Raw genomic sequence first — 144,179 nt, 5'->3', positions numbered from 1 at the left:
ACTGTACTGCAAGTGTCTCTGGGGACGGTTTCCTTTTCGTGATGGAATTTAGTCTTATGAGTGTTTTAAGATGCATCTTTCCTACAACGTCCGAAGATGTAACATGTGTTTACCAAAACAGTTACGTTGTTGGAGCATGTATCAATACTGATAGGATGGAAAGAAAGGGAGCGCTGCTCTCAGATCAGTTTTCTCCATTCAGAACTTTCCTTAACATTATAATTATTCCACAATACTGATGATGGATCAGCTACTAGAGAAAATGATCACCTACGGCTGCAAATATAGAGGAGGCTTATTCTAATGCTTACCCAATAGAAATGCACATTATTGCGCACGTTGGTCTACAAATCATCATGGAAAAGGCGCTACGCTCTCACACCACAAAAATGTTTGTTTTATTTAAGCAGAGTTAAAAGATTAACGTTTTGGCCTACAACGGCCTTCATCAGAATAATCACAAAAAAAGCAATGGACAAGTTCATTTAGGGGCAAGGGTGTCAAAGTCATTCCATGGAGGGCCTAGTGTCTCCCTTCAGCTGGTGGTGCTAATGAGAGAGGGTGTGGTAGACTATACAGGTTGGTCCTCAGGGTGAGGGCTACTGTGGTCAATGTCTCCACCTAGTGGATTGTTTTGTTGTTGTTATTGTTATGTGTATTCATATAGTTCATGATATTGTTATGTGTATTCATATAGTTCATGATATTTTAGGTTGTGTGTATTCATTAGTGCCAACTGTAGCAAAACGTTTGGCAACAGAAATCGTTTAGGTCACATTGTACAGCGTTTAGAGTGAACTGTTTATGTTTTATGCAACATTTTAAAACGGTTGGCTGTGGAGTAAACTAACGAATACAACCCAGGCTGTAGGCTACTACTCGGCATGTTTATACCTGCCTGATGCTGAAACCTGAACATAGCCTGAGGGGTACATTATGATGCAAGCTAGATATACTGGTTTTCTAAAGCTAGCCAGCTTCATTTAGCTTCACATTCGAGCTCAGGCCTCATCCATAAGAATATAAAGAGCGCTGGTCATCATTGATACGTAGGAAAGATGGACAAACTCTCGGAGGTCTAGGCAACCTACAAACTATTATAAGGTTAGGTTGACGTCAGACATTCAATAGTCAGAGTAGGTTTGAGCTATGATCACTTATCATGCTGACAAACCTGATGGTCTCTGTGAACTGATCGGAACAGGTTTAGACTGGTCATCTATGATATGTAGGTTAAATAAAGTACATTCTCTGTCCTGCTACTGGTAGGACTATAACATTATGTTGATCTGAACAGGTTTAGACTGGTCATCTATGATATGTAGGTTAAATAAAGTACATTCTCTGTCCAGCTACTGGTAGGACTATAACATTATGTTGATCTGAACAGGTTTAGGCTGGTCATCTATGATATGTAGGTTATATACAGTACATTCTCTGTCCTGCTACTGGTAGGACTATAACATTATGTTGATCTGAACAGGTTTAGACTGGTCATCTATGATATGTAGGTTATATACAGTACATTCTCTGTCCTGCTACTGGTAGGACTATAACATTATGTTGATCTGAAGAGGTTTAGACTGGTCATCTATGATATGTAGGTTATATACAGTACATTCTCTGTCCTGCTACTGGTAGGACTATAACATTATGTTGATCTGAACAGGTTTAGACTGGTCATCTATGATATGTAGGTTATATACAGTACATTCTCTGACCTGCTACTGGTAGGACTATAACATTATGTGAACTGATCTGAACAGGTTTAGACTGGTCATCTATGTTATGTAGGTTATATACAGTACATTCTCTGTCCTGCTACTGGTAGGACTATAACATTATGTTGATCTGAACAGGTTTAGACTGGTCATCTATGATATGTAGGTTATATACAGTACATTCTCTGTCCTGCTACTGGTAGGACTATAACATTATGTTGATCTGAACAGGTTTAGACTGGTCATCTATGTTATGTAGGTTATATACAGTACATTCTCTGTCCTGCTACTGGTAGGACTATAACATTATGTTGATCTGAACAGGTTTAGACTGGTCATCTATGATATGTAGGTTATATACAGTACATTCTCTGTCCTGCTACTGGTAGGACTATAACATTATGTCTGATCTGAACAGGTTTAGACTGGTCATCTATGTTATGTAGGTTATATACAGTACATTCTCTGTCCTGCTACTGGTAGGACTATAATATTATGTGAACTGATCTGAACAGGTTTAGACTAGTCTACTTTACATAATATAACATCTACATATCACTAATAACCAACTACTATACATTATAACCTAGTCTACTTTACATAATATAACATCTACATATCACTAATAACCCACTACTATACATTATAACCTAGTCTACTTTACATAATATAACACCTCTTGTTGCAAATAAACTTTATGAATGGATCAATGATTTCCCCCTCAGATCTTTCATGTCCGTTTTAGCCCTTCTGTCTACATTCTCAGAGACATTTAGAAAACAACAGACTGAAAGACAATAAATAGCCTACTTTTAATTAATACAAATAAGTGTGAGACATGGCCTTGTGTTGTTGTACTGTCTATAACTACCTTATCAAACAGTGACTTATTATTATTATTATTATTATTATTGTTGCTGTACTATCTATAACAACCTTAACAAACAGTGACTTATTATTATTATTGACAGTTACCATGGAGATGACATTTCACAACTACATGTTAATGTGATTGCATTAAATCACCTGACTGTTTCGATATGTCTGTTAGTAAATATTTTATAAGAAATAATTAATAAATGATAACATTGACATTCAATAATTACTGTGTTAACCACAACCAACATGTTGGATCTCTGTTTAGGGGTCAGTTCTCTAAAATGAGTCTCTCTGGGGAGAGAGAGGAGGAGGCCCCTGCCTCTAAAATGAGTCTCTCTGGGGAGAGAGAGGAGGGGGGCCTTGCCTCTGAAATGAGTCTCTCTGGGGAGCATGACACCAAAGCTAAGAGGTGAGATTACAATTTTTAAGGAATTAAAAAAGAGTTAAATTCTAAAATGCTGTTTACACTATTTTTCACATTTGTTTTTTTATCAGAAATGATTGCTTATGGGTACATTATATATAACTGTTCTAGATTTTAGATGTGTATGAAAATGTGTTTTTTAGCAAAACGCTATATTGATTAGCAGGAATGGAATGTTGGTATCATGTATATTTGACTGTGATATGTGGTTGTCTCACATAGTTATTTTAAGATGGCATATCTTCATTTCACCTAGCTTTCTTAAAAACTTCTTAAGGGGTAGTTGGGACGCTAGCGTCCCATCCCGTCAACATCCGGTGAAATTGAAGAGCGCCAAATTCAAAATACAAAAATACTCATCATAAACATTCACAAAATATTCAAGTGTTATACATCGGCTTAAAGATGAACTTCTTGTTAATCCAGCCGCTCTGTCAGATTTCAAAAAGGCTTTACGGCAAAAGCATACCATGCGATTATCTGAGGACAGCGCACAGCACACATAAGCATACAAAACATTTTCAAGCCAAGTAGAGGAGTCACGAAAGTCAGAAATAGCGATAGAATTAATCACATACCTTTGATGATCTTCATATGGTTGCACTCACAAGACTCCCAGTTACACAATAAATGTTTGTTTTTTTCGATAAAGTCCCTCTTTATGTCCAAAAACCTCCGTTTTGTTGGCGCATTTTGTTCAGTAATCCATTGGCTCAAATGCGGTCACAACAGGCAGACAAAAAATCCAAATAGTATCAGTAAAGTTTGTCGAAACATGTCAAACGATGTTAATAATCAATCCTCAGGTTGTTTTTAGTCTAAATAATCAATAATATTAAAACCTGACAATACCGTTTTCATTAGAAAGGAAAAAAAACAACGGCACGCTATTGGTCGTGCGCACCAAACAAGTATAGGACATTAGACAGACCACTCATTGAAAGTGGTCTTACTCACTCATTTTTCAGAATACAAGCCTCAAACAATTTCTAAAGACTGTTGACATCTAGTGGAAGCCATAGGAAGTGCAATCTGAGCCCACAGCCATCGAATACTGTATAGACATTCAATAGAAAACTACAAACTTCAAAACATCCCACTTCCTGGATGGATTTTTCTTAGGTTTTCACCTGCCATATGAGTTCTGTTATACTCACAGACATTATTTTAACAGTTTTGGAAACTTTAGAGTGTTTTCTATGCAAATCTACCAATTACATGCATATCCTAGCTTCTGGGCCTGAGTAACTGGCAGTTTACTTTGGGCACCTCATTCATCCAAACTTCCGAATACTGCCCCCTAGCCCTAAGAAAATGAATGCACTTCTTGTAAATCGCTCTGGATAAGAGCATCTGCTAAATTAGCAGTTCTCAATCCGTGGTCCACGGAGGTACTGTAGGGGTTCCGTGGCACCCTGACTACTCATTGCAATGTAAGACATGATAGAATTTTCACATGACACGACCACTTTGCCTACTCTTAATTATTGACTTATATGTTGGCATGCATATATTTTTTTTACCAATTCTGATCATTGTTAAAAGCAACTATATATGACAAAATTACCATTACTAATGTAACCCACTGTAAATACTGGGCTTAGTTTATTGTGATGCACTGCTCAAGTCCGTGTTCTGGAACTTCCCGCGTCCGTGTCCCCGTATGGTGTGGCGCCAAGCATATTGTCCGGTTATGCGCAGAGTGGGCTGAGGTGATCTTCAGGAATAATGATGGAGTTCACTACAGAGTTGAGACGCCGAAGTTTAGTGTTCAATTTGCTTTTGCTTAATAGTCAGGGACAGTATGAGTGTAGCCAGATCCTTTTCACTCGCTATACTTGTTTCAATTTGTGGTTCACCGGATTCATCATCATCCTCGAAACGAGGGAAAGATGAACAACCTGCTAGCTAGCCAAGCTAGTCAGTACAGCTAGCTAAGCTAGCTAGCTACTCTACCAGCAGCATCCTAGTTATCCTAGCTAGTAGGTACAGCTAGGTAAGCTAGCTAGCTACTCTACCAGCAGCATCCTAGTTATCCTAGCTAGTCGGTACAGCTAGGTAAGCTAGCTAGCTACTCTACCAGCAGCATCCTAGTTATCCTAGCTAGTCGGTACAGCTAGGTAAGCTAGCTAGCTACTCTACCAGCAGCATCCTAGTTATCCTAGCTAGTCAGTACAGCTAGGTAAGCTAGCTAGCTACTCTACCAGCAGCATCCTAGTTATCCTAGCTAGTCGGTACAGCTAGGTAAGCTAGCTAGCTACTCTACCAGCAGCATCCTAGTTATCCTAGCTACCACTACATCACCACTGGCTGTCTGCATTTCTTGTGGACTGATGGAGCTCCCTGGTTGTTTCTTCCACCTGTTAATTCCCGTGGAGGGCTTCTCCCTCTCTCGTTGAAGGATGCTGGCTACCTCTGTCCGGTTCTCCTCTCTTCACTAGATGGACAGTAGCTTTAGTGTTTAACCCCTCTGTGTCCAAGGACCGCACTTTTGAATATTATTTTCGGTGGCGCCTCGAAGTAGGCTGGACACATTCCATTTTTAACAATGCTTCTTTCTGATAAAAACTAGTTAATTGCATCCACCATGGAGCCCAGTTTCATAATATTACCTTATGTCCCTAGTTATGAAGTAAATACTAAAAAACAGGCCTTATTTTAGGGCACTTTTCACCCTGCCAGCTCTTATTAGTTCTATTGAGCACAGTGGCACCAACTCACCTTCTGAATGTTCTATTCCCAGATCATTGTTCTGCGTTACAATGTCAGCTTCTCTATTGTTATCAATGAGACCTGCCTGCATTAACAAGTATTCGTTTTGTTATTATTATTATTATTATTATTATTATAGCTACTTGGTGCTCACTTCACCTGGGTAGTCGTTGTGGTGACCCACAGTGCTAGTGATGGCTGGCACATACTGATGAAATGTTAAACATTTTCTGGTCATGTTTAACCATACTTGTTTTCAGAAAAAGGTATACAACCTAAACAAAACACATGTCCCTGCCCTCTTTTTCAAGATTTTTGCTGATTTAAACAGACAGAAAACATTATTTAATTAAGAAAAAACACTTTTTTTGGTGACTTATTGTTTCTGAATGTCTGCTGGGTAATTTGATATGCATCGAAATCTTTGTTTGTAGGCATTGATTTGAGCGAATGCTGCGCTGTTGCAAACAAAATGAATAGGTCTAGCTCATTGATTTGTAGATCTGATGCAGTTGCTAGCTCAGTTAGTGAGCCTAGCATGTGTCACGAATGATTTATGTGGTACCCACAGAAGGCCATAGGCAGGAGCAAGAGAGCTATAAACCCATACAGTTTTTTGCCTGAAAACCCTAAATCCATCAAATGTATTTATAAAGCCCTTTTTACATCAGCAGATGTCACAAAGTGCTATACAGAAACTCTAACCCTACGTATAACCTATTTTGTCCTTAACCCCTAACCCTTAACCCTATTAGCCTAGAACACGTTTAGAAACTATTTTAGTAATAATATTATGTTAGTAAATACAAATATAGTACCAAAATACATTTTGATTATTTTGTCAATCAAAACCTGTCTTGGCATTTTGCTTTCTTTGTTTTGTTATTTTATTATATATATTATTGCAAGGCAGAACACTTGATAAACAAGCCACATTAGTTTTATTTTTAAAATGTGGTTTGAACTGGGTGACCTAGTAACCTCTATGTGAAAGTCCAGAAATTGGCGTGGGATAGGTGGGGCAGGTTTGAGACTGATCTAAGGAATTAACAAGAAAAATACACTTTATTTCTCAGCTACCTCAGTAGTACTGATTTCTCTGAGAGTGAGACAGATATATATTATTACTGTGTAAAACCTAGCAGTACTACTGATTTCTCTGAGAGTGAGACAGATATATATTATTACTGTGTAAAACCTAGCAGTACTACTGATTTCTCTGAGAGTGAGGCAGATGTATATTATTACTGTATAAAACCTAGCAGTACTACTGATTTCTCTGAGAGTGAGGCAGATATATATTATTACTGTATAAAACCTAGCAGTACTACTGATTTCTCTGAGAGTGAGACAGATATATATTATTACTGTATAAAACCTAGCAGTACTACTGATTTCTCTGAGAGTGAGACAGATATATATTATTACTGTGTAAAACCTAGCAGTACTACTGATTTCTCTGAGAGTGAGGCAGATATATATTATTACTGTATAAAACCTAGCAGTACTACTGATTTCTCTGAGAGTGAGACAGATATATATTATTACTGTGTAAAACCTAGCAGTACTACTGATTTCTCTGAGAGTGAGGCAGATATATATTATTACTGTATAAAACCTAGCAGTACTACTGATTTCTCTGAGAGTGAGGCAGATATATATTATTACTGTATAAAACCTAGCAGTACTACTGATTTCTCTGAGAGTGAGGCAGATATATATTATTACTGTATAAAACCTAGCAGTACTACTGATTTCTCTGAGAGTGAGGCAGATATATATTATTACTGTATAAAACCTAGCAGTACTACTGATTTCTCTGAGAGTGAGACAGATATATATTATTACTGTGTAAAACCTAGCAGTACTACTGATTTCTCTGAGAGTGAGGCAGATATATATTATTACTGGATATATAGCATTTTGAAAAAAAACATGATAATTTATCTCTCTGAAATAAAACCATCAATAAAAGCTAATTTACGAACGTTTCTGAAAAGTGATATACAGCGTTTTGGAATGAAACTCTTCTTATGTTTCCCCCATCTGAGCTCAGAGTAGATGAGAGATGTAATGTTTGTCTCTGTTGTGTTGAAGACCAATCAAGCAGGAGAGACCAGCCTCCCCTGTTCCCAGCTTTGTGTCCATGAAGAGTGACCAGTCTATGGGTATACCTATACTCTTTAGAGAGGGAGACTTTTCTACTGAACAAAGGTAAGAAGAACTCATGGGTCATGGTCAGTGAGTTAAACAACACTGTCTCTAGTCATTTCTCCTCTCACATTTTACCATTTATTTTCGTTGTTTTCATAATCCATAGGCTAATCCTTTTGTCCATTTCATAGTCCTAAAACAATATTAAACAAACACAACATTCCCTTCCTGTGTGTGTGGGAATGTGTGTGTGTGTGTGTGTGTGTGTGTGTGTGTGTGTGTGTGTGTGTGTGTGTGTGTGTGTGTGTGTGTGTGTGTGTGTGTGTGTGTGTGTGTGCACTCCTGGATGAGGACATGTAATCTCAATCCTGGTTGCCTAGTCACTTTTACCCCTACCTACATCTACATATTACCTCAATTAACTAAACTACCTGGTACATTGACTCAGTACTGGTACTCCTTATAATCTCATTATTACCACAACTACCTGGTACCCCTGCACATTGACTCAGTACTGGTACTCCCTTTTGCCTCATTATTGTTATTTTATTGTGTTACTTTTTTCTTATTTTATTTAGCTAATTGTTCTTCCTTTTTAACTACATTGTTGGGTAAGGGCAGGGTCAAATAATAATCAATGTGGTTATAGAGGGTCAACAGGTCAGCACTTTAGGACTAAATGTCAGTTGGTTTTTCATAGCCGAGAATTCAGAGGTCGAGACAGCAGGTGTGGTTGAGAGAGGAGAGAGGGAGAGAAAGAGGGAGAGAGAGGGAGAGAGAAAGAGAGTAGAGGGAGAGAGAGAGAGAGAGAGAGAGAGAGAGTGATAGAACACCAAACTCATTCATAATTTTTAAATCTTTAAACAATAAAAGCTAATTTACAAACATTTCTGAAAATTGATATATTGTCACGACTTCATCCGAAGTCGATGCCCCTCCTTTCTCGGGGGGTGCTCGCCGGTCGACGTCACCGGTCTTCTAGCCATCATTGATCCTTTTATCATTTTCCATTGGTCTTGTCTTGTCTTCCTACACACCTGTTTCCAATCCCATTAATTACATGTGTATTTAACCCTCTGTTTTCCCTCATGTCCTTGTCGGTGATTGTTTTGTTATGTTACGTTACATGTGTATGTGTATCGGTGTGCGACGGGTATATGTTACCCAGGTTATTTTGTACTTTGGTTTTGGAGGTTTTTTTTTTCATTAAAATACTCCAGATTAACCAATTTGGTTTCTCTTGCGCCTGACTTCTCTGCCACCTAAGTACACGATTATGACATATATAGCTTTTTGGAATGAAACCCTTCAATTGCTGCTTATAATACCATCACTAATCCCAACAGTTACAATGTTGTATTTTAATTAAAAAAGATATAATAAATTGCGGCGCTGGAAACCACTGAACTAAAGCATTTAGGATTTTCAACAACGCACTGTGGGGACACTGTGGGGGCACTGTGGGGACAGACATAAATCTCTTGGCATGTTTTATTAACTATATATGTTGTCTCTGACCTGGTATCAGTGACACGACATCATCATCTTTAGTCTAGATTAGACTAGAGACTGAAGGTCTGTTTCTGTTGTGTTGAAGCCCAGTCCATCAGGAGAGACCAGACTCACCCAGCTCTCTGTCCAGGAAGAGTGACGGGTCTATGGACCTTTTCGATGATTACGAAGATGAAGACTTTTCTGCATTTACAGGGTAAGTGGTACTCATGGTACATACCAGGTATGTATTCACAGAGCGACAGTAGTCTGTCCATGAAGACTCCACTCTATGATATTGCCAATTACATGCACCAAGGCAGACATTTCTTCAATTACAGAGTAAATACTCCTGGTATATACCAGGTATCTAATCACAGAGTAAATACTCATGGTATTGATACAAATAGCGTGTTTGTGTTCAAAATTTTATACACAGGTTCTACAAATACCAAGGCACAAAACAAATAATGTTTTAAAATCTAACTTGTAAAAGTTTATATTCTGTAATAACTCATACCCAAATAATTTTATTGATACGTCCTTTACTCATATGTGTGGCCAGAGCATAAATTGGAAAAATAATTCAAAACCCCACCTCAAACTTGTATCTCAATCCGACCGTTTAAAAAATGCTGCTTTTTCCCTATACTTGTGTGAAAAAAGGGCAAAAACTAAATTACAACAATATGGGATGAGGTAGGTAGATTAGGTGTGCTATTTACAGATGGGCTGTGTACAGCTGCAGCGATCGGTAAGCTGCTCAGATAGCTGATGCTTGAAATTAGGAGGGAGATATAAGTCTCCAACTTCAGCGATTTTTGCAATTCGTTCCAGTCATTGGCAGCAGAGAACTGTAAGGAAAGGCGGCCAAATGAGGTGTTGGCTTTGGGGATGACCAGTGAGATATACCTGCTGGAGAGCGTGCTACGGGTGGGTGTTATGGTCACCAGTGAGCTGAGATAAGGCAGAGCTTTACCTAGCAAAGACTTATAGATGACCTGGAGCCAGTGGGTCTGGCGATGAATATGTAGCGAGGACCAGCCAACGAGAGCATCCAGGTCGCAGTGGTGGGTGGTATATGGGGCTTTGGTGACAAAACGGATGGCACTGTGATAAACTGAATCTTGCTTGCTGAGTAGAGTATTGGAGGCTATTTTGTAAATGACATCGCCGAAGTCGAGGATCGGTAGGATAGTCAGTTTTACGAGGATACGTTTGGCAGCTTGAGTGAAGGAGGCTTTGTTGCAAAATAGGAAGCTGATTCTAGATTTAATTTTGGATTGGAGATGTTTAATATCAAATCAAATCAAATGTATTTATAAAGCCCTTCTTACATCAGCTGATATCTCAAAGTGCTGTACATAAACCCAACCTAAAACCCCAAACAGCAAGCAATGCAGGTGTAGAAGCACGCTGGCTAGGAAAAACTCCCTAGAAAGGCCAAAACCTAGGAAGAAACCTAGAGAGGAACCAGGCTATGAGGGGTGGCCAGTCCTCTTCTGGCTGTGCCGGGTGGAGATTATAACAGAACATGGCCAAGATGTTCAAATGTTCATAAATGACCAGCATGGTCAAATAATAATAATCACAGTAGTTGTCGAGGGTGCAACAAGTCAGCAACTCAAGAGTAAGTGTCAGTTGGCTTTTTTCATAGCCAATCATTGAGAGTATCTCTACCGCTCCTGCTGTCTCTAGAGAGTTGAAAATAGCAGGTCTGGGACAGGTAGCACGTCCGGTGAACAGGTCAGGGTTCCATAGCCGCAGGCAGAACAGTTGAAACTTGAGCAGCAGCACGACCAGGTGGACTGGGGACAGCAAGGAGTCATCATGCCAGGTAGTCCTGAGGCATGGTCCTAGGGCTCAGGTCCTCTGAGAGAGAGAAAGAAAGAAAGAAAGAAAGAAAGAAAGAAAGAAAGAAAGAAAGAAAGAAAGAAAGAAAGAAAGAAAGAAAGAGAGAGAGCATCCTTAAATTCACACAGGACACTGGATAAGACAGGAGAAATACTCCAGATATAACAGACTGACCCTAGCCCCCCAACACATAAACTACTGCAGCATAAATACTGGAGGCTGGAGCCTTTCCGTTCACCTTCACACTCCTGGGCCAGACTACACTCAATCATAGGACCTACTGAAGAGATGAGTTTTCAGTAAAGACCGAGTCTGCGTCTCTCACATGGGTAGGCAGACCATTCCATAAAAATGGAGCTCAATAGGAGAAAGCCCTGCCTCCAGCTGTTTGCTTAGAAATTCTAGGGACAATTAGGAGGCCTGCGTCTTGTGACCATAAGCGTACATGTAGGTATGTACGGCAAGACCAAATTGGAAAGATAGGTAGGAGCAAGCCCATATAATACTTTGTAGGTTAGCAGTAAAACCTTGAAATCAACCCTTACCTTAACAGGAAGGCAGTGTAGGGAGGCTAGCACTGGAGTAATATGATCAAATTTTTGGTTCTAGTCAGGATTCTATCAGCCGTATTTAGCACTAACTGAATTTTATTTAGTTCTTTATCCGGGTAGCCAGAAAGTAGAGCATTGCAGTAGTCCAACCTAGAAGTAACAAAAGCATGGATACATTTTTCTGCATCATTTTTGGACAGAAAGTTTCTGATTTTTGCAATATTACGTAGATGGAAAAAAGCTGTCCTTGAAACAGCCTTGATATGTTCTTCAAAAGAGAGATCCGGGTCCAGAGTAACGCCGAGGTCCTTCACAATTTTATTTGAGACGACTGCACAACCATGAAGATTAATTGTCAGATTCAATAGAATATCTCTTTGTTTCTTCGGACCTAGAACAAGCATCTCTGTTTTGTCCGAGTTTAAAAGTAAAAAGTTTGCAGTCATCCACTTCCTTATGTCTGAAACACAGGCTTCTAGCTAGGGCAATTTTGGGGCTTCACCATGTTTCATTGAAATGTACAGCTGTGTGTCATCCGCATAGCAGTGAAATTGAACATTATGTTTTCGAATTACATCCCCAAGAGGTAAAATATATAGTGAAAACAATAGTGGTCCTAAAACGTAACCTTGAGGAACACCGAAATTTACAGTTGATTTGACAGAGGACAAACCATTCACAGAGATAAACTGATATCTTTCTGACAGATAAGATCTAAACCAGGCCAAAACTTGTCCGTGTAGACCAATTTGGGTTTCCAATCTCTCCAAAAGAATGTGGTGATCGATGGTATCAAAAACAGCACTAAGATCTAGGAGCACGAGGGCAGATGCAGAGCCTCAGTCTGACGTCATTAAAAGGTCATTTACCACCTTCACAAGTGCAGTCTCAGTGCTATGATGGGGTCTAAAACCAGACTGAAGCGTTTCTTATACATTGTTTGTCTTCAGGAAGGGGAGTGAGTTGCTGCACAACAGCTTTTTCAAAAAATTTTGAGAGGAATGGAAGATTCGATATTGGCTGATAGTTTTTTATAATTTCTGGGTCAAGATTTGGGTTTTTCAAGAGAGGATTTATTACTGCCACTTTTAGTGAGTTTGGTACACATCCGGTGGATAGAGAGCCGTTTATTATGATCAACATAGGAGGGCCAAGCACAGGAAGCAGCTCTTTCAGTAGTTTAGTTGGAATAGGGTCCTGTAGGCAGCTTGAAGGTTTAGAGGCCATGATTATTTTCATCATTGTGTCAAGAGATATAGCACTAAAACACTTTAGTGTCTCCCTTGATCCTAGGTCCTGGCAGAGTTGTGCAGACTCAGGACAACGGCGCTTTGGAGGTATACGCAGATTTAAAGAGGAGTCCGTAATTTGCTTTCTAATGATCATGATCTTTTCCTCAAAGAAGTTCATGAATTTATTACTGCTGAAGTGAAAGCCATCCTCTCTTGGGGAATGCTGCTTTGCGACAGTATCAAAAAGAAATTTCGATTGTTCTTATTTTCCTCAATTAACCTCTCTAGGGCAGGCGGGACGAATTCGTCCCACCTACGTAACAGCCAGTTGAATCCTGTGGCGCGATTTTCAAATACCTTAAAAATCCTATTACTTCAATTTCTCAAACATATGACTATTTTACAGCTATTTAAAGACAAGACTCTCGTTAATCTAACCACACTGTCCGATTTCAAAAAGGCTTTACAACGAAAGCAAAACATTAGATTATGTCAGCAGAGTACCCAGCCAGAAATAATCAGACACCCATTTTTCAAGCTAGCATATAATGTCACAAAAACCCAGAAGACAGCTAAATGCAGCACTAACCTTTGATGATCTTCATCAGATGACACACCTAGGACATTATGTTATACAATACATGCATGTTTTGTTCAATCAAGTTCATATTTATATCAAAAAACAGCTTTTACATTAGCATGTGACGTTCAGAACTAGCATACCCCCCGCAAACTTCCGGGGAATTTACTAACAATTTACTAAATTACTCACGATAAACGTTCACAAAAAGCATAACAATTATTTTAAGAATTATAGATACAGAACTCCTCTATGCACTCGATATGTCCGATTTTAAAATAGCTTTTGGTGAAAGCACATTTTGCAATATTCTAAGTACATAGCCCAGCCATCACGGGCTAGCTATTTAGACACCCGGCAAGTTTAGCCTTCACCAAAATCAGATTTACTATAACAAAAATGTTATTACCTTTGTTGTCTTCGTCAGAATGCACTCCCAGGACTTCTACTTCAATAACAAATGTTGGTTTGGTCCCAAATAATCCATCATTATATCCAAATAGCGGCGTTTTGTTTGTGCGTTCCAGAAACTATCCGAAATGGTAAATCAGGGTCGCGCATGGCGCAATTCGTGACAAAAAAATTCTAAATATTCCATTACCGTACTTCGAAGCATGTCAACCGCTGTTTCAAATCAATTTTTATGCAATTTATCTCGTAAAAAAGCGATAATATTCCGACCGGGAATATAAAATCACAAAGACGGGGGCGGCCAGTGCACGCGCCTAAGCCCACAGTCCCTTGATCGGCCACTTGAGAAAGGCGATAATGTGTTTCAGCCTGGGGCTGGAATCACGACATTCAGGTTTTTCCCGGGCTCTGAGAGCCTATTTGGAGCCTTGGGAAGTGTCACGTTACCGCAGAGATCCTTTGTAATGGAATGAGATGTCAAAGAAAGGCAATAAATGGTCAGACAGGCCACTTCCTGTAAAGGAATCTCTCAGGTTTTGACCTGCCATTTGAGTTCTGTTATACTCACAGACACCATTCAAACAGTTTTAGAAACTTTGGAGTGTTTTCTATCCAAAGCCAATAATTATATGCATATTCTAGTTACTGGGCAGGAGTAGTAACCAGATTAAATCGGGTACGTTTTTTTATCGAGCCGTGTCAATACTGCCCCTAGCCCTAACAGGTTAAGTTGGAAAAATAGGATAACCAAGCAGCAGTGAGGGCTCTTCGATACTGTACGGTACTGTTTTTCTAAGCTAGTCAGAAGACTTCCAGTTTGGTGTGGCGCCATTTCCGTTCCAATTTTCTGGAAGCTTGCTTCAGAGCTCGGGTATTTTCTGTATACCAGGGAGCTAGTTTCTTATGACAGATGTTTTTAGTTTTTAGGGGTGCAACTGCATCTAGGGTATTGCGCAAGGTTAACCTCTCTAGGCTAGGCGGGACGAATTCGTCCCACCTACGTAACAGCCACTGCTATCCTGTGGCGCGATTTTCAAAACCTTAAAAATCCTATTACTTCAATTTCTCAAACATATGACTATTTTACAGCCATTTAAAGATAAGACTCTCGTTAATCTAACCACACTGTCCGATTTCAAAAAGGCTTTACAACGAAAGCAAAACATTAGATTATGTCAGCAGAGTACCAAGCCAGAAATAATCAGACACCCATTTTTCAAGCCAGCATATAATGTCACCAAAACCCAGAAGACAGCTAAATGCAGCACTCACCTTTGATGATCTTCATCAGATGACAACCCTAGGACATTATGTTATACAATACATGCATGTTTTGTTCAATCAAGTTCATATTTATATCAAAAACCAGCTTTTTACATTAGCATGTGACGTTCAGAACTAGCATACCCCCGCAAACTTCCGGGGAATTCGCTAACATTTTACTAAATTACTCACGATAAACGTTCACAAAAAGCACAACAATTATTTTAAGAATTATAGATACAGACCTCCTCTATGCACTCGATATGTCCGATTTTAAAATAGCTTTTTGGTGAAAGCACATTTTGCAATATTCTAAGTACATAGCCCAGGCATCACGGGCTCGCTATTTAGACACCCGGTAAGTTTAGCACTCACCATAATCATATTTACTATTATAAAAATGTCATTACCTTTTGTTGTCTTCGTCAGAATACACACCCAGGACTGCTACTTCAATAACAAATGTTGGTTTGGTCCAAAATAATCCATCGTTATATCCGAATAGCGGCGTTTTGTTCGTATGCGTTCCAGACACTATCCGAAATAGTAAAGAAGTGTCACGCGCATGGCGCAATTCGTGACAATAAAATTCTAAGTATTCCATTACCGTACTTCGAAGCATGTCAACCGCTGTTTAAAATCAATTTTTACGACATTTTTCTCGTAGAAAAGCGATAATATTCCGACAGGGAATCTCCTTTTCGGCAAACAGAGGAAAAAAATCCCAAAGGCGGGGGCGGTCGGGGTCACGCGCATAAGCTAGTGTCTCTTGATCGGCCACTTGAGAAAGGCGATAATGTGTTTCAGCCTGGGGCTGGAATGACGACATTCTGTTTTTTCCCGGGCTCTGAGCGCCTATGGACGACGTGGGAAGTGTCACGTTAGAGCAGAGATCCTTAGTAAATGATAGAGATGGAAAAGAAGTTCAACAAATGGTCAGACAGGCCACTTCCTGTAAAGGAATCTCTCAGGTTTTGACCTGCCATTTGAGTTCTGTTATACTCACAGACACCATTCAAACAGTTTTAGAAAATTTAGGGTGTTTTCTATCCATGTGTAATAAGTATATGCATATTCTAGTTACTGAGTAGGAGTGGTAACCAGATTAAATCGGGTATGTTTTTTATCCAGCCGTGTCAATGCTGCCCCCTAGCCCTAACAGGTTAAATTGAGTTCCTCAGTTAGGTGGTTAACTGATTTTTGTCCTCTGATGTCCTTGGGTAGGCAGAGGGAGTCTGGAAGGGCATCAAGGAATCTTTGGGTTGTCTGAGAATTTATAGCACGACTTTTATTGCTCCTTGGTTGGGGTCTGAGCAGATTATTTGTTGCAATTGTAAACGCAATAAAATGGTGGTCCGATAATCCAGGATTATGAGGAAAAACATTAAGATCCACAACATTTATTCCATGGGACAAAACTAGGTCCAGAGTATGACTGTGGCAGTGAGTAGGTCCAGAGACATGTTGGACAAAACCCACTGAGTCGATGATGGCTCCGAAAGCCTTTTGGAGTGGGTCTGTGGACTTTTCCATGTGAATATGAATCTGTCTGGGAACGTGGGACGCTTGCGTCCCACCCTAGTCAACAGCCAGTGGAATCACGTCGCGCGAAATACAAATACCTCTATATGCTATAACTTCAATTTCTCAAACATATGACTATTTTACACCATTTTATAGATACATCTCTCCTGAATCGAACCACGTTGTCCGATTTCAAAAAGGCTTTACAGCAAAAGCAAAACATTAGATTATGTTAGGAGAGCACCCTGCCAAAAAAATCACACTGCCATTTTCAAAGCAACTAGCATGCATCACAAATACCCAAAACACAGCTAAATGCAGCACTAACCTTTGACAATCTTCATCAGGTGACACTCCTAGGACATCATGTTACACAATACATGCATTTTTTGTTCGATAAAGTTCTTATTTATATATAAAAACAGCATTTTACATCGGCGCGTGACGTTCAGAAAATATTTTCCCTCAAATGCTTCCGGTGAAACAGCGCTACAATTTACAAAATTACTATTCGAAAACATTGTTAAAATGTAATATTGTCATTCAAAGAATTATAGATTAACATCTCGTGAATGCAACCGCATTGCCAGATTTAAAAATAACTTTACTGGGAAATCACACTTTGCAATAAACGACGTGCTATGCTCAGAAAAATAGGCTAGGCGATACATGTTAGCGCCATCTTGGAACCATCTAAAATCAAATATACTATTGTAAATATTCCCTTACCTTTGATTATCTTCATCAGAAGGCACTTCCAGGAATCCCAGGTCCACAACAAATGTAGTTTTGTTCGAAAAAAGTTAATAATTTATGTCCCAATAGTTCCTTCTTGTTAGCGCGTTCCGAAGGCTATTCATAATGTACTGAAGAGCGCGGGACTTGTCGTCACGAATGTGCAAAAAATATATATTTACGTTCGTTCAAACATGTCAAACGTTGTATAACATAAATCTTTAGGGCCGTTTTCAACCAGAGCTTCAATAATATTCAAGGCGGACGATTGCATTGTCTTACTAAACGTTTCGGAACAAAAAAGGGTTTCCATGGGCGCCCGCGTCATAGTAGTAATGGCCCTCCCCCTGTGACCAACTTCCCAAGCCTCTCTTTGGGTCAGTTTCTACCATAGAAGACTCAAACCACTTTGTAAAGACTGTTGACATCTAGTGGAAGCCTTAGGAAGTGCTAAATGATTAATAAGTCCCTGTGTGTTTTGACCTGCCATTTGAGTTCTGTTATACTCACAGACACCATTCAAACAGTTTTAGAAACTTGAGAGTGTTTTCTATCCAAATCTACTAATTATATGCATATTCTAGTTACTGGGCAGGAGTAGTAACCAGATTAAATCGGGTATGTTTTTTATCCGGCCGTGCAAATACTGCCCCTTTTCCCAACAGGTTAAAGTCACCAAAAATTAGAATATTATCTGCTATGACTACAATGTCCGATAGGAATTCAGGGAACTCAGTGAGGAACACTGTATATGGCCCAGGAGGCCTGTAAACAGTAGCTATAAAAAGTGATTGAGTAGGCTGCATAGATTTCATGACTAGAAGCTCAAAAGACGAAAACGTCATTGTTGTTTTTTTGTAAATTTAAATTTGCTATCGTAAATGTTAGCAACACCTCCGCCTTTGCGGGATGCACGGGGGGATATGGTCACTAGTGTAACCAGGAGGTGAGGCGTCATTTAACACAGTAAATTCATCAGGCTTAAGCCATGTTTCAGTCAGGCGAATCACATCAAGATTATGATCAGTGATTAGTTAATTGACTATAACTGCCTTGGAAGTGAGGGATCTAACATTAAGTAGCCCTATTTTGAGATGTGAGGTATCACAATCTCTTTCAATAATGTCAGGAATGGAGGAGGTCTTTATTCTAGTGAGATTGCTAAGGCGAACACCGCCATCTTTAATTTTGCCCAACCTAGGTCGAGGCACTGTAACGGCTGTCATTGGGTAGAGAGGGACCAAGGCGCAGCGGGTTGCGTGCTTATCATATTAATTTATTAAATAAATGTGAACACAGGAAAAACAATAAACAAAAGAATGACAGAAGACACTTTAACAGGCTATACTTACTACAGCAGTGCTAAAGACAACAACCCACAAACCCCAGGTGAAAAACACACACATAATATATGACTCCCAATCAGGAACAACGACATACAGCTGTTCCTGATTGGGAGCCACACAGACTAACAAAGAAACAGAACAACTAGATAAACCATAGAAAACCAACACTAGAACAATTACTCAAACCCCAGACTACATAAACCAAACACCCCTTAAATAACACACACAACCCAAACCATATGAAACAAATACCCCTCTGCCACGTCCTGACCAAATATAATACAATTACTCCCTCTGCTGGTCAGGACGTGACAGTACCCCCCTAAAGGTGCAGACCCCGGAATGCACCTCAAAAGAAAACACAAATGAATAAAAAATAAAAATAATAAAAAAATAATAATAATAAATTAAAGGGAGGGAATGGAGGGTGGCTGCCGTCAACGACGGCACCAGTGCTACACCCCCTCCCCAACCCACCTATACTGGAGGAGGCTCTGGTTCTGGCCTACTGTCCTCCCGACTGAAGACAGAGTCTCTTGGTTCCGGCAGACTCACTCAGTTCCGGGTCGTAGGCAGACTCATTCGGTTCAAAGCTGTAGGCAGACTCACATAGTTCACAGTTACTTTCAATCTCATTCTGTTCCGGATCACAGGCAGACTCACTCAGTTCCAGATCGCAGACAGACTCACCCTGTTCCGGTTCGCGGGCTGACTCACCCGGTTCCGGGTCGCGGGCAGACTCACCCGGTTCCGGACAGTGGGCAGACTCACTCAGTTCCGGACAGTGGGCAGACTCACTCGGTTCCGGACAGTGGGCCGTCTCACCTGGTTCCGGACAGTGGGCCGTCTCACCTGGTTCCGGACAGTGGGCCGTCTCACCTGGTTCCGGACAGTGGGCCGTCTCACCTGGTTCCGGACACTCTGGACAAGACACTGTTGCCGGACACTCTGGACGAGTCACCGTTGCCGGACACTCTGGACGAGGCACCGTTGCCGGACTCTCTGGACGAGGCACCGTTGCCGGACACTCTGGACGAGGCACCGTTGCCGGACACTCTGGACGAGGCACCGTTGCCGGACTCTCTGGACGAGGCACCGTTGCCGGACTCTCTGGACGAGGCACCGTTGCCGGACACCCTGGACGAGGCACCGTTGCCGGACACTCTGGACGAGGCACCGTTGCCGGACACTCTGGACCAGGCACCGTTGCCGGACACTCTGGACGAGGCACCGTTGCCGGACACTTTGGACGAGGCACCGTTGCCGGACACTCTGGACGAGGCACCGTTGCCGGACACTCTGGACGAGGCACCGGAGTTAGAGCCCTGTCTATGTTCGTAGATAAGATGAGAGCACCCCTCCAGCTAGGATGGAGTCCGTCACTCCTCAACAGGCCAGGCTTGGTCCTGTTTGTGGGTGAGTCCCAGAAAGAGGGCCAATTATCTACAAATTCTATCTTTTTGGAGGGGCAGAAAACTGTTTTCAACCAGCGATTGAGTTGTGAGACTCTGCTGTAGAGCTCATCACTCCCTCTAACTGGGAGGGGGCCAGAGACAATTACTCGATGCCGACACATCTTTCTAGCTGATTTTCACGCCTGAAGCTATGTTGCGCTTGGTGACCTCTAACTGATTCATCCTAACATCGTTGGTGCCGACGAGGATAACAATATCTCTATACTCTCTACACTCACCAGTTTTAGCTTTAGCCAGCACCATCTTCAGATTAGCCTTAACGTCGGTAGCCCTGCCCCCTGGTAAACAGTGTATGATTGCTGGATGATTCATTTAAGTCTAATACTGCGGGTAATGGAGTCGCCAATGACTAGGGTTTTCAATTTGTCAGAGCCAATGGTGGGAAGCTTCGGCGTCTCAGATCCCGTAACAGGAGGAGTAGAGACCAGAGAAGGCTCGGCCTCTGACTCCAACTTGCTGCTTAATGGGGAGAACCGGTTGAAAGTTTCTGTCGGCTGAATAAGCGACACCGGTTGAGCATTCCTACAGCATTTCCCTCCAGAAGCCATGAGAAAGTTGTCCGGCTGCGGGGACCGTGTGTGTGGGTTTATACTAATGTTACTATCTGTACTTACTGGTGGCACAGACGCTGTTTCATCCTTTCCTACACTGAAATTACCCTTGCCTAACGATTGCGCTCTGAAGCTGGGCTTGCAGCACAGCTATCCTCGCCGTAAGGCGATCGTTCTCCTGTATATTATGAGTACAACAACTGCAATTAGAAGGCATCATGTTAATGTTACTACTTAGCTTCGGCTGTTGGAACACCTGACAAACCATGTCCAGATAAAACCTCCGGAGTGAAAAAGTTGAATGAAAAAAGTTGAGTGAGGGAAAAACAAAAAATATAAACGGTAATTTTAAAAGTAAAAACCGTAAAGTTGTCAGGTAGTAAAGTAGATTGGCAACAAAACGCACAGCAGCACGTAAACAAGTCTGCAAGTTGTGACCGGAAAATGGAAATGAGAATATTACCGGCTTTCGAAGACCTTGGAAAGGCAGGGTAGGATAGATATAGGTCGGATTCGTCATCATCCTTGTGATGACGCACAGATGAATGACCTGCTAGCTAGTCGGTACAGCTAGCTAATTTGAGTCTGGAAGGAGAGTTTATAGTCTAGCCAGATACCCAGGTATTTGTAGTTGTCCACATATTCTAAATCAGAACCGTCCAGAGTAGTGATGCTAGTCGGGCGGGCGGGTGCATGCAGCGATCGGTTGAAGGCATGCATTTAGTTTTACTAGCATTTAAGAGCAGTTGGAGGCCACGGAAGGTGTGTTGTATGGCGCTGAAGCTTGTTTGGAGGTTTGTTAACCTGTTTAGGATAGGGGGCAGTATTTTCACGGCCGGATAAAAAACGTACCCGATTTAATCTGGTTATTACTCCTGCCCAGAAACTAGAATATGCATATAATTGTTTGATTTGGATAGAAAACACCCTAAAGTTTCTAAAACTGTTTGAATGGTGTCTGTGAGTATAACAGAACTCATATGGCAGACCAAAACCTGAGAAGATTCTAAACAGGAAGTGCCCTCTCTGACCATTTCTTGGCCTTCTATACCCTCTTTATCGAAAAACAGAGGATCTATGCTGTAACGTGACATTTTCTAAGACTCCCATAGGCTCTCAGAAGGCGCCAGAACGTTGAATGATGACTCAGCAGTCCCTGGCTGAAAAACAGTAGCGCATTTGGATAGTGGTCGATCTGAGAACAATGAAACGGGCCGCACGTGCACATGAAGAGTCCATTTTACATTTTCAGTCTTTGAACGAAAACAACGTCGCCGGTCGGAATATTATCGCTATTTTACGAAAAAATCGCATAAAAATTGATTTTAACAGACGGCCATGCCTGTTTAGCCCACTAGGGCACATTAATCTACCAATTCTTTGTGACGATAATTACTGTTTGTATGCTTTCTGTGAATTACTTAGTTTAGTAAATAAATGATTTTAAGACAATTGATGTATGGATGACTCTTAGTAAAGGTTGGGTTCGTGCAGATACAACAATTTACGACGTTTGGAATGAGACTGGACGCGAGGTAAAATACACCATTTAAACCAGAAGATAATCGGCCTATACTATCATATAATATTATAATATAGGAAAATTATATTAGGAAAATTATAACTTTGTAATCTGAATATATTCCTTGGTGCCCCGATCTCCTAGTTAATTATAGTTAAACGATTAATCAGTTTAATCGCGTGATAATAATTACAGGGAGTTATTTTGATAAACATGTCTTCAGTTTAATGGTGACCCAAAGACACTACACTGTATACATTTGGCCCTTCTCTGGACACTGTGTTATTAATAACCTCTTACATCTAGATGTTCCGCTAGCGGAACACCGCTCCAATATCCAATGATAGGGCGTGGCGCGAATTACAAATTCCTCAAAAATCCCAAAACTTCCATTTTTCAAACATATGACTATTTTGCACCATTTTAAAGACAAGACCCTCGTTAATCTAACCACATTGTCCGATTTCAAAAGGCTTTACAACGAAAGCAAAACATTAGATTATGTCAGGAGAGTACCCAGCCAGAAATAATCACACACCCATTTTTCAAGCTGGCATATAATGTCACAAAAACCAAAACCACAGCTAAATGCAGCACTAACCTTTAATGATCTTCATCAGATGACACTCCTAGGACATTATGTTATACAATACATGCATGTTTTGTTCAATCAAGTTCATATTTATATCAAAACCAACTTTTTACATTAGCATGTGACGTTCAGAACTAGCAAACACACCGAAAACTTCCGGTGAATTTACTAAATTACTCTTGATAAACGTTTACAAAAACATAACAATTATTTTAAGAATTATAGATACAGAACTCCTTTATGCAATCGCTATGTCCGATTTTAAAATAGCTTTTCGGTGAAAGCACATTTTGCAATATTCTGATTAGATAGCCCGGCCATCATGGCTAGCTATTTTAACACCCACCAAGTTTGGCACTCACCAAACTCAGATTTACTATAAGAAAAATTTGATTACCTTTGCTGTTCTTCGTCAGAATGCACTCCCAGGACTTCTACTTCAACAACAAATGTTGGTTTGGTTCCAAATAATCCATAGTTATATCCAAATAGCTGTGTTTGTTCTTGCGTTCAAGACACTATCCGAAGGGTGACGCGCCGGTGCATATCGTGACTAAAAATTTCAAAATATTCCATTACCGTACTTCGAAGCATGTCAAACGCTGTTTAACCTGTTTGGGCTAGGGGGCAGTATTGAGAATTTTGGAAAAAATATGTGCCCATTTTTAACTGCCTCCTACACCAACTCAGAAGCTAGAATATGCATATTATTGTTCAGGTTTGGATAGAAAACACCCTGAAGTTTCTAAAACTGTTTGAATGGTGTCTGTGAGTATAACAGAACTCCTATGGCAGGCAAAAACCTGACAAGGTTTCATGCAGGAAGTGGCCTGTCTGACAAGGAGTCGTGCGTCTTGCATCTGTTTATTGAAAAGTAAGGATCTTAGCTGTAACGTGACAATTCCCAGGGCTCCAATAGGCTCTCAGGACGCGGGAAAATCATGAAGGTTGACGAGGCAGCCTCAGGCTGAAACAGATTATCATCTTATTCAAGTGTCCCATTAGGTGACAACGGAGTGAGGCGCGTGCGCGATTAGCCCCCGTGGAGTATTTTAATTCGGCTGTTTAGTATATTGCAGATTCCCGGTCGGAATATTATCGCTTTTCTACGAGATAAATGGCATAAAAATTGGTTTTAAACAGCGGTTGACATGCTTCGAAGTACGGTAATGGAATATTTGGAATTTTATTGTCACGAATTGCGCCATGCGCGCGACACTTCTTTACTATTTCGGATAGTGTCTGGAACGCACGAACAAAACGCCGCTATTCGGATATAACGATGGATTATTTTGGACCAAACCAACATTTGTTATTGAAGTAGCAGTCCTGGGTGTGCATTCTGACGAAGACAACAAAAGGTAATCAAACTTTTATAATAGTAAATATGATTATGGTGAGTGCTAAACTTGCCGGGTGTCTAAATAGCGAGCCCGTGATGCCTGGGCTATGTACTTAGAATATTGCAAAATGTGCTTTCACCAAAAGCTATTTTAAAATCGGACATATCGAGTGCATAGAGGACGTCTGTATCTATAATTCTTAAAATAATTGTTATGCTTTTTGTGAACGTTTATCGTGAGTAATTTAGTAAAATGTTAGCGAATTCCCGGAAGTTTGCGGGGGGTATGCTAGTTCTGAACGTCACATGCTAATGTAAAAAGCTGGTTTTTGATATAAATATGAACTTGATTGAACAAAACATGCATGTATTGTATAACATAATGTCCTAGGGTTGTCATCTGATGAAGATCATCAAAGGTGAGTGCTGCATTTAGCTGTCTTCTGGGTTTTGGTGACATTATATGCTGGCTTGAAAAATGGGTGTCTGATTATTTCTGGCTTGGTACTCTGCTGACATAATCTAATGTTTTGCTTTCGTTGTAAAGCCTTTTTGAAATCGGACAGTGTGGTTAAATTAACGAGAGTCTTGTCTTTAAATAGCTGTAAAATAGTCATATGTTTGAGAAATTGAAGTAATAGGATTTTTAAGGTTTTGAAAATCGCGCCACAGGCTGCAAGTGGCTGTTACGTAGGTGGCGTCCCACCTACGCAAGCGTCCCACCTAGCCCATAGAGGTTAAATAAAGGGTCATAAAAGGTCAGCTGAGGAGGCACACAGGGTTCATTAATATTAACAATTGATATGCTAATCCTTTGCACATGAACACTCACTCATTCGGGAACAATTGCAATCAATATATATTTACGCTCAGTGTGTCGTCGGGATCCTTGTTGGAGAGTTGTTCTGTTGGAGAGTTCTCTCTCTCTCTCGCTCTCTCTCTCGGTTAGAATGGATCTTTCAAAGCGACATTCATTAATGTCGTTATAGAATGGATGTTTCGTTGGTCTTTGCGTTCAATGATATAATTTACTTAGCTGCAGACAAATAATTAATATCAAAGACCTGTTCTTATTCTGTCGGTATCGATAGTCTAAAAAGTTTACCACGTGGTATAGTTCACTTTCAGTAGAGGAATTGGATGGTCAAACCTATTGGCCAACTCGCAATGGAGTGGAGGCCTGGTCTGCTCAATGTAAATCAGGGTGGGGGTTTTATAGGTGAACCTAGAACAGGCTTGTCACATGACGCCTGGTCCTGTCCGTGTCCCTGGGGGCGTGCCGATGACTGACTTAATCTTTGAACATAAATACATTCTATCACATTAACATCAGTACACAGCATCTCAATGTATTACAAAATAGCTTTATCCTTATTAATACATTCTATACAACCATTTGGATGCATGTCCCATAGCTGAGGCTATTATATAAACACTTTTATGGTAATATGGCTATATTGTCTCTTCTGAGTATCACAAAATTGTACCAAGCGGACCAGTTCGTAGCTGGATTCTTCACCAATCTTTTATACCTTCTCCAGAACATAAATGTCATTCGGTTCCCCAATTCTGTGAGTCGGAAGAATTTCCTGTGTCTCTCTATGAACCATGTGGCAGGAGATTCTCCTCTGGAATTTTACAACCCCTTCACACAGGGCCTGGGTGGGGGGAGGTAGGTTGGGGGATGGTGCAAGGGGGCGGGGGTCAACTGTCCTCCCTCTACTCAAAGAGGGCAACGTCATGACAACAGAATGGTGTCGTCTGCGTAGAGGTGGATCAGGGAATCACCCGCAGCAAGAGCGACATCGTTGATATATACAGAGAAAAGAGTCGGCCCGAGAATTGAACCCTGTGGTACCCCCATAAAGACTGCCAGAGGTCCGGACAACAGGCCCTCCGATTTGACGCACTGAACTCTATCTGAGAAGTAGTTGGTGAACCAGGCGAGGCAGTCATTTGAGAAACACGGGCTGTTGAGTCTGCCGATAAGAATATGGTGATTGACAGAGTCGAAAATCTTGGCCAGGTTGATGAAGACAACTGCACAGTACTGTCTTTTATCGATGGTAGTTATGATATCGTTAACCTCTATGGGACCGGCGGGACGAATTCGCCCCACCTACGTAACATCCACTGCCAGCCTGTGGCGCGATTTTCAAAATCTTCAAAATCCTATTACTTCAATTTCTCAAACATATGACTATTTTACAGCCATTTAAAGATAAGACTCTCGTTAATCTAACCACACTGTCCGATTTCAAAAAGGCTTTACAACGAAAGCAAAACATTAGATTATGTCAGCAGAGTACCAAGCCAGAAATAATCAGACACCCATTTTTCAAGCCAGCATATAATGTCACCAAAACCCAGAAGACAGCTAAATGCAGCACTCACCTTTGATGATCTTCATCAGATGACAACCCTAGGACATTATGTTATACAATACATGCATGTTTTGTTCAATCAAGTTCATATTTATATCAAAAACCAGCTTTTTACATTAGCATGTGACGTTCAGAACTAGCATACCCCCCGCAAACTTACGGGGAATTCGCTAACATTTTACTAAATTACTCACGATAAACGTTCACAAAAAGCATAACAATTATTTTAAGAATTATAGATACAGACCTCCTCTATGCACTCGATATGTCCGATTTTAAAATAGCTTTTGGTGAAAGCACATTTTGCAATATTCTAAGTATATAGCCCAGGCATCACGGGCTCGCTATTTAGACACCCGGCAAGTTTAGCACTCACCATAATCATATTTACTATTATAAAAATGTCATTACCTTTTGTTGTCTTCGTCAGAATGCACACCCAGGACGTCTACTTCAATAACAAATGTTGGTTTGGTCCAAAATAATCCATCGTTATATCCGAATAGCGGCGTTTTGTTCGTATGCGTTCCAGACACTATCCGAAATAGTAAAGAAGTGTCGCGCTTGGCGCAATTCCTGACAATAAAATTCAAAGTATTCAATTGCCGTACGTCGAAGCATGTCAACCGCTGTTTAAAATCAATTTTTACGTCATTTTTCTCGTAGAAAAGCGGTAAAATTCCGACAGGGAATCTCCTTTTCGGCAAACAGAGGAAAAAATCCCAAAGGCGGGGGCGGTCGGGGTCACGCGCATAAGCTAGTGTCTCTTGATGGGCCACTTGAGAAAGGCGATAATGTGTTTCAGCCTGGGGCTGGGATGACGACATTCTCTTTTTTCCCGGGCTATGAGAGCCTATGGACGACGTGGGAAGTGTCACGTTAGAGCAGAGATCCTTAGTAAATGATAGAGATGGCAAAGAAGTTCCAGAAATGGTCAGACAGGCCACTTCCTGTAAAGGAATCTTTCAGGTTTTGACCTGCCATTTGAGTTCTGTTATACTCACAGACACCATTCAAACAGTTTTAGAAAATTTAGGGTGTTTTCTATCCATATGTAATAAGTATATGCATATTCTAGTTACTGAGTAGGAGTGGTAACCAGATTAAATCGGGTATGTTTTTTATCCAGCCGTGTCAATGCTGCCCCCTAGCCCTAACAGGTTAAAATCAATTTTTACGTCATTTTTCTCGTAGAAAAGCGATAAAATTCCGACAGGGAATCTCCTTTTCGGCAAACAGAGGAAAAAATCCCAAAGGCGGGGGCGGTCGGGGTCACGCGCATAAGCTAGTGTCTCTTGATGGGCCACTTGAGAAAGGCGATAATGTGTTTCAGCCTGGGGCTGGAATGACGACATTCTCTTTTTTCCCGGGCTATGAGAGCCTATGGACGACGTGGGAAGTGTCACGTTAGAGCAGAGATCCTTAGTAAATGATAGAGATGGCAAAGAAGTTCCAGAAATGGTCAGACAGGCCACTTCCTGTAAAGGAATCTCTCAGGTTTTGACCTGCCATTTGAGTTCTGTTATACTCACAGACACCATTCAAACAGTTTTAGAAAATGTAGGGTGTTTTCTATCCATATGTAATAAGTATATGCATATTCTAGTTACTGAGTAGGAGTGGTAACCAGATTAAATCGGGTATGTTTTTTATCCAGCCGTGTCAATGCTGCCCCCTAGCCCTAACAGGTTAAGTACCTTGAGCGTGGCTGAGGTGCACCCGTGACCAGCTCGGAAACCGGATTGCACATTCGAGAAGGTACGGTGGGATTCGAAATGGTCGGTGATCTGTTTATTAATTTGGCTTTCGAAGACCTTGGAAAGGCAGGGTAGGATAGATATAGGTCGGATTCGTCATCATCCTTGAGATGACGCACAGATGAACGACCTGCTAGCTAGTCGGTACAGCTAGGTAAGCTAGCTAGTTACTCTACCAGCAGCATCCTAGTTTATCCTAGCTACCACTACTTCATCACCGGCTGCCTACATTTCTTGTGGACCGATGGAGCTCCCCTGTTGTTTCTTCCACTTGTTAAATCCTGTGTAGGGCTTCTCCCTCTCTCGTTGATGGATGTTGGCTACCTCTGTCCGGTTCTCCTCTCTTTACTAGATGGACGGTAACTTTTAGTGTTTAACCCCTCTGTGTCCAAGGACCAAACTTTTGAATGTTAAATTCCGGGCGCCTCAAGTACATTTTTTTGTTGATAAAATCTACTTCATTGGATCCGCCATGGAGCCCAGTTTCATAACACTATCTTATGTCTCTAGTTATGACGTAATCCCCAAAACACAGACCATGTTTTAGGATATTTTTCACCCTGCTTAGTTCTATTGAGCATCGTGGCACCAACTCTCCTTCTGAGCGTTCTATTCACAGCTCATTGTTCTGCTTCACAATGCCATTCTATTCCCAGCTTCGCTATTGTTATCAATGAGACCTGCCGACATTAACCATGAACACTGACCTCAGGTAACTTATTATTAACAGAGTTATGGCTACTTGGAGATCATGCTCAATGTTCACCTGTGTACACATTGTGGTAATCAACATTCTAATCAATGACTGGTGCATAGTGATCAAATGTTAACCTGTTAGGGCTAGGGGGCAGTATTGACACGGCTGGATAAAAAACATACCCGATTTAATCTGGTTACCACTCCTACCCAGTAACTAGAATATGCATATACGTATTACATATGGATAGAAAACACCCTAAAGTTTCTAAAACTGTTTGAATTGTGTCTGTGAGTATAACAGAACTCAAATGGCAGGTCAAAACCTGAGACATTCCTTTACAGGAAGTGGCCTGTCTGACCATTTCTTGAACTTCTTTTCCATCTCTAGCTTTTACTAAGGATCTCTGCTCTAACGTGACACTTCCCACGTCTTCCATAGGCGCTCAGAGCCCGGGAAAAAACAGAATGTCGTCATTCCAGCCCCAGGCTGAAACACATTATCGCCTTTCTCAAGTGGCCGATCAAGGGACTCTGGGCTTATGCGCATGACCCGACCGCCCCCGCCTTTGTGATTTTTTACTCTGTTTGCCGAAAAGGAGATTCCCTGTCGGAATATTATCGCTTTTCTACGAGAAAAATGGCATAAAAATTGATTTTAAACAGCGGTTGACATGCTTCGAAGTACGGTAATGGAATATTTAGAATTTTATTGTCACGAATTGCGCCATGCGCGCGATACTTCTTTACCATTTCGGATAGTGTCTGGAACGCATACGAACAAAACGCCGCTATTTGGATATAACGATGGATTATTTTGGACCAAACCAACATTTGTTATTGAAGTAGCAGTCCTGGGTGTGCATTCTGACGAAGACAACAAAAGGTAATCAAACTTTTATAATAGTAAATATGATTATGGTGAGTGCTAAACTTGCCGGGTGTCTAAATAGCGAGCCCGTGATGCCTGGGCTATGTACTTAGAATATTGCAAAATGTGCTTTCACCAAAAAGCTATTTTAAAATCGGACATATCGAGTGCATAGAGGAGGTCTGTATCTATAATTCTTAAAATAATTGTTATGCTTTTTGTGAACATTTATCGTGAGTAATTTAGTAAAATGTTAGCGAATTCCCCGGAAGTTTGCGGGGGTATGCTAGTTCTGAACGTCACATGCTAATGTAAAAAGCTGGTTTTTGATATAAATATGAACTTGATTGAACAAAACATGCATGTATTGTATAACATAATGTCCTAGGGTTGTCATCTGATGAAGATCATCAAAGGTGAGTGCTGCATTTAGCTGTCTTCTGGGTTTTGGTGACATTATATGCTGGCTTGAAAAATGGGTGTCTGATTATTTCTGGCTTGGTACTCTGCTGACATAATCTAATGTTTTGCTTTCGTTGTAAAGCCTTTTTGAAATCGGACAGTGTGGTTAGATTAACGAGAGTCTTGTCTTTAAATAGCTGTAAAATAGTCATATGTTTGAGAAATTGAAGTAATAGGATTTTTAAGGTTTTGAAAATCGCGCCACAGGCTGCAAGTGGATGTTACGTAGGTGGGACGCAAGCGTCCCACCTAGCCCATAGAGGTTAAACATTTTCTAATCATGGTTAAACATATGTGTTTTCAGAAAAAGGTATACAACCTAAACAAAACGCATGTCCATGTTCTCTTTTTCAAGGTGTGGCTGATTTAAATAGCCAGCATTCTTTTTAAAATTAAGAAATAACACTTTTCTTGGACTCTTGTTGTTTCTAAATGGCTGCTAGGTCATTTCAGATGCATCCAAGTCTTTGTTCGTAGGCATAGAATTGAGCGAATGCTGCGCAGTGTTAGGTTGCGTCAACCGAATCTGGTATCAGAACAGAATTTAACACTAGGCTACTGAATATATTTTCAGCTGTTTATTAATAGAATTAGTCAAGCAGAATAAATGGTAAATGCAATCTTCGTATATACGGGTTCACTGTAACACCTCGCAGGGCAAACAGAGAACTGAGTGACACATCCTTTGCTTTTCATTAAATACTCTGACAGAGATAGTTTCCACTCACTGCTGGCCTGTCAGAGGGAGGATGAGCGTGGTTTAAACTTACTCATCCTATCGCTGGCGTGCAGGCTGGTCCCAGCCTCTAGACGCATCTTTGTTGCCAAGCATAGTTGTCTTCTAGCTTATCTTCATGTGTGTACCCGAGAGTCAGACACCCAAGGACAGTGCCTGTTTTTATGCTACAGTTAGGACAGTTTCTGCTTTTGTGCTACAGCTATCTTCCATTCTATCAGCCCCTCCCGTACACCTGTCCTTGAGCGGCCCCACAACCAGGCATTGTGTGTGTGGGTCACGAGTCTACTCAGCCTACACTCCTACTAGCCAGCAACCCTCCAGTTAGTCATTTCTATTATATGTTGCTCAATCTATGTTAATACAATATAAACCTCTTATGTTTAGCATTAGTATTCATAAGCTATGCACCACAACTAGTTTAAGAAAATATAACCCAACAATCCCCCTTTTCACACCCTCTGGGTGTGAACATTTCCCAGTAAGAAATTTCTGAGAAATTTAGGATTCCCCTTTTGACACCCACTAGGGTGTCACTCACTAAAATACAATACAAACACTTTTATTAATAGGCAATAACGATAACAAAAAACCTTCAGTCCTCCAGCTACACCTAACTTGTACTCGGTTGACTACCAGCCACCCAGGAACTTCAAACCTTCACATAAGGAAAGACAAATAGTACACAGCATAAATTCAGAACATTATTATTTAAAAACGTATAAAAAGAAGACCTTCTTGCGTCAGTGGCTAGACCTAACATGTGTGGGACAGACTCTTTGTCCCAGAACTTAAAACCTTCACATCCACCTGCTGCTACATTCAACACATATGAGAACATTTCGGATAGGCTTTATTCAACCACTTCCTCAACAGCAAACCAAGGATCGTCCTCAGACAGACCCATCTTTTGCCCCGAGCTGGATTCAGTGTCCTCTGGGGTCACTTCCATCAAAGGAATCATTCCGGTTGCCCATCTCCTCCGTTATCAATCTCTCCAGAACCCTGGAAATGAGACCTCTCGCACATGGGACCAAACAACAACCACACAACACAAACACACTCATACAGGTGAAAGCAGCCCATAATACAGTTCTTACAACACTTTTCCATTTTCCATTTCCCAAACATGAGCTGTGTTATCAGGAATGTACGTGCAGCAATGAACCTAATCATTCTACCTACACCGCCCTCTTCTGCCAATAACATATCGAGAGTCAATCTATTTTACCAGGTCATGAGGGGGGTGGTGGATAATTGGTCAGAGAACCTCTTTACTGCATCCCCGGTTTCATTCATGAATCTGTTGATTATAAAAGATGTCATTAATCCAATCCACATTTTTATTTATTGTCACCCACTAAAATAATGTAGTGTTAAAGCCTTCACATATTTGATTCATAGCTTTGTATTCATCTGGAACTTCCCTGAGGATGCCAATAGCATCCATCTAGACAAAGCTCCTCCTATCCTGGTCAAAACTCTGCCTGTGCCTACTTTAGCCTCTTATAACTGGCCTCTGATGACTAACTTGAACTGGTTGGACCTATAACCCCAGGGCACAAGTTCCTAACCACCCTTTGTGGTAGTTTCTGTCGTATGCATCCTTTGCTGGTACTAGCCCACCCTTCATCAGTTATAGGTGCTGTGAGGTTAAGAATTTTCTACTCATCTTTCAAACCTAAGTCAGTCACATTAACCTGTTGGGGCTAGGGGGCAGTATTTTCACGGCTGGATAAAAAACGTACCCGATTTAATCTGGTTACTAATCCTACCCAGTAACTAGAATATGCATATACTTATTATATATGGATAGAAAACACCCTAAAGTTTCTAAAACTGTTTGAATGGTGTCTGTGAGTATAACAGAACTCATTTGGCAGGCAAAACCCTGAGACATTTTCTGACAGGAAGTGGATACCTGATGTGTTGAATTACCTTTAAGCCTATGCCATTGAAACACACAGGGGTTGATTAATGTTTTGGCACTTCCTATTGCTTCCACTAGATGTCACCAGCCTTTACAAAGTGTTTTGAGTCTTATACTGTGAGATCTGACCGAACAAGAGCCATGGAACGGTGATGGCCGATTAGACTCTGGCGCGCGAGTTCATGTTGGGTACCCTCGTTCCAATACGTTATAAAAGAAAATGCATTCGTCCACCTTGAATATTATTCATGTTCTGGTTAAAAAAGGCACTAATGATTTATGCTATACAACGTTTGACATGTTTGAACGAACGTAAATATATTTTTTCCTCTCGTTCATGAAGTGAAGTCCGGCGGGCTTAGATCATGTGCTAACAAGACGGAGATTTTTGGACATAAATGATGAGCTTTTTTGAACAAAACTACATTCGTTATGGACCTGTGATACCTGGAAGTGACATCTGATGAAGAGAATCAAAGGTAATGGATTATTTACATAGTATTTTCGATTTTAGATCTCCCCAACATGGCGGCTAGTCTGTATCGCAACGCGTATTTTTCTGGGCGCAGTGCTCAGATTATTGCAAAGTGTGATTTCCCAGTAAGGTTATTTTTAAATCTGGCAAGTTGATTGCGTTCAAGAGATGTAAATCTATAATTCTTTAAATGACAATATAATATTTTACCAATGTTTTCTAATTTTAATTATTTAATTTGTGGTGCTGACTTGACTGCCGGTTATTGGAGGGAAACGATTTCCTCAACATCAATGCCATAGTAAAACGCTGTTTTTGGATATAAATATGAACTTGATAGAACTAAAAATGCATGCATTGTCTAACATAATGTCCTAGGAGTGTCATCTGATGGAGATTGTAAAAGGTTAGTGCATCATTTTAGCTGGTTTTATGGTTTTGGTGACCCTGTCTTTGAATTGACAAAACATTACACACAGCTATTGTCAATGTACTCTCCTAACATAATCTAACTTTATGCTTTCGCCGTAAAACCTTTTTGAAATCGGACGACGTGGTTAGATTAAGGAGATGTTTATCTTTCAAAGGGTGTAAGATAGTTGTATGTTTGAAAAATTTGAATTTTTACATTTATTTGGTTTCATATTTGCCGCTCTTGAAATGCACCTGCTGTTGATGGAGTGCACCACGGGGGGGACGCTAGCATCCCACCTAGCCCATAGAGGTTAACGATTACTTTCAGCCATTAACCTCTTGGGGCTATGTGGGACGCTAGCGTGCCACCCGTGGTGCACCCTATCAACAGCAGGTGCATTTCAAGAGCGGCAAATTTGAAACCAAATAAATGTCAAAATTATCTTACTATCTTACACCCTTTGAAAGATAAACATCTCCTTAATCTAACCACGTCGTCCGATTTCAAAAAGGTTTTACGGCGAAAGCATAAAGTTAGATTATGTTAGGAGAGTACATTGACAATAGCTGTGTGTAATGTTTTGTCAATTCAAAGACAGGCGTCACCAAAACCATAAAACCAGCTAAAATGATGCACTAACCGTTGACAATCTCCATCAGATGACACTCCTAGGACATTATGTTAGACAATGCATGCATTTTTAGTTCTATCAAGTTCATATTTATATCCAAAAAGTGTTTTACTATGGCGTTGATGTTCAGGAAATCGTTTCCCTTCAATAACCGGCAGTCAAGTCAGCACCACAAATTAAATAATTAAAATTAGAAAACATTGGTAAAATATTATATTGTCATTTAAAGAATTATAGATTTACATCTCTTGAACGCAATCGACTTGCCAGATTTAAAAATAACCTTACTGGGAAATCACACTTTGCAATAATCTGAGCACTGCGCCCAGAAAAATACGCTTTGCGATACAGACAAACGGCCTTGTTGGAGAGATCTAAAATCGAAAATACTATGTAAATAATCCATTACCTTTGATTCTTTTAATCAGATGTCACTTCCAGGTATCACAGGTCCATAACGAATGTAGTTTTGTTCAAAAAAGCTCATCATTTATGTCCAAAAATCTCCGTCTTGTTAGCACATGATCTAAGCCCGCCGGACTTCACTTCATGAACGAGGGGAAAAAATATATTTACGTTCGTTCAAACATGTCAAATGTTGTATAGCATAAATCATTAGTGCCTTTTTTAACCAGAACATGAATAATATTCAAGGTGGACGAATGCATTCTCTTTAAAACGTATTGGAACGAGGGTACCCAACATGACCTCGCGCCAGAGTCTAATCGGCCATCACCGTTCCAAGGCTCTTGTTCGGTCAGATCTCACAGTATAAGACTCAAAACACTTTGTAAAGGCTGGTGACATCTAGTGGAAGCAATAGGAAGTGCCAAAACATTAATCAGCCCCTGTGTGTTTCAATGGCATAGGCTTAAAGGTAATTCAACACATCAGGTATCCACTTCCTGTCAGAAAATGTCTCAGGGTTTTGCCTGCCAAATGAGTTCTGTTATACTCACAGACACCATTCAAACAGTTTTAGAAACTTTAGGGTGTTTTCTATCCATATATAATAAGTATATGCATATTCTAGTTACTGGGTAGGGTTAGTAACCAGATTAAATCGGGTACGTTTTTTTATCCAGCCGTGAAAATACTGCCCCCTAGCCCCAACAGGTTAATATCATCTAAGTTCTCGGTGCCATTCTTGTATCTATAACACTGGTACTCATCAGGAGTTAAGATGAACCGAGGTGGGTTGGCTGAGTACTTCAATCTGGCCATCCCCAATTCCTGTACAGTTGACTGCTTCCCCAGGATTTTTTTTAATGTTTACCTTAACCTCTTGTCGTTCGCCTAGGATAGGGGGCGCTACAGCGATTTTTGCAAAAAATTCGTGCCCATTTTAAACGGCCTCCTACTCAAACTCAGAAGCTAGGATATGCAAATAATTAATACTTGTGGATAGAAAACACCCTAAAGTTTCTAAAACTGTTTGAATGGTGTCTGTGAGTATAACAGAACTCATATGGCAGTCAAAACCCTGAGACCGATCGTAACAGGAAGTGGAATTCTGAATTGCGGACTCAACTTCATCTCTTTGCCTATAAATCACACAGTGAGCAATAGTTCATTGAGCACTTCCTATTGCTTCCACTAGATGTCCCCAGTCTTTACAAAGTGGTTTGAGTCTCCTACTGTGAAAACTGACTGAATGACACGCTGTGGAACGTGGTCACACAGAGAGGGCCATCACCATTATGACGCCGGCGCCCCTGGCTACCCTCCCCTTTCGAAACGTTTTGAAAGACAATGCAATCTTCCCCCTTAAATCTTATTGGAGCTCTGGTTGAAAAAGGCCCTAAAGATTTATGTTATACAACGTTTGACATCTTTGAACGAACCTAAATGAAAAGAAAATGATTTTTTTCGAAAGAGGTGTCCCGGGCACGTCGGAACTTTTGGTGCAGCCTTCAGAACGCGCTAACAAGAACAAGCTATTGGAAAGAAAATACATTTGTTGTGGACCTGGGATTCCTAGAAGTGCTTTCTGATGAAGATAATCAAAGGTAAGGGATTATTGACAATAGTATACAAGACTAGATTTGATATGCGATTGTTCCAAGATGGCGCTGACATGTAACGCTAGTGTGATTACCCAGTAAAGTTATTTTTAAATCTGGCATTACAGTTGCTTTCAAGAGATATTCATCTATAAATCTTAGAATGACAATAGTACATTTTAAAAATGTTTTCGAATAGTAATTTAGTAAATTGTAGCGCTGTTTCACCGGATGCATTTGAGGGAAAATAGTTAGTCAACGTCACGCGCCGATGTAAAATGCTGTTTTTATATATAAATATGAACTTTATCGAACAAAAGAATGCATGTATTGTGTAACATGATGTCCTAGGAGTGTCATCTGATGAAGTTTGTCAAAGGTTAGTGCTGCATTTAGCTGTTTTTTGGTTATTTGTGATGCATGTGGTTGGTCGGAAAATGGCTATGTGGCTACTTTTACGATATACTCCTCTAACATAATCTAATGTTTTGCTTTTGTTGAAAAGCCTTTTTGAAATCAGACAACGTGGTTCGATTCAGGAGAGGTGTATCTATAAAACGATATAACATAGTCCTATATTTGAAGAAAAAAAAAATTACATTTTGTTATGCTAATTGGGTTAGGATTTTTAGCTGGATGTCCGTCCCGAGCCCGACCAGGGGTTAAACCTACATCCTGATCTTTTTTGATTCCTCATTCTGTACGTCACTCATCAGTGTATTATATAGTTTATATTTTACTTCTTCTCAATGACAACGGTATCGTATGATTAGTACCGGAAGGTGGTGGATCTGAATGTATCAGAAAGATTAGATTATGATGCAGCTCAGAGTTTCTACTCTTCCCCAAAACCGCCAACCCTCTCCTGTCCTTAGTCTCTCTGCTTGGTACCACCCCATACTCACACCTCTAGGAGCACACACAGTGATGAACGGTCGGGATAGGAAATCTTCGTTAAGGAGGTAGCCCCCGGACCCTGTTGGTACTCGGTTCTTCTCCTAACTCTGTGTGTGATCAGCAGTGCTCATATGTGTACATTCCTTCTTGCAGTGGGTAACGTGGACCCAAATGACTCTTTCAGCTTTTCTAATGGCAAAGACAGTGGTTTAACAGAACCTGGTATGGGCCTTCCCAACGGTGTTCCTTCCAGTTTTTTCTCCTCAGGGACTGGATCCACACCCAGTCTCCTGGTTGGATTGAATGAATCACCTTCTCCTGTAATTCACCTGTTGGATACAAATTCTTGGACATATGGATTTGGTTAACAAACAGTCATCTCATGTGTTCTGTTAGTATTTCTTCAATTTCTATGTCTACCTGTTCTGGTATCTCTATTCTCCCTAACTCTGGCATTCTATAGGCTTTATCTGATTAGCTAAAATGTCATCCATCCTTTAAAGAGATAGATCCTAGTAAACCAACTCTAGGGATAATATCTTGACTTAATATTCTAGCTACCATAATCATGTCCACCAAGTAAGTTGGGAACGCTTCTACCCATTTGCTATACTTATCTATTATTGTTAAACACCCTTTCTTCCCCTCAATAACTCCATTTCCAAATGTTGGAATGGATATTCTACAACAAACAATTTGTTTAAGTAATTATCCTAACCTGTTCTATCACCTGCTCTACCATACTCCCCCTATTTATACATGGCTCAAGCCATGTATCAATATTGCTGCATATCTAAACAATGTTTTTGGTAAGGTTAGTAAATTATCCTTATGTCAGCCCTTCTCTTGTAGGATTGCCCCCTTTCATTTTCCACATGTCCAATTCTCCCAGGGCAATTCATCCTTAGCTACTCTGTAACAATTCTCTGATGCATATGTGCTTGTCTGTGTAAATAGTCATATCTCTTCTTGGCGAATTTACCAAACATAAAGTTAGAATCAAAACTAAAATACATGCCTCTCCTCCTAACTTTTCATTTTTTTCATTTTTTCATTTTTTTTTAAACCAATGGAGCCGATAGTCTCTCCATGAATTAATATAAGCTAAGTGAACCAAATTCCCTTTTATTCTTATTATGTCTTTCTGTCTGTCCCAGTATTATTTCTGTCCTCACCTGTTTATAATTTAACTATGCTGGTCTCCACTCCCTAACTGTTATCTAATCCTTCTGCGTCCCTTTTATCTTCTCTTCCTGTATTATGCTCTCCTCCTGCTACTTCCAACCCATCAAGGTCTCAGCAGTGCAGGGAGGACTTCTCTGTCTGCTGTCTTATTCCATAGCTACTTAACCTCTTTGGGCTAGGTGGGACGCTTGCATCCCACCTACTCAACAGCCAGTGTAATCCTGTGGCACGATATTCAAATACCTTAGAAATGCTATTACTTCAATTTCTCAAACATATGACTATTTTATACCATTTTGCAATATTCTGAGTAGATAGCTCGCCATCACGGGCTAGCTATTTTGACACCCACCAAGTTTGGCACTCACCAAACTCAGATTTACTATAAGATAAATTGGATTACCTTTGCTGTTCTTCGTCAGAATGCACTCCCAGGACTTCTACTTCATCCACAAATGTTGTTTTGGTTCAAAATAATCCATAGTTATGTTCAAATATCCTCTGTTTTGTTCTTGTGTTCAAGACACTATCCGAACGGTGACGCGCGGACACGTATCGTGACAACAAATTTCAAAATATTCCATTACCGTACTTCGAAGCATGTCAAACGCTGTTTAAAATCAATTTTTATGTTATTTTTCTCTTAAAATAGCGATAATATTCCGACCGGGAAACCCTGTTTTCGTTCAAAGACTCAAAGTTGAACATGGAGTTGTCTCGTGCACGTGCGCTCCCGTCTCATTGTTCTCAGCTCGATCACTATCCAAATGCGCTACTGTTTTTCAACCATGGACTGCAAAGTCATAATTCAACGTTCTGGCGCCTTCTGAGAGACTATGGGAGCCTTTGAAAGTGTCACGTTACAGCAGAGATCCTCTGTTTTCAATAAAGAGAGTGTAGAATGCCAAGAAATGGTCAAAGAAGGCTCTTCCTGTACAGAATCTTCTCAGGTTTTGGCCTGCCATATTAGTTCTGTTATACTCACAGACACCATTCAAACAGTTTTAGAAACTTTGATATTCGATTGTTCCAAGATGGCGCAGACCTGTATTGCTAGCCTATTTCTCTGAGTATAGCATCCCCTTTTATTGCAAAGTGTGATTTCCCAGTAAAGTTATTTTTAAATCTGGCAATGCAGGTGCTTTCACGAGATGTTCATCTATAATTCTTTGAATGACAATATTACATTTTAAAAATGTTTTCGAATAGTAATTTAGTAAATTATAGCGCTGTTTCACCGGATGCATTTGAGGGAAAATAGTTTCTCAACGTCACGCGCCGATGTAAAATGCTGTTTTTATATATAAATATGAACTTTATCGAACAAAAGAATGCATATATTGTGTAACATGATGTCCTAGGAGTGTCATCTGATGAAGATTGTCAAAGGTTAGTGCTGCATTTAGCTGTTTTTTGGTTATTTGTGATGCATGTGGTTGGTCGGAAAATGGCTATGTGAATACTTTGACGATATACTCCTCTAACATTATCTAATATTTTGCTTTTGATGTAAACCCTTTTTGAAATCGGACAACGTGGTTCGATTCAGGAGAGGTGTATCTATAAAACGATATAAAATAGTCCTATATTTGAAAGAAAAAAAAAAAACATTTTTCTATTGTTCGGTTATGAATATGGCGAAATGATTTTACGCTGGATGTTGATTCCGCATACGGGACGGAGAACATCAAGAGGTTCTAAACTTATTCAACAACAAAATATAATAATACTATTATATTAATTCCACAGCCTTGTTGTGTTAAATCTCTTCCACTGAATACAACCACAGCTGACTTCCTAAGGGAAAATAAACTTATCTAGATAATGTAAAAAATACCCCTAATTATCAAACAATATTCACATAACATAATCAGATCAAAATGACTAATCTGAACTACTCCACAAAGAAAAATTATTGTACCCTAATCGTCATTCTGTCTTCTCGTTGGTTCAAATTATCAATTGTGTCTAAGAACTTTAACTCCATCATAATTATCATTTCTACAAATTTCCTTAAAGTCAGTATCACAAATGACCTTAAATTCACCATCCAAATGGCTTTTCATTGCGGCTGATCAGACCACAAAAGGAAAAGTCACCAGAGGGGTCAAAAGTCATACCACCCTTTCAGAACCGTGTTTCTTACTACATTAGACAAATGAAGGCTAAGAACTTTATCTACATTTTGTATCCCAGGTTCCCAGAACATTCCCTATCAAAAGAATTTCAAGTGTTTAATTAACCTCTTGGGGATCGAGGGTAACCTAATCCCACTGACGGGATTGCTAGCAAGGCGGGAAATTCAAAACATCAAAAATCTAATAATTTCAATTTCTCAAACAATCAACTATTTTACACCATTTAAAAGATAAACATCTCCTTAATCTAACCACATTGTCCGATTTTCAAAGAGGCTTTACGGCGAAAGCATAAAGTTAGATTATGTGAGGACAGTACATAGCCAAAAAAGTACAAACATCCATTTTCAATTCAAGGACAGGCGTCACCAAAAGCAGAAAACCAGCTAAAATTATGCACTAACCTTTGACAATCTTCACCAGATGACACTGCTAGGACATTATGTTAGACAATACATGCATTTTTGTTCTATCAAGTTCATATTTATATCCAAAAACAGCATTTTACATCGGCACGTGTCGTTGAGAAAATGTGTCTCCCCCAAAACTGCCAGTGAATTTACAAAAATACTCATTATAAAACGTGGATAAGATATTAAACTGTTATTCAAAAAATTATAGATTAATATCTCGTAAAAGCAACCGCATTGACAGATTTCAAAATAACTTTACTGGGAAAGCACACTTTGCAATAATCTGACTACTGCGCTCAGAAAAATACACTAGGCTATACAGTTAGCCGGCATGTTGGAGTCATCTAACATCATAAATAACATTAGAACTATTCCCTTACCTTTAATAATCTTCATCAGAAGGCACTTCCAGGAATCCCAGGACCACAACAAATGTTGTTTCTTTCGACAAAGTTCATAATTTAGGTCCAAATAACTCCAAGTTGTTCCATGTTGTTAGTGCGTTCGGTAGGCTACTCAAAATGTAGGACGGGGGAGGGAAAAGTCACAACGAAAAGTCAAAATAAAATCTATTTACGTTCGTTCAAACATGTCAAACGTACACCGGCCGCCTGTATTTTTTGTGGACCGATGGAGCTCCCTGGTTGTTTCTTCCACCTGTTAAATCCCGTGGAGGGCTTCTCCTTCTCTCGTTGACGAATGCTGGCTACCTCTGTCCGGTTCTCCTCTCTTCACTAGATGGACGGTAACTTTAGTGTTTAACCCCTCTGTGTCCAAGGACCGGACTTTTGAATATTATTTTCATAGGGCCTCAAGTAGGCTGGACACATTCCAATTTTGACTATGCTTTTTTTCTGATTAAAACTAGTTCATTGCATCCGCCATGGAGCCCAGTACCTTATGATAAACAATATTGTTAACAACGTATTTTTCGGATAAAAACTAGTTAATTGCATCCGCCATGGAGCCCCATGGCGGATGCAATTAACTAGTTTTTATCCGAAAAATAGTATCATAATATTGCCTTATGTCCCTGGTTATGAAGTCATCGCAAAAAAACAGACCTTATTTTAGTGCATTTTTCACCCTGCCAGCTCCTATTAGTTTAATTGAGCACCGTGGCACCAACTCACCTTCTGAACGTTCTATTCCCAGCTCATTGTTCTGCATCACAATGGCAGCTTCGCTATTGTTATCAATAAGACCTGCCTGCGTTAACATTGTAGGCTTATCTCAGGTGACTTACCATTACCAGCGTCACAAGTACTTTGTGTGCAAGCTCACTGTTTACCTGGGTACACCTTGTGGTGACTCATGCTTCAGCTGATGGCTGGCGGATACCCATCAAACGTTAAACATTTTCTGGTCATTGTTAACCATATTTGTTTTCAGAAAAAGGTATACAACCTAAACAAAATGCATGTCCCTGTCCTCTTTTTCAAGATGCTGCAGATTTAAACAGCCAGAATTCCTTTTTTATTAAAGATTTTTTTTTTTTTTGACGATTTGTTGTTTCTAAATGGCTGCTGGGTAATTTGATATGCATCGAAATCTTAATTTTAGGCATCGAATTGAGCGAAAGCTGTGTAGGTTCACTGAGTTTCTAACCAAATGGACAGGTCTAGCTCATTGATTTGTAGATCTGACTCAGTTCCTACGTCAGATTATGAATTTAGCAAGTGTCGCGAATGAGTTATGTAGTACCCACAGAAGGCCACAGGGAGGAGCAAGAGAGCTATAAACCTATACTGTTTTTTGCCTTAAAAACCCTAATCCTAACAATCAATCAAATGTATTTATAAAGCCCTTTTACGTCAGCAGATGTCACAAAGTGCTATACAGAAACTCTAACCCTACGAATTACCTGTTTTAGCCCTAACCCTAGGTATAACCTATTTTAGCCCTAACCCTAGGTATAACCTATTTTAGCCTTAACCCCTAACCCAAATTCTAGGGTAAAGTATCCTAGAACACTAGATGGATGGTAAAACCTGTCTAAGCATTTAGCTTTTATTGTTTTGTTATATTATTATATTTATTGTTTCAAGGCAGAACACTTGATAAACAAGACACATTAGTTTTATTTTTCTAATGTGGTTTGAACTGGGTGACCTGGTAACCTCTATGTGAAAGTCCATCAATTGGCGTGGGATAGGTGGGGCAGGTTTGAGACTGATCTAAGGAATTAACAAGAAAAATACACATTATTTCTCAGCTGCCTCACCAATGTCTGTACGTGAATTAAGAACTTTTAATTGCTAAATATTTCCAATAGATGGCAGCATATACCATGAAGCATCAGCTATAGTCTACAAGCAGCAATATGATTGACATAAAATAGATTGCAACCAAAGACTTTATGTCCCATGATTTTCTAAAATGGTCACTCATTACTTTATTTAGTTATATATCTCGTTTTAAGGCTGTGTTGTTTTTCGGAGAGCAAAGAAATAGTAATGAGAGCAGGTATTCAACCCAGGGTAAATAATCACTAGTCAGATGCTTAAACCTATACTCTAGTATACTTTCATCATAAAATATTTTCTTAATATCTCATATTGGGACTAAACAGCCTCGAAATAGAATAGACAAGTGCATCTTCCAGCCAATAAATTCCATCATGCAACCCTTGTGGTAATCAAAATTACCTCATTGTGCCCCTCGCTTGCACGCAAAGGCAGAGTGCTTGCTGCAGCTGACAGCACAAGCTTTTTGGAGGGGCAGAGATGACTACTTGTGCGAGCATTTAACAATGAATATACTAGGAAAATACTTTTTTCTTGACCAGATGTGACTGAATTAATGTTCAGGCTTATTGATAATCGTTATATTACTGAAGTATAATTTCAAAACATGAGCATAAAAACAGGTGATAATAAACATGCATCGTCATTATATTACTTCACAGTAATCTGTTAAATGCTTCTTCTGTCCTTCCTCTTGCGTTAGCAGTGTGGAAAGGGACAGAAAGAAGTGCACACAGGAGTTTTCCTGTGAGGGGAAGTGTGTTCAGGGAGAACTAAACTAACATTCTGAAATATAATTTGTGGTCTTATGCTGCCATCTATTGGAATTATGTTGCAACTGCAGGAGTACTGAATAATGTGTAATTCCTTACTAAAGTAGTAATCACACAGAACTGCAAAATGAAAAATGTTCTAGTTCATTTTACCACTTAAAACCATAAAATAACCATTTATAGCTTAACAAACAATGAAGCTGACATAAACCAAAATCACCATACATTTAGTTAATTTTATATATAAAACGATGTATTTAGTTGGGTGACGTTATCTGCCAAAGTAACAGCCCTGTAGAAAAAGAAAAGCTCTCCAGTATGTACCAACACAGTAAAAGGTGAGGTTACAAGATTATCAACCTTCAAAGCAGAATTACTTTCCCATTGTTCCTCAACTGTAGTGTATGTGTAACTGGTGTGAAATGATTAGCTAGTTAGCTATACTGTGATATACCATTATCTAGCCCTGAGTCTATATAGTGTAACTGGTGTGAAATGGTTAGCTAGTTAGCTATACTGTGATATACCATTCTCTAGCCCTGAGTCTATAAATTGTAACTGGTGTGTAATGGTTAGCTAGTTAGCTATACTGTGATATACCATTCTCTAGCCCTGAGTCTATATAGTGTAACCGGTGTGAAATGGTTAGCTAGTTAGCTATACTGTCATATACCATTCTCTAGTCATGAGTCTATATAGTGTAACAGGTGTGAAATTGTTAGCTAGGTAGCGGGCGTGCACTAATAGCGTTTCAATCAGTGACGTCACTCGCTCTGAGACCTTGAATTAGTTGTTCCCCTTGCTCTGCAAGGGCCGCAGCTTTTGTGGAGCGATGGGTAACGGTACTTCGAGGGTGACTGTTGTCGATGTCTGCAGAGGGTCCCTGTGGCGTGGAGAGGGACGGAAGCTATACTGTGATATACCATTTTCTAGCCCTGAGTCTCCTTTTATAAAAAGTAAAAAACACAATTTCAAATGTTGCTACATACTGTAAGACCGATTTGAGTCGGTCGGTCACATTTGACTGTGTAAAACTTAGTAGTACTACTGATTTCTCTGAGAGTGAGACAGATATATATTATTACTGTGTAAAACCTACCAGTACTACTGATTTCTCTGAGAGTGAGGCAGATATATATTATTACTGTGTAAAACCTAGCAGTACTACTGATTTCTCTGAGAGTGAGGCAGATATATATTATTACTGTATAAAACCTAGCAGTACCTACGGATTTCTCTGAGAGTGAGGCAGATATATATTATTACTGTATAAAACCTAGCAGTACTACTGATTTCTCTGAGAGTGAGGCAGATATTATTACTGTGTAAAACCTAGCAGTACTACTGATTTCTCTGAGAGTGAGGCAGATATATATTATTACTGTGTAAAACCTAGCAGTATTACTGATTTCTCTGAGAGTGAGGCAGATATATATTATTACTGTATAAAACCTAGCAGTACTACTGATTTCTCTGAGAGTGAGGCAGATATATAGCATTTAGAAAAAAACATGATTATTTGTCTCTCTGAAATGAAACCATCAAGTGATTGTCACGTCCTGACCAGTAAAGGGGTTATTTGTTCTTATCGTTTGGTCAGGACTTGGCAGGGGGTGTTTGTTTTATATGGTTCGGGGTGGTTGTGTTGTAGAGGGGTGTTAGATGTATGTATTCCAGGGTTTTTGGTTATTGTTCTATGTTAGTTTATTTCTATGTTCTGTTTAGTTGGTTGTATTTCTATGTTTTCTAATTGGTGTTGGGGCCTTCAGTTGGAGGCAGCTGTCTATCGTTGCCTCTGATTGAAGGTCCTATAATTAGGAGTATGTTTGTTTTGGGGTTTGTGGGAGATTGTTTCTTTGTACTGCTGTGAGAGCCTACAAGACTGTTTGTCGGTTGTGTTCTTGTTTATTTTTGGTGAATAAAAATGAGCATTCACGTACCCGCTACACCTTGGTCTATCCATTACAACGAACGTGACAGGGATAGATTTTAAACAAATACATGTATGTCATTGAACAACCCCATGACATGATTAGATTGTTTTTTCACTATCTCTGAATTTCGGGAAAATTGATATATAGCGGTTTGGAATGAAACTCTTCTTATGTTTCCCCATCTGAGCTCAGAGTAGATGGGAGATGTAATGTTTGTCTTTGTTGTGTTGAAGTCCAATCAAGCAGGAGAGACCAGCCTCCCCTGTTCCCAGCTGTGTGTCCATGAAGAGTGGCAGGTCTATGAAACTTCCTACACAGTTTAGAGAGGGAGACTTTTCTACTGAACAAAGGTAAGAAGAACTCATGGGTCATGGTCAGTGAGTTAAACAACACTGTCTCTAGTCATTTCTCCTCTCCCATTTCCCCATTTATTTTTGTTGTTTTCATAATCCATAGGCTAATCCCTTTGTCCATTTTCATAGTCCTAAAACAATATTAAACAAACACAACATTCCCTTCCTGTGTGTGTGTGTGTGTGTGTGTGTGTGTGTGTGTGTGTGTGTGTGTGTGTGTGTGTGTGTGTGTTTGTGTGTTGTGTGGCTCCCTGGATGAGGAGATGTAATCTCATGTTTTGTCCACAGAAACCAACAGGAGAGATCAGTCAGAGATTATCAGTGGTCAGTCTTCCCAGAGTCATCAAACAGACCTGGTCAACATATTCAGTGTATGTGGTCCTGTTACGTACATTTGTTTTTGTTTACCTCAAGTGCCAGAGGCTTTGAGAGTCAGAAGCAGGATAAGGAAGTGGTGGATGCTGAAGATGAGAAGCAGGAGAGCAGTGCCAGAGAGGGGGCTCTGAAGATCACACTGCACCTCCTGAGGAAAATGAACCAGAAGGAGCTTGTTGACACACTGGAGAACTGTAAGAGCTGTCTGCCTCATGTTGAATGCTGTTTTATAACCTTTAAAAGCTGTAGCTAAAGTACCTGTGTAAATCAATGGTATTGAAGCAGCCTTAACACAACACCTAGTGACCTCATCAAGTAGCAGCAGGGATGTGTTGTGGTGATTCATTTAGAGAGAGAGATAGACAACATCAATAATACCAATAATAATATAATCAGTCACACCAGTCTGTAATACATCATGAGAACATTTACACATTTACATAGACAGTTAATTATTATAATTGAACTTTACAACAGTCCTACAATACTCTAGGCATTAAAACTGACGTAATATTAATATCCTGTGTTATTTCTTCATTCAGATGAGCTTGCTGTGATTTGCCAACGTGAACTCAAATCTAATCTAAAGAAGAAGTTTCAATGTGTATTTGAGGGGATCGCTAAACAAGGAAACCCAATACTTCTCAATAAGATCTACACAGAGCTCTACATCACAGAGGGTGGAACAGGAGAGGTCAATAATGAACATGAGCTGAGACAGATCGAGACAACAACCAGGAAACAAGCAAGACCAGAGAAACCAATCAAATGTAACGACATCTTCAAACCCTTAACTGGACAAGACAAACGTATGAGAACTGTGCTGACAAAGGGAGTCGCTGGCATTGGAAAAACAGTCTCTGTGCAGAAGTTCATTCTGGACTGGGCTGAAGGAAAAGCAAATCAGGATGTCCAATTTGTATTTTCATTCCCTTTTCGGGAGCTGAATTTGCTGAAAGGGGAAAAACACACTTTCATTGAACTTCTCAATCACTTCTCAATGGAAACCAAACATTCAGGAATCTCCATCTACAACAAGTACAAAGTTCTGTTCATCTTTGATGGTCTGGATGAGTGCCGACTGCCCCTAGACTTCCAGAAGAACAAGATCTGTTGGGACGTCACAGAGTCAACCTCAGTGGATGTTCTGCTGACAAATCTCATCAAGAGAAATCTACTTCCCTCTGCTCTCCTCTGGATAACTACCCGACCTGCAGCAGCCAATAAGATCCCTTCAGGGTGTGTTGACCAGGTGACAGAGGTACGAGGGTTCAATGACCAACAGAAGGAGGAGTACTTCAGGAAGAGATTCAGTGATGAGGACCTGGCCAGCAGAATCATCTCACACATAAAGACATCAAGGAGCCTCCACATCATGTGCCACATTCCAGTCTTCTGTTGGATTTCTGCAACAGTCCTTGAACACATGCTGAAACATAAGAGAGAAGAGATGCCCAAGACTCTGACTGAGATGTACACACACCTTGTGGTGTTTCATACCAAACAGAAGAATGAAAAGTATTTTGGGAAAGAAGAGACAGGTCCACACTGGAATAAAGAGAGCATTCTGTCACTGGGAAAACTGGCTTTTCAACAGCTTGTGAATGGCAATCTGATTTTCTATGAAGAAGACCTGAAAGAGGCTGGTATTGATGTTAATGAAGCCTCAGTGTACTCAGGATTGTGCACACAGCTCTTTAAAGAGGAATGTGTTCTGTACCAGGACAAGGTGTACTGCTTTGTGCATTTGAGCATTCAGGAGTTTCTGGCTGCTGTATATGTGTTCCTCTCATTCGTCAACAACAATGAGAATCTAATGGACAAACTGCAAACGAAAGACAAGTCTGAAGTTACTTTCTACAAGAGTGCTGTGGATAAAGCCTTACAAAGTGAGACAGGAAACCTGGACCTGTTCCTCCGCTTCCTTCTGGGCCTCTCACTGGAGTCCAATCAGAAGCACTTACAAGGTCTACTGACAAAGTCAAGAAGCAGCTCACAGAGCCATGAAGAAACAGTGAGGTACATCAAGGAGAAGATCAGGGAGAATCCCTCTCCAGAGATGAGCATCAATCTGTTCCACTGTCTGAATGAACTGAATTACCATTCTCTAGTGGAGGAGATCCAAAGCTTCCTGAGCTCAGGAAGTCTCTCAAAACCCAACCTGTCTCCTGCACAGTGGTCAGCTCTGGTCTTTGTGTTGCTGACTTCGGAAAAGGAGCTGGATGTGTTTGACCTGAAGAAATACTCCAGATCAGAGGAAGGTCTTCTGAGGCTGCTGCCAGTGGTCAAAGCCTCCAGAGCTGTTCTGTGAGTACATAAAATGACATTTAAGAACTATTCATCAGAAAGAAATATTAAGTTGAGTAAAATATGTATTATAATATGAAAATAATATTATATTGAAAAACATATTGAATAATTGAATTGATGTTTACATTAGTGTAACATTATGACCATACAGTTCTAGGAGATGGAAGATGAATCTATATGTTGTTTGAGAGAATAAACCAAATGCATCTACCGTTGTCCTTCTACACTACTCGTTAAATGAACAGTGTGTTTGTGAAGTCATGATGATCTCTTTGCAGGCTGTCAGGCTGTAGAGTCACAGAGGAAGGCTGTTCTTCTCTGGTCTCAGCTCTGAGGTCAAACCCCTCACACCTGAGAGAGCTGGATCTGAGTAACAATGACCTGAAGGATTCAGGAGTGAAGCTGCTCTCTGCTGGACTGGGGAATCCCCACTGTAAACTGAAGACTCTGAGGTCAGTATTCCTGTAGTTAGTCAGCAAGTGATAATTGTTCACCAGATCTACATGTGTTTACCAGGCACACAGTCCACACCATATGTGTTTGGACAGTCAAGCTTACAGTTTTACATTTGGTGCTATGATCCAGTATTTTGGATTTGAGATAGAATGTCACTTTTTGAGAGTGTTTATATATGTTTTATCGTTCAGAAATGAAAGCACTTTCATATGTACAATGGCTTGCAAAAGTATTCACACCCTTGGCATTTTTCCTATTTTGTTGCCTTACAACCAGGAATTAAAATAGAACCCCTCCAAAAAATCTATCATTTGATTTACACAATATGCCTAACACTTTGAAGATGCAAAATATGTTTTATTGTGAAACAAACAAGAATTAAGAAAAAAATACAGATAACTTGAGCATGCCAAAGTCAATACTTTGTAGATCCACTTTTTGCAGCAATTAGTCTCTATAAGCTTGGCACATCTAGCCACTGGGATTTTTGACCATTCTTCAAGGCAAAACTGCTCCAGATCCTTCAAATTGGATGGGTTCCGCTGGTGTATAGCAATCTTTAAGTCTTACCACAGATTGAGGTTTGGGCTTTGAATAGGCCATTCCAAGACATTTACATTTTTCCCCTTAATCCACTCGAGTGTTGCTTTAGCTTAAACCTCCATCCCAGTCTCAAATCTCTGGAAGACAAACAGGTTTCCCTAAAGGATTTCCCTGTATTTGGCACCGTCATTCCTTCAATTCTGACCAGTTTCCCAGTCCGTGCCGATGAAAAATATCCCCAAAGAATGCTGCCACCACCATGCTTCACTGTGGGTATGGTGTTCTTGGAGTGATGAGAGATGTTGGGTTAGCGTCAGACATAGCGTTTTCCTGATGGCCAAAAAGCAAAATTTTTGTCTCATCTGACCAGAGTACCTTCTTCCATATGTTTGGGGAGTCTCCCACATGCCTTTTGGTGAACACCAAACATGTTTGCTTATATTTTTCTTCAAGCAATGGCTTTTTTTCTGGCCACTCTTCCGAAATGCCCAGCTCTGTGAAGTGTACGGCTTAGTGGTCCTATGGACAGATACTCCAATCTCTGCTGTGGAGCTTTGCAGCTCCTTCAGGGTTATCTTTGGTCTCTTTGTTGCCTCTCTGATTTATGCCCTCCTTACCTGGTCTGTGAGTTTTGGTGGGTGGCCCTCTCTTGGCAGGTTTGTTGTGGTGCCATATTCTTTCCATTCTTTAGTAATGGATTTTATGGTGCTCCGTGGGATGTTCAAAGTTTCTGATATGTTTTTATAACCCAACCTTGATCTGTACTTCTCCACAACTTTGCCCCTGACCTGTTTGAAGAGCTCCTTGGTCTTCATGGTGCCGCTAGCTTGGTGGTGCCACTTGCTTAGTGGTGTTGCAGACTCTGGGATCTTTCAGAACAGGTGTATATATACTGAGATCATGTGACAGATCATGTGACACTTAGATTGAACACAGGTGGACTTTATTTAACTAATTATGTGACTTCTGAAGGTAATTAGTTGCTCCAGATCTTATTTAGTGGCTTCATAGCAAAGGGGGTGAATACATATGCACGCACCACTTTTTAATTTTTTATTTTTTTTTTGAAATGTTTGGAAACAAGGATTTTTTTTCATTTCACTTCACCAATTTGAACTAGTTTGTGTATGTCCATTACATGAAATCCAAATCCAAATCGATTTAAATTACAGGTTGTAATGCAACAAAACAGGAAAAACGCCAAGGGGTTGAATACATTTGCAAGGCACTGTATGTATGAAAATACCCTCAAATAAAAGGTGACATTATATACTGTCACCTCATATAAAACATTTGATCTCAAATCCAAAATGTTGGAGTACAGAGCCACATTTAAAATGTTATTTTCACTGTCAAAATAGATATGGTGTGGACTGTATACTCAATACAATCTAAATCTGATACCTCAATATCTGTGTTTTGACTGATACTGCTTTTTAAACTGGTCTGGTCAGTCTACTCAAATATTTGCACTATACATTTCTCTCTCTACAAGTCATATTATGATCATTTATAATAATGAAACATTAATTTCTGAATAGATATGGCAGGTTTCAGGACACTGATATATCTGAATGTGTTGAAAAAATGTACTGCCACTATTTTCACCACCAAAGAATAGCAGTGTGATTTTAATATGATTTGACTCTTTGCAGGCTGTCAGGCTGTGGAGTCACAGAGGAAGGCTGTGCTTCTCTGGTCTCAGCTCTGAGGTCAAACCCCTCACACCTGAGAGAGCTGGACCTGAGTAACAATGACCTGAAGGATTCAGGAGTGAAGCTGCTCTCTGCTGTACTGGGGAATCCCCACTGTAAACTGGAGACTCTGAGGTCATTATTCCTGTAGTTGGTCAACAAGTGATAACAGTTCACCAGATCCACATGTGTTTACCAGGCACACATAGTCCACACCATATGTGTTTGGACAGTGAAACTTACAGTTTTAAATTTGGCGCTATGCTCCAGCATTTTGGATTTGAGATAGAATGTTTCATATTAGGCGACATTACAGAATGTCACCTTTTATTTAAAGGTTTTCATACATATCTGTGCTACCGTTTAGAAATGAAAGCACTTTCATTTATGCAGTTCTCCCATTTGAAAATGTCTTCATTATTTGGACAAATTCAGTTATATTGTATTAAAGTAGTCATCATTTAAGTATTTGGTCCCATATTCCATGGCTGCAGTGATTACATTGAGCTTGTGATTCTACTAACTTGTTGAATGCATTTGTAGTTTGTCTTGGTTATGTTTTGGATTGTGTTTTTCCTAATAGAAACTGAATGGTGAATAATGTCCTGTCATTTTGGAGTCACTTCACTTGGATTGTCAGTAAGAATAGAAGACGTTTCTGAACACTTCTACATTCATGTGGATGCTACCATGATTATGAATAATCATGAATGAATCGTGAATGATGATGAATGAGAAAGTTACAGAGGCACAAAGATCATACCCCCTCTGTTATTGGTAATGGTGAGAGGTTAGCATGTTTTGTTGTAGTCTCTGTTATTGGTAATGGTGAGAGGTTAGCATGTTTTGTTGTAGTCTCTGTTAATGGTAATGGTGAGAGGTTAGCATGTTTTGTTGTATCCTCTGTTATTGATAATGGTGAGAGGTTAGCATGTTTTGTTGTAGTCTCTGTTATTGGTAATGGTGAGAGGTTAGCATGTTTTGTTGTAGTCTCTGTTATTGGTAATGGTGAGAGGTAAGCATGTTTTGTTGTAGTCTCTGTTATGGTAATGGTGAGAGGTTAGCATGTTTTGTTGTATCCTCTGTTATTGATAATGGTGAGAGGTTAGCATGTTTTGTTGTATCCTCTGTTATTGTCATGGTGAGAGGTTAGCATGTTTTGTTGTAGCCTCTGTTATTGGTAATGGTGAGAGGTTAGCATGTTTTGTTGTAGCCTCTGTTATTGGCAATAGTGAGAGGTTAGCATGTTTTGTTGTAGCCTCTGTTATTGGTAATGGTGAGAGGTTAGCATGTTTTGTTGTAGTCTCTGTTATTGGTAATGGTGAGAGGTTAGCATGTTTTGTTGTAGCCTCTGTTATTGGTAATGGTGAGAGGTTAGCATGTTTTGTTGTAGCCTCTGTTATTGGTAATGGTGAGAGGTTAGCATGTTATGTGTAGCCTCCGGAACTTTCTCACTCATTATTATTCATGATTCGTTGCTGATTTTTTGGCATCATCTCATGGCATCATCAGGATTAATTTTGTCATGTTTAGAAACATACTCACTTAGACAGAAAATGACTCCAGTCATCATCCACCATTCAGTTAATATTGGGCAAAACACAACCCAAAACAAACTGCAAATGCAACCAACGAGTTTGAGTCACAAGCTTGATGTAGTCATTGTGTTCAAGGAATATCAGACCGAATACTAAACTTTTGACTAATGTAATACACTATGAGTGAATTGATCAGAATACTTATGACTAGATACATAAAGTGTTCATTTCTAAATGGTGAAACAGATATGTATGAAAATACCTTCAAATAAAAGGTGACATTATATACTGTCACCTCATATGAAACATTTGATCTGAGATCTGAAATGTTGGAGAAAAGAGACACATTTAAAATGTTAGTTTCACTGTCAAAATAGATATGATGTGGACTGTATACTCAATACAATCTAAATCTGATACCTCACTGTCTGTCTTTTGACTGATACTGCTTTTTAAACTGGCCTGGTCAGTCTACTCAAATATTTGCACTACACATGTTTCTCTCTACAATCTATACTTTGATAAATTGTAAATTATAATGATGATTAATTTCTGAATAGATATGGCAGGTTTCAGGACACTGATATATCTTAATGTGTTGAAAAAATATACTGCCATTATTTTCACCACCAAAGAATAGCAGTGTGGTTTTAATATGATGTGACTCTTTGCAGGCTGTCAGGCTGTCTAGTCACAGAGGAAGGCTGTGCTTCTCTGGTCTCAGCTCTGAGGTCAAACCCCTCACACCTGAGAGAGCTGGACCTGAGTTACAATCACCCAGGAGACTCAGGAGTCAGACTGCTCTCTGCTGGACTGGAGGATCCACACTGCAGACTGGAGAAACTCAAGTATGTAGAGGGTTTATGTCAATGTTCATATCAGACATGTTTGACTTATCAGGCTAGTTAAGACAAACATTCTTAACACCACTTGGACAAAGTTATATGCTGACCGTGTGTGTGTGTGTGTGTGTGTGAGTGTGTGTGTGTTTGTGTGTTCAGGTGTATCCCTCAATGACTGTCTGTTATTCTGCTTACCGCTACAGTGTGGAACATGGTGGAGAGTACACAATGAAACCTGGGCTTAGAAAATGTGAGTGTTGACTGCTGTGAAGAATATGACTAAGAATAAATCTTAATGCAAGTTAAGTCATAGTCAAAGACCACCATCATTACTTACTTGGTCATATTAAATATCAGCTGTAGTTCTACAGAGGCAGAAATCAGGGACACCAAAGATTACAAAGAGCTGCTTTGACAATGTGTGTGTCTGTATGTGTGTTACATTAGAAATGTGTGTTTATGTTCATGCATGCGTACGTGTGTGTGTGTGTGTGTGTGTGTGTGTGTGTGTGTGTGTGTGTGTGTAATTAATTGGAATAAGTGTGTTTTATATTACCATACAGTATAACATATGATCATTCAACAAGTCTCAAGTTACCTTAACTTCTCCTTTTGATACCTAGAAACATCTACATTAAATGAATTAGTGAAAAGTGAGTTAACATTCTAATGTGAATGATGATGATTTCTAATATTGTGTCTGGTTTCATCCACCAGATGTCTGTGATCTCACACTGGACCTCAACACAGTAAACAGACTCCTCTCTCTATCTGAGGAGAACAGAAAGGTGACATGTATGAAAGAGAAGCAGCCGTATCCTGATCACCCAGAGAGATTTGAGGGCTGTAGACAGGTGTTGTGCAGAGAGGGTCTGACTGGGCGCTGTTACTGGGAGGCAGAGTGGAGTGGGAGAATGGGGGCCGATATAGGAGTGACATATAAAGGAATCAGCAGGAGAGGATGGGGTAAGGACTGCGGGCTTGGATGTAATGACAAGTCCTGGAGTCTGATCTGCTCTGACAACAGTTACATTGCCAGTCACAATGATAATGCCACAACCATAGACGTCCGCCCCTCCAGCTCCCACAGAGTAGGAGTGTATCTGGACTGGCCAGCCGGCACTCTGTCCTTCTATAGAGCCTCCTCTGACACACTGACCCACCTGTACACATTCACCTCCACATTCACTGAGCCCCTCTATCCAGGGTTTTTTGTTTATGATGACTCCTCAGTGTCACTGTAAATAATAACCTGACACATACACACACACACACACACACACACACACACACACACACACACACACACACACACTCACAGACACACAGACACACATACACACTGTCACACATACAGAACACACACACTGGACACACACACACAGGACAAACACACTGGACACACAACACACACACACTGGCCACACACACACTGACAAACACACAAAGGACATACACACTGGAACCACACATACAGAGGACACACACACAGGACACACAGAAACTCACACTGGACACACACACAAACAAAAACAAAAACACAAACACACACATTACACACACACTGGACACACACACACTGGACAGACACACACACACGAACACACACACATGACACACAAACTGGACACACACTGACACACACAGGACACACACACACACACACACACACACACACTGGAATCACACACACACACACACACTGGACACACACACTGGAATCACACACACACTGGACACGCACACAGCTGATGGTTATGTTCTGTGTTAGTTTGTTGCTCAGTCAGATAGAGCTTAAATGATGTCCTGTGTTTCTCAGAGTTTTTTTTGTGAAATTGTTCGTAATATTATGTTTCATTTGTTCCCAGGGGGGAAGGGGAAGGCACCTAGGGAGTGTTTAGGCAAGGGGCCCGTGGGCATACATATACCCGTAGTCATTTATTGTCTATACACACTAGGAAAGACCTGGGCGGACCACCCCCTGTATTTTGGTTAGCGCACCAGGTGGTGTTAAGTTAGGTAAGTAGTGGGTAGGTCACCAGGTGGTGCTAAGTTAGGTCAGTAGTGGGTAGGTCACCAGGTGGTGCTAAGTTAGGTCAGTAGTGGGTAGGTCACCAGGTGGTGCTAAGTTAGGTCACTAGTGGGTAGGTCACCAGGTGGTGCTAAGTTAGGTCAGTAGTGGGTAGGTCACCAGGTGGTGCTAAGTTAGGTCACTAGTGGGTAGGTCACCAGGTGGTGCTAAGTTAGGTCAGTAGTGGGTAGGTCACCATGTGGTGCTAAGTTAGGTAAGTAGTGGGTAGGTCACCAGGTGGTGCTAAGTTAGGTAAGTAGTGGGTAGGTCACCATGTGGTGCTAAGTTAGGTAAGTAGTGGGTAGGTCACCATGTGGTGCTAAGTTAGGTAAGTAGTGGGTAGGTCACCAGGTGGTGCTAAGTTAGGTAAGTAGTGGGTAGGTCACCAGGTGGTGCTAAGTTAGGTCAGTAGTGGGTAGGTCACCAGGTGGTGCTAAGTTAGGTAAGTAGTGGGTAGGTCACCAGGTGGTGCTAAGTTAGGTAAGTAGTGGGTAGGTCACCAGGTGGTGCTAAGTTAGGTAAGTAGTGGGTAGGCAGGTAAAATAGGAGAGAGGGCTACATTTACTTTCTTTGCTTTGGTTCTGTCCAGCCCCTTTTCCCCAAATTTACCGTGTGAAGGAATAAATTCCCAGTAAATGGTAAATTCTCTGCCTTTTGTCATCCTTACTCGCACCTACAATCCCATACCTCTATCACTCCACCTACAGTCCCATACCTCTTCACTCCCTACAGTCCCATACCTCTTTCACTCCACCTACAGTCCCATACCTCTTTCACTCCAGCTACAGTCCCATACCTCTTTCACTCCAGCTACAGTCCCATACCTCTTTCACTCCACCTACAGTCCCATACCTCTTTACCTCCACCTACAGTCCCATACCTCTTTCACTCCACCTACAGTCCCATACCTCTTTCACTCCACCTACAGTCCCATACCTCTTTCACTCCACCTACAGTCCCATACCTCTTTACCTCCACCTACAGTCCCATACCTCTTTACCTCCACCTACAGTCCCATACCTCTTTACCTCCACCTACAGTCCCATACCTCTTTACCTCCACCTACAGTCCCAAACCTCTTTACCTCCACCTACAGTCCCATACCTCTTTCACTCCACCTACAGTCCCATACCTCTTTCACTCCCTACAGTCCCATACCTCTTTCACTCCACCTACAGTCCCATACCTCTTTACCTCCACCTACAGTCCCATACCTCTTTACCTCCACCTACAGTCCCATACCTCTTTACCTCCACCTACAGTCCCATACCTCTTTCACTCCACCTACAGTCCCATACCTCTTTCACTCCACCTACAGTCCCATACCTCTTTACCTCCACCTACAGTCCCATACCTCTTTCACTCCACCTACAGTCCCATACCTCTATACCTCCACCTACAGTCCCATACCTCTATACCTCCACCTACAGTCCCATTCCTCTTTCACTCCACCTACAGTCCCATACCTCTTTACCTCCACCTACAGTCCCATACCTCTATACCTCCACCTACAGTCCCATACCTCTTTACCTCCACGGGGAGTTGAGTTGTAGCAGGGTGTTGCGTTCCCTCTTCATAGAGGCGTGCGTAACAGCAGCATAAGACCACGAAGCATCAGTTATAGGCTAAAAGCAGCAATATGATTGACATAAAATAGCATGCAACCCCAGACTATATGTCCCATGATTTTCTAAAATTGTAACTCTAGTTAGCTATATATCTGGTATTAGGGCTGTGTTGCTTCAGGGAGAGCAACAAAATAGTGACTATAGCGGGTATTGAAGCCCGGGTAAATTATCACTAGTCAGAACCTCAACCTCAGTATACATGCATTATAAAAAATCATCTTAATATCTGATATTGGGAGTAAACAACCTCGGAACAGAAAAGACAAGAGTGCGTCTTCCAGCCCACCAATAAATTACATCATTCAACCCTCCTGGTTAGTAAATTTACCTCAACATGCCCTTCTTCTTCACATAAAAACAGGTCATAATTAACATGAATCATCATTATATTACTTCACAGTAATCTGTTAAATGCTTTTTCAGTCCTTCCTCTTGCGTTAGCAGTGTGTAAAGGGACAGAAAGAAGCTCACACAGGAGTTTTCCTGTGAGGGGAAGTGGTGGTGTATCCAGGGAGAAAACTAATCTTCTGAAATGTCATTTGTGGTCTTATGCTTCCATCTATTGGAATTATGTAGCAACTGCAGTAGTACTGAATGATGTTTAATTCCTTACTAAAGTAGTAATTACTCAGAATTGCAAAATATACAATCTTCTAGTTAATTTTATCACTTACATCCATAAAATAACAATTTATAGCATAACAAACAATTAAACTGACATAAACCAAAAACACCACACATTTAGTTAATTGCCAAATTGAGCCGGTCGGTCACATCTGAGAGTGAGACGGATATATAGCATTTTGCAAAAAAAAAATGTGACTCTCTGAAATGAAACCATCAAGTGATATAATATAAACAAAGTCATGTCTGTCATTGAACAACCCCGTGCCATGATTAGATAGTGAAAAAACACAATTTATTTGATCATTTCTTTAAGTAATAAAATCGAATTCACCAACTTTTCTGAAAATTGATACATAGCATTTTAGAATGAAAGTCTTCTTATGTTTCCCCATCTGAGCTCAGAGTAGATGAGAGATGTAATGTTTGTCTCTGTTGTGTTGAAGACCAATCAAGGAGGAGAGACCAGCCTCCCCTGTTCCCAGCTGTGTGTCCATGAAGAGTGACCGGTCTATGGGTATACCTATAGAGTTTAGAGAGGGAGTCTACTATATACTATAGAGTCTCCTCTGACACACTGACCCACCTGCACACATTCACCTCCACGTTCACTGAGCCCCTCTATCCAGGGTTTAGGCTTTTTACAAAGTCCTCAGTGTCCCTGTGTCAAACACAACATGATGTTTCTCTCTAATGTTTTATGTTTGATCACAATATGACATTTAAATACATGGACACACACACACACACACACACACTGGAAACACACTCACACATACACTGGACACACACTCACACACACACACTCTTGACTCACACACACACACACTTCAATGGAACATGTTAATTGTATGTGTCCACATAACTGAGTATGTGACTAACCTTGTGAAACGGTCCTGTTATAATGTCCTGTTTTGGGGAGTATAATCCTGTGTCTTGCCAAACCAGCTGTTCCTTAGATTCCTCCTGTGTCCTTGTATAGATAAACAGGGAAGTGAGAGTCCTGCCCAAGAACAGATCAAGATATAAAGATATGTGCTGTGATACGCTCACACACTGGACAAACGCTGGACACACACACCAAATGGATAAACACACACAAACACTGGAGACATGCACACACTGACACACACACACACACACACACACACAGGACACACACACACACTCGCAGTGGACACACACACACTCAGTCACACACACACACACTCACACACAATCACGCAGTACACACACACACACACTGGACACACACACACTGGACACCCACACACACACACTGGACACACACATTGGAATCAATCGCGCACACACACGTACACCCACACACTAAACACTCAATCACACACACACACACACACACACACACACACACTGGACACACACACACACACTGGACACACACACACACACACACGATACAAACACTGGACAGACACACACACACACAACGGACAAACAGACACACACACTGGACAAACACGCACACATACACACACTGGACACACACTCACAAACACACACACTGGACAAACACTGGACACTCACTCACTCACACACACACACACACTGGAAACACATTCACACACACACTGGACACACACACACTGGACACACACACTCACACTCTTGACTCACACACACACCAGTTTATTCCTGTAAATCCACAGAACTAAAATATAAATGGCCCAAACACACACACTTCAATGGAACATGTTAATTGTATTTTTCCACATAACTGAGTATGTCACTAACCTTGTGAAACGGTCCTGTTATAATGTCCTGTTTTGGGGAGTATAATCCTGTGTTGCAAACCAGCTGTCTCCTGTGTCCTTGTATAGATAAATAGGGAAGTGAGAGTCCTGCCCAAGAACAGATAAAGATATAAAGATATGTGCTGATCACCCAATGCTTCTGAATTCAGACTGTCTACACTGTGCTGTTGAACTATGTTATTCTCTCTGAATTCATAAATATACACACACACACACACACACACACACACACACACACACACACACACACCACACACAGTGAGCATTTCTCATTTGCCAAGATAATCCATCCACCTGACAGGTGTGGCATATCAAGAAGCTGATTAACAGCATGATCATTACAAAGGTCTCTCTAAAATGTGTAGTTTTGTCATATAAAACCTCAGACCACTAATTGTATGGCGTCATGTGGGTGAGCGGTTTGCTGATGTCAACATTGTGAACAGAGAGCCCCATGGTGGAGGTGGGAGGTTATGGTTCAACATTGTGAACAGCCCCATGGTGGAGGTGGGGTTATGGTTCAACGTTGTGAACAGAGAGCCCCATGGTGGAGGTGAGGTAATGGTTCAACATTGTGAACAGCCCCATGGTGGAGGTGAGGTTATGGTTCAACATTGTGAACAGCACCATGGTGGAGGTGGGGTTATGGTTCAACATTGTGAACAGCCCCATGGTGGAGGTGAGGTTATGGTTCAACATTGTGAACAGCCCCATTGTGGAGGTGAGGTTATGGTTCAACATTGTGAACAGCCCCATGGTGGAGGTGAGGTTATGGTTCAACATTGTGAACAGCCCCATGGTGGTGGTGAGGTTATGGTTCAACATTGTGAACAGCCCCATGGTGGAGGTGGAGGTTATGGTTCAACATTGTGAACAGCCCCATGGTGGAGGTGAGGTTATGGTTCAACATTGTGAACAGCCCCATGGTGGAGGTGGGGTTATGGTTCAACGTTGTGAACAGAGAGCCCCATGGTGGAGGTGGGGTTATGGTTCAACATTGTGAACAGCCCCATGGTGGTGGTGAGGTTACGGTATCGACATTGTGAACAGCCCCATGGTGGAGGTGAGGTTATGGTTCGACATTGTGAACAGCCCCATGGTGGTGGTGAGGTTATGGTATGGACATTGTGAACAGCCCCATGGTGGTGGTGAGGTTATGGTTCAACATTGTGAACAGCCCCATGGTGGTGGTGAGGTTATGTTATGGTTGGGCATCTCTAAGCCACAGACCATGAACACAATTGCATTTTATTGATGTCTATTTGAATGCACAGAGATACTGTGATGAGATCCCATTGTCATGCCGTTCATCCTCACCCATCACCTCATGTTTCAGCATGATAATGCACGACCCGATGTCCACAATTCCTGGAAGCTGAAAAAACAGTTCTTCCATGGCCTGAGTACTCACCAGACATGTCACCCATTGAGCATGTTCGGGATGCTCTGGATAGACGTGTACGACAGCATGTTCCAGTTCCCGCCAATATCCAGCAACTTTGCACAGCCATTGAAGAGGAGTCGGACAACATTCCACAGGCCGACAATCAACAGCCTGATCAACTCTATGTGAAGCAGATGTGTCAGGCTGCATGAGGGAAATGGTGGTCAGACCAGATACTGACTAGTTTTCTGATCCACACTCCTACTGTTTTATTAAGGTATCTGACTAACAGATGCATATCTGTATTCCCAGTCATGTGAAATCCATAGATTAGGGCCTACTGAATGTATTTCAAATGACTGATGTCCTTATATGAACTGTAACTCAGTAAAATCTTTGAAATTGTTGCATGTTGTGTTTATTGTTTTGTTCAGTAAACTAAAATGATCCGTTGTACATGTTTTATGTTTGATATGATGTTAGTAACACTCTGAAGTCATTCCATCCTTTCACTAAATGGTAGTAACACTAAGTAAGTCCATCATTTCACTAAATGGTAGTAACACTAAGTCATTCCATCCTTTCACTAAATGGTAGTAACAAAGTCATTCCATCCTTTCACTAAATGGTAATAACACTAAGTCATTCCATCCTTTCACTAAATGGTAGTAACACTAAGTCATTCCATCCTTTCACTAAATGGTAGTAATATTAAGTCATTCCATCCCTTTCACTAAATGGTAGTAACACTAAGTCATTCCATCCTTTCACTAAATGGTAGTAACACTAAGTCATTCCATCCTTTCACTAAATGGTAGTAACACTAAGTCATTCCATCCTTTCACTAAATGGTAGTAACACTAAGTCATTCCATCCTTTCACTAAATGGTAGTAACACTAAGTCATTCCATCCTTTCACTAAATGGTAGTAACACTAAGTCATTCCATCCTTTCACTAAATGGTAGTAACACTAAGTCATTCCATCCTTTCACTAAATGGTAGTAACACTAAGTCATTCCATCCTTTCACTAAAAGGCAGTAACACTAAGTCATTCCATCCTTTCACTAAAGCTCTAAAGTTACTTTTTTGACAGATGCCTCATTTAAATGTTTTGGATTTTAATGTAAACTTCCGACTTCAACTGTATCTTAACAATATTGTGTCTCTAGCTGTAAGACCATTCCTGCTGGTATTTTTCTGTTATACAGTACCAGTCAAAAGTTTGGACACACCTACTTATTTAAGTTTTTTTATTTATTTTTACTATTTTCTACATTGTAGAATAACACTGAAGACATCAAAACTATGAAATAACACATATGGAATCATGTAGTAACTAAACTGAACTTACTAAAGTAAACTAAACTAACTTTGTAAGAACACTATAAGAAGAAGAAAACATGTATGCAGTCATATTCACTGTTATCTTTCTACCTTCCCCCATGTCTCATATTCACTGTTATCTTTCTACCTTCCCCCATGTCTCATATTCACTGTTATCTATCTACCTTCATCCATGTCTCATATTCACTGTTATCTATCTACCTTCCTCCATGTCTCATATTCACTGTTATCTATCTACCTTCCCCCATGTCTCATATTCACTGTTATCTTTCTACCTTCCCCCATGTCTCATATTCACTGTTATCTATCTACCTTCCTCCATGTCTCATATTCACTGTTATCTTTCTACCTTCCCCATGTCTCATATTCACTGTTATCTTTCTACCTTCCCCATGTCTCATATTCACTGTTATCTTTCTACCTTCCCCCATGTCTCATATTCACTGTTATCTTTCTACCTTCCCCCATGTCTCATATTCACTGTTATCTTTCTACCTTCCCCATGTCTCATATTCACTGTTATCTTTCTACCTTCCCCATGTCTCATATTCACTGTTATCTTTCTACCTTCCTCCATGTCTCACTGTTATCTTTCTACCTTCCCCCATGTCTCATATTCACTGTTATCTATCTACCTTCCCCATGTCTCATATTCACTGTTATCTTTCTACCTTCCTCCATGTCTCATATTCACTGTTATCTTTCTACCTTCCCCATGTCTCATATTCACTGTTATCTTTCTACCTTCCTCCATGTCTCATATTCACTGTTATCTTTCTACCTTCCTCCATGTCTCATATTCACTGTTATCTTTCTACCTTCCTCCATGTCTCATATTCACTGTTATATTTCTACCTTCCTCCATGTCTCATATTCACTGTTATATTTCTACCTTCCCCCATGTCTCATATTCACTGTTATCTTTCTACCTTCCCCCATGTCTCATATTCACTGTTATCTTTCTACCTTCCCCCATGGCTCATATTCACTGTTACCTTTCTACCTTCCCAATACCTTCCTCCATGTCTCATATTCACTGTTATCTTTCTACCTTCCTCCATGTCTCATATTCACTGTTATCTTTCTACCTTCCTCCATGTCTCATATTCACTGTTATCTTTCTACCTTCCCCCATATCTCATATTCACTGTTATCTTTCTACCTTCCTCCATGTCTCATATTCACTGTTATCTTTCTACCTTCCCCCATGTCTCATATTCACTGTCATCTTTCTACCTTCCTCCATGTCTCATATTCACTGTTATCTTTCTACCTTCCCTCCATGTCTCATATTCACTGTTATCTTTCTACCTTCCTCCTATGTCTCATATTCACTGTTATCTTTCTACCTTCCTCCATGTCTCATATTCACTGTTATATTTCTACCTTCCTCCATGTCTCATATTCACTGTTATATTTCTACCTTCCCCCATGTCTCATATTCACTGTTATCTTTCTACCTTCCTCCATGTCTCATATTCACTGTTATCTTTCTACCTTCCCCCATGTCTCATATTCACTGTTATCTTTCTACCTTCCTCCATGTCTCATATTCACTGTTATCTTTCTACCTTCCCCATGTCTCATATTCACTGTTATCTTTCTACCTTCCCCCATGTCTCATATTCACTGTTATCTTTCTACCTTCCCCCATGTCTCATATTCACTGTTATCTTTCTACCTTCCCCTGGCCACGTATCACCTTCCTCCATGTCTCATATTCACTGTTATCTTTCTACCTTCCTCCATGTCTCATATTCACTGTTATCTTTCTACCTTCCTCCATGTCTCATATTCACTGTTATCTTTCTACCTTCCTCCATGTCTCATATTCACTGTTATCTTCTACCTTCCCCATGTCTCATATTCACAGTTATCTTTCTACCTTCCTCCATGTCTCATATTCACTGTTATCTTTCTACCTTCCTCCATGTCTCATATTCACTGTTATCTTTCTACCTTCCCCCATATCTCATATTCACTGTTATCTTTCTACCTTCCCCATGTCTCAAATTCACCGTTATCTTTCTACCTTCCCCCATGGCTCATATTCACTGTTACCTTTCTACCTTCCCAATACCTTCCTCCATGTCTCATATTCACTGTTATCTTTCTACCTTCCTCCATGTCTCATATTCACTGTTATATTTCTACCTTCCTCCATGTCTCATATTCACTGTTATCTTTCTACCTTCCTCCATGTCTCATATTCACTGTTATCTTTCTACCTTCCCCCATGTCTCATATTCACTGTTATCTTCTACCTTCCTCCATGTCTCATATTCACTGTTATCTTTCTACCTTCCTCCATGTCTCATATTCACTGCTATCTTTCTGCCTTCCCATACCTTCCCCCATGTCTCATATTCACTGTTATCTTTCTACCTTCCCCATGTCTCATATTCACTGTTATCTTTCTACCTTCCTCCATGTCTCATATTCACTGTTATCTTCTACCTTCCCACCATGTCTCATATTCACTGTTATCTTTCTACCTTCCCCATGTCTCATATTCACTGTTATCTTTCTACCTTCCTCCATGTCTCATATTCACTGTTATCTTCTACCTTCCCCATGTCTCATATTCACTGTTATCTTTCTACCTTCCCCATGTCTCATATTCACTGTTATCTTTCTACCCTTCCCCCATGTCTCATATTCACTGTTATCTTTCTACCTTCCTCCATGTCTCATATTCACTGTTATCTTTCTGCCTTCCCAATCCTTCCCCCATGTCTCATATTCACTGTTATCTTTCTACCTTCCTCCATGTCTCATATTCACTGTTATCTTTCTACCTTCCTCCATGTCTCATATTCACTGTTATCTTTCTGCCTTCCCAATACCTTCCCCCATGTCTCATATCACTGTTATCTTTCTATCTTCCTCCATGTCTCATATTCACTGTTATCTTTCTACCTTCCTCCATGTCTCATATTCACTGTTATCTTTCTGCCTTCCCATACCTTCCTCCATGTCTCATATTCACTGTTATCTTTCTACCTTCCCCATGTCTCATATTCACTGTTATCTTTCTACCTTCCTCCATGTCTCATATTCACTGTTATCTTTCTACCTTCCTCCATGTCTCATATTCACTGTTATCTTTCTACCTTCCTCCATGTCTCATATTCACTGTTATCTTTCTACCTTCATCCATGTCTCAAATTCACTGTTATCTTTCTACCTTCATCCATGTCTCATATTCACTGTTATCTTTCTACCTTCCTCCATGTCTCATATTCACTGTATCTTTCTACCTTCCCCCATGTCTCATATTCACTGTTATCTTTCATCTTCCCAATACCTTCCTCCATGTCTCATATTCACTGTTATTTTCACCTTCCCATGTCTCATATTCACTGTTATCTTTCTACCTTCCTCCATGTCTCATATTCACTGTTATCTTTCTACCTTCCCTCCATGTCTCATATTCACTGTTATCTTTCTACCTTCCTCCATGCCTCATATCCTGTTATCTTTCTACCTTCCTCCATGTCTCACATCCACTGTTATCTTTCTACCTTCCTAATACCTTCCTCCATGCCTCATATTCACTGTTATCTTTCTACCTTCCTCCATATCTCATATTCACTGTTATCTTTCTACCTTCCTCCATGCCTCATATTCACTGTTATATTTCTACCTTCATCCATGTCTCAAATTCACTGTTATATTTCTACCTTCATCCATATCTCATATTCACTGTTATCTTTCTACCTTCCTCCATGTCTCACATTCACTGTTATCTTTCTACCTTCCCGGAGTGTTTTCTATCCAAAGCTACTAATTATTGCGATATTCTAGTTTCTGGGCAGAGTAATAACCGGATTAAATCGGGTACGTTTTTTATCCGGCCGTGAAGATACCCTATCCATAACAAGTTAATGGACTAAAACTCGTTAACCTCTATGGAGTTAGGTGACGTAAGCGTCCCACCCGTGATTCTTACCTCCATCAACAGCAGGTGCATTTCAAGAGCGGCAAATTAGGTGAATCCAAATAAATGTCAAAATTCAAATTTTTCAAACACAACTATTTTTTACACCCTTTGAAAGATAAACATCTCCTTAATCTAACCACGTTTTACGATTTCAAAAGGTTTTACGGCGAAGCATAAATTTAGAGTATGTTAGGACAGTACATTTACAAGAGTTGTGTGTAATGTTTTGTCAATTCAAAGACAGGGTCACCAAAACCATAAAACCAGCTAAAATGATGCACTAACCCCCTTTTACAATCTCCATCAGATGACACTCCTAGGACATTATGTTAGACAATGCATGCATTTTTAGTTCTATCAAGTTCATATTTATATCCAAAACAGCGTTTTACTATGGCATTGATGTTGAGGAAATCGTTTCCTCCCAATAACCGGCAGTCAAGTCAGCACCACAAATTAAATAATTAAAATTAGAAAACATTGGTAAAATATTATATTGTCATTTAAAGAATTATAGATTTACATCTCTTGAACGCAATCAACTTGCCAGATTTAAAAAATAACCTTACTGAAATCACACTTTGCAATAATCTGAGACTGCGCCCAGAAAAATACGCGTTGCGATACAGACTAGTCGTCATGTTGGGGAGATCTAAAATCGAAAATACTATGTAAATAATCCATTACCTTTGATTCTCTTCATAAGATGTCACTTCCAGGTATCACAGGTCCATAACGAATGTAGTTTTGTTCAAAAAGCTCATCATTTATGTCCAAAATCTCCGTCTTGTTAGCACATGATCTAAGCCCGCCGGACTTCACTTCGTGAACGAGGGAAAAATATATTTACGTTCGTTCAAACATGTCAAACGTTGTATAGCATAAATCATTAGGGCCTTTTTAGCCAGAACATGAATAATATTCAAGGTGGACGAATGCATTCTCTTTTATAACGTATTGGAACGAGGGTACCCAACATGAACTCGAGCGCCAGGTGTCTAATGGGCCATCATCGTTCCATGGCTCTTGTTCGGTCAGATCTCCCTCCAGAAGACTCAAAACACTTTGTAAAGGCTGGTGACATCTAGTGGAAGCAATAGGAAGTGCCAAAATATTCCTCAGCCCCTGTGTTTTTCAATGGCATAGGTTTAAAGGTAATACAACACATCAGGTATCCACTTCCTGTCAGAAAATGTCTCAGGGTTTTGCCTGCCAAATGAGTTCTGTTATACTCACAGACACCATTCAAACAGTTTTAGAAACTTTAGAGTGTTTTCTATCCATATATAATAAGTATATGCATATTCTAGTTACTGGGTAGGATTAGTAACCAGATTAAATCGGGTACATTTTTTTATCCAGCCGTGCAAATACTGCCCCCTAGCCCTAACAGGTTAAAACTCATTAAAACTCGTTTTTCAACCACTCCACAAATGTCTTGTTAACAAACTATAGTTTTGGCAAGTCAGTTAAGACATCTTCTTTGTGCATGACACAGGTCATTTTTCCAACAATTGTTTACAGACAGATTATTTCACTTACAATTCACTGTATCACAATTCCAGTTGGTCAGATATATATATATATATATATCATTAAATAAATAATATCAACAACAGTGTTGAGGATCAGCGTGGCAGATGTGCTGTTGCCTACCCTTACCACCTGGGGGAGGCCCGCCAGGAAGTCCAGGATGCAGTTTGACGACGGGGCGGTAGTCATTTAGGCAGGTTACCTTTACATTATTGGGCACAGGGACTATGGTGGTCTGCTTGAAACATGTAGGTTTTACAGACTCTTTCAGGGAGAGGTTGAAAATGTCAATGAAGACATTTGCCAGCTGGTCCTCGCATGCTCTGAGCACACGCCCTGGTAATCCGTCTGGCCCTGCGGCCTTGTGAATGTTGACCTGTTAAAAGGTCTTTCTCACATCGGCTACGGAGAGCATGATCATACAGTCATCCGGAACATCTGGTGCTCTCATGCATGCTTCAGCGTTGCTTGCCTCGAAGCGAGCATAAATTATATTTAGCTCCTCTGGTAGGCTTGCATCACTGGGCAGCTCGTGACTGGGTTTCCCTTAGTAGTCCGTAATCCTGCACAATCCGACGAGCCTGTGTTGCTTTTGGGAGAGTGAACAAATAATAACTATAGCAGATATTGAAACCCTGGTGAAATAATCACTAGTCAGGCAACCTCAACCCTACTATACATTCATTATATATTAATCTTAATATCTGATATGAAAATAAAAAAATACGAAATAAAAGACGAAAGAGTGCATCGTCCAGCACACCAATGAAACGAATTTACCTCAACATGCCCCCTTGCTTGCACAAGAAGGCAGAATGACGGCACAAGCTTTTAGCTGCTGATGGCATAAGCTTTTTGGCAGGGCTTGTTGAGTTGGCTACTGTGCGAGAAGGTAATTCGGCTCAATGTTGGTTGATGAATTAATGTAAAAGGAAACTACATTTTCTCGACCAGAGGTGACTGAATTAATGTTCAGGCTTATTGATAATCATTGTAGTATTGAAGTATCATTTCAAAACAGGTAATAATAAACATGAATCATCATTATATTACTTCACAGGAATCTGTTAAAATTATGTTTCAGTCCATCCTTGTGGAGAGGGAGAGAGATCGATGTAATCAGGGAGAAAACAGAGCTTCTGAGATTTCATTTGTAGTCTTATGCTGCCATCTATTGGAATTATTTTTCAATTGCAATACATTTTTTTAGAAGCCATGTGTTGATCTGACCATCAGTTTCAAAGGTCACTGAATAAAGTGTTTATCCTTACTGAAGTAGTAATTACTCCAAATTGCAAAATATCCAATATTTGTTGGTTAATTTTATATATTGTCCAGCCTAACATGAGGTAATAAATACATTTGAATATGTCACTTGAGATGATACAATTTACTCTCCACATAATTTTCCATCAATGGATGTCGATTTAACGAATTTGACTGCTATGTTTAAGCAATAAGGTACAAGGGAGTATGGTATATGACCAATATACCACAGCTAAGGGCTGTTCTTATGCACGACGCAACGCAGAGTTCCTGGATACAGCCGTTAACCATGGTATATTGGCCATATACCACAAACCCCTGGGATGCATTAATGCTATTATAAACTGGTTACCAACGTAATATTAATTTTGTAATACCCATGGTATACGTTGATTTACACAATGGCTTTCAGCCAATCAGCATTCAGGGTTCGAGGCTTTCTGCCAACCAGCATGCCATGCTCGGACCCAGTTTATAATTGTAAATAAATCCCTTTTGTGCATGTGCATAACTATAGATAAATCCGACAGGAGTTTGGTAAATTCAATGATTGGTTTGAAAGGCACACATCTGTCTACAGTGCAGTCAGAAAGTATATTGACTATTTCCACATTTTGTTACATTAGGTTACAGCCTTATTCTAAAATGGATTAAAACGTTTTTTCCCCTTATCAATCTACACACAATGCCCTATAATGAAGTAGCAAAAACGTTTATTTTTTTATTTTAGCAAATTTATTCAAAATAAAATACAGACATTTTGCATTTACATAAGTACTCAGACCCTTTACTCAGTACTTGTTGAAGCACCTTTGGCAGCGATTACAAGCTACAAGCTTGGCACACCTGTATTTGGGGAGTTTTCTATTATTCTCTGCAGATCATCTCAAGGACTGTAAGGTTGGATGGGGAGCATCGCTGCACAGTTATTTTCAGGTCTCTCCAGAGATTTTGAATCGGGCTCTGGCTGGGCCACTCAAGGACATTCAAGCAGATTAATCTATATGTTGTTTGAGAGAATAAACCGAATGCATCTGCCATTGTCCTTCTACACTACTCGTTAAATGAACAGTGTGTTTGTGAAGTCATGATGATCTCTTTGTCAGGCTGTCAGGCTGTAGAGTCACAGAGGAAGGCTGTGCTTCTCTGGTCTCAGCTCTGAGGTCAAACCCCTCACACCTGAGAGAGCTGGATCTGAGTAACAATGACCTGAAGGATTCAGGGGTGAAGCTGCTCTCTGCTGGACTGGGGAATCCCCACTGTAAACTGGAGACTCTGAGGTCAGTATTCCTGTAGTTGGTCAACAAGTGATAACTGTTCACCAGATCCACATGTGTTTACCAGACACACATAGTCCACACCATATGTGTTTGGACAGTGAAGCTTACAGTTTTAAATTTGGTGCTATGCTCCAGCATTTTGGATTTGAGATAGAATGTTTCATATTAGGTGACAGTACAGAATGTCACCTTTTATTTGAGGGTATTCATACATATCTGTTTTACCGTTTAGATATGAAAGCACTTTATGTATCTAGTTCTCCCATTTGAAGAAGTCCAAGTTATTTGGACAAATTAATTTACTCAAAAGTTTAGTATTTGCTCCAATATGGAGACTGGAGAAACTCAAGCATTTAGAGGGTTTATGTCAATGTTCATTTCAGACATGTTTGACTTATCAGGCTAGTTAAGACAAACATTCTTATCACCACTTGCACAAAGTTATGTGCTGACTCTGTGTGTGTGTGTGTGTGTGTGTGTGTGTGTGTGTGTGTGTGTGTGTGTGTGTGTGTGTGTGTGTGTGTGTGTGTGTGTGTGTGTGTGTGTGAGAGAGTTTGTGTGTCCCTCAATGACTGTCTGTTCTTCTGCTTACCGCTACAGTGTGGAACATGGTGGAGAGAGCAGAATGAAACCTGAACTTAGAAAATGTGAGTGTTAACTGCTGCGAAGAATATGACTAAGAATAAGTCTTAATTCAAGTTAAGTCAAAGACCACCATCATTACTGACTTGGTCATATTAAATATCAGCTGTAGTTCTACAGAAGCAGAAATCAGGGACACCAACGTTTACAATGAGTTGCTTTGACAATGTGTGTGGTGTGTTCGTGTTACATAACAAATGTGTGTATGTTCATGATGCTTAAGGTGTGTGTGTGTCGTGTGTGTGTGTGTGTGTGTGTGTGTGCGTGTGTAAGTAATGGGAATAAGTGTGTTTTATATTACCATACAGTATAACATATGATCATTCAACAAGTCTCAAGTTACCTTAACTTCTCCTTTTGATACCTAGAAACATCTACATTAAATGAATTAGTGAAAAGTGAGTTAACATTCTGATGTGAATGATGATGATTTCTAATATTGTGTCTGGTTTCATCCATCAGATGTCTGTGATCTCACACTGGACCTAAACACAGTAAACAGACTCCTCTCTCTGTCTGAGGAGAACAGAAAGGTGACATGGAGGAGAGAGAAGCAGCCGTATCCTGATCACCCAGAGAGATTTGAGGACTGTAAACAGGTGCTGTGTAGAGAGGGTCTGACTGGGCGCTGTTACTGGGAGGCAGAGTGGAGTGGGAGAGAGGCTGTTATAGGAGTGACATATAAAGGAATCAACAGGAGAGGAGGGGGTAATAAATGTAAGATTGGTGGGAATAAGGAGTCCTGGAGTCTGGACTGCTCTGACAACAGTTACACTGCCTGGCACAATAATAATCCCACTACCAGCTCCCACTGAGTAAGAGTGTATCTGGATTGGCCAGCCGGCACTCTGTCCTACTATAGAGTCTCCTCTGACACACTGACCCACCTGCACACATTCACCTCCACGTTCACTGAGCCCCTCTATCCAGGGTTTAGGCTTTTTACAAAGTCCTCAGTGTCCCTGTGTCAAACACAACATGATGTTTCTCTCTAATGTTTTATGTTTGATCACAATATGACATTTAAATACATGGACACACACACACACACACACACACTGGAAACACACTCACACATACACTGGACACACACTCACACACACACACTCTTGACTCACACACACACACACTTCAATGGAACATGTTAATTGTATGTGTCCACATAACTGAGTATGTGACTAACCTTGTGAAACTGTCCTGTTATAATGTCCTGTTTTGGGGAGTATAATCCTGTGTTGCAAACCAGCTGACTCCTGTGTCCTTGTATAGATAAACAGGGAAGTGAGAGTCCTGCCCAAGAACAGATCAAGATATAAAGATATGTGCTGTGATACGCTCACACACTGGACAAACGCTGGACACACACACCAAATGGATAAACACACACAAACACTGGAGACATGCACACACTGACACACACACACACACACACACACACAGGACACACACACACACTCGCAGTGGACACACACACACTCAGTCACACACACACACTCACACACAATCACGCAGTACACACACACACACACTGGACACACACACACTGGACACCCACACACACACACTGGACACACACATTGGAATCAATCGCGCACACACACGTACACCCACACACTAAACACTCACACACTCAATCACACACACACACACACACACACACACACACTGGACACACACACACACACTGGACACACACACACACACACACGATACAAACACTGGACAGACACACACACACACAACGGACAAACAGACACACACACTGGACAAACACGCACACATACACACACTGGACACACACTCACAAACACACACACTGGACAAACACTGGACACTCACTCACTCACACACACACACACACTGGAAACACATTCACACACACACTGGACACACACACACTGGACACACACACTCACACTCTTGACTCACACACACACCAGTTTATTCCTGTAAATCCACAGAACTAAAATATAAATGGCCCAAACACACACACTTCAATGGAACATGTTAATTGTATTTTTCCACATAACTGAGTATGTCACTAACCTTGTGAAACGGTCCTGTTATAATGTCCTGTTTTGGGGAGTATAATCCTGTGTTGCAAACCAGCTGTCTCCTGTGTCCTTGTATAGATAAATAGGGAAGTGAGAGTCCTGCCCAAGAACAGATAAAGATATAAAGATATGTGCTGATCACCCAATGCTTCTGAATTCAGACTGTCTACACTGTGCTGTTGAACTATGTTATTCTCTCTGAATTCATAAATATACACACACACACACACACCCCCACCACACACACACACTACACACACACACAGTGAGCATTTCTCATTGCCAAGATAATCCATCCACCTGACAGGTGTGCATATCAACTATTAACAGCATGATCATTACAAAGGTCTCTCTAAAATGTGTAGTTTTGTCATATAAAAACCTCAGACCACTAATTGTATGGCGTCATGTGGGTGAGCGGTTTGCTGATGTCAACATTGTGAACAGAGAGCCCCATGGTGGAGGTGAGGTTATGGTTCAACATTGTGAACAGCCCCATGGTGGAGGTGGGGTTATGGTTCAACGTTGTGAACAGAGAGCCCCATGGTGGAGGTGAGGTAATGGTTCAACATTGTGAACAGCCCCATGGTGGAGGTGAGGTTATGGTTCAACATTGTGAACAGCACCATGGTGGAGGTGGGGTTATGGTTCAACATTGTGAACAGCCCCATGGTGGAGGTGAGGTTATGGTTCAACATTGTGAACAGCCCCATTGTGGAGGTGAGGTTATGGTTCAACATTGTGAACAGCCCCATGGTGGAGGTGAGGTTATGGTTCAACATTGTGAACAGCCCCATGGTGGTGGTGAGGTTATGGTTCAACATTGTGAACAGCCCCATGGTGGAGGTGAGGTTATGGTTCAACATTGTGAACAGCCCCATGGTGGAGGTGAGGTTATGGTTCAACATTGTGAACAGCCCCATGGTGGAGGTGGGGTTATGGTTCAACGTTGTGAACAGAGAGCCCCATGGTGGAGGTGGGGTTATGGTTCAACATTGTGAACAGCCCCATGGTGGTGGTGAGGTTACGGTATGGACATTGTGAACAGCCCCATGGTGGAGGTGAGGTTATGGTTCAACATTGTGAACAGCCCCATGGTGGTGGTGAGGTTATGGTATGGACATTGTGAACAGCCCCATGGTGGAGGTGAGGTTATGGTTCAACATTGTGAACAGCCCCATGGTGGTGGTGAGGTTATGTTATGGTTGGGCATAAGCCACAGACCATGAACACAATTGCATTTTATTGATGTCTATTTGAATGCACAGAGATACTGTGATGAGATCCCATTGTCATGCCGTTCATCCTCACCCATCACCTCATGTTTCAGCATGATAATGCACGACCCGATGTCCACAATTCCTGGAAGCTGAAAAAAACAGTTCTTCCATGGCCTGAGTACTCACCAGACATGTCACCCATTGAGCATGTTCGGGATGCTCTGGATAGACGTGTACGACAGCATGTTCCAGTTCCCGCCAATATCCAGCAACTTTGCACAGCCATTGAAGAGGAGTCGGACAACATTCCACAGGCCACAATCAACAGCCTGATCAACTCTATGTGAAGCAGATGTGTCAGGCTGCATGAGGGAAATGGTGGTCAGACCAGATACTGACTAGTTTTCTGATCCACACTCCTACTGTTTTATTAAGGTATCTGACTAACAGATGCATATCTGTATTCCCAGTCATGTGAAATCCATAGATTAGGGCCTACTGAATGTATTTCAAATGACTGATGTCCTTATATGAACTGTAACTCAGTAAAATCTTTGAAATTGTTGCATGTTGTGTTTATTGTTTTGTTCAGTAAACTAAAATGATCCGTTGTACATGTTTTATGTTTGATATGATGTTAGTAACACTCTGAAGTCATTCCATCCTTTCACTAAATGGTAGTAACACTAAGTAAGTCCATCATTTCACTAAATGGTAGTAACACTAAGTCATTCCATCCTTTCACTAAATGGTGGTAACACTAAGTCATTCCATCCTTTCACTAAATGGTAGTAACACTAAGTCATTCCATCCTTTCACTAAATGGTAGTAACACTAAGTCTTTCCATCCTTTCACTAAATGGTAGCAACACTAAGTCATTCCATCCTTTCACTAAATGGTAGTAACACAAAGTCATTCCATCCTTTCACTAAATGGTAATAACACTAAGTCATTCCATCCTTTCACTAAATGGTAGTAACACTAAGTCATTCCATCCTTTCACTAAATGGTAGTAACACTAAGTCATTCCATCCTTTCACTAAATGGTAGTAACACTAAGTCATTCCATCCTTTCACTAAATGGTAGTAACACTAAGTCATTCCATCCTTTCACTAAATGGTAGTAACACTAAGTCATTCCATCCTTTCACTAAATGGTAGTAACACTAAGTCATTCCATCCTTTCACTAAAAGGCAGTAACACTAAGTCATTCCATCCTTTCACTAAAGCTCTAAAGTTACTTTTTTGACAGATGCCTCATTTAAATGTTTTGGATTTTAATGTAAACTTCCGACTTCAACTGTATCTTAACAATATTGTGTCTCTAGCTGTAAGACCATTCCTGCTGGTATTTTTCTGTTATACAGTACCAGTCAAAAGTTTGGACACACCTACTTATTTAAGTTTTTTATTTATTTTTACTATTTTCTACATTGTAGAATAACACTGAAGACATCAAAACTATGAAATAACACATATGGAATCATGTAGTAACTAAACTGAACTTACTAAAGTAAACTAAACTAACTTTGTAAGAACACTATAAGAAGAAGAAAACATGTATGCAGTCATATTCACTGTTATCTTTCTACCTTCCTCCATGTCTCATATTCACTGTTATCTATCTACCTTCCCCGTGTCTCATATTCACTGTTATCTATCTACCTTCCCCCGTGTCTCATATTCACTGTTATCTATCTACCTTCCCCCATGTCTCATATTCACTGTTATCTATCTACCTTCCCCATGTCTCATATTCACTGTTATCTATCTACCTTCCCCATGTCTCATATTCACTGTTATCTATCTACCTTCCCCCATGTCTCATATTCACTGTTATCTTTCTACCTTCCCCCATGTCTCATATTCACTGTTATCTTTCTACCTTCCCCCATGTCTCATATTCACTGTTATCTTTCTACCTTCCCCCATGTCTCATATTCACTGTTATCTTTCTACCTTCCCCCATGTCTCATATTCACTGTTATCTATCTACCTTCCCCCATGTCTCATATTCACTGTTATCTTTCTACCTTCCCCCATGTCTCATATTCACTGTTATCTTTCTACCTTCCTCCATGTCTCATATTCACTGTTATCTTTCTACCTTCCTCCATGTCTCATATTCACTGTTATCTTTCTACCTTCCCCCATGTCTCACATTCACTGTTATCTATCTACCTTCCCCCATGTCTCATATTCACTGTTATCTTTCTACCTTCCTCCATGTCTCATATTCACTGTTATCTTTCTACCTTCCTCCATGTCTCATATTCACTGTTATCTTTCTACCTTCCCCCATGTCTCATATTCACTGTTATCTTTCTACCTTCCTCCATGTCTCATATTCACTGTTATCTTTCTACCTTCCTCCATGTCTCATATTCACTGTTATCTTTCTACCTTCCCCCATGTCTCATATTCACTGTTATCTTTCTACCTTCCCCCATGTCTCATATTCACTGTTATCTTTCTACCTTCCCCCATGGCTCATATTCACTGTTACCTTTCTACCTTCCCAATACCTTCCTCCATGTCTCATATTCACTGTTATCTTTCTACCTTCCTCCATGTCTCATATTCACTGTTATCTTTCTACCTTCCTCCATGTCTCATATTCACTGTTATCTTTCTACCTTCCTCCATGTCTCATATTCACTGTTATCTTTCTACCTTCCCCCATGTCTCACATTCACAGTTATCTTTCTACCTTCCTCCATGTCTCATATTCACTGTTATCTTTCTACCTTCCTCCATGTCTCATATTCACTGTTATCTTTCTACCTTCCCCCATATCTCATATTCACTGTTATCTTTCTACCTTCCTCCATGTCTCATATTCACTGTTATCTTTCTACCTTCCCCCATGTCTCATATTCACTGTTATCTTTCTACCTTCCTCCATGTCTCATATTCACTGTTATCTTTCTACCTTCCTCCATGTCTCATATTCACTGTTATCTTTCTACCTTCCTCCATGTCTCATATTCACTGTTATCTTTCTACCTTCCTCCATGTCTCATATTCACTGTTATCTTTCTACCTTCCCCCATGTCTCATATTCACTGTTATCTTTCTACCTTCCTCCATGTCTCATATTCACTGTTATCTTTCTACCTTCCCCCATGTCTCATATTCACTGTTATCTTTCTACCTTCCTCCATGTCTCATATTCACTGTTATCTTTCTACCTTCCTCCATGTCTCATATTCACTGTTATCTTTCTACCTTCCTCCATGTCTCATATTCACTGTTATATTTCTACCTTCCTCCATGTCTCATATTCACTGTTATATTTCTACCTTCCTCCATGTCTCATATTCACTGTTATATTTCTACCTTCCCCCATGTCTCATATTCACTGTTATCTTTCTACCTTCCCCCATGTCTCATATTCACTGTTATCTTTCTACCTTCCCCCATGTCTCATATTCACTGTTATCTTTCTACCTTCCTCCATGTCTCATATTCACTGTTATCTTTCTACCTTCCCCCATGTCTCATATTCACTGTTATCTTTCTACCTTCCCCATGTCTCATATTCACTGTTATCTTTCTACCTTCCCCCATGGCTCATATTCACTGTTACCTTTCTACCTTCCCAATACCTTCCTCCATGTCTCATATTCACTGTTATCTTTCTACCTTCCTCCATGTCTCATATTCACTGTTATCTTTCTACCTTCCTCCATGTCTCATATTCACTGTTATCTTTCTACCTTCCTCCATGTCTCATATTCACTGTTATCTTTCTACCTTCCCCCATGTCTCATATTCACAGTTATCTTTCTACCTTCCTCCATGTCTCATATTCACTGTTATCTTTCTACCTTCCTCCATGTCTCATATTCACTGTTATCTTTCTACCTTCCCCCATATCTCATATTCACTGTTATCTTTCTACCTTCCCCCATGTCTCAAATTCACCGTTATCTTTCTACCTTCCCCCATGGCTCATATTCACTGTTACCTTTCTACCTTCCCAATACCTTCCTCCATGTCTCATATTCACTGTTATCTTTCTACCTCCCCCCATGTCTCATATTCACTGTTATCTTTCTACCTTCCTCCATGTCTCATATTCACTGTTATCTTCTACCTTCCCCCATGTCTCATATTCACTGTTATCTTTCTACCTTCCCCCATGTCTCATATTCACTGTTATCTTTCTACCTTCCCCCATGTCTCATATTCACTGTTATCTTTCTACCTTCCCCCATGGCTCATATTCAATGTTATCTTTCTGCCTTCCCAATACCTTCCCCATGTCTCATATTCACTGTTATCTTTCTACCTTCCTCCATGTCTCATATTCACTGTTATCTTTCTACCTTCCTCCATGTCTCATATTCACTGTTATCTTTCTGCCTTCCCAATACCTTCCCCCATGTCTCATATTCACTGTTATCTTTCTACCTTCCCCCATGGCTCATATTCACTGTTACCTTTCTACCTTCCCAATACCTTCCTCCATGTCTCATATTCACTGTTATCTTTCTACCTTCCTCCATGTCTCATATTCACTGTTATATTTCTACCTTCCTCCATGTCTCATATTCACTGTTATCTTTCTACCTTCCCCCATGTCTCATATTCACTGTTATCTTTCTACCTTCCCCCATGTCTCATATTCACTGTTATCTTTCTACCTTCCCCCATGTCTCATATTCACTGTTATCTTTCTACCTTCCTCCATGTCTCATATTCACTGTTATCTTCTACCTTCCCCCATGTCTCATATTCACTGTTATCTTTCTACCTTCCCCCATGTCTCATATTCACTGTTATCTTTCTACCTTCCCCCATGTCTCATATTCACTGTTATCTTTCTACCTTCCCCCCATGGCTCATATTCAATGTTATCTTTCTGCCTTCCCAATACCTTCCCCCATGTCTCATATTCACTGTTATCTTTCTACCTTCCTCCATGTCTCATATTCACTGTTATCTTTCTACCTTCCTCCATGTCTCATATTCACTGTTATCTTTCTGCCTTCCCAATACCTTCCCCCATGTCTCATATTCACTGTTATCTTTCTACCTTCCTCCAAGTCTCATATTCACTGTTATCTTTCTACCTTCCTCCATGTCTCATATTCACTGTTATCTTTCTGCCTTCCCAATACCTTCCCCCATGTCTCATATTCACTGTTATCTTTCTATCTTCCCCCATGTCTCATATTCACTGTTATCTTTCTACCTTCCTCCATGTCTCATATTCACTGTTATCTTTCTACCTTCATCCATGTCTCAAATTCACTGTTATATTTCTACCTTCATCCATATCTCATATTCACTGTTATCTTTCTACCTTCCTCCATGTCTCATATTCACTGTTATCTTTCTACCTTCCCCCATGTCTCATATTCACTGTTATCTTTCAGTCTTCCCAATACCTTCCTCCATGTCTCATATTCACTGTTATCTTTCCACCTTCCTCCATGTCTCATATTCACTGTTATGTTCTACCTTCCCCCATGTCTCATATTCACTGTTATCTTTCTACCTTCCTCCATGTCTCATATTCACTGTTATCTTTCTACCTTCCTCCATGTCTCATATTCACTGTTATCTTTCTACCTTCCCCCATGTCTCATTCACTGTTATCTTTCTACCTTCCCCCATGTCTCATTCACTGTTATCTTTCTACCTTCCCAATACCTTCCTCCATGTCTCATATTCACTGTTATCTTTCCACCTTCCTCCATGTCTCATATTCACTGTTATGTTCTACCTTCCCCCATGTCTCATATTCACTGTTATCTTTCTACCTTCCCCCATGTCTCATATTCACAGTTATCTTTCTACCTTCCTCCATGTCTCATATTCACTGTTATCTTTCTACCTTCCTCCATGTCTCATATTCACTGTTATCTTTCTACTTTCCCCCATATCTCATATTCACTGTTATCTTTCTACCTTCCCCCATGTCTCAAATTCACCGTTATCTTTCTACCTTCCCCCATGGCTCATATTCACTGTTACCTTTCTACCTTCCCAATACCTTCCTCCATGTCTCATATTCACTGTTATCTTTCTACCTTCCTCCATGTCTCATATTCACTGTTATATTTCTACCTTCCTCCATGTCTCATATTCACTGTTATATTTCTACCTTCCTCCATGTCTCATATTCACTGTTATATTTCTACCTTCCCCCATGTCTCATATTCACTGTTATCTTTCTACCTTCCTCCATGTCTCATATTCACTGTTATCTTTCTACCTTCCCCCATGTCTCATATTCACAGTTATCTTTCTACCTTCCTCCATGTCTCATATTCACTGTTATCTTTCTACCTTCCCCCATGTCTCATATTCACTGTTATCTTTCTACCTTCCCCCATGTCTCATATTCACTGTTATCTTTCTACCTTCCCCCCATGGCTCATATTCACTGTTACCTTTCTACCTTCCCAATACCTTCCTCCATGTCTCATATTCACTGTTATCTTTCTACCTTCCTCCATGTCTCATATTCACTGTTATCTTTCTACCTTCCTCCATGTCTCATATTCACTGTTATCTTTCTACCTTCCTCCATGTCTCATATTCACTGTTATCTTTCTACCTTCCCCCCATGTCTCATATTCACAGTTATCTTTCTACCTTCCTCCATGTCTCATATTCACTGTTATCTTTCTACCTTCCTCCATGTCTCATATTCACTGTTATCTTTCTACCTTCCCCCATATCTCATATTCACTGTTATCTTTCTACCTTCCCCCATGTCTCAAATTCACCGTTATCTTTCTACCTTCCCCCATGGCTCATATTCACTGTTACCTTTCTACCTTCCCAATACCTTCCTCCATGTCTCATATTCACTGTTATCTTTCTACCTCCCCCCATGTCTCATATTCACTGTTATCTTTCTACCTTCCTCCATGTCTCATATTCACTGTTATCTTCTACCTTCCCCCATGTCTCATATTCACTGTTATCTTTCTACCTTCCCCCATGTCTCATATTCACTGTTATCTTTCTACCTTCCCCCATGTCTCATATTCACTGTTATCTTTCTACCTTCCCCCATGGCTCATATTCAATGTTATCTTTCTGCCTTCCCAATACCTTCCCCCATGTCTCATATTCACTGTTATCTTTCTACCTTCCTCCATGTCTCATATTCACTGTTATCTTTCTACCTTCCTCCATGTCTCATATTCACTGTTATCTTTCTGCCTTCCCAATACCTTCCCCCATGTCTCATATTCACTGTTATCTTTCTACCTTCCCCCATGGCTCATATTCACTGTTACCTTTCTACCTTCCCAATACCTTCCTCCATGTCTCATATTCACTGTTATCTTTCTACCTTCCTCCATGTCTCATATTCACTGTTATATTTCTACCTTCCTCCATGTCTCATATTCACTGTTATCTTTCTACCTTCCCCCCATGTCTCATATTCACTGTTATCTTTCTACCTTCCCCCATGTCTCATATTCACTGTTATCTTTCTACCTTCCCCCATGTCTCATATTCACTGTTATCTTTCTACCTTCCTCCATGTCTCATATTCACTGTTATCTTCTACCTTCCCCCATGTCTCATATTCACTGTTATCTTTCTACCTTCCCCCATGTCTCATATTCACTGTTATCTTTCTACCTTCCCCCATGTCTCATATTCACTGTTATCTTTCTACCTTCCCCCATGGCTCATATTCAATGTTATCTTTCTGCCTTCCCAATACCTTCCCCCATGTCTCATATTCACTGTTATCTTTCTACCTTCCTCCATGTCTCATATTCACTGTTATCTTTCTACCTTCCTCCATGTCTCATATTCACTGTTATCTTTCTGCCTTCCCAATACCTTCCCCCCATGTCTCATATTCACTGTTATCTTTCTACCTTCCTCCAAGTCTCATATTCACTGTTATCTTTCTACCTTCCTCCATGTCTCATATTCACAGTTATCTTTCTGCCTTCCCAATACCTTCCCCCATGTCTCATATTCACTGTTATCTTTCTATCTTCCCCCATGTCTCATATTCACTGTTATCTTTCTACCTTCCTCCATGTCTCATATTCACTGTTATCTTTCTACCTTCATCCATGTCTCAAATTCACTGTTATATTTCTACCTTCATCCATATCTCATATTCACTGTTATCTTTCTACCTTCCTCCATGTCTCATATTCACTGTTATCTTTCTACCTTCCCCCATGTCTCATATTCACTGTTATCTTTCAGTCTTCCCAATACCTTCCTCCATGTCTCATATTCACTGTTATCTTTCCACCTTCCTCCATGTCTCATATTCACTGTTATGTTCTACCTTCCCCCATGTCTCATATTCACTGTTATCTTTCTACCTTCCTCCATGTCTCATATTCACTGTTATCTTTCTACCTTCCTCCATGTCTCATATTCACTGTTATCTTTCTACCTTCCCCATGTCTCATTCACTGTTATCTTTCTACCTTCCCCCATGTCTCATTCACTGTTATCTTTCTACCTTCCCAATACCTTCCTCCATGTCTCATATTCACTGTTATCTTTCCACCTTCCTCCATGTCTCATATTCACTGTTATGTTCTACCTTCCCCCATGTCTCATATTCACTGTTATCTTTCTACCTTCCCCCATGTCTCATATTCACAGTTATCTTTCTACCTTCCTCCATGTCTCATATTCACTGTTATCTTTCTACCTTCCTCCATGTCTCATATTCACTGTTATCTTTCTACCTTCCCCCCATATCTCATATTCACTGTTATCTTTCTACCTTCCCCCATGTCTCAAATTCACCGTTATCTTTCTACCTTCCCCCATGGCTCATATTCACTGTTACCTTTCTACCTTCCCAATACCTTCCTCCATGTCTCATATTCACTGTTATCTTTCTACCTTCCTCCATGTCTCATATTCACTGTTATATTTCTACCTTCCTCCATGTCTCATATTCACTGTTATCTTTCTACCTTCCTCCATGTCTCATATTCACTGTTATCTTTCTACCTTCCCCATGTCTCATATTCACTGTTATCTTTCTACCTTCCCCCATGTCTCATATTCACTGTTATCTTTCTACCTTCCTCCATGTCTCATATTCACTGTTATCTTCTACCTTCCCCCATGTCTCATATTCACTGTTATCTTTCTACCTTCCCCATGTCTCATATTCACTGTTATCTTTCTACCTTCCCCCATGTCTCATATTCACTGTTATCTTTCTACCTTCCCCCATGGCTCATATTCAATGTTATCTTTCTGCCTTCCCAATACCTTCCCCCATGTCTCATATTCACTGTTATCTTTCTACCTTCCTCCATGTCTCATATTCACTGTTATCTTTCTACCTTCCTCCATGTCTCATATTCACTGTTATCTTTCTGCCTTCCCAATACCTTCCCCCATGTCTCATATTCACTGTTATCTTTCTACCTTCCTCCAAGTCTCATATTCACTGTTATCTTTCTACCTTCCTCCATGTCTCATATTCACTGTTATCTTTCTGCCTTCCCAATACCTTCCCCCATGTCTCATATTCACTGTTATCTTTCTACCTTCCTCCATGTCTCATATTCACTGTTATCTTTCTACCTTCCTCCATGTCTCATATTCACTGTTATCTTTCTACCTTCATCCATGTCTCAAATTCACTGTTATATTTCTACCTTCATCCATATCTCATATTCACTGTTATCTTTCTACCTTCCTCCATGTCTCATATTCACTGTTATCTTTCTACCTTCCCCCATGTCTCATATTCACTGTTATCTTTCTACCTTCCTCCATGTCTCATATTAACTGTTATCTTTGTACCTTCCTCCATGTCTCATATTCACTGTTATCTTTCTACCTTCCTAACCTTCCTCCATGCCTCATATTCACTGTTATCTTTCTACCTTCCTCCATGTCTCATATTCACTGTTATCTTTCTACCTTCCTAATACCTTCCTCCATGCCTCATATTCACTGTTATCTTTCTACCTTCCTCCATATCTCATATTCACTGTTATCTTTCTACCTTCCTAATACCTTCCTCCATGCCTCATATTCACTGTTATATTTCTACCTTCATCCATGTCTCAAATTCACTGTTATATTTCTACCTTCATCCATATCTCATATTCACTGTTATCTTTCTACCTTCCTCCATGTCTCACATTCACTGTTATCTTTCTACCTTCCCCCATGTCTCATATTCACTGTTATCTTTCTACCTTCCTCCATGTCTCATATTAACTGTTATCTTTGTACCTTCCTCCATGTCTCATATTCACTGTTATCTTTCTACCTTCCTAATACCTTCCTCCATGCCTCATATTCACTGTTATCTTTCTACCTTCCTCCATGTCTCCATATCCACTGTTATCTTTCTACCTTCCTAATACCTTCCTCCATGCCTCATATTCACTGTTATCTTTCTACCTTCCTCCATATCTCATATTCACTGTTATCTTTCTACCTTCCTAATACCTTCCTCCATGCCTCATATTCACTGTTATATTTCTACCTTCATCCATGTCTCAAATTCACTGTTATATTTCTACCTTCATCCATATCTCATATTCACTGTTATCTTTCTACCTTCCCAATACCTTCCCCCACAGAGATGGCTTGGTGCAGTGTGCAGCATAGAGTGCATAGTACTTTAGTCTCTATTGGCCAGATGTCAGGTTAGTGAGGGCCACAGCATGGAGAAAGAAACTGTTTAGATGGGCGTCTTTAACATCCGATCACATAGGTTTACAAGCAGCTGACAGTTGCAACTTCATTGCTAATAACTCAAACTGCCTTGGTTTAGATAGAGGACAATCTCTGTACATGTAGGATATTAATTTGATCATCCTGTTGCAGGACAACGTTGCTGCAATGCAGTTAATTTCAAACTTGTATTGTGTTTGCCATTTAAAAGGCTTTTGGAGTTTGTAATAGAGGCTACTTCCTCTGCAAGAAAACCGGTCGTCCACATCCCGTGACTGAAGTTATGTGATTTCCTCATAGCAAATTAAAAGCGTGTTTGAAGCCTACGCCGTTTCAAAACGGCTGTTGAAACTATCGCAAACATTTGTCAGCAACATTAGAAGTGGGATAAATGTGTTAATTTGAAGGGAAGACGGGCAGCCTGGTAAGTCTACTGTAGGCTACATAGAACTATTATACAGTTATGTTGTGGTCAGACAAAGCTTGACATATGATCCTTTATCATGCTGACCGACCAGAAGGTCTCCATAGGAAATGTTGTGAAAATATCAGGCTTAGGCTACATGCTCTGGTATTTAGACTGAAAACTGATTTGAAGGGGATAAGTCCTGCTACTGATAGCTTATGTGAATGGATCTGAACAGGTTTAGGCTGGTCATCTATGATATGTAGGTTATATACAGTACATTCTCTGTCCTGCTACTGGTAGGACTATAACATTATGTTGATCTGAACAGGTTTAGACTGGTCATCTATGATATGTAGGTTATATACAGTACATTCTCTGTCCTGCTACTGGTAGGACTATAACATTATGTTGATGTGAACAGGTTTAGACTGGTCATCTATGTTATGTAGGTTATATACAGTACATTCTCTGTCCTGCTACTGGTAGGACTATAACATTATGTTGATCTGAACAGGTTTAGGCTGGTCATCTATGATATGTAGGTTATATACAGTACATTCTCTGTCCTGCTACTGGTAGGACTATAACATTATGTTGATGTGAACAGGTTTAGACTGGTCATCTATGATATGTAGGTTATATACAGTACATTCTCTGTCCTGCTACTGGTAGGACTATAACATTATGTTGATCTGAACAGGTTTAGACTGGTCATCTATGATATGTAGGTTATATACAGTACATTCTCTGTCCTGCTACTGGTAGGACTATAACATTATGTTGATCTGAACAGGTTTAGGCTGGTCATCTATGATATGTAGGTTATATACAGTACATTCTCTGTCCTGCTACTGGTAGGACTATAACATTATGTTGATCTGAACAGGTTTAGACTGGTCATCTATGATATGTAGGTTATATACAGTACATTCTCTGTCCTGCTACTGGTAGGACTATAACATTATGTTGATCTGAACAGGTTTAGACTGGTCATCTATGATATGTGGGTTATATACAGTACATTCTCTGTCCTGCTACTGGTAGGACTATAACATTATGTTGATCTGAACAGGTTTAGGCTGGTCATCTATGATATGTAGGTTATATACAGTACATTCTCTGTCCTGCTACTGGTAGGACTATAACATTATGTTGATCTGAACAGGTTTAGACTGGTCATCTATGATATGTTGGCTATATCTGAGGTATAGACCTTGATCTGCATATCACTAACAACCCGCTACTATACATTATAACCTAGTCTACTTTACATAAATTAAAACATCTTACTTGTTGCAAACCTTTCTGAATGGATCAAAGATTTCCCCCTCAGATCAATCATGTCCGTTTTAGCCCTTCTGTCTACATTCTCAGATAAGTTCAGATAATTACAGATTGAAAGACAATAAATAGCCTACTTTTAATGAATACAAATATGTTTGAGACATGGCCTTGTGTTGCTGCACTGTCTATAACTACCTTAACAAACAGTGACTTATTATTATTATTATTATTATTATTATTATTATTGTTGTTGCTGTACTGTCTATAACTACCTTAACAAACAGTGACTTATTATTATTATTATTATTATTATTATTGTTGCTGTACTGTCTATAACTACCTTAACAAACAGTGACTTATTATTATTATTATTATTATTATTATTATTTTGTTGCTGTACTGTCTATAACTACCTTAACAAACAGTGACTTATTATTATTATTATTATTTTTTGTTGCTGTCTGTCTAGAACTACCTTAACAAACAGTGACTTATTATTATTATTATTATTATTATTGTTGCTGTACTGTCTATAACTACCTTAACAAACAGTGACTTATTATTATTATTATAGTTGCTGTACTGTCTATAACTACCTTAACAAACAGTGACTTATTATTATTATTATAGTGTTGCTGTACTGTCTATAACTACCTTAACAAACAGTGACTTATTTTTATTGTTGCTGTACTGTCTATAACTACCTTAACAAACAGTGACTTATTATTATTATTATTATTATTATTATTATTGTTGCTGTCTGTCTAGAACTACCTTAACAAACAGTGACTTATTATTATTATTACTATAGTTGTACTGTCTAGAACTACCTTAACAAACAGTGACTTATTATTATTATTATTATTATTATTGTTCTGTACTGTCTATAACTACCTTAACAAACAGTGACTTATTATTATTGTTATTGTTGCTGTCTGTCTATAACTACCTTAACTAACAGTGACTTATTATTATTATTACTATAGTTGTACTGTCTAGAACTACCTTAACAAACAGTGACTTATTATTATTATTATTATTGTTGTTGCTGTACTGTCTATAACTACCTTAACAAACAGTGACTTATTATTATTATTATTATTATTATTATTATTATTATTATAGTTGTACTGTTTAAAACTACCTTAACAGTGACTTATTATTATTATTATTATTGACAGTTACCATGGAGATGAAATGTCACAGCTACATGCTCATGTGATGCATTAAATCATCTGACTGTTTCGATATGTCTGTTAATTATATGTTTTATTTCTCAAAGAAATAATGAATAAATTAGAACAATTGACATTCAATAATTACTTGTCACTGTGTTAACCACAACCAGCATGCTGGATTTCTGTTTAGGGGTTTGTGCTGTAAAATGAGTCTCTCTGGGGAGAAAGAGGAGGGGGGCCCTGCCTCTAAAACAAGTCTCTTTGGGGAACATGACACCAAAGCTAAGAGGTGAGATTACAGTTTTGTTTAAGATTATTACGTTTATTTCCAAAATTCTATATAGACAATTTTTTTCACATTTGTTTTTTAATCAGAAAATATTGCTTATGGGTTCATTCAATATTTCTGATCTCAGATTTTTAATACATATATTTGTGTTTTTTGCAAAACGCTATACGCTATATCCAATGTTTAGCTGGAATGGGATGTTCATATTGTGTATATTTGACTGTGATATGTGGTTGTCTCACTTAGCTACCTTAAGATAAATGCACTTACAGATGCCATATCTTAATTTGACCCAGTTTCTCACAGCAGAAAAAATTATCCTGCAGCAACAGGAAGTGTGAATTATTATGTGGATTACAAAAATCATTAAAATAAAATTGTTAGGGAAAATCAAGTTTGACATTTTTAAGAAGTCTTTTAATAGCTAAAATACACTACAATATGGCAACCGTATTGTAAGTCACTCTGGTCCTGGTTTCCTGAAAGCGCTGGAATTTAGGGTTACCAGTGTTTTAAGTGTATCTTTCCTGCAACGGCTGAAGATGTAGCATGTATTTCCCACGCATCACAAGGAGAGACGGTCACAATGATGACTGAAAACACAACCGTGGGACGAAACGAGTGACACATTTCCGGGCAAGGGTGTTCCATTTAAATTCACTCATTCTTCCCTCACCCACTGTCCTGCACGTGTCAACTCATTATACGTCGTGAGGCGCCATCAGAAGTGTCCACTTAATTTGAGGGCTGAGGGGAGAGGGTGTCTTTAAGTGTTTGAAACACAGCCATGGATAGTTTAGAAGTAACATTACAACATGATCAATGAGGGCTGAGGGGGGGTGTCTTTAAGTGTTTGAAACACAGCCATGGATAGTTTAGAAGTAACAGTACAACATGATCATGAGGCTGAGGGGGTCTTTAAGTGTTTGAAACACAGCCATGGATAGTTTAGAAGTAACATTACAACATGATCAATGAGGGCTGAAGCTTCGTATGATCTCGTGTTTTTTCTAACCACGGGTGCTTTTAAAACTCATAAAAGACACACCCTCCTCAACTTACCCTCGCATTATGCCCTTGGGGAATCTCCGCGGCCATCTTGGCCATTGGTCCAAAACGATTAGTAAAGCAAGGGAAGTTCACAACATAAGCCCCCTCGGCCCTCTTTTTTTGCGAGTGTACAATTATGTTCACTTCGGGGCCTGAAACTCCCCAATTATGTTCACTTCAGGGCCTGAAACTCCCCCAATTATGTTCACTTCGGGGGCCTGGAACTCCCCAATTATGTTCACTTCAGGGCCTGAAACTCCCCAATTATGTTCATTTCCAGGGCCTGAAACTCCCCAATTATGTTCACTTCGGGGCCTGGAAACTCCCCAATTATGTTCACTTCAGGGCCTGAAACTCTCCAATTATGTTCACTTCGGGGCCTGAAACTCCCCAATTATGTTCACTTCGGGGCCTGAAACTCCCCAATTATGTTCACTTCGGGGCCTGAAACTCCCCAATTATGTTCACTTCAGGGCCTGAAACTCCCCAATTATGTTCACTTCGGGGCCTGAAACTCACTATAATTCAATTCGCAATGATTGTACATCCTCTAAGAAAGGTCCACCAAAACTTAATACCTCAAAGTCAATATGGAGAAGTTTACATACAAGTTTACTTAAACTTGTATGTAAAATTCCCGGGCATAGGCGCTCCATTTGAAAATCATTCCTTCCTCCCTCGCCCCTTGCCCCTGCAAATGTAAACTCGTCAGACGTCATGGTACATCAGAAGGGACCACTTAATTTGAGGGCTGAGGGAGAGGGTGTCTTTAAGTGTTTGGAATGCAGCCGTGGATAGTTTAGAAGTAACATTACCACATGGTCAATGATGATAAATACCCTTACCACATGGTCAATGCGTCTGAAGCTTCGTTTGATCTCATGCTTTTCTAACCATGTGTTGCAAAATGTAGAGATCTCACTGATTTCCACCTGGTGCCGGTACTTTTATAGAATCAAAGTCTCTTTCAAACACTGACCTCTACTGGACACATTATTAACACTTTTAGTTTGATGTCTTCCAGTTTGTAGAGACTGAACTGTATCTCAGCAGGTAGGGACGGGGATTTGGATCAGACCTCTACTGGACACCTTATTAACACATTTAGTTTGATGTCTTCCAGTTTGTAGAGACTGAACTGTATCTCAGCAGGAAGGGACGGGGATTTGGATCAGACCTCTACTGGACACCTTATTAACACATTTAGTTTGATGTCTTCCAGTTTGTAGAGACTGAACTGTATCTCAGCAGGTAGGGACGGGGGATTTGGATCAGACCTCTACTGGACACCTTATTAACACATTTAGTTTGATGTCTTCCAGTTTGTAGAGACTGAACTGTATCTCAGCAGGTAGGGACGGGGATTTGGATCAGACCTCTACTGGACACCTTATTAACACATTTAGTTTGATGTCTTCCAGTTTGTAGAGACTGAACTGTATCTCAGCAGGTAGGGACGGGGATTTGGATCAGACCTCTACTGGACACCTTATTAACACATTTAGTTTGACGTCTTCCAGTTTGTAGAGACTGAACGGTATCTCAGCAGGTAGGGACGGGGATTTGGATCAGACCTCTACTGGACACCTTATTAACACATTTAGTTTGATGTCTTCCAGTTTGTAGAGACTGAACTGTATCTCAGCAGGTAGGGATGGGGATTTGGATCAGACCTCTACTGGACACCTTATTAACACATTTAGTTTGATGTCTTCCAGTTTGTAGAGACTGAACTGTAGCTCAGCAGGTAGGGATGGGGATTTGGATCAGACCTCTACTGTTAACACATTTAGTTTGATGTCTTCCAGTTTGTAGAGACTGAACTGTATCTCAGCAGGTAGGGGACGGGGATTTGGATCAGACCTCTACTGACACATTAACACATTTAGTTTGATGTCTTCCAGTTTGTAGAGACTGAACTGGTATCTCAGCAGGTAGGGATGGGGATTTGGATCAGACCTCTACTGTTAACACATTTAGTTTGATGTCTTCCAGTTTGTAGAGACTGAACTGTATCTCAGCAGGTAGGGACGGGGATTTGGATCAGACCTCTACTGTTAACACATTTAGTTTGATGTCTTCCAGTTTGTAGAGACTGAACTGTATCTCAGCAGGTAGGGATGGGGATTTGGATCAGACCTCTACTGTTAACACATTTAGTTTGATGTCTTCCAGTTTGTAGAGACTGAACTGTATCTCAGCAGGTAGGGATGGGGATTTGGATCAGACCTCTACTGTTAACACATTTAGTTTGATGTCTTCCAGTTTGTAGAGACTGAACTGTATCTCAGCAGGTAGGGACGGGGATTTGGATCAGACCTCTACTGTTATAACACATTTAGTTTGATGTCTTCCAGTTTGTAGAGACTGAACTGTATCTCAGCAGGTAGGGATGGGGATTTGGATCAGACCTCTACTGTTAACACATTTAGTTTGATGTCTTCCAGTTTGTAGAGACTGAACTGTATCTCAGCAGGTAGGGACGGGGATTTGGATCAGACCTCTACTGTTAACACATTTAGTTTGATGTCTTCCAGTTTGTAGAGACTGAACTGTATCTCAGCAGGTAGGGACGGGGATTTGGATCAGACCTCTACTGTTTAACACATTTAGTTTGATGTCTTCCAGTTTGTAGAGACTGAACTGTATCTCAGCAGGTAGGGATGGGGATTTGGATCAGACCTCTACTGTTAACACATTTAGTTTGATGTCTTCCAGTTTGTAGAGACTGAACTGTATCTCAGCAGGTAGGGACGGGGATTTGGATCAGACCTCTACTGTTAACACATTTAGTTTGATGTCTTCCAGTTTGTAGAGACTGAACTGTATCTCAGCAGGTAGGGACGGGGATTTGGATCAGACCTCTACTGGACACTTATTAACACATTTAGTTTGATGTCTTCCAGTTTGTAGAGACTGAACTGTATCTCAGCAGGTAGGGATGGGGATTTGGATCAGACCTCTACTGTTAACACATTTAGTTTGATGTCTTCCAGTTTGTAGAGACTGAACTGTATCTCAGCAGGTAGGGATGGGGATTTGGATCAGACCTCTACTGTTAACACATTTAGTTTGATGTCTTCCAGTTTGTAGAGACTGAACTGTATCTCAGCAGGTAGGGATGGGGATTTGGATCAGACCTCTACTGTTAACACATTTAGTTTGATGTCTTCCAGTTTGTAGAGACTGAACTGTATCTCAGCAGGTAGGGATGGGGATTTGGATCAGACCTCTACTGTTAACACATTTAGTTTTGATGTCTTCCAGTTTGTAGAGACTGAACTGTATCCTCAGCAGGTAGGGATGGGGATTTGGATCAGACCTCTACTGTTAACACATTTAGTTTGATGTCTTCCAGTTTGTAGAGACTGAACTGTATCTCGCAGTAGGGATGGATTTGGATCAGACCTCTACTGTCTAACATTTAGTTTGATGCTCTTCCAGTTTGTAGAGACTGAACTGTATCTCAGCAGGTAGGGATGGGGATTTGGATCAGACCCTCTACTGTTAACACATTTAGTTTGGATGTCTTCCAGTTTGTAGAGACTGAACTGTATCTCTCAGCAGGTAGGGACGGGGATTTGGATCAGATCCTCTCTAAACACCTTTTTTTAATGTGTTTTTGTTAACACATTTAGTTTTCGGATGTCTTCCAGTTTGTAGAGACTGAACTGTATCTCAGCAGGTAGGGGTTGGGATTTGGATCAGATCCTCTACTCCGTTAACATTTATTTTGTTCATTTGATGTCTTCCAGTTTGTAGTTAGACTGAACGGTATCTCCAAGGTAGGGATAGGGTGGATCAGACCTCTATAATTTAATGTTTTATCTTTCAAATGTGTTTTTAACTGTCTTCTGCAACATATATCAGATTTTTTTGTATTTATCTAAGGTATTAAAAAAACCTCTACAGTATTCCCTCTTTCATAAACAATTCAAAAACAAAAATCGTTTTCCCCTATTTCAGCAGTTTAAAGATAAGACTCTCCTTTATCTAACCACTGTCCGATTTCAAAAGGCTTTACAACGAAAGCAAAACATTAGATTATGTCAGCGAGAGTACCAAGCCAGAAATAATCAGACACCCATTTTTCAAGCTAGCATATAATGTCACAAAAACCAGAAAGACAGCTAAAATGCAGCACTAACCTTTGATATCTTCATCAGATGACAACTCCTAGACATTATGTTATACAATACATGTCATGTTTTGTTCAATTAAGTTCATATTTATATCAAAAACCAGCTTTTTACATTAGCATGTGACGTTCCGAACTAGCAAACTTCCGGGAATTCCGCTAATATTTTTACTAAATTACTCACGATAAACGTTCACAAAAAGCATAACAATTATTTTAAGAATTATAGATACAGACCTCCTCTATGCACTCGATATGTCCGATTTTTAAAATAGCTTTTTGGTGAAAGCACATTTTTGCAATATTCTAAGTACATAGCCCAGGCATCACGGGCTAGCTATTTAGACACCCGACCAGGAATCTCCTTTTAGCTAAACTGAGGAAAGTAAACAAAGCTTTCGGGTCGACGCGGGCACGAGCCTGAGTCTCACAGTACTGTAACCAGCCACTACCCAAACGCGCTACTTTTTTCAGCCAGAGCCTGCAAAAAGCCACGATTCAGCTTTTACCGCCTTCTGAGACCCTATGTCAGCCGTAGGAAGTGTCACGGGACAGCTAAGATCCTCACTCTTCAATAAACAGAGACAAGAAGAACGACACCTTGTCAGACAGGCCACTTCCTGCCTGAAACCTTGTCAGGTTTTTGCTGCCAAATGAGTTCTGTTATACTCACAGACACCATTCAAACAGTTTTAGAAACTTTGGAGTGTTTTCTATCCATATGTACGCTAAGTATATGCATATTCTAGTTACTGGGTAGGAGTGGTAACCAGATTAAATCGGTATGTTTTTTATCCAGCCATGAAAATACTGCCCCCTAGCCATAACAGGTTAATCTCAGCTGCCTCACCAATGTCTGTGCGTGAATTAATAAATCAAATCAAATCCAATTGAATTGTATTTGTCACATGCGCGAATACTACAAATGTAGACCTTACAGTGAAATGCTTACCACAAGCCCTTAACCAACAATGCAGTTTTAAGAAAATACCTAAAAAGTAAGAGATAAGAAAAACAAATAATAATTAAAGAGCAGCCGTAAATAACAATGGCAGGGCTATATACAGGGTGTTACGGTAAGAGTCAAGGTGAGTAGACTCAGGTGTTACTGCACAGAGTCAATGGAGGCAATATATGTTCAGGGGTGTTACGGTACAGAGTCAATGTAATGTTACATACAGGTGTTATGGTACAGAGTCAAGTGGAGGCTATATACAGGGTGTTACGGTACAGAGTCAATGTGGAGGCTATATACAGGGTGTTACGGTACAGAGTCAATGTGGAGGCTATATACAGGTTTTCAGAGTCAATGTGGAGGCTATATACAGGGTGTTACGGTACAGAGTCAATGTGGAGTCTATATCAGGGTATTATGGTACGAGTCAATGTGGAGCTATATACAGGGTGTTTGGTACAGAGTCAATGTGGAGGCAATACGGGTGTTATGGTACAGAGTCAATGTGAGCAGGCTATATACAGAGGGTACCGGTGTCGAGGTAATTGAGGTATATGTACATGTAGGTAGAGTTATGTGACTATGCATATATAATAAGAGAGAGAGTAGCAGCAATGTACAAGGGGGAATGCAAATAGTCTGGGTAGTGATTTGATTAGCTGTTTAGGAGTCTTATGGCTTGGGGGTAGAAGCTGCTAGAAGCCTCTTGGACCGACTTGGCAATCGGTGCTTGCCGTGCCGGTAGCGAAAGAGAGAACCGTCTATGACTGGGGTGGCTGGGTCTTGACAATTTTTTAGGGCGTTCCTCTGACACCGCCTGGTATAGAGGTCCTGGATGGCAGGAAGCTTGGCCACAGTGATGCACTGGGCAATACGTGCATAACCTCTGTAGAACATTCCAGTCAGAGGCCGATCAGGTTGCCATACCAGGCAAGTGATGCAACCCCGTCAGGATGCTCCTTGATTGTGCAGCTGTAAAACCTTTTGAGGATCCTGAGGACCCAATGACAAATATTTTCAGTCTCCTGAGGGGGAATAGGTTTTGTCGTGCCCTCTTTCATGACTGTCTTGGTGTGCTTAGACCATGTTCGTTTTGTTGGTGATGTGGACTACAAGGAACCTGAAGCTCTCAACCAGCATTTAATTACTAAATATTTCCAATAGATGGCAGCATAAGACCACGAAGCATCAGTTACAGGCTACAAGCAGCAATATGATTGACATAAAATAGCATGCAACCAAAGACTTTATGTCCTTGATTTTCTAAAATGGTCAGTCATTACTTTAGTGAGCTATATGTCTCGTATTAGGGCTGTGTTGCTTTTGGGAGAGCAAAACAATTGTGACAATAGCAGGTATTGAACTCGGGCAAATAATCACCTAGTCAGAACCTCAACCTCTTAATCCTCATACTGGACACCTTATTAACACATTTAATAGGAACAAATAGACTCCAGAATAGAAAAGACAATATTGCGTCTTTCAAACCGCCAATAAATTACGTCATGCAACCCTATCGGTTAGCAAATTTACGTCAACATGCCCTTCGTTTGTGCAGTAGAGGTATGAGATTTGACAATGAATGTCCTGGGAAAATGCATTTCTCTCTACTAAAGTAGGTGAGTGGTGGTGTTTCCAGGAGAAAACTAAACTAATCTTCTGAAATTTCATTTGTGGTCTTAAGCTGCCACCGTATTGAAATTATGTAGCAACTGCAGTAGTACTGAATAGTGTGTAATTCCTTACTCAAGTAGTAACTGCTCAGAATTGCAAAATATATACATTTTCTAGTTCATTTTACCACTTTACCGACCATAAAATAACAATTTATAGCATAACAAACAATTAAACTGACTTGAACCAAAAACTCCATACATTTAGTTAATTATATATATATTTTTTAATCTAGCCCCGGTCTCTACTTTTATCCAATGTTAAAAACACAATTTCAAATTTTGCTACATAAGACCGATTCGAGCCGGTTTCGGTCACATTTGAGATGAGGCAGAAATATAGCATTTTGCAACAAAAAACATTATTATTTGTCTCTCTGTGAAATGAAACCATCAAGTGATAGATTTTAAACAAATGCTTCTGTCTGAACAAACCCATGCCATGATTAGATAGTGAAAAACACACCAATCTCTTTCAAAATGTCTTTAAGAAATAAAAGCTTATTAACAAACATTTCCGAAAATGGACATATAGCGTTTTGGAATGAAACTCTTGTTTCCCCATCTGAGCTCAGAGTAGATGAGAGATGTAATGTTTGTCTCTGTTGTGTTGAAGTCCAATCAAGCAGGAGAGACCAGCCTCCCCTGTACCCAGCTGTGTGTCCATGAAGAGTGACTGGTCTATGGAGTCAACCTTTACAGTTTAGAGAGGGAGACTTTTCTACTGAGCAAAGGTAAGAATAACTCATGGGTCATGGTTACTGAGTTAAACAACACTGTCTCTAGTCATTTCTCCTCTTCCATTTTTCATTTCTCTTTCCTGTTTTCATAATCCATAGGCTAATCCTTTTGTCCATTTTCATAGTGCTAAAACAATATTAAACAAGCACAACATTCCCTCTGTGTTTGTGAGTGTGTGTGCACTCCTTGGATGAGAGAGATGTAATCTCTATCCTAATAGTCTAGTCACTTTTACCCCTACCTACATGTACATATTACCTCAATTACCTCAACTACCTGGAACCCCTGCACATTGACTCAGTACTGGTACTCCTTATAGTCTCATTATTACCTCAACTACCCGGTACCCCTGCATATTGACTCAGTACTGGTACTCCTTATAGTCTCATTATTACCTCAACTACCCGGTACCCTGCACATTGACTCAGTACTGGTACTCCATAGTCTCATTATTACCTCAACTACCCGGTATCCCCTGCACATTGACTCAGTACTGGTACTCCTTATAGTCTCATTATTACCTCAACTACCCGGTACCCCTGCATATTGACTCAGTACTGGTACTCCTTATAGTCTCATTATTACCTCAACTACCTGGTACCCCTGCATTGACTCAGTACTGGTACTCCTTATAGTCTCATTATTACCTCAACTACCTGGTACCCCTGCATATTGACTCAGTACTGGTACTCCTTATAGTCTCATTATTACCTCAACTACCTGGTACCCCTGCACATTGACTCAGTACTGGTACTCATTATAGTCTCATTATTACCTCAACTACCTGGTACCCCTGCATATTGACTCAGTACTGGTACTCCTTACAGTCTCATTATTACCTCAACTACCTGGTACCCCTGCATATTGACTCAGTACTGGTACTCCTTATAGTCTCATTATTACCTCAACTACCTGGTACCCCTGCACATTTGACTCAGTACTGGTACTCCTTATAGTCTCATTATTACCTCAACTACCTGGTACCCCTGCACATTGACTCAGTACTGGTACTCCTTATAGTCTCATTATTACCTCAACTACCCGGTACCCCTGCACATTGACTCAGTACTTGGTACTCCTTATAGTCTCATTATTACCTCAACTACCTGGTAGCCCTGCACATTGACTCAGTACTGGTACTCCTTATAGTCTCATTATTACCTCAACTACCTGGTACCCCCTGCACATTGACTCAGTACTGGTACTCCTTATAGTCTCGTTATTACCTCAACTACCTGGTACCCCTGCATATTGACTCAGTACTGGTAATCCTTATAGTCTCATTATTACCTCAACTACCTGGTACCCCTGCAATTGACTCAGTACTGGTACTCCTTATAGTCTCATTATTACCTCAACTACCTGGTACCCCTGCACATTGACTCAGTACCGGGTACTCCTTATAGTCTCATTATTACCTCAACTACCTCGGTACCCCTGCATATTGACTCAGTACTGGTACTCCTTATAGTCTCATTTTCTAGTTCATTTTACCAGCTAGAACCATAAAATAACAATTTATTGCATAACAAGCAATGAAACTGACATAAAACAAAAACCATACATTTAGTTAATTATATATCTATATAAATATGTATTTAGATGGGTGACATTATCTGCCAAAAGTAACAGCCCTGTAGACAAAGAAGAGCTCTCCAGAAGGACATTTTCTCAAAAGTGAGGTTGCAAGTTTATCATCGTTCAAAGCAGAGTTACTTTGCAGTTGTTCCTCAACTGTAGTGTGTCATGACTGTCCTGATCAGGTCAGGTTACAGGAGACCACAACCTACAGGGTCTCTCTCAACCCCCAACAGAGGAGGAGAGATCTAGGGGTCTGAAGATGTGGGGGGTTTTATGACCCCTCACGCCCATGATAAATCTTAGGACACAGAGAAATTCCTTTGTCCTCACTATGGAGAACTGGCCTTAGAACATTAAACATGCAATAAAGGGACTTTGGAACAATGGTTTCCGTCAGTCACAATGGTGGTCATGACGAGAGATGGAATATGAAAATGTATGTCATTTTTGTATTGTAATTAAAGGTTAAGAGATGACGTTATTACGAAAACATTGTACCTTTAAGAGTTTTCCAAGTATATGCCTGATGTTTATACATTGTACGTTGTGTGGAAAATATCCAAATCAAAGAGAATGTTTTGGTAAGGAAGAAATGTGAAGTTAGTGTCTAAAATTGGATTTGAGTAAAATCTAGGCCTTGCTCTTAACTTGGTACGCCCAGAGAATTGCCCTAAAGACGGTTACGTCCACTTCTGACCCAAGGGTATAAGACATGAGACTGAAGAATTAACATAGGAGACTAAAATGACCCCAGGCTGCAGCCAAGGTCTGAATGGTCAACGAAACCCAAAACGAAACACAAGGAAGAAGACAAAGGAATCTTTTTCTACACAAGCTACAGATGAGTAGCTGTGTCTAAGCGGGTAATTCAAGCCGAACCACCTAGCCTTCACTCTTCATCGAATCATGGTATCTATGCTGTTGCATTCCTACGCTGTGAGCTCTGAGCTACAGAGCTGTCTGTCCTCAGACGACACTATCAGAGAAAGGGGGAGAAATCAGACCACCAAGCCAAGAAGGACACTGACATCGTGAGGACAACTAGAGAGTTGCGTCGGAGAAGTGCGTCATTGAGAAGCCTAAACGAGCCACGCGGAGCTTTCCCAACTGAGACTTCCAACACATAATTACATCATTATATTCTGACCCATAAGAGCAGCAGTTCGGGGCAAGGCTAGGTTTAAATAAGCATAGCTGACAAATGAACCCAAATGTATATTTCTCTCGTGTACTTTCTTTGTTTCTCTCTCTTTTAAATCCCCATTTTGGGTAACACGTGCCATAGTGTGTTGGCCCGTTATACTAAATCCTAATCAATAGCCTAGACTGTGTTTTGTGTAGGTGTATTATTTATCATCATTTTAGCTTGCTAGTAAATAAATAATCAACTAAGATTGGTGTGGTAAACTCATTGGTGAAGCCCGGGTTCGTGCAGATTCCCGGATTATGCGACGTTCAGAAATGAGACTAGAGGAAATTGATTAATTAGCGACTGTTGTAAATCGATATTCTGATATTCTTTGAGTTAATTTGGGAAATAGAAACTCAATAAAATGAATTTTCCCATGGTGCCCCAGGTTAATGAGTTAATAATTGCTTGATTCATTGCTTGATTCATTTAATCACGCAATTATAAACCGTTATTCATTCGATGAGCAACAGTCATCACATGAACTAATACAACGTCACGAAAAGTGCATGATAGACCATTCTCTAGGTCTGAGTCTCTACTTTTATGCAATGTAAAAACACAATTTCAAATGTTTCTACATAAGACCGAATTGAGCCAAAGCAGTACTACTCATTTCTCTGAGTGTAATGCAGATATATATTATTACTGTGTAAAACCAAGCAGTACTACTGATTTCTCTGAGAGTGAGGCACATGTGTATTATTACTGTATAAAACCTAGCAGTACTACAGATTTCTCTGAGAGTGAGGCAGATATACAGTGGGGAAAAAGTATTTGATCCCCTGCTGATTTTGTACGTTCGCCCACTGATAAAGAAAGGATCAGTCTATAATTTTAATTGTAGGTTTATTTAAACAGTGAGAGACAGAATAACAACAAAAATATCCAGAAAAAAGCATTTCAGAAATCTCTCAATCAGAAAGATTTCTGGCTCCCAGGTGTCTTTTATACAGGTAACGAGCTGAGATTAGGATCACACTCTTAAAGGGGAGTGCTCCTAACCGCAGCTTGTTACTGTCACGTCCTGGCCAGTATAAGGGTTAATTGGTATTGTAGTTTGGTCAGGACGTGGCAGAGGGTATTTGTTTTATGTGGTTCAGGGTGGTGTTTTGGGAGAAGGGCGTTTGATTTAGTATTTCCGGGTTTTTGGGTTATGATCTATGTTTAGGTAATTCTATGTCTAGTCTAGGTAGTCTGTGTTTCTATGTTTGATTAATTGGGGTTGGGACACTCAATTGAAGGCAGGGGTTTTCTCTTTGCCTTTGATTGAGAGTCCCATATATTAGGGTGTGTTTGTGTTTGGGATTTGTGGGAGATTGTTTTTGCATTGCGTGTTTTGTAGCCTGTAAAACTGTTGCACTATCGTTGTTTATTTTTTTTGTATCGTGTTCACGTTAGAGATTTATTAAATTCAAAGATGAACACGACCTCCGCTGCGTATTGGTCTACCTTTTCTGACGAGGACTTTTCTATTTCCTCTGAAGACGATGAATGCTGTGACAGTTACCTTTAAAAAAGACACCTGTCCACAGAAGCAATCAATCAATCAGATTCCAAACTCTCCACCATGGCCAAGACCAAAGAGCTCTCCAAGGATGTCAGGGACAAGATTGTAGACCTACACAAGGCTGGAATGAGCTACAAGACCATAGCCAAGCAGCTTGGTGAGAAGGTGACAACATTTGGTGCGATTATTCGCAAATGGAAGAAACACAAAAGAACTGTCAATATCCCTCGGCCTGGGGCTCCATGCAAGATCTCACCTCGTGGGGTTGCAATGATCATGAGAACGGTGAGGAATCAGCCCAGAACTACACGGGAGGATCTTGTCAATGATCTCAAGGCAGCTGGGACCATAGTCACCAAGAAAACAATGGGTAACACACTACGCAGTGAAGGACTGAAATCCTTCAGTGCCCGCAAGGTCCCCCTGCTCAAGAATACATATACATGCCCATCTGAAGTTTGCCAATGAACATCTGAGTGATTCAGAGAATAACTGGTGAAAGTGTTGTGGTCAGATGAGACCAAAATGGATCTCTTTGACATCAACTCAACTCGCCGTGTTCGGAGGAGGAGGAATGCTGCCTATGACCCCAAGAACACCATCTCCACCGTCAAACATGGAGGTGGAAACATTATGCTTTGGGGGTGTTTTTCTGCTAAGGGGACAGGAAAACTTCACCGCATCAAAGGGACGATGGACAGGGCCATATCCTCTCTGGGCTAGGCGGGACGAATTCGTCCCACCTACGCAACAGCCAGTCTAATCCAGTGGCGCGATTTTCAAATACCTTAGAAATGCTATTACTTCAATTTCTCAAACATATGACTATTTTACAGCTATTTAAAGACAAGACTCTCTTTAATCTAACCACACTGTCCGATTTCAAAAAGGCTTTACAACGAAAGCAAAACATTAGATTATGTCAGCAGAGTACCCAGCCAGAAATAATCAGACACCCATTTTTCAAGCTAGCATATAATGTCACAAAAACCCAAACCACAGCTAAATGCAGCACTAACCTTTGATGATCTTCATCAGATGACAACCCTAGGACATTATGTTATACAATACATGCATGTTTTGTTCAATCAAGTTCATATTTATATCAAAAACCAGCTTTTACATTGGCATGTGACGTTCAGAACTAGCATACCCCCGCAAACTTCCGGGGAATTTACTAACAATTTACTAAATTACTCACGATAAACGTTCACAAAAAGCATAACAATTATTTTAAGGATTATAGATACAGAACTCCTCTATGCACTCGATATGTCCGATTTTAAAATAGCTTTTTGGTGAAAGCACATTTTGCAATATTCTAAGTACATAGCCCAGCCATCACGGGCTAGCTATTTAGACACCCGGCACGTTTAGCCTTCACCAAAATCAGATTTACTATTACAAAAGTTTGATTACCTTTTGTTGTCTTCGTCAGAATGCACTCCCAGGACGTCTACTTCAATAACAAATTTTGGTTTGGTCCCAAATAATCCATCGTTATATCCGAATAGCGGCGTTTTGTTCGTATGCTTCCAGAAACTATCCGGAAATGGTAAATCAGGGTTAACCTGTTAGGGCTACAGGTTAGCAATGAACCCCGAGTCGGGATTGCTAACAAGGCTGGAAATTCAAAACATCAAAAATCTAATAATTTCAATTTCTCAAACAATCAACTATTTTACACAATTTAAAAGATAAACATCTCCTTAATCTAACCACATTGTTCGATTTTCAAAGAGGCTTTACGGCAAAAGCATAAAGTTAGATTATGTTAGGACAGTACATAGCCACAAAAGTACAAACATCCATTTTCAATTCAAGGTCAGGCGTCACCAAAAGCAGAAACCAGCTAGAATTATGCACTAACCTTTGTCAATCTCCATCAGATGACACTCCTAGGACATTATGTTATACAATACATGCATTTTTTGTTCCATCAAGTTCATATTTATATCCTAAAACAGCATTTTACAGTAGCGTGAAATTCAGATTTTTTCTTCTCTGAAATGCTTCCGGTGAACATAACAAAATTACTATTCGAAAACATTGGTAAATTATAATATTGTCATTCAAAGAATAATATATTATCATCTCGTAATTGCTACCGAATGGCCAGATCTCAAAATAACTTTACTGGGAAATCACATTTTGCAATAAACGGGGTGCTATGCTAAGAACAATAAGCTATGCTATACAGTTAGCATCATCTAATATCGATAATAACATTGTAAATATCCCCTTACCTTTGATTATCTCCATCAGAAGGCACTGCCAGGAATTCCCAGGTCCGGAACAAATGTGGTTTCTTTTGACAAAGTTCATAATTTATGCCCAAATAACACCAAGTAGTTAGCGTTCATTATGCTCCCACAAAACGTGGTGGGGGGGTTGTAAAATCACGCCCGAAAAGCTAAAAAACCTAGTAAATAATCTATTTACGTTCGTTCAAACATGTCAAACTTTGTTTAGTATTAATCTTTTGGTCCATTTTTAACGTTAAACATCACTAATATTTTCACACAACCTATCCTATGTCTTGATAAACAATTAATGACAAACTCACGCTTCTCAGATTTATGCGCAGGCGCAAAAAAATGAAATGACGACATGTCAACTTCCTTGCATTCTAATTTGCTCTCTGTTTATCATAGACGCTTCAAACAACTTTATAAAGATCGTTGACATCTAGTGGAAGCCGTAGGTGTTGCGAAATGAATCCTTTCTCACTATGGTATCTATAAAACAATGACACTAAATAGTACAGTCACAAAATTCACATTTTTTTTAATCTATTTTTCACAGGTTTTTGCCTGCAATATGAGTTTTGTTATACTTACAGACACCATTCAAACTGTTTTAGAAAATTCAGAGTGTTTTCTATCCGAATGTGTTAATAATATGCATATCCTAGCTTCTGAGTTGGTGTAGGAGGCAGTTAAAAATGGGCACATATTTTTTTCAAAATTTCTCAATACTGCCCCCGAGCCCCAACAGAGCATGGCGCAATTCGTGACAAAAAAAAATCTAAATATTCCATTACCGTACTTCGAAGCATGTCAACCGCTGTTTAAAATCCATTTTTATGCCATTTTTCTCGTAAAAAAGCGATAATATTCCGACCGGGAATATCCTTTTAGGTAAACAGACAAAAGAAAAGAAAGCTTTCGGTCGACGCGGGCACGAGCCTGAGTCTCACAGTACTGTAACCAGCCACTACCCAAACGCGCTACTTTGTTTCAGCCAGAGCCTGCAAAGCCACGATTCAGCTTTTTGCCGCCTTCTGAGAGACCATGTGAGCCGTAGGAAGTGTCACGTTATAGCAGAGATCCTTTGTAATTGATAGAGATGGCAAAGAAGTTCAAGAAATGGTCAGACAGGGTACTTCCTGTACAGAATCTTCTCAGGTTTTGACCTGCCATTTGAGTTCTGTTATACTCACAGACACCATTCAAACAGTTTTAGAAACTTTAGGGTGTTTTCTATCCAAAGCCAATAATTATATGCATATTCTAGTTACTGGGCAGGAGTAGTAACCAGATTAAATCGGGTACGTTTTTTATCCAGCCGTGTCAATACTGCCCCCTAGCCCTAACAGGATATACCGTCAAATCTTGGGTGAGAACATCCTTCCCTCAGCCAGGGCGTTGAAAATGGGTCGTGCATGGGTATTCCAGCATGACAATGACCCAAAACACACGGTCAAGGCAACAAAGGAGTGGCTCAAGAAGAAACACATTAAGGTCCTGGAGTGTCCTCGCCAGTCTCCAGACCTTAATCCCATAGAAAATCTGTGGAGGGAGCTGAAGGTTCGAGTTGCCAAACGTCAGCCTCGAAACCTTAATGACTTGGAGAAGATCTGCAAAGCGGAGTGGGACAAAATCTCTCCTGAGATGTGTGCAAACCTGGTGGCCAACTACAAGAAACATCTGACCTCTGTGATTGCCAACAAGGGTTTTGCCACCAAGTACTAAGTCATGTTTTGCAGAGGGGTCAAATACTTATTTCCCTCATTAAAATGCAAATCATTTTATAACATTTTTGACATGCGTTTTTCTGGATTATTTTGTTGTTATTCTGTCTCTCACTGTTCAAATAAACCTACCATTAAAATTATAGACTGATCATTTCTTTGTAAGTGTACAAAAGTACAAAATCAGCAGGGGATCAAATACTTTTTTCCCCCACTGTATATTATTCCTGTATAAAACCTAGCAGTACTACTGATTTCTCTGAGAGGGAGGGAAATATATATTATTCCTGTGTAAAATCTAGCAGTACTTGTCACGACTTCCGCCGAGGTCGGGTCCTCTCCTTGTTCGGGTTGCGCTCGGCGGTCGGCGTCGCCGATCTTCTAGCCATCATCGATCCACTCTTCATTTTCCATTTGTTTTGTCTTGTTTTCCTCACACCTGGTTTCAATCACCTCAATTTCGGACCCTGGCCGCCGGAGCGGGATGGAACGACAGGGCCCTTATCGACCTCTACCATTGCAGCCTGCACGAGGATGTCCGTCGGGAGTTGGCCTGCAAGGATACCACCCTCACCTTTGACCAGCTGGTGGACATGTCCATTAGGTTGGATAACCTGCTGGTCACCCGTGGACATCCAGAGAGGGCTCTGTCGATTCCCTCTCCCAGCACCACCGCTCCGGTGCCTATGGAGCTGGGAGGGGCTGCGCTCAGGGAGGCCGGAAGAGGGGCTTTCACCTCTGTTGTACACCTGTTTTTACATGTTTATTTTCCTGAGTTTTCCCCGCATTCCCAGCATAAGGCGCTCGTCAATTCAGGCGTGGCAGAGCATTCGCCCAAAAGTTAGGGATCCCTATTTTTCCAGTGGTTAGGCCTTTCCCAGTTTACGCTCTGGATAGTCGACCATTAGGTTCCGGGTTAATTAGGGAAGCGACCATCCCCCTGGGTATGGTGACGCAGGGGGGTCACGAGGAGAGAATCAGTCTCTTCCTCATTGACTCTCCCTGCGTTTCCCGTGGTACTAGGCCTTCCCTGGTTAGCTCGTCATGACCCCACCATTTCATAGCAACAGAGGGCTCTCACGGGGTGGTCGCGAAAGTGCTCAGGGAGGTGTTTAGGGGTTTCTGTTGGTGCTACTACGGTGGAAAGTCCAGACCATGTCTCCACCGTGCGCATTCCCCCGAATATGCCGATTTGGCTCTCGCCTTCTCCAAAAGGAATGCGACTCAATTACCACCCCATCGACGGGGAGATTGTGCGATAAATCTCCTGGTAGACGCTGCACTTCCCAGGAGTCACGTGTATCCCCTGTCACTGGCGGAGACGGTGGCTATGTCTCCGAATCGCTGCGTCAGGTGTACATTCGGTCCTCCACTTCACCCGCCTCCTCGAGTTTCTTTTTTGTGAAGAAGAAGGAGGGAGGTCTGCGCCCGTGTATTGACTTCCGAGGTCTAAACCACATCACGGTGAGGTACAGTTACCGCTACCGCTCATCGCCACAGCGATTGAGTCAATGCACGGAGTGCGGTTCTTCACCAAATTAGATCTCAGGAGTGCTTACAACCTGGTGCGTATCCGGGAAGGAGACGAGTGGAAGACGGCGTTCAGTACCACCGCAGGGCATTATGAGTACCTCGTCATGCCGTACGGGTTGATGAATGCTCCATCAGTCTTCCAAGCCTTTGTAGACAAGATTTTCAGGGACCTGCACGGGCAGGGTGTAGTGGTGTATATTGATGACATTCTGACATATTCCGCTACACGTGCCGAGCATGTGTCCCTGGTGCGCAGGGTGCTTGGTCAACTGTTGGAGCATGACCTGTACGTCAAGGCTGAGAAATGCCTGTTCTTCCAGCAGTCCGTCTCCTTCCAAGGGTACCGCATTTCATCCTCGTGGGTGGAGATGGAGTGTGACCGCATTTCAGCCGTGCGTAATTGGCCGACTCCCACCACGGTAAAGGAAGTGCAGCGGTTCCTAGGGTTTGCCAATTACTACTGGAGGTTTATCAGGGGTTTTGGTCAGGTAGTGGCTCCCATTACCTCACTGATGAAGGGGGGCCCGGAACGTTTGCAGTGGTCGGCTGAGGCGGACAGGGCTCTGTTTACCTCGGATCCCTGCTGGCCCATCCGGATCCCTCTTTGGCGTGCCTTCTTCTCGAAGAAGCTGAGCCCGACGGAGCGAAACTATGACTTGGGGGACAGGGTACTGTTGGCTGTCATCAAGGCTCTGAAGGCATGGAGACATTGGCTTGAGGGGGGCTAAACACCCTTTTCTCATCTGGACTGACCACCGGAGTACATCCGGGAAGCGAGGAGACTGAACCCTCGCCAGGCAAGGTGGCCCATGTTTTCATCCGTTTTGATTCCTACAGACCAGGTTCCCAGAACGTTAAGGCAGACGCACTGTCCCGACTGTATGACACAGAGGAGCGGCCCATGGATCCCACTCCCATACTCCCGGCCTCCTGCCTGGTGGCGCCGGTATTGTGGGAGCTGGACGCAGACATTGAGCAGGCATTACGTGCCGAGCCCACTCCCCTCCAGTGTCCTGCTGGGCGTCTGTACATTCCGTCTGATGTCCGTGACCGGTTGATCTATTGGGCCCACACGTCACCCTCCTCTGGTCATGCTGGGATTGGTCGGACAGTGCTCTGTTTGGAGGGGAAGTACTGGTGGCCTACTTTCCCTAAGGACGTGAGGGTTTATGTATCCTCCTGCTCGGTGTGCGCACAGTGTAAGGCTCCTAGGCACCTGCCCAGAGGGAAGCTACACCCCTTACCCGTTTCACAGCGGCCTTGGTTGATGGATTTTCTTACCAATCTCCCCCCCTCACAAGGAAACACCACGATCCTGGTCGTTGAGGATCGGTTCTCTAAGTCCTGCCGTCTCCTTCCTCTGCCCGGTCTCCCTACGGCCCTAAAGACTGCGGAGGCCTTGTTTACGCACGTCTTCCGGCACTACGGGGTGTCTGGGGATATAGTGTTTGATCGAGGTCCCCAGTTCACTTCGAGGGTTTGGAAGGCGTTCATGGAACATCTGGGGGTCTCGATCAGTCTTACCTTGGGGTTTCATCCCGAGAGTAATGGGCAGGTGGAGAGAGTGAAACAGGATGTGGTTAGGTTTCTACCGTCGTATTGCCAGGATCGGCCGGGGGAGTGGGCAGCGTTCGTGCCCCTGGGCTGAGATGGCTCAGAACTGTTTTTGGTTCGCCTAAATAAAAGGCTCCGTTTGCTACCCAATATCTGCTCTCCTGCACCTGACTCCCGTACAGCCATTTACGCATACCTGACAGTACTACTGATTTCTCTGAGAGTGAGGCAGATATATATTATTACTGTGTAAAACCTAGCAGTACTACTGATTTCTCTGAGAGTGAGGCAGATATATATTATTACTGTGTAAAATCTAGCAGTACTACTGATTTCTCTGAGAGTGAGGCAGATATTATTACTGTGTAAAACCTAGCAGTACTACTGATTTCTCTGAGAGTGAGGCAGATATATATTATTAATGTGTAAAACCTAGCAGTACTACTGATTTCTCTGAGAGTGAGGCAGATATATATTATTGCTGTGTAAAACCTAGCAGTACTACTGATTTCTCTGAGAGTGAGGCAGATATATATTATTAATGTATAAAACCTAGCAGTACTACTTATTTATGTGAGAGTGAGGCAGATATATATTATTACTGTATAAAACCTAGCAGTACTACTGATTTCTCTGAGAGTGAGGCAGATATTATTAATGTGTAAAACCTAGCAGTACTACTTATTTATGTGAGAGTAAGGCAGATATATAGCATTTTGCAAAAACAAAGCCTTTGCCTCTCTAAAATAAAACCATCAAGTTATAGATTATAAACTAAATACATATCTGTCATTGAACAACGCCATGTAATGATTAGATAGTGAAAAAAAAATATATCTTTCAAAATTTCTTTAAGAAATAAAAGCTAATTTACTGAACATTTATGAAAATGGATATATAAGCGTTTTGGAATGAAACTCTTCTTATGTTTCCCCATCTGAGCTCAGAGTAGATGAGAGATGTAATGTTTGTCTCTGTTGTATTGAAGCCCAATCAAGCAGGAGAGACCAGCCTCCCCTGTTCCCAGCTGTGTGTCCATGAAGAGTGACTGGTCTATGGGTACTCCTATACACTTTAGAGAGGGAGACTTTTCTACTGAACAAAGGTAAGAAGAACTCATGGGTCATGGTCAGTGAGTTAAACAACACTGTCTCTAGTAATTTCTCCTCTCCCACTTTCTCATTTCTTTTGTTGTTTTCATAATCCATAGGCTAATCCTTGTGTCCATTTTCATAGTCCTAAAACAATATTAAAACGAACACAACATTCCCTTCCTGTGTGTGTGTGTGTTTGTTTGTGTGTGTACTCCCTGGATGAGGAGATGTAATCTCATGTTTTGACAACAGAAACCACCAGGAGAGATCAGAGTCAGAGATTCTCAGTGGTCAGTCTTCCCAGAGTCATCAAACAGACCTGGCCTCCATATTCAGTGTATGTGGTCCTGTTATGGACATTTGTTTTTGTTTTCCTCAAGTAAAGTTGATCTGTCAATCATTCATTAACGTGTTAATGAGAAAGCATTTATTCTCTTGCTTAACGTATTTACTTGATTTATTTCAGTTGCTTGAAGAGAATATTATGACATTTCTGAAGAATGAGCTGAAGATGTTCAAGAGGATTCTTAGTACAGAACTCCCACAAGGCCTTGAGTGTCAGAAACAGGATAAGGAAGTGGTGGACACTGAAGATGAGAAGCAGGAAAGCAGTGCCAGAGAGGGGGCTCTGAAGATCACACTGCACATCCTGAGGAAAATGAACCAGAAGAAGCTTGCTGACACACTGGAGAAAAGTAAGAGCTGTCTGCCTCATCTTGAAAGCTGTTTTATAACATTTAAAAGCTGTAGCTAAAGTACAGCTAAACTACCTGTGTAACTCAGTGATATTGTAGCAGCCTTAACACCACACCTAGTGACCTCATCAAGTAGCAGCAGGGATGTGTTGTGTTGATTAATTTAGAGAGAGAGGAGAGAAAGAGAGAGAGACAACATTAATAATACCATCAATAATAGCAATAATAATATAATCAGTCACACCAGTCTGTAACGCATTATGAGAAAATGTACACATTTACACTGCAAGTTAAACCTGTTATGGATAAATGTTCCGCTAGCGGAACGCCTCGCAAATATCAGCAACATTCAATGGCGTCGCATGGCGCGAAATACAAATAACCTTAAAAAGGCTATATCTTCAATTTCTCAAACATTTGACTATTTTACACCATTTGAAAGATAAGACTCTCGTTAATCTAACCACATTGTCCGACTTCATAAAGGCTTTACAGCGAAAGCAAAACATTAGATTATGTTAGGAGAGTACATCGACAAAAAGAACCACATACCCATTTTCTAAGCAACTACCATGCATCACAAAAACCCAAAACACAGCTAAATGAAGCACTAACCTTTGACAATCTTCATGAGATGACACACTTAGGACATCATGTTACACAATACATGCATTTTTTTGTTCGATAAAGTTCATATTTATATATAAAAACAGCATTTTACATTGGCGCGTGATGTTCAGATAATATTTTACCTCCAATAACGCCGGTGAATCAGCGCTACAATTGACAAAATTACTATTCGAAAAAAATTGGTAAAATATAATATTGTCAATCAAAGAATTATAGATTAACATCTCGTGAATGCAACCGCATTGCCAGATTTCAAAATAACTTTACTGGTAAATCACACTTCGCAAAAATCTGAGTACTGTGCTCAGAAAAATACGCTAGGCGATACAGACCAGCTCCATCTTGGAACCATCTACAATCATAAATAGTATTAGAAATATTCACTTACCTTTGATAATCTTCATCAGAAGGCACTTCCAGGAATCCCAGGTCCACAACAAATGTTGTTTTGTTCGATAACGTTCATAATTTATGTCGAAATAGCTCCTTGTTGTTTCCGCGTTCTGTAGGCTACTCCAAATTTACGAAGCGCGCGGAACATGTTTCCACTAAAAGTACAAAAAAAATCTATTTACGTTCGTTTAAACATGTCAAACGTTGTATAGCATAAATCTTTAGGTCCTTTTTCAATCAGAACTTCAATAATATTCAAAGCGGACGATTGCATTGTCTTATAAAACGTTTCAGAACAAAGCAGTCCCCACATGCATGCGCATCATAGTAGTAATGGCCATCCGCTTGTGGGCAAGTTTCCAGCCTTCTCGTTCGGTCAGTTTTTACCGGAGAAGACTCAAACCACTTTGTAAAGACTGTTGACATCTAGCTAAATGAGTAACCAGTCCCTGTGTGTTTCATAGGCAAAGGCTTGAAAGTGATTCCACACATCAGATTTCCACTTCCTGTTAGGATTTGTCTCAGGGTTTTGACTGCCATATGAGTTCTGTTATACTCACGGACACCATTCAAACAGTTTTAGAAACGTTTGAGTGTTTTCTATCCAAATCTACTAATTATATGCATATTCTAGTTTCTGGGCAAGAATAGTGACAAGATTAAAACGGGCACTTTTTTTCACCCGGCCGTGAAAATACTGCCCCCTATCCATAACAGGTTAAGAGAATAAATTATTATAATTTAAACTTGATAACAGTCCTCCAATACTGTAGGCATTAATACAGACGTAATATTAAAATCCTCTGTGTTTTTTCTAGATTCAGGTGATCCTGCTGTGATTTGTCAACGTGAACTCAAATCTAATCTAAAGAAGAAGTTTCAATGTGTATTTGAGGGGATCGCTAAACAAGGAAACCCAACACTTCTCAATAAGATCTACACAGAGCTCTACATCACAGAGGGTGGAAAAGGAGAGGTCAATAATGAACATGAGCTGAGACAGATTGAGACAACAACCAGGAAACAAGCAAGACCAGAGACTCAAATCAAATGTAACGACATCTTCAAACCCTTAACTGGACAAGACAAACTTATCAGAACTGTGCTGACAAAGGGAGTCGCTGGCATTGGAAAAACAGTCTCTGTGCAGAAGTTCATTCTGGACTGGGCTGAAGGAAAAGCAAATCAGGATGTCCAATTTGTATTTTCATTCCCTTTTCGGGAGCTGAATTTGATGAAAGGGGACAAACACACTTTCATTGAACTTCTCAATCACTTCTCAATGGAAACCAAACAATCAGGAATCTCCATCTACAACAAGTACAAAGTTCTGTTCATCTTTGATGGTCTGGATGAGTGCCGACTGCCCCTAGACTTCCAGAAGAACAAGATCTGTTGTGACATCACAGAGTCAACCTCAGTGGATGTTCTGCTGACAAATCTCATCAAGGGAAATATGCTTCCCTCTGCTCTCCTCTGGATAACCACCCGACCTGCAGCAGCCAATAAGATCCCTTCAGGGTGTGTTGACCAGGTGACAGAGGTACGAGGGTTCAATGACCCACAGAAGGAGGAGTACTTCAGGAAGAGATTCAGTGATGAGGACATGGCTAGCAGAATCATCTCACACATAAAGACATCAAGGAGCCTCCACATCATGTGCCACATTCCAGTCTTTTGTTGGATTTCTGCAACAGTCCTTGAACCCATGCTGAAACATAAGAAAGAAGAGATACCCAAGACTCTGACTGAGATGTACACACACCTTGTGGAGTTTCATACCAAACAGAAAAATGAAAAGTATCTTGGGAAGGAAGAGACAGGTCCACACTGGAATAAAGAGAGCATTCTGTCTCTGGGAAAACTGGCTTTTCAACAGCTTGTGAATGGCAATCTGATTTTCTATGAAGAAGACCTGAAAGAGGCTGGTATTGATGTCAATGAAGCCTCAGTGTACTCAGGATTGTGCACAGAGCTCTTTAAAGAGGAATGTGTTCTGTACCAGGACAAGGTGTACTGCTTCGTGCATCTGAGCATTCAGGAGTTTCTGGCTGCTGTATATGTGTTCCTCTCATTCATCAACAACAATGAGAATCTAATTGACAAACTGCAAACAAAAGATGAGCCTGAAGTTACTGTCTACAAGAGTGCTGTGGATAAAGCATTACAAAGTGAGACTGGAAACCTGGACCTTTTCCTCCGCTTCCTTCTGGGCCTCTCACTGGAGTCCAATCAGAAGCACTTACAAAGTCTACTGACAAAGTCAAGAAGCAGCTCACAGAGCCATGAAGAGACAGTCAAGTACATCAAGAAGAAGATCAGGGAGAATCCCTCTCCAGAGAAGTGCATCAATCTGTTCCACTGTCTGAATGAATTGAATGACCATTCTCTAATGGAGGAGATCCAAAGCTACCTGAGATCAGGAAGTCTCTCTAGAGCCAACCTGTCACCTGCACAGTGGTCAGCTCTGGTCTTTGTGTTGCTGACTTCAGAAAAGGAGCTGGATGTGTTTGACCTGAAGAAATACTCCAGATCAGAGGAAGGTCTTCTGAGGCTGCTGCCAGTGGTCAATGCCTCCAGAGCTGTTCTGTGAGTACATAAAATGACATAAGAACTAATCATCAGGAAGAAATTTTAAGTTGAGAAAAATATGTATTGTAATATGTATATATTAATAAATTGAAAAACATATTGAATCAATGCATTGATGTTCACATTAGTATAAATTATGACATACAATTCTATGAGACGGAAGATGAATCTATATGTTGTTTGAGAGAATAAACCAAATGCATCTGCTATTGTCCTTCTACACTACTCGTTAAATTAACAGTGTGTTTGTGAAGTCATGATGATCTCTATGTCAGGCTGTCAGGCTGTGGAGTCACAGAGGAAGGCTGTGCTTCTCTGGTCTCAGCTCTGAGGTCAAACCCCTCACACCTGAGAGAGCTGGATCTGAGTAACAATGACCTGAAGGATTCAGGAGTGAAACTGCTCTCTGATGGACTGGGGAATCCCCACTGTAAACTGGAGACTCTGAGGTCAGTATTCCTGTAGTTGGTCAACAAGTGATAACTGTTCAACAGATCCACATGTATTTAACATGCCCACATAGTCCACACAATGTGTGTTTGGACAGTGAAGCTTACAGTTTTACATTTGGTGCTATGCTACAGGATTTTGGATTTGAGATAGAATGTTTCATATTAGGTGACAGAACAGAATGTCACCTTTTTATTGAAAGGTGTTTTCATACATATATTTTACTGTTTAGAAATGAAAGTCTTAATTATTTGGACAAATACATTTAGTCAAAAGTTTAGTGTTTGGTCCAATATTCAATGCCTGCAGTGATTACATCAAGCTTGTGATTCTACAAACATATTACATTAAGTAATTTGGTCAGAATACTTATGATTTCTTCAAATAGGGGACTAGATACATACGTACATTTTTCTATCTACAACCAATACTTTGATAATTTGTAGTTTCTAATAATGATACATTCATTTTTGAATAGATGTGGTAGATTTCAGGACACTGATGTATCTGAAAATGTTGACAAAAACATACTGCCTCTATTTTCACCATAGCAGTGTGGTTTTAATATGATTTGACTTTGCAGGCTGTCAGGCTGTCTAGTCACAGAGGAAGGCTGTGCTTCTCTGGTCTCAGCTCTGAGGTCAAACCCTCACACCTAAGAGAGCTGGACCTGAGCTACAATCACCCAGGAGACTCAGGAGTCAGACTGCTCTCTGCTGGACTGGAGGATCCACACTGCAGACTGGAGAAACTCAAGTATGTAGAGGGTTTATGTCAATGTTCATATCAGACATGTTTGACTTATCAGGCTTGTTAAGACAATCATTCTTACCACCACTTGGACAAAGTTATATGCTGACTGTGTGTATGTGTGTGTGTGTGTGTGTGTGTGTGTGTGTGTGTGTGTGTGTGTGTGTGTGTGTGTGTGTGTGTGTGTGTGTGTGTGTGTGTGTGTGTGTGTGTGTGTGTGTGGGTGTGTGTGTGTGTGTGTATGAGTCCAGTGTGTGTGTGGGTCCAGTGTGTGTGTGGATCCAGTGACAATCTCTTAATGACATACACTCACTGGACACACACTCATACCTGGACACACAGACACACAGGACACACACACACACGCACAAAAAGGACACACACACGCTGTACACACAAACACACACACAGGACACACACATACACACACACTGGATATATACACACACACACACACAGACAAACATTTGTTTGAAGTTAAATACTACGTGTGTGTGTGTGTGCGTGTGCGTGCGTGTGTGTGCGTGTGTGTGTGTGTGTGTGTGTGTGAGTTCAGGTGCATCACTCAATGACTGTCTGTTCTTCTGCTTACCGCTACAGTGTGGAACATGGTGGAGAGTACACAATGAAACCTGGGCTTAGAAAATGTGAGTGTTGACTGCTGTGAAGAATATGACTAAGAATAAGTCTTAATTCAAGTCAAGGACCACCATCATTACTTACTTGGTCATATTAACTATCAGCTGTAGTTCTACAGAAGCAGAAATCAGGGACACCAAAGTTTATAGAGTTACTTTGACAATGTGTGTGTGTGTGTGTGTGTGTGTGTGTGTGTGTGTGTGTGTGTGTGTGTGTGTGTGTGTGTGTGTGTGTGTGTGTGTGTGTGTGTGTGTGTGTGTGTGTGTGTGTGTGTGTGTAATTAATGGGAATAGGTGTGTTTTATATTACCATACAGTATAACATATGATCATTCAACAAGTCTCAAGTTACCTTAACTTCTCCTTAAATGAATTAGTGAAAAGTGAGTTAACATTCTGATGTGAATGGTGATGATTTCTAATATTGTGTCTGGTTTCATCCATCAGATGTCTGTGATCTAACACTGGACCCAAACACAGTAAACAGACTCCTCTCTCTGTCTGAGGAGAACAGAAAGGTGACATGGAGGAGAGAGAAGCAGCCGTATCCTGATCACCCAGAGAGATTTGAGGACTGTGGACAGGTGCTGTGTGAGAGGGTCTGACTGGGCGCTGTTACTGGGAGGTAGAGTGGAGTGGAAGAAAGGCTGTTATAGGAGTGACATATAAAGGAATCAACAGGAGAGGAGGGGGTCTTGACTGTCTGATTGGATACAATGACAAGTCCTGGAGTCTGCGCTGCTCTGACAACAGTTACACTGCCTGTCACAATAATAATCTCACAATCATAGACGTCCCATCCTCCAGTCCCCACAGAGTAGGAGTGTATCTGGACTGGTCAGCCGGCACTCTGTCCTTCTATAGAGCCTCCTCTGACACACTGACCCACCTGAACACATTCACCTCCACATTCACTGAGCCCCTCTATCCAGGGTTTATGGTTGATGATGAAGACTCCTCAGTGTCCCTGTAAATAATAACCTGATACAAACACTGGACTCACACACACTCAGGGGACACACACACACACTGGACACACACACACACACACTGGACAGCACACACACACACACTGGACACACACACACACACACTGGACACACACACACACACAAACCTCACACACACACTGAACACGCACACACACACACACATACACACACTGGACACACACAAACACTGGACACAAACACACACATGATGGACACACACACACGAGACACACACACACACACACTGGACAAACACACACTGGACACACATACACTGGACACACACACACTGGACACACACTCTGGACACACACTCCACTGGACACACTCAAACTAGACAAAACCTGGACACACTCACACTGGACACCCTGATACACACACACTGATACACACACACACTGATAGACACAGGTACACAGACACAGATACACAGACACAGATACACAGACACTGACACACACACCTGATACACACACACTGATACACACACACTGATACACACACTGATACACACACTCAAAACACACACACACACACACACACACACACACACACACACACACACACTGATACACACACACTGATACACACACACTGATACACACACACTGATACACACACTGATACACACACACTGATACACACACTGATACACACACTGATACACACACTGACACACACACCACACACACACACACACACTGATACACACACTGATACACAGACACTGATACACACACTGATACACACACTGATACACACACACACTGATACACACACTCGACACCACACACACAGATACACACACACTGAAACACACACCACCTGAAACACACACACACTGAAACACACACATCCTAGACATACACATTGGACACACACACACACTGGACACACACACACTGATACACAAACACACTGATACACACACACTGATACAGACACACACCACAGTGGACACAAACACACACACTGGACACACACACACACTGGACACACACACACTAGACACACACACACACACTGGACACACACACTGGACACACACACACACACACACTGGAAACACACACACACACACACACATACACTCTGGGGACACACACACACACACTGAACACACAGACACACACAAACATCCTGGACACACACACACAGGACACACACACACCTACACACTGGACACACACTCACACATGAACACACACACACACACACACACACACCTGGACACACACACACAAACATCCTGGACACACACACACTGGACACACACACCCAAACACACTGGACAAACACACTGGACACACACACACACACACATACTGGACACACACACATCGTGGATACTGTTGTGGAAATATTGAATAAAATATTTCTCAGATATCTGATTTTGTAAATACTAAAAAATTATTATTATTATTACAAAAAGTAACACAAGCCGAGCAATTCCACGGAAGAACCAAACTCTCTTGTCACAGACCTCAGGCTTTATATACCCTCAGATAACACACATGGTCCCTCCCCTCTATGTAGAGGAGTAACACCCCTTGGCCTCTCGCCACCATTATCTTCCTGTTCCAATTCTTGCTTGTTAACGTCCACATCTGCTCAGGTTTAGATTATAATGGTGGCGGCGCCATAGTGTTAATACAAAAATAATACATTTATATACTTTCCTAATTTAAGTGCTTTTCTAATAATACTTGATTAGTACAAACACATGTTCTTATTAAAGATACATGGCTTTTGGTGCCTATATTAATTAACTAAGGTACACATTTTCTGCTTACATTCTGTTTTTACATGTGATTAACTCCATGTTGACCCAGTCTGTACACTCCCATGGATTCTGCTTACATTCTGTTTTTATATGTCTAGTGAGTAACTCCATTATGACCCAGTCTGTACACTCCCATGGATTCTGCTTACGTTCTGTTTTTATGTGTCCAATGGTTAACTCTTTGTTTATCCAGCTCTGTCCATTCACCTGAGCTCAGCCTTTATTCTGCTTACACATGTCCATTAATTAAACCTATGTTTTCTGTCTCAATATTTCTGGGAGAACAGTCTAGATACTGGAAAATCAACCATAGTCATTCATTTTTACCTACAACACACACACACTGGACACACACACGCACACACAGGACCTTCAAATGAGGACCATCATGTCTGATTGGGAACAAACAGACACCTCATTCCAGCACCAAGTGGTCCCACAAACACAGATATTACTTCAAAACCTGAAAAACGTAAAAACTACAATGAAGGATGGTGGGGCCTTAATATAGGAGGACAGACTTGTAATGGCTGGAGGGTAATAAGTGGAATGGTATCAAACACGTGGTTTCCATGTGTTCCATTTCATTCACTCTGTTCCAGACATTATTATGAGCTGTCCTCCCCTCAGCAGCCTCCACTGGTATGTACTGTCCTATATGTATATATACTGCTCAAAAAAAATAAACGGAACACTTAAACAACACAATGTAACTCCAAGTCAATCACACTTCTGTGAAATCAAACTGTGCACTTAGGAAGCAACACTGATTGACAATACATTTCACATGCTGTTGTGCAAATGGAATAGACAACAGGTGGAAATTATAGGCAATAAGCAAGACATCCCCAATAAAGGAGTGGTTGTGCAGGTGGAGACCACAGACCACTTCTCAGTTCCTATGCTTCCTGGCTGATGTTTTGGTCACTTTTTGAATGCTGGCGGTGCTTTCACTCTAGTGGTAGCATGAGACGGAGTCTACAACCCACACAAGTGGCTCAGGTAGTGCAGCTTATCCAGGATGGCACATCAATGCGAGCTGTGGCAACAAGGTTTGCTGTGTCTGTCAGCGTAGTGTCCAGAGCATGGAGGCGCTACCAGGAGACAGGCCAGTACATCAGGAGACGTGGAGGAGGCTGTAGGAGGGCAACAACCCAGCAGCAGGACCGCTACATCTGCCTTTGTACAAGGAGGAGCAGGAGGAGCACTGCCAGAGCCCTGCAAAATGACCTCCAGCAGGCCACAAATGTGCATGTGCCTGCTCAAACTGTCAGAAACAGACTCCATGAGGGTGGTATGAGGGCCCGACGTCCACAGGTGGGGTTGTGCTTACAGCCCAACACCGTGCAGGGACGTTTGGCATTTGCCAGAGAACACCAAGATTGGCAAATTCGCCACTGGCGCCCTGTGCTCTTCACAGATGAAAGCAGGTTCACACTGAGCACGTGACAGATGTGACAGAGTCTGGAGACGCCATGGAGAATGTTCTGCTGCCTGCAACATCCTCCAGCATGACCGGTTTGGCGGTGGGTCAGTCATGGTGTGGGGTGGCATTTCTTTGGGGGCCGCACAGCCCTCCATGTGCTTCGCCAGACTGCCATTAGGTACCGAGATGAGATCCTCAGACCCCTTGTGAGACCATATGCTGGTGCGGTTGGCCCTGGGTTCCTCCTAATGCAAGACAATGCTAGACCTCATGTGGCTGGAGTGTGTCACCAGTTCCTGCAAGAGGAAGGCATTGATGCTATGGACTGGCCCGCCCGTTCTCCAGACCTGAATCCAATTGAGCACATCTGAGACATCATGTCTCGCTCCATCCACCAACGCCACGTTGCACCACAGACTGTCCAGGAGTTGGCGGATGCTTTAGTCCAGGTCTGGAAGGAGATCCCTCAGGAGACCATCCGCCACCTCATCAGGAGCATGCCCAGGCGTTGTAGGGAGGTCATACAGGCACGTGGAGGCCACACACACTACTGAGCCTTATTTTTGACTTGTTTTAAGGACCTTACATCAAAGTTGGATAAGCCTGTAGTGTGTTTTCCACTTTAATTTTGAGTGTGACTCCAAATCCAGACCTCCATGGGTTGATAAATTGGATTTCCATTGATTATTTTTTGTGTGATTTTGTTGTCAGCACATTCAACTATGTACAGAAAAAAAGTATTTAATAAGATTATTTCTTTCATTCAGATCTAGGATGTGTTGTTTAAGCGTTCCCTTTATTTTTTTGAGCAGTGTATATGTATATATATATAGATATATATAGTACCCTGTGTTAACAACCCTCCAGACGAGCTTCAATGCCATACAACCCTCCTGCCGTGGCCTCCAACTGCTCCTAAATACAAGTAAAACTAAATGCATGCTCTTCAACCGATCGCTGCCTGCACCTGCCCACCCGTCCAGCATCACTACTCTGGACGGTTCTGACTTAGAATAGGTGGACAACTACAAATACCTAGGTGTCTGGTTAGACTGTAAACTCTCCTTCCAGACTCACATCAAACATCTCCTATCCAAAGTTAAATATAGAATCGGCTTCCTATTTCGCAACGAAGCATCTTTCACTCATGCTGCCAAATATACCCTCGTAAAACTGACCATCCTACCGATCCCTGACTTCGGCGATGTCATTTACAAAATAGCCTCCAATACCCTACTCAATAAATTGGATGCAGTATATCACAGTACCATCCGTTTTGTCACCAAAGCCCCATATACTACCCACCGCTGCGACCTGTACGCTCTCGTTGGCTGGCCCTCGCTTCATACTCGTCGCCAAACCCACTGGCTCCAGGTCATCTACAAGACCCTGCTCGGTAAAGTTCCCCCTTATCTCAGCTCGCTGGTCACCACAGCAGAACCCACCTGTAGCACGCGCTCCAGCAGGTATATCTCTGGTCACCCCCAAAGCCAACTCCTCCTTCGGCCGCCTCTCCTTCCAGTTCTCTGCTGCCAATGACTGGAACGAACTACAAAAATCTCTAAAACTGGAAACACTTATCTCCCTCACTAGCTTTAAGCACCAGCTGTCAGAGCACCTCACAGATTACTGCACCTGTACATAGCCCATCTATAATTTAGCCCAAACAACTACCGCTTCCCCTACCGTATTTATTTATTTATTTTGCTCCTTTGCACACCATTATTTATATTTCTACTTGGCACTTTCTTCCACTGCACATTACCATTCCAGTGTTTTACTTGCTATATTGTATTTACTTTGCCACCATGGCCTTTTTTTGCCTTTACCTCCCTTATCTCACCTCATTTGCTCACTTTGTATATAGACTTATTTGTCTACTATATTATTGACTGTATGTTTGTTTTACTCCATGTGTAACTCTGTGTTGTTGTATGTGTCAAACTGCTTGCTTTATCTTGGCCAGGTCGCAATTGTAAATGAGAACTTGTTCTCAACTTGCCTACCTGTTTAAATAAAGGTGAAATAAAAAAAAAAAAATAAATATGTGAGAGAGCGCCAACAAGGAATTACAATGTATGTATTACTTTTAATACCTGCAAATGGCAAATAAACTACTTGAACTCCTTATGAATGTCTGCAGCCGACTAGGCTGTTGGCGTCTGACAAGAGGTGGAAATATTACAGGAATATTTTGCAAATGTTGATGAAGACGTCACCCAATCCACCCAAAACAACATGCAGTCTTTCCACCAGACTCCCGTGAAGTGGTAGTGTGACGTTATGAGTTGACGTTAAAGTAACATTCTCAGAACATACTGCACTTGTTTTATACTGTTTTCGATGCATCATCTGTTTAAACATTTAAACTCTTACAATAACACAGTTAAAATCCCTATGTGATAATTTTTTTACTTTTATGTTGAAAAACAAATTATACAATTATATATGGACATACGCTCCATAGTTGTACAAGTTTACATGGATATATTGTACTTTTCATAATAAAACATACTTGAAACAAGAAAAAGCATGTTAATTGGGAAAAAAGTTAGGTTATAGATTTTACATTGTCTCTGTCAGTCACCGGTTGATGTTTGTCATGAATCTTGACCTGGAGGCAGAACTGCTCGATTTCCACTAGATATACCAGCTGCAAAGTCAAAATCGGCAGTGGACAATTATTTTGTTTCATGGTCTTAATTTCAAAAACAAAAATGTAAATGTAATTTAACTAGACAAGTCAGGATTAGTTTAAATTAAGGTTAAGGTTACGATTAAAATCGGATTTTATTACTTTGTGCCTGTGCCAGCTGGTGACCACTTTGCTGAACTGCCTCCAGGGTAAGATTCATGACAATAAATACCAACCTGCCTCCCAGTCATCCCCTCCTTATCTTTGACAAGGCTGCAGAACATGCAAGCTAGCGATGTGGGGGTTCTCTCATAACCCTCAGTCCCCAGGTGGGTAGATGGCAGGTTGTATAAAGAGAAGCTAGTGATGTGGGGGTTCTCTCATAACCCTCAGTCCCCAGGTGGGTAGATGGCAGGTTGTATAAAGAGAAAACAATAGGCTACATTAAAAAATCCATAAATGTAAGAATTATTGTGCAATTTACACAAAACATTAAGGACACCTTTCTTTCCATGACAAACTGACCAGGCATAACTCAATATTAGGAAGGCATCCTTAATATTTTGTCCACTCAGTGGCTCTGACCCTTTACGTAACAGACAGTCCTCTATTCTCTCTCACAGCTGCTCCAGGACCTCTTGGGTAGAGGAGTCATTCTCTTCTAACCTAATCACAGCTGCTCCAGGGCCTCTTGGGTTGAGGAGTCATTCTCTTCTAACCTGATCACAGCTGCTCCAAGGCCTCTTGGGTTGAGGAGTCATTCTCTTCTAACCTAATCACAGCTGCTCCAGAGCCTCTTGGGTAGAGGAGTCATTCTCTTCTAACCTAATCACAGCTGCTCCAAGGCCTCTTGGGTTGAGGAGTCATTCTCTTCTAACCTAATCACTGCTGCTCCAAGGCCTCTTGGGTTGAGGAGTCATTCTCTTCTAACCTAATCACAGCTGCTCCAGGGCCTCTTGGGTTGAGGGAGTCATTCTCTTCTAACCTAATCACAGCTGCTCCAGGGCCTCTTGGGTTGAGGAGTCATTCTCTTCTAACCTAATCACAGCTGCTCCAGGGCCTCTTGGGTTGAGGAGTCATTCTCTTCTAACCTAATCACAGCTGCTCCAGGACCTCTTGGGTTGAGGAGTCATTCTCTTCTAACCTAATCACAGCTGCTCCAAGGCCTCTTGGGTTGAGGAGTCATTCTCTTCTAACCTAATCACAGCTGCTCCAGAGCCTCTTGGGTAGAGGAGTCATTCTCTTCTAACCTAATCACAGCTGCTCCAAGGCCTCTTGGGTTGAGGAGTCATTCTCTTCTAACCTAATCACTGCTGCTCCAAGGCCTCTTGGGTTGAGGAGTCATTCTCTTCTAACCTGATCACAGCTGCTCCAGGACCTCTTGGGTTGAGGAGTCATTCTCTTCTAAGATAATCACAGCTGCTCCAGGGCCTCTTGGGTTGAGGAGTCATTATCTTCTAACCTAATCACAGCTGCTCCAGGGCCTCTTGGGTAGAGGAGTCATTCTCTTCTAACCTAATCACAGCTGCTCCAGGGCCTCTTGGGTTGAGGAGTCATTCTCTTCTAACCTAATCACAGCTGCTCCAGGGCCTCTTGGGTTGAGGAGTCATTCTCTTCTAACCCTAATCACAGCTGCTCCAGGGCCTCTTGGGTTGAGGAGTCATTCTCTTCTAATCTAATCACAGCTGCTCCAGGGCCTCTTGGGTTGAGGAGTCATTCTCTTCTAACCTAATCACAGCTGCTCCAGGGCCTCTTGGGTTGAGGAGTCATTCTCTTCTAACGTAATCACCGCTGATCCAGGGGCCTCTTGGGTTGAGGAGTCATTCTCTTCCTTACCTAATCACAAACAAAGAAAGATTCAAACAAATAAACATGATGGTCCAACACAATAGGGGAGAGGAGGGGGCATAGGGAAGGTAGGGGACAGCTTGAGGAGATGAAAAGGAAAGACTTCCTCCATATCAGGTAAGTAGCCTCAAAGTCTACCCTCACCAACTTACCAGACTGAGTGAGTTCTGAACATCCCTCGCTGTCTTCTGATCCTGCGTCCAAGTCTTTTTGGTCCTCTTTCTGGTGTCTCTGTCTTGACTTTGTTTTTTTAGTTCTTTCCCCAGGTTGCCTGAAATCACAAAAAGATGGCACATACATAAGAGTCATAAACTATCAAAATAAATAAATAGAGTCCCACACTCCATATATAAACTCCCAGTAATTTATTGGGTATTTACCAACGTTTCGGCATCACTGTGCCTTCTTCAGGGTGATGTCATGAATACTTGAACCAGGTTATGTAGACAAACAGTGCAATTAGTGCAACCAATGACAATAGTGAGGGGTGTGTCATAATTATTAAGTTAATTAGAATTAATTAGTGAAACTGTTAAAAAAAACTATAGTTTATGGCATATTGAATATAGTAGTCTATATTATATATATCCCCCTCTCCATGTAATCTGATTCATTATGATCTAGGATCAGATCCTCCTCTCCATGTCATCTGATTCATTATGATCTAGGATCAGGTCCTCCTCTCCATGTAATCTGATTCATTATGATCTAGGATCAGGTCCCCCCTCTCCATGTAATCTGATTCATTATGATCTAGGATCAGGTCCCCCTCTCCTTGTCATCTGATTCATTATGATCTAGGATCAGGTCCCCCCTCTCCATGTAATCTGATTCATTATGATCTAGGATCAGGTCCTCCTCTCCATGTTAACTGATTCATTATGATCTAGGATCAGGACCCTCCTCTCCATGTAATCTGATTCATTGTGATCTAGGATCAGGTCCTCCTCTCCATGTAATCTGATTCATTATGATCTAGGATCAGGACCCTCCTCTCCATGTAATCTGATTCATTATGATCTAGGATCAGGTCCTCCTCTCCATGTAATCTGATTCATTATGATCTAGGATCAGGACCCTCCTCTCCATGTAATCTGATTCATTATGATCTAGGATCAGGTCCTCCTCTCTCAAGTAATCTGATTCATTATGATCTAAAAGGCTAAACTGATCCTAGATTTGCACTCCTAGTCTGAGATTCTATGGATACAGGTCCTGGACTAACTCACCTCTCTCTGTGTTGGGGACTCCTAGGTCGATGGTAGGTATGGAGCGGTCAGTGTGGTCACTGTAAAACTCCAACAAAATATTATACTTCAATGGATGCCGTCAGTCACAAGATTCCAGAATTAAAATGACCTGGGTTGCAGTAATGAAAAAACAAACAATCCGTCCTTCATTATTTGACATTGAGAACATTGGGAGAGATGAGAGCTGACGTTTTAGTAAATGTACAGATTACGTATCTCAGTCACAGACAAGAAGGTCAATTCAAGACATAATTTTCACCCCTGGGACTGGGGGACAACAGGACCAGAGGTCAAATAACACAGGTCAACACCTCCCCACTACCACAGGTCAAATAATACAGCTCAACACTTCCCCACTGCCACAGGTCAAATAATACAGCTCAACACTTCCCCACTACAACAGGTCAAATCAAATAATACAGCTCAGCACTATCACACTACCACAGGTCAAATAATACAGCTCAACACTTTCCCACTACCACAGGTCAAATAATACAGCTCAACACTTCCCCACTACCACAGGTCAAATAATACAGCTCAACACTTCCCCACTAACACAGGTCAAATAATACAGCTCAACACTACCACAGGTCAAATAATACAGCTCAACACTTCCCCACTACCACAGGTCAAATAATACAGCTCAACACTTCCCCACTAACACAGGTCAAATAATACAGCTCAACACTACCACAGGTCAAATAATACAGCTCAACACCTCCACACTACCACAGGTCAAATAATACAGCTCAACACTTCCACACTACCACAGGTCAAATAATACAGCTCAACACTTCCACACTACCACAGGTAAAATAATACAGCTCAACACTTCCACACTACCACAGGTCAAATAATACAGCTCAACACTTCCCCACTACCACAGGTCAAATAATACAGCTCAACACCTCACCACTACCACAGGTCAAATAATACAGCTCAACACTTCCCCACTACCACAGGTCAAATAATACAGCTCAACACTTCCCCACTACCACAGGTCAAATAATACAGCTCAACACTACCACAGGTCAAATAATACAGCTCAACACCTCCACACTACCACAGGTAAAGAATACAGCTCAACACTTCCCCACTACCACAGGTCAAATAATACAGCTCAACACTTCCCCACTACCACAGGTCAAATAATACAGCTCAGCACTACCACACTACCACAGGTCAAATAATACAGCTCAACACTACCACACTACCACAGGTAAAATAATACAGCTCAACACTTTCCCACTACCACAGGTCAAATAATACAGCTCAACACTTCCCCACTAACACAGGTCAAATAATACAGCTCAACACTACCACAGGTCAAATAATACAGCTCAACATCTCCAAACTACCACAGGTAAATAATACAGCTCAACACTTCCCCACTACCACCGGTCAAATAATACAGCAACACTTCCCCACTACCACAGGTCAAATAATACAGCTCAGCACTACCACACTACCACAGGTAAAATAATACAGCTCAACACTTTCCCACTACCACAGGTCAAATAATACAGCTCAACACTTTCACACTACCACAGGTCAAATAATACAGCTCAACACTTCCACACTACCACAGGTCAAATAATACCAGCTCAACACTTCCCCATTACCACAGGTCAAATAATACAGCTCAACACTTCCCCACTACAACAGGTCAAATAATACAGCTCAACACTTCCACACTACCACAGGTCAAATAATACAGCTCAACACTTCCACACTGCCACAGGTAAAATAATACAGCTCAACACTTTCCCACTACCACAGGTCAAATAATACAGCTCAACACTTCCCCACTACAACAGGTCAAATAATACAGCTCAGCACTATCACACTACCACAGGTCAAATAATACAGCTCAACACTTTCCCACTACCACAGGTCAAATAAACAGCTTAACACTTCCCCACTACCACAGGTCAAATAATACAGCTCAACACTTCCCCACTAACACAGGTCAAATAATACAGCTCTACACTACCACAGGTCAAATAATACAGCTCAACACTTCCCCACTACCACAGGTCAAATAATACAGCTCAACACTTCCCCACTAACACAGGTCAAATAATACAGCTCAACACTACCACAGGTCAAATAATACAGCTCAACACCTCCACACTACCACAGGTCAAATAATACAGCTCAACACTTCCACACTACCACAGGTCAAATAATACAGCTCAACACTTCCACACTACCACAGGTAAAATAATACAGCTCAACACTTCCACACTACCACAGGTCAAATAATACAGCTCAACACTTCCCCACTACCACAGGTCAAATAATACAGCTCAACACCTCACCACTACCACAGGTCAAATAATACAGCTCAACACTTCCCCACTACCACAGGTCAAATAATACAGCTCAACACTTCCCCACTACCACAGGTCAAATAATACAGCTCAACACTACCACAGGTCAAATAATACAGCTCAACACCTCCACACTACCACAGGTAAAGAATACAGCTCAACACTTCCCCACTACCACAGGTCAAATAATACAGCTCAACACTTCCCCACTACCACAGGTCAAATAATACAGCTCAGCACTACCACACTACCACAGGTCAAATAATACAGCTCAACACTACCACACTACCACAGGTAAAATAATACAGCTCAACACTTTCCCCACTACCACAGGTCAAATAATACAGCTCAACACTTCCCCACTAACACAGGTCAAATAATACAGCTCAACACTACCACAGGTCAAATAATACAGCTCAACATCTCCAAACTACCACAGGTAAATAATACAGCTCAACACTTCCCCACTACCACCGGTCAAATAATACAGCTTAACACTTCCCCACCTGCCACAGGTCAAATAATACAGCTCAGCACTACCACACTACCACAGGTAAAATAATACAGCTCAACACTTTCCCACTACCACAGGTCAAATAATACAGCTCAACACTTTCACACTACCACAGGTCAAATAATACAGCTCAACACTTCCACACTACCACAGGTCAAATAATACAGCTCAACACTTCCCCCATTACCACAGGTCAAATAATACAGCTCAACACTTCCCCACTACAACAGGTCAAATAATACAGCTCAACACTTCCACACTACCACAGGTCAAATAATACAGCTCAACACTTCCACACTGCCACAGGTAAAATAATACAGCTCAACACTTTCCCACTACCACAGGTCAAATAATACAGCTCAACACTTCCCCACTAACACAGGTCAAATAATACAGCTCAACACTACCACAGGTCAAATAATACAGCTCAACACCTCAAACTACCACAGGTAAATAATACAGCTCAACACTTCCCCACTACCACCGGTCAAATAATACAGCTTAACACTTCCCCACTACCACAGGTCAAATAATACAGCTCAGCACTACCACACTACCACAGGTAAAATAATACAGCTCAACACTTTCCCACTACCACAGGTCAAATAATACAGCTCAACACTTTCACACTACCACAGGTCAAATAATACAGCTCAACACTTCCACACTACCACAGGTCAAATAATACAGCTCAACACTTCCCCATTACCACAGGTCAAATAATACAGCTCAACACTTCCCCACTACAACAGGTCAAATAATACAGCTCAACACTTCCACACTACCACAGGTCAAATAATACAGCTCAACACTTCCACACTGCCACAGGTCAAATAATACAGCTCAACACTTCCACACTACCACAGGTCAAATAATAAAGCTCAACACCTCCACACTACCACAGGTCCAAATAATACAGCTCATCACTTCCACTACCACAGGTCAAATAATACAGCTCAAGACTTCCACACTACCACAGGTCAAACAATATAGCTCAACACTTCCACACTACCACAGATCAAATAATACAGCTCAACACTTCCCCACTACCACAGGTCAAATAATACAGCTCAACACTTCCCCACTACCACAGGTCAAATAATACAGCTCAACACTACCACAGGTCAAATAATACAGCTCAACACCTCCACACTACCACAGGTCAAATAATACAGTTCAACACTTCCACACTACCACAGGTCAAATACTACAGCTCAACACTTCCACACTACCACAGGTCAAATAATACAGCTCAACACCTCACCACTACCACAGGTCAATAATACAGCTCAACACTTCCCCACTAGCCACAGGTCAAATAATACAGCTCAACACTTCCCCACTACCACAGGTCAAACAATATAGCTCAACACTTCCACACTACCACAGGTCAAATAATACAGCTCAACACTTCCCCACTACCACAGGTCAAATAATACAGCTCAACACTTCCCCACTACCACAGGTCAAATAATACAGCTCAACACTACCACAGGTCAAATAATACAGCTCAACACCTCCACACTACCACAGGTCAAATAATACAGTTCAACACTTCCACACTACCACAGGTCAAATACTACAGCTCAACACTTCCACACTACCACAGGTCAAATAATACAGCTCAACACCTCACCACTACCACAGGTCAAATAATACAGCTCAACACTTCCCCACTACCACAGGTCAAATAATACAGCTCAACACTTCCCCACTACCACAGGTCAAATAATACAGCTCAACACTACCACAGGTCAAATAATACAGCTCAAAACTTCCACACTACCACAGGTCAAATAATACAGCTCAACACTTCCACACTACCACAGGTCAAATAATACAGCTCAACACTTACACACTACCACAGGTCAAATAATACAGCTCAACACTTACACACTACCACAGGTCAAACAATACAGCTCAACACTTCCCCACTACCACAGGTCAAATAATACAGCTCAACACTTCCCCACTACCACATGTCAAATAATACAGCTCAACACTTCCACACTACCACAGGTCAAATAATACAGCTCAACACTTCCACACTACCACAGGTCAAATAATACAGCTCAACACTTCCCCACTACCACAGGTCAAATAATACAGCTCAACACCTCCACACTACCACGTTATTAGACATTTATGTTGTTGAGGAGGATGGGAGACCCACAGTATAGGCGCGGAATGCACAGAGACGTCAAAATGTGTTTCACAAATCATCAGAGTAATTATTTTAACCTAAAGCATTTAATAAAGACACTTATAGTACAATATTATGGGGAATGGGAATGAGAGGGCTACTTAACCATTTTGGGACGGGATCACAGCAGTGATTGAATGAGGGTATGAGGCATGAGTTGAGGTGTTCAGAGGCTTGACTTCAGTGCAGGACAGGATTTGACTGGGAAGACAAAAACAATAACACAACACACTACTCAGTTAGACAAAAGAGATAAGAAAGAGTTAGTCCAAGCAAGGAGTAAAATCATAGATGTGTAATAATGTGATTGTGTTTGTCTCTACATACAGTAATGAGAGAAAACTGACAGGGGTACTGACAGTGCTTGGAGAGGAAACATTCAATGTGCCAGTGGATGAGTGGACACATGAAACGTGGCTTCAGTTCATGTGAGGAGGTAGTTGACAATGGTAGTGGAGTGGTCATCACTTGTTAAATCATGGAACAGGAGGGGACTCAGCTGGAAATACAGATAGCAGATACGTTCCCTTGAAGCTGCACCATCAAGGTTTGAACAACAAGTTTGTCCATAAACACGAACTTCACATCTCACCCACTTGGCAAATCAAAGTAGCCCAAGAAACCTTCCTGAATAAAGCCCTGATCATCCACATACAGAACCTGATGATAACTGACAACGGCAAGCAGACTGGTGGCAACCATAGGTCCCAGAGTGGGACTCCTGGCCCTGGGGGGGCTATGGAGGGGCCTATGGGGGCCTATACAACTGTAGGCCTCATTAAACATGTCCTCACATCTATCACTATTATGTTGATTGATTCATTCCAGTTAATAGTTTTGGATTGAAAACTTATAGGCAGCCTAGCAGCCAAAGTTTGAATATAAACTAAATGTGATCCCATTCACATTTTCTCCTGACACACACATGGACTATAGAAACATAACGTTGCAAAGGAGTTACCCTGACCAAATGGACTATAAATACATACCATTATAAAGTAGTCACCTGACCAGATGGACAGGGCACATAGGCCGTACGCATCTGCTCTTATTAGTAGCCTTCAGTTGATCAGACTGAATTTTCTTCTCGTTTTCATCCCATACAGCATTTTAAATATCTAATGTTTAGGTGTAGCCTAGGCTGCTGCAACATGACCTAGGCTGCTGCAACATAACCTGGGCTGCTGCAACATGACCTAGGCTGCTGCAACATAACCTAGGCTGCCGCAACATAACCTAGGCTGCTGCAACATGACCTAGGCTGCTGCAACATGACCTAGGCTGCTGCAACATGACCTAGGCTACTGCAACATAACCTAGGCTGCTGAAATTTGTTTTTGCTTGTGTCTGTCCGGGAGTGATTATGTGTTATCATCTTTGCTAAATAAATACCGGAGGAAAGTGGAAAGCCCACTTGAGCGTGCGTGAAGAAATGTGCTGTGTCAACCTCTCTCTTTAATCTAACTTTTAGTGGATGATGCGATGGAAGCTATCAAATCATTCTGAATTGATTTCGACATCCCAGAAAAGACAATAGAAAGTTCCACATGTTCAGCAAGTAAAGCATCGTGACATGTAATTGCCGCTGCAAGCTCCTTGTAGTTGACCTTGTTAGCATAACTTCCCCTCTCGTCGTGTCCTCTAAAAGACAAGTATGGCCCTAAAACACAGTGGTGTTGATAAGCCGCTTGAGAACATCTCTGTTCCTTCTTACTTTCTCGTTGTGTTGTTCAGTTTGAATACCCAGACCTTCATCATGATCAATGTGGCTTTTTCCCAGAAGTTGGAATCTGATGTGGGCATTTATATGCTCCCTGCTTTTGTTTTGCCGTTTAGCTGAACAATCAATGTTCTTCAGGTCACAGTACCCACCTTTCAACCAAGGCTCAGACTTTCCAAATAGCAGGCATGGCCAGCAATACAGGCGGCTTGATGAAAGGCTCCCTGTTAACCAGCTATACTTTTGATACCAGGTGGTATTGAACATCCTCACCTTTTCATCTTTCTTCATGAAACTGAGCTCAGGCAGAGGTCGAGCCTCGCTTTTAATTTGCACCTTTTCCGTGTACCCCAGAGAATGAAAGGGGTTGTTCAACCAAATTTGTGGTAGCGTTGGAGGCAAAAGGTGCACACTCGAGCTGGTAGCTAGCTAGCTAATTACTGCTACTTGCTACCGAAGTTAGCAAGGAAAATTGAAATAAATTGCACTAACTGGACACAAACATTAAGTTGTAAAGCCAAGAAAACAAATTATAATCTACCTCCTCCTTCTCCTATAATTTGAAGAAACTAATTTGAGTGGAATAATATCACAAAAATGTTCAACTATGACTTTTCAATCTCTATCCAATAATGTCACCAACTCACCAAGCTTCTCAGAAGCCTGATTCTACTCAACCCCAATACAACACACTAGGTTCATTCTCTGATCCTAATCCTATGATTGGATGGAGGACATCAACATGTCAGTTCATACTGAAAAAGCTTTGATTGGTTGGAGGGCGTCCTCCGGAAGTGGTCATAATTGCCATGTAAGTCTATGGAAGGGGGTGAGGCCTACGAACCTCCTAGGTTCCATATTGAAGTCAATGTACCCAGAGGAGGACAGAAGCTAGCTGTCCTCTGGCTACACCATGGTGCTATCCCAGAGAGTGCTGTTGAAGTTACTATTGACCTTCATTGCAAAACAGTTTGTTTTAATCAATTATTTGGTGACGTGAATATATTTAGTATAGTTTTATCTAAAAAGCATAGCTTTTTTAGTGTTTCACTATTTCACTATTACATTTCACTGAGGAGGATGGTCCTCCCATTCCTCCTCTGAGCAGCCTCCACTACTGTAATTATTATCAGAGCAATTAGCTGTGATGTCAGCTGGAGCAGATGTACATGTAGCAAGAATTTTCTGGATGCTGCCGGCAACACCTTATCAGGGGGGGTGTTAAACGAGGTGTTAAACACTGCTGACCTGTCCCAAAACCACTGGATCTAACTCTAACTCTGAGACTACAAGATAATGGTTTTAGCTTCTCTCTGAATCCACCTCTACGCCATGACATGTTTGTGACTGACACCTTGTGCTGAGAGTTAAACCAGACAACCACAGTCAGCACTTTACCAGTTTTTGACTGACATCTGCTGAGAGTTAAACCAGACAAACACAGTCAGCACTTTACCAGTTTGTGACTGACATCTGCTCAGAGTTAAACCAGACAATCTCAGTCAGTACTTTACCAGGCACACATCTCAAAGGCAAAAAAATACCCTCCATCCATTAGAAGAGAAGAGCAAATGTTGACATGAATATTTCAGAAACATTATGGACCCTCAGATGGACCCTGTCTGACTTTAAATCACCTCAGAGCTTCAGGTGAGCTTCAAAGACCTGACTCACCTCTCTTACTGTGACACTTCTAAGTTTTCACAGCGACAAAAAATGTCTTCCTCATTTACGGGTAAGGAAAGCAGTAAGATAGGAATTAGACATATACTGTATGTTAGGGCCCAGAGTTTTTCCTGGTCAGTTCATGTGGTCAGGAAAAACACTGGACCCTAATTATAGAGCATATATCCCAAGATAGAAGCTGTTATCGTTGTTGAAGCACCATTAAGGGTGACTTTTTCAAATTCCCTGTCCTGTGTTGAGGAGTCCTTGTGAATCTTGACTAGCTCCTCAAGATGGCACGTGCAGTATTATTAGGTTATTATTTGAGAGTGAAATGTGAATTGCCGATCTTTATTCAAGTGCTCAGGTCTCCTGCCTGTCTGTCTGTGGCTCTCAGGCTGATGCCAGAGGGAGGCTATGCACCCTGCTGATACGTTCTCCTCTGCATCTCTATGAGGCTCAAGGCTTTCTGCTTTATTCTGCATCTCAAATGGCACCCTATTCCCTATGTAGTGCACTGCTTCTGACAGGGGCCAATAGTGATGGCCAAAAGTAGTGCACTATATAGGGAATAGGGTGCTATTTAAGATGTACCCTATGAGTTATCTTTATCTTCTCGGCATATTATAGCTCTGGCAAGAGGCAGGTTAGCAGGAAGATGAGCTGGAGAAAGGATAGGAGGGAGGAATGAGAGAGAGAAGAAGAAAGACTAGCAGGAGAGAGGCAGGATAACTGTGAGGGAGATGAGAGAGAGAAGAAGAAAGACTAGGAGAGAGGTAGGATAGCCCTGAGGGAGATGAGAGAGAGAAGGAGAAAGACTAACAGGAGAGAGTAGGATAGCCCTGAGGGAGATGAGAGAGAGAAGGAGAAAGACTAACAGGAGAGAGGCAGGATAGCCCTGAGGGGAGATGAGAGAGAGAAGAAGAAAGACTAGCAGGAGAGAGTAGGATAGCTCTGAGGGAGATGAGAGAGAGAAGAAGAAAGACTAACAGGAGAGAGTAGGATAGCTCTGAGGGAGATGAGAGAGAGAAGAAGAAAGACTAACAGGAGAGAGTAGGATAGCTCTGAGGGAGATGAGAGAGAGAGGAGAAAGACTAGGAGAGAGGTAGGATAGCTCTGAGGGAGATGAGAGAGAGAAGGAGAAAGACTAGGAGAGAGGTAGGATAGCTCTGAGGGAGATGAGAGAGAGAAGGAGAAAGACTAACAGGAGAGAGGCAGGATAGCTCTGAGGGAGATGAGAGAGAGAAGGAGAAAGACTAGGAGAGAGGCAGGATAGCTCTGAGGGAGATGAGAGAGAAGAAGAAAGACTAGGAGAGAGGTAGGATAGCTCTGAGGGAGATGAGAGAGAGAAGTAGAAAGACTAACAGGAGAGAGGCAGGATAACTGTGAGGGAGATGAGAAGGAGAAAGACTAGGAGAGAGTAGGATAGCTCTGAGGGAGATGAGAGAGAGAAGGAGAAAGACTAGGAGAGAGGTAGGATAGCTCTGAGGGAGATGAGAGAGAGAAGGAGAAAGACTAACAGGAGAGGCAGGATAGCTCTGAGGGGAGATGAGAGAGAGAAAAGGAGAAAGACTAACAGGAGAGAGGCAGGATAGCTCTGAGGGAGATGAGAGAGAAGGAGAAAGACTAACAGGAGAGAGTAGGATAGCTCTGAGGGAGATGAGAGAGAAGGAGAAAGACTAACAGGAGAGAGGTAGGATAGCCCTGAGGGAGATGAGAGAGAGAAGGAGAAAGACTAACAGGAGAGAGGTAGGATAGCCCTGAGGGAGATGAGAGAGAGAAGGAGAAAGACTAACAGGAGAGAGGTAGGATAGCCCTGAGGGAGATGAGAGAGAGAGGAGAAAGACTAACAGGAGAGAGGGCACCTTGTTCTGTCATATCTATCTGAGCACTTTATCTAATGTTCAGACCAGGCTGTGGAAAGGCAACACTTTCAGGATACAAGGCAGGTAGACAGACAGACATCAAGAAAAATTGACTTACAGATTGACTTACAGTAACATTGGAAATGATTGGCACCCTTGATAAAGATGGCCCAAATTGTTTTATAAAATCTTACAAATACTGAGCTACTCTATTGTAGGCTCCAAAAACTTGGAAAGTATATTATTTCATAATAACAGGGCTAGCATGAAGCAGAATCATACTAACACAATTGCTCTGAGAAAAATACTTTGTTTGACAAGAAATACAAAATATATTATTGACACCCTTGTTTTCAATGCTTTGTGCACCCTCTCCTTGCGAGGATAATGGCACTTAGCCTTTTTCTATAATGTTTTATGAGATTGTAAGAAAACGTTGAGATGGAACTTAAACCATTCCTCTATAAATAAACGTTCCACATCCTTGATATGCTTTGGTCTGTGCTTATAGCTGGCCCTCCTCAATTCAAACAAATACTTATTTCCCTCATTAAAATGCAAATCATTAAATAACATTTTTGACATGCGTTTTTCTGGATTTTTTTGTTGTTATTCTGTCTCTCACTGTTCAAATAAACCTACCATTAAAATTATAGACTGATCATTTCTTTGTCAGTGGGCAAACGTACAAAATCAGCAGGGGATCAAATACTTTTTTCCCTCACTGTATATGCAATCAAACACCAGAATGTTCTCCAACTCCTTAGCTATCATACTCTAATTCCACCGGGCATTCCTCTGATTTCAAAACTCGGTCCTCCAGAAAGTGGAGAGCAACACTTATGCAGTTCACTACATGATATCTTTATAAAAAGCTGCGTTAGAAAGGATTACCTAGACATACTGACCAGCTCATGTTATAGACAGAAGCATGCTACATGGCAGACCAATCCAAACTCATCTCTCGTCATGTCCAGCCCATCCATTATCTCAGCCAATCATGGCTAGTGGGAAGGTTCCCTCTTTTTCCGTAGCTAAACCAACTATAGGCTCGTAATTTAATTAACAATTGTATTCGTATTTAAAGATACAAGTTTGTTATTAAGGTACATGAAAGTTCACATGTTCCAGAAGCAGATTCTGCCAAAAATTTACTACTAATTGGTCGAGTTCATGATGCTGTTGAACTTAACAAGACCCCAGGACAAGCTTCAAACAAGCTTCTAAGGCTGTTCATACAGACACTGAACTTCACTCCCTTAGCATACAGAGAAACAAAGAATCAACTGGACACTATAAAAAGAAAAAACTATCCTTGGCAAAAGCACTTAAAAACAATAAGAGCTACAGTAGGCCTTTATTTGCCACTCAGGCCTGCCATCATTCACTTTGAACTGGACTTCGTGTTTACAGCAGTAGGTCCTGCTATCATTCACTTTGAACTGGACTGTGTGTTTACAGGTAGTTGGTCCTGCCGTCATTCACTTTGAACTGGACTGTGTGTTTACAGGCAGTAGGACCTGTCATCATTCACTATGAACTGGACTGTGTGTTTACAGCAGTTGGTCCTGCCATCATTCACTTTGAACTGGACTGTGTGTTTACAGCAGTAGGTCCTGCCATCATTCACTTTGAACTGGACTGTGTGTTTACAGGTAGTTGGTCCTGCCATCATTCACTTTGAACTGGACTGTGTGTTTACAGGCAGTAGAGCCTGCCATCATTCACTTTGAATTGGACTGTGTGTTTACAGGCAGTTGGTCCTGCCATCATTCACTTTGAACTGGACTGTGTGTTTGCAGCAGTAGGTCCTGCTTTACTGCCATCAGTTGCAATTGCGCCGACTTTAGATCATTAGAACCCATTCTCCTAAAGCCAACTGAACGGACTTCAGCAAATATGTCAATACCAGTTGGGAGTTCTCTTCCATTTGGGAACTTTACAGTCCTATTGATCAAACAACCATGAAAAGGTAGGCTCTCTCCCTCAGTTATGCAAATCAACAACAAAAAGATCAACAACTAATGCTAACCAGTGAAGGATTAGCCTAAAATCTCATGAAGTAACATTAGATGAACCCTCCCAAACTTACAGTTAGTTGGCCGTCAAAATTGCACTGATAAACGATGGGGAATTGTAGCCTACTCGCTTCTTCTGTGGCTTGCCTGCCAACAATGCATGCTCGTTCCAACCAAACTTTACTTTGCTGCTATAACAGCCTCTACTCTTCTGGGAAGGCTTTCCACTAGATGTTGGAACATTGCTGCAGTGAATTTATTCCATTCAGCCAAAAAAAAAATTCAAATCAAATTTATTTATTTTATATAGCCCTTCGTACATCAGCTGATATCTCAAAGTGCTGTACAGAAACCCAGCCTAAAACCCCAAACATCAAGCAATGCATGTGAAAGAAGCACGGTGGCTAGGAAAAACTCCCCTAGGAAAAACTCCCTAGAAAGGCCAAAAACCTAGGAAGAAACCTAGAGAGGAACCAGGCTATGAGGGGTGGCCAGTCCTCTTCTGGCTGTGCAGGGTGGATATTATAACAGAACATGGTCAAGATGTTAAAATGTTCATAAATGACCAGCATGGTCAAATAATAATAATCATAGTAGTTGTCGAGGGTGCAACAAGCACGTCCGGTGAACAGGTCAGGGGTTCCATAGCCGCAGGCAGAACAGTTGAAACTGGAGCAGCAGCATGGCCAGGTGGACTGGGGACAGCAAGGAGTCATCATGCCAGGTAGTCCTGAGGCATGGTCCTAGGGCTCAGGTCCTCCGAGAGAAAGACAGAAAGAGAGAAAGAGAGAATTAGAGAGAGCATATTTAAATTCACACAGGACACCGGATAAGACAAGAGAAATACTCCAGATGTAACAGACTGACCCCTAGCCCCCCCGACACATAAACTACTGCAGCATAAATACTGGAGGCTGAGACAGGAGGGATCAGAAGACACTGTGGCCCCATCCGATGATACCCCCGGACAGGGCCAAACAGGCAGGATATAACCCCACCCACTTTGCCAAAGCACAGCCCCCACACCACTAGAGGGATGTCTCCAACCACCAACTTACCGTCCTAAGACAAGGCCGAGTATAGCCCACAACGATCTCCGCCATGACACAACCCAAGGGGGGGCGTCAACCCAGACAGGAAGACCACGTCAGTGACTCAACCCACTCAAGTGACGCACCCCTCCCATGGACGGCATGGAAGAACACCAGTAAGCCAGTGACTCAGCCCCTGTAAAAGGGCTAGAGGCAGAGAATCCCAGTGGAAAGAGGGGAACCGGCAAGGCAGAGACAGCAAGGGCGGTTCGTTGCTCCAGCCTTTCCGTTCACCTTCACACTCCTGGGCCAGACTATACTTAATCATAGGACCTACTAAAGAGATAAGTCTTCAGTAAAGACTTAAAGGTTGAGACTGAGTCTGCGTCTCTCACATGGGTAGGCAGACCATTCCATAAAAATTGAGCTCTATAGGAGAAAGCCCTACCTCCAGCCGTTTGCTTAGAAATTCTAGGGACAATTAGGAGGCCTGCGTCTTGTGACCGTAGCGTACGTGTAGGTATGTGCGGCAGGACCAAATCGGAAAGATAGGTAGGAGCAAGCACCTGTAATGCTTTGTAGGTTAGCAGTAAAACCTTGAAATCAGCCCTTGCCTTAACAGGAAGCCAGTGTAGGGAGGCTAGCACTGGAGTAATATGATCCAAGCCACAAGAGCAATAGTGAGATCGGGCACTGATGTTGGGCGATTAGGCCATGCTGGCAGTCGTCGTTCCAATTCATCCCAAAGGTGTTTGATGGGGTTGATGTCGAGGCTTCCACACTGATTTCGACAAACCATTTCTAAATGGACCTCACTTTGTGCACAGGGGGCATTGACATGCTGAAACAGGAAAGGGCCTTCACAATAACAGTTGCATACTACTCTAAGAGACTTGACAGTGTGGTATGAGGGTTGGTGTGTTGCCTCAGAGCTGTACAGAGGCAGTGTCAGCCTGTGCTGACATCGTGTCAATGTGCCCTTTAATCTTTAAAGTTCATGCTGTTCATGCTCTCATTTCACAGACACGTCCAGCTTAAGTGTTCATCTTGTAATGAATAATGTGGAAATTGAGCAAGTTGAGGTGACTAAACTGCTTAAAGTAACCCTGTATTGTAAACTGTCATGGTCAAAACATGTTGATACAACAGTAGCTAAGATGGGGAGAAGTCTGTCCATAATAAAGCACTGCTCTACCTTCTTAACAACACTATCAACAAGGCAGGTTCTACAGGCCCTAGTTTTGTCGCACCTGGACTACTGTTCAGTCGTGTGGTCAGGTGCCACAAAGAGGGACTTGGGAAAATTGCAGTTGGCTCAGAACAGGGCAACACGACTGGCCCTTAAAAATACACAGAGAGCTAACATTGATGACATGCATGTCAATCTCTCATTGCTAAAAGTGGAAGAGAGATCAACTTCCTAATTACTTTTTGTAAGAGGTATTGACAAGCTGAAGGTACCAAGGTGTCTGTTTTAAAATACTAGCACACAGCTCGGACATCCATGCATACCCCACAAGACATGTCACCAGAGATCTCTTCACAGTCCCCAAGTCCAGAACAGACTATGGGAGGCGCACAGTACTACATAGAGCCATGACTACATGGAACTCTATTCCACATCAGGTAACTGACGCAGCAGCAGAATCAGATTTACAAAGAAGGTAAAAATACACCTTATGGAACAGCGGGGTCTGTGAAGTAACACAAACATAGGCACAGACACATGCACACACACATGATAACATACGCACTATACACACACAGTACACATGGATTTTTCATTGTAGATATGTGGTAGTGGAGTATGGACCTGAGGGCACACACTTAGTGAATTCTGTAATGAATGTATTGTACTGTTTTTAAAATTGTATAAGTGCCTTAATTTTGCCAGAACCCAGGAAGAGTAGCTTCTGCCTTGGCAGTGCTAAAACACCACCCCATCTGTCAGCTCAGGCTGCACAATTGTTTTCTCTTACTAGAGCATTTATTTAGGCTTCGGTACACTCTGGAAGCAGTGTGGGTTCCTCACCTCATCTGGTAAATTGGTTGAACACTTCTTGGAGGCTATTTTGTTGCACTTCCCATCTCTGTTAAAAACATGTTTTATCTACAGAATGTTTCTGATCTGCAAGGTCCTGGGGAAATGAGAATGGAGAAATAAGTGTTCTTGGCACATGACCAAGACCATGTGTAAAAGGGGGGAGTTGTGGTTTGTATGACTAACAATGTAGGCAGAGGAAGGCTGAGACCGGATTGTCATAGGTAACAGTACCGGACTCTACGCATCATTTTCTTTGCTTTCGTGGTCAGTCTTCTCATTGTAGCTGTTGTCTGGGCCCTGGTAGAAGTGGCCACAATGCAACTGAAGTATACAACACCAGTATAGTCCCACTGCGGGACTTAAATAACACCGCTCTCACAATGGCAGGCTCAGGATGGGAGTCCATTAAATAATAGCTGCCCCATTGTTTAGAAGACGGAGATGGATGCATCGGCGTGATGATTGTCCTCTTTGTACAGATGAAGAGTGTACTTCTGTAGAACAGTTTAATTGTTAAATGATTCCCTGTTTTGCACCATGTGAAGGTAAAAGACTCAGTGGCACAACAGAAGCCCTTTACACAGATAATGTACTAGTGTAAGAAAATCCCCTAAAATGCTTTACGTTTTGCTTAGATTATGGCATAATTGGCTTATATTATGAATTATTACTCACATGCTTACTTGTCATTTTGTATTAGGTTGAGATTAGTGTCAAAACTGTGGAATATGGTGGTAAAATTACACACTCTATTATGCACATCATTTAGCCTTAACCTCTTACATCTCGACTTCGCTAGCGGAACACCTGCTCCATATCCAATGATAGAAGCGTGTGCGTTCATCTACAAATTCCTCAAGTATACAAAGACTACAATTTTCAAACATATGACTATTTCACAGCATTTTAAAGACAAGACTATCCTTTATCTAACCACACTGTCTGATTCAAAGGTTTACAGCTTGAAGAGCAAAACATTAGATTATGTCAGCAGAGTACCAAGCCAGAAATAATCAGACACCCATTTTTCAAGCTAGCATATAATGTCACAAAACCCAGAAGACAGCTAAATGCAGCACTAACCTTTGATGATCTTCATCAGATGACACACCTAGAGACATTATGTTATCCAATACATGCATGTTTTGTTCAACCAAGCTCATGTTTGTATCAAAAAGCTTTTACATTAGCATTGTGACGTTCAGAACTAGCTCCCCTTCACAACAAAATAGTTGTTTGGAGGAATCTACAGTCTCTCTCTTACTTTCTGGTTAGAATTTCCATGACAACTTCCTGTGAAGCAACAGAGAAAGAAAAGGAGAGATTAGTCTACATGGCTCCATCTCAAATGATACCCTATGACCCCCATAGGGCACTACTATTTACCAGAGCCACATAGTACTATGTGTATACTATATAGGGAATGCAGACCAGAAGCAGTGGTGCTCTCTTGTGGATGACTTATGTAGCTCTGTAAGTCATTTAGGAAATAGAATTTTAACTAAATATACATTTGAGATGAAGCCATATACAATGCAGGGATTTTTCTGCCACAGAAAACCTTGGGGGGGCTGCCTAAACATTTTTTCCAAACTGTAATTTTTTAAATAATAAAGCATGTAAAAATGTGAAATTCCAAAAGATCGAATTTAACAGTATTGATATTTTTTTTAAGTTTGAGCAAAATAACACAGCACTTTCCATGGCAAAATGCATTGAATTGCAGGAAATTAACATTAAAAATGCCATAAAAAAAACACAAAGATGTCAGCCTTTAAAAATTCAGCTGTGCCGACTGCGCCAATTCCTGCGCCCTACCACGCTCCCTGTCACACCCCCTACCACGCCCCCTGTCACACCCACCACCTAAGCCCCTTTTTGACCCCGAAAAAGGCCTACGATGTTCAATCACAGTGAAGTTTCTGCACTTCCTGTAAGGTCACTGCCAAGTTTTTGCACTTCCTGCGAGGTCACAGAGGCAGATGAGCACTTCCTGTGAGGTTACAGTGCTTTCAGTGAGAGCCCTCAGTCATTAGAGGCTCTGGTTTGAATTGTAGACAGGGAACACAGTGAGGACTGTGACGGCCCCCTACCAAGTCCAGCAAACAATAAATAAAACGTGCCTTTGTGCCCCACCAGTGAATGAAGTGGGGGGATGTGACGGTGTATGGACAAAGAGGAAAAATACCATCCACTAACACTGGAATTACACACACATCAGCAGACAATAACGTTTCTCTCCACACACTTCCCTCTTGCTCACCTGGGATCTGTCCTGCTCTACCCACAAACCACAAGTAATCCAGCATCATGTACAAAGAAAAGATTACTAGATTAAAAAAACTGTAGATGATTAGTTGGAGGTTCTCTTCCTCCTCCTCCTCCTCCTCCTCCTCCTCCTCCTCCTCCTCCTCAATGCAGCCTCCACAGGCAGGCAGCGCCCGCCAGTGGTTTTGCCAGGCCCTACCACGCCATGCAGCGGTAACCCCAGTTCATAAGGGAGCCAGTGGGGCACTGGAAGTGCTCAGCACAGTCTGGCGAGTTAGAGAGGGTGCCGATGAGGCTGTATTTTGGGGGGTTGTGGGGTCATGAGTCCCTTGTGGGCGCTCTCCGGGGTTCGCACGGCACACCACAACTGAGAGAAGAAGAAACGGTCCACCGATAAATAAGACAGGCAGTAGATAGATAATTCACCTCTCTGTCTTCC

General features: G+C 41.1%; 2 protein-coding genes and 2 long non-coding RNA genes across 4 annotated transcripts; 2 read left to right on the top strand and 2 right to left on the bottom strand.

The window, feature by feature from the left end:
• Nucleotides 1-49,643: 49,643 nt before the first annotated feature.
• Nucleotides 49,644-71,261, top strand: LOC123741761 (ribonuclease inhibitor-like; the record flags this gene model as incomplete). The annotated part of the gene is made up of 4 exons (XM_045715946.1): nucleotides 49,644-49,795; nucleotides 51,998-52,171; nucleotides 54,249-54,422; nucleotides 71,093-71,261. Coding segments are annotated over 4 exons (669 nt in total), but the record flags the coding sequence as incomplete, so codon positions are not given.
• LOC123741760 (stonustoxin subunit beta-like) lies at nucleotides 54,590-55,761 on the top strand. The gene is made up of 2 exons (XM_045715945.1): nucleotides 54,590-54,666; nucleotides 55,134-55,761. The coding sequence occupies exons 1-2, from the start codon at nucleotides 54,645-54,647 to the stop codon at nucleotides 55,658-55,660; spliced, it is 549 nt and encodes a 182-aa protein (XP_045571901.1). The 5' UTR covers nucleotides 54,590-54,644; the 3' UTR covers nucleotides 55,661-55,761.
• On the bottom strand, nucleotides 58,760-59,671 carry LOC123741762 (uncharacterized). Its single transcript, XR_006769353.1, has 2 exons — nucleotides 59,622-59,671; nucleotides 58,760-59,400 (listed from the first exon to the last, which is right to left on the bottom strand). It is a non-coding gene; the product is annotated as an uncharacterized lncRNA (long non-coding RNA).
• Nucleotides 71,262-72,529: 1,268 nt separating the features above from the next.
• Nucleotides 72,530-94,458, bottom strand: LOC123741759 (uncharacterized). Its single transcript, XR_006769352.1, has 3 exons — nucleotides 94,432-94,458; nucleotides 73,955-74,061; nucleotides 72,530-73,198 (listed from the first exon to the last, which is right to left on the bottom strand). It is a non-coding gene; the product is annotated as an uncharacterized lncRNA (long non-coding RNA).
• Nucleotides 94,459-144,179: the final 49,721 nt, after the last annotated feature.

This window comes from Salmo salar, chromosome ssa03 (assembly GCF_905237065.1).
Source record: "Salmo salar chromosome ssa03, Ssal_v3.1, whole genome shotgun sequence".
NCBI lineage: Eukaryota > Metazoa > Chordata > Actinopteri > Salmoniformes > Salmonidae > Salmo > Salmo salar.
This window is presented reverse-complemented; position numbering and strand designations above follow the sequence as displayed.

Coding starts and splice junctions, on each gene's coding strand:
- LOC123741760 (XM_045715945.1), top strand. CDS start 54,645: ATGAAACCTGGGCTTAGAAAAT. Junction 54,667..55,133: donor GAAACCTGGGCTTAGAAAAT/GTGAGTGTTGAC, acceptor TTCATCCACCAG/ATGTCTGTGATCTCACACTG.